At 41.7% G+C, this 144,179-nt stretch overlaps 1 protein-coding gene and 1 pseudogene across 1 annotated transcript; both read right to left on the reverse strand.

Annotated features, from left to right (window-relative positions):
- Nucleotides 1–17,286: 17,286 nt before the first annotated feature.
- Fermt2 (FERM domain containing kindlin 2) lies at nucleotides 17,287–89,023 on the reverse strand. The gene is made up of 15 exons (XM_042677831.1): nucleotides 88,866–89,023; nucleotides 88,346–88,511; nucleotides 62,735–62,968; nucleotides 47,968–48,102; nucleotides 43,225–43,450; nucleotides 43,002–43,104; nucleotides 40,505–40,612; nucleotides 38,153–38,287; nucleotides 34,987–35,036; nucleotides 33,794–33,918; nucleotides 25,883–25,989; nucleotides 25,519–25,740; nucleotides 21,377–21,501; nucleotides 20,945–21,086; nucleotides 17,287–18,541 (listed from the first exon to the last, which is right to left on the reverse strand). Exons 2-15 carry the CDS (start codon nucleotides 88,500–88,502, stop codon nucleotides 18,368–18,370), a joined length of 2,043 nt encoding a protein of 680 aa, XP_042533765.1. The 5' UTR covers nucleotides 88,503–88,511; nucleotides 88,866–89,023; the 3' UTR covers nucleotides 17,287–18,367.
- LOC122106590 lies at nucleotides 65,080–65,164 on the reverse strand (annotated as a pseudogene).
- Nucleotides 89,024–144,179: the final 55,156 nt, after the last annotated feature.

Raw genomic sequence — 144,179 nt, forward strand, 5'->3', positions numbered from 1 at the left:
TGCTAAAATGTCAATTCTCCCAAAGTAAGCCCAAGCTTCAATAAATCTCATAATACCAGCAGTCTTTCTATAGTAGTTATTTTACAACATCAAAATTCTCTATACCAGCCTGGTGCTGGTGGCTTATGCCTGTAATCCTAGCTACTCAGGAGGCTGAGATCTGAGGATCATGGTTCAAAGGCAACCCAGGCAGGAAAGTCCATGAGACTCTTATCTCCAATAAAGCACCAGAAAACCGGAAATGGTGCTGTGGGTCAAGTGGTAGAGTGCTAGCCTTGAGCTGAAGAGCTGAGGGACAGCACCCAGGCCCAGAGTTTAAGCCCCACAACCAAAAATAAATAAATAAATAAATAAAGATTCTATATATTAGCCAGATTCTGGTGGGTCATGCCTGTAATTCTAGCTACTCAGGAGGCTAAGATCTAAGGATCGTAGTCAAAGCCAGACTGAGCAGGAAAGTTCATGAGACTCTTATCTCCAATGAACCACCAGAAAACCAGAAGTGGTGTTGTGGCTTAAAGTAGTAGAGTGCTATCCTTGAGCAAAAGAGCTTAGGGCCAGGGCTGGGAAGGTGGCTCAGTGGTAGACTTGCATGCATGAGGCCCTGGGTTCGACTCCTCAGCACCACATAAGCAGAAAAAACCGGAAGTGGCACTGTGGCTTAAATGTAGAGTGCTGAGGTACAGAACCCAAGCCCAGAGTGCAGGCCCCATGACCAACCCCCCAAAAAATCTGTATATGAAAGAAAACATGGTATTTATCTTTCTCAGTCTGCCTTATTTCATTTAACATGATGATCTCCAGGTCCAAGCCATGTCTTTATGGCTTCAAATACCCCATGGTATACCACAATTTCTTTGTCCATTCCTTAGTTCATGGGCACCTGGGCTGCTTCCATAGCCCATATTGTGAACAGTGATGCAATAAGCCCTGTCTCTTCTTAACACTAGTTTCAGTTTCTGGTCTTACTCTTAGGTTTTCAAGGCATATTGAGTTGCTTTTGTGCTGGGTGAGAGATATAGGGGTCAAGCTTCAACTTTGCACATATGGATATCAAGGTTTCCTAGCAGCATTTATCAAAAAGCCGGTGCTATAATGTATATTTTTGACATCTTTATTACAAATCAGTTGGCTGTAGCTACAGGAGCCCTATTTCCGGATTCTCTATTCTGTTCTAGTGGTATACATCAGTTGAGATGGTCATATGATTTTCTTATCTTTTCAGCTGGCATGATGGATTATGTTTTTTGATTTACCTGTTTCAAACCATCCTTACAGTCCTAGTATCAAATCAACATTTTTTTTATGCCAATACCATGCTATTTTGGTTACTGCAGATTTGCATTATATCTTGAAATCAGGTATTATGATTCCACTTCAAGATCAATTTGGTTATTTAGGGTCTTTAATGTTTCCATATAAATTCTATGATTTTTAAGAATAGTTTTGTGAAAAATATCATTGAGGGGATTTGCAGTGAAACTATACATAGTTTTGGGTAGTATGGACATTTTTTCAATATTAATTATTCTAATCCATGAATATACAAAAATTTTCCATTTTTGTCTTTGATTTTTTTTTTTTCTTCATGCTTTTTGTTTGTTTTTTGGGTTGGTCATGAGGCTTGAACTCTGGGGCCTGATCGCTTCAGCTCAAGGTGAGCACTCTACCTACAGAGCCACAGTACCACTTCTGGTTTTCTGGTGGTTTATTGGAGATTAAGAGTCTCATGGACTTCCCTGCCTGGGCTGCCTTTGAACCATGATCCTCAGATCTCAGCCTCCTGAGTAGCTAGGATTACAGGTGTGAGCCACTGGCACCTGGTTCTTTGATTTTTTAAATCAAAGTTTTGAAATTTTTCATTGTAGTTTGTCACTTTTGGGGTTAAATTCCTAAGCATTTTTTTTTTCAGTAGCAATTGTTGATGGCATTGCTTTTATTGTTTCTTTCTCAGTTTCTGATTTTTGTATGTTGATTTTATATCCTGTTACTATAAGGAATTCACTTATTAGTTCTAATAAAGGCTTTTGGTAAAGTCTTTAGTTTTTTTCTATAAGTGGAATCATATCATCTGTAAAGAGGGATGATGTGTTGCCGGGTGCTGGTGGCTCACACCTGTAATCCTAGCTACTCAGGAGGCTGAGATCTGAGGATCGCGGTTCAAAGCCAGCCCGGGCAGGAGAGATCGTGAGACTCCTATCTCCAATAAACCACCAGAAAACCGGAAGTGGCGCTGTAGCTCAAGTGGTAGAGTGCTCGCCTTGAGCTGAAGAGCTGAGGGACAGCGCCCAGACCCAGAGTTCAAGCCCCACGACTGACAAAAAAAAAAAAAAAAGAGGGATGATGTGACTTTCTCTTTTCCTATTGGTTCTAATCTTTGGTGAAATTCATCAGTGAAGCTATTCAGTCCTTGGCTTTTTTTGTTTGTTTGTTTTTGTTCAGGAGACTTTTTATTGCTAATTCAGTCTCATTATTTTTATTGGTCTCTGCACATTTTTTATGTCCTTGTGGTTCAATTTTGGTAGGTCATTCATATGTATATTTTAAACTATATATTTCTGTGGCACCAGTTATATTTTTCACTCAGTAATTTTGTTTGGAAACAATAGAAAAAAGACTTAAATAGGGTCTTGCATTTTAGCTAGTCTAAGTCTAGCAAAAGGTTTGTTGATCTTGTTTATAATTTTAAAGAACCAACTGTTTTATTGATTTCTTGTCTCTATTTTGTCCATGTCTATGAAGATCTTCATCATTTCTTTCCTCCTGACAATTTTGGTTTGATTTGTTTTTTGTTTTTTGGGTTTTTTTCTAGGTCCTTGAGATGTATCTTTAAGTTATTTGACAACTTGTTGTTCTAATTTGGTTTTGGTATCGAGGTAATATTAATTTTATAGAAGGAATTTGGTAGTATTCCTTCCTTTTCTGTTTTATGGAGTAGTTTGAGGATCATTAATGTTACTTGGTGGGGTTCAGAAAGTATAATAGAGGAAGTTCACTTGATCAAAGTACATTGTACACATTCATGGAAACATCACAATTAACCCCTTTAGTACAATTAATTTATGCTAATAAAATCGTTTCATGAGCAGACATCTGTTCTATTCTAGAGATTCTGTGCGTGGAAGGAAAGAATATGTATTGTTAGGCTGGGATGTAGCTCAGTGGCAAAGCGCTTGCCTAGCAAGTGCAACATCCTGGGTTCAATCCCCAGCACCAAAAAAGAAAAGACAAAAAAAAAAAAAAATGTATCGTTCAGCTGAGGGATGGAATGTTTTGAAATGTCTATCTTATCTATAGTATAGATTAAATACTCCTTTGGTATTTAGGGTCTGGGTATTCTGCCCACTAATGTTGAAATCCACCCCTATTATTTTTTCAGACTTAATAATTTATTGTTGTTTTGCTGGTCCTGGGGCTTGAACTCAGGACCTAGGCACTGTCCTTGAACTTTTGTGCTCAAGGCTAGCCCTTTATAACTTAGACCCATGGCTCCATTTTTGGCTTTTTGGTTATTAATTGGGGATAAGAGTCTCATGGCCTTTCCTGCCTGGGCTGGCTTCAGACCATAATTCTCAGATTTCAGCCTCCTAAGTAGCTAGGATTATAGGTGTGAAGCACTGGCACCTGAAAGAGTGTTTGTTTTATGAAACTGTGTGCTCTGGCACTATGTATAGATTTGTAGTTCTTTTTGGCTGAGAAGATGACTTGATCATGATGTAGTGACCTTTACGAGTTCTTATAATTTTTACATTAAAGTAAAAGCATAGGTACTCGAGTTGCTTTGAGTTTCTGTAGCTTGAGATATCATTTTTCACCCATTTACTCATTGTCTTTAATGGTGAAATGAATTCCCACCCTCTCTCCCTCCCCTTCCCCCTTTGTCTCTCTCCCGTAGTACTGGGGATTGAAACCAAGGCCACACACCTGCTAGACAAGTGCTCCACTACTGAGCCATAGCATCAGACCTATCTACTTTATTTTGGACAGTCTTGCTAAGCTGTCCAGGCTGGCCTGAACTTAGGATCCTTCTTCTTCAGCTTCCTATGTAACTGGAAGTATATGTTTGTGCCACCACATCCAGCCTGAAATCAGTTTCTTTTTCTTTTCTTTTTTTTCTTTTTGTCAGTCATGGGGCTTGAACTCTGGGCCTGGACATTGTCCCTGCACTCTTCAGGCTCAAGATGAGCACTCTAGCGCTTAAGCCACAGCGCCACTTCCAGTTTTCTTGTGGTTTATTGGAGATAAGAGTCTCCCTGACTTTCCTTCCCAGGCTGGCCTTGAACCTCAATCCTTAGATCTCAGCCTCCTAAGTAGCTAGAATTTCAGGCGTGAGCCACTGGCACCCAGCATGAAATCAATTTCTTGTAGGCAGCAATACTGTTTTGTTTTGTTTTGATTTGGTTTTGTTTTTTTGTTTTTGTTTTTCTTTTCTTTTTGTATCTTTTATTTAGAGAATTTTAGTTCATGAACATTCAAGGCTATAAACTGACAGGTTTTAAGCAGGTAAGCTATGAACCAGTGGCTCATGGCTATAATACTAGCTATTCTGAAGGATGAGATTTGAGGATTATAATTTGAAACCCTCTTAAGCAGACAAATCCAAGAGACTCTATCAGCAATTAACCAGCAAAAAGCCAGTTGAGGTGTTGGCTCAAGTGGTAGAGTAACAGCCCTAAACTGTTGAAAAAGGTGAGCAAGAGCTCAAGGCCCTGAGTTCAAGCCCAAGTAGCAGCAAAAACTAGATAGGTAGATAAATTGGTAAGAACTTATTCCTATCACTTGTTGATTTCTTTGTACTTGTTTTCACATTTTGTTCTTCTTACAGTCATCTTTATGACATGATGGGTACTGTTCTGATGATGTTTTTTCTTTTCCTTTTTGCCTTTGGTGTATCTATTTTTTCTAGTATGATTTATACTTTCACATGACTTCATGATTATAGTTACCTTTCTTTTACTTCTGAGAATAAGACTTCTCCCTTTTAAGCATCTTTTGCTGGGGTTTGTCTTGCAAGGTCTTTATTTCTCTTTAATTTCTGAAGGATAGCCTTGCTGGGTATTATAATCTTGTTAGCAGAATATAACGAAGAACTTCGAATATATCATTTTGTTCCTGACCTGTAGGCTTTTGGCTAAGAAATCAGCTGTTAGCTCCTCTCTTGCAGATTTTAGAATTTTCTTTTCTTGTTTTAAAAAAATATTATTATTAACGTGTTGTACAGAGAGTCTACTATGTCATAAGTCAAGTAATGAGTACATTTCTTTTTTTGGACAATGCCACACCTTCCTTTACTTTCCCCTAGTCTCCCTTTCCCATTTTTACCCACAAGTTTTAGATTTTTTTTTTGATTTTGAACTTTTGGCAAGTTTATAATATGTCACAATGAAGGTCTTTTCTTATTGTGTCTATTTGGTGTCCCATAAGCCTCCAATATATGCATGTCTGTATCTTTTCCAAGGTTAGGAAAAGGTTATTATTTCATTAGATAGATTTTCTTTACCTACTTTTATTTTCCTTGCCTTTCAGACATTCTGAAAATTCAGATGTTTGTTCATTTTTGCCTTGCTCCCTCCCTCTCCCTTGCTTCTTTACTCTTTTCTCTCTCTTTCTTAACTTCAAAAGACCCATCTTCAAAAGAACTATCTTCAATTTTGGATCCTAGTCTATTGCTGAGACTTTTAACAATACTTTTATTTTGCTTTCTAAGCTCTTCATTTCCAAGATTTCTACTTGGCTCTTTGTTAAAATTAGTACTACTTCTATGAATTTCTTTTTTTTGGGGGGTCCGGTAGTGGGGCCTGAACTCTGGGCCTGGGTGCTGTCCCTCAGCTCTTCAGCTCAAGGCTAGCGCTCTACCACTTGAGCCACAGCATCACTTCCAGCTTTTTTCTTTTTGCTTATGTGGTGCTGAGGAATCGAACCAGGGCCTCATGCATGCAAGGCAAGCTCTCTACCACTGAGCCACCTTCCCAGCCCCATTTCTATGAATTTCTTATTCTTATTGTGTATTGTCTTCTTAAGTTTTTTGTAACATTTTATCTATATTCTAATCATCATTCTTTTGACATTATTGTCAGGCATTTTATCAATCTCAGTGCTTTGGAGTTTGTACAAGAGTCGTGTGCTCTTGCAGAGATTTATGTGCTTGTCTCAGACCTCATTACTTTTGTGGGTGGCCTTCTTAGTGTCTTTCTCATAAAGATGTGTCTTAGTGTATCAATTTTGTTATAGGATGCTGACTTTGATTCTAGCTGGCATCATAGCATAGTCTCTCTGTAGTATCTTCAGCCATCACTACTGAGTTTGGCCACAGAGTGTAGTGTGGAGTTAGAGAGACCCACTGTCGTGTGAATGTGGGGACACCTGTGCAGTGTGGTGCAGACAGTGGGTTGTTAGGTGCTTAGGGTGGGGCTACTCCTATAATGAGAGTGATGACTCCCATTGGATCACTGTGGATGCCAATTCTACTATTAACAAGGGCTTCCAGCTCTACTGCCCTAGCAAAGACAAGGAGCCGGAGACAAGTCTGTATAATGTGTGCAAATGCTGCCCCAGAGAGGTGAGAACTGCTGCACTCTCTCTGTGGTGCTCATGCACAGTCTGGACAACAGTGCATGATCAGCTACTTCTAGGGGCTTGGAGAGGCACATCGCTGGGGTGGCAGTAGGAATTATGGCATTCCTCTCTGTTACTGAGTTGCAGTATATGACTATGAAATATGACTGTAACTAGAGCCCAGCAAAGTTCCTCTTGGGGCCTCTTGGGGCCCAAGGCCAGGACCACAGCTGGATTTCTCTCCAAGTCCCTAGTCTCTCTCCTTCAGCTCTAGTGCCTGCCTGGGAATAAACAAGAGTGGGCCCAGGCTGGAGCCAACTCACTTTCAGTCACCCTAGCTGTGCACATCCAGGGCAGGGGAAGGCAGTAGCCATAGAATTGGACTAGGTGCCGGGCACTGGTAGCTCACATCTTTAAGCTTAGCTACTCAGGTGGCTGAGATCTAAGGATCACAGTTCAAAGCCAGTTCAGTCAGAAAAGTCCATGAAACTCTTATCTCCAATTAACCACCAGGAAGCCAGGAGTGGGGACCTATGTCTCAACGTGGTAGAGTGCTAGCCTTGAGCAAAAGAGCTCAGAGACAGTGCACAGGCCCTGAGTTCAAGCCCAATAACAGACCCCAAAAAAATTGGTCAAGGCCCTCTCAGTATTCCCTGTGGGTGGAGTAGCAGCAGGAACTGGGGTGCCCAACCCTGGCACAGCAGGGACACCTGACAGGAAACACAAGGACACCTGCCTTTAGTCCTGACACTGGCAGAGATCCAGAGGAAGCTGCCCGGTCTCAGAGGGCAAATACTTCAATTGCCTTGTTCCCCTCCATGTCACAAACACTCACTACACATCCCCTACGGAGCAGGGCACCCAGCAGGCTTAGGTCACAGTCACTCTGCGGCACCGAGGCAGCTGACCCCTACGCCGGTACAGTGGAGTGTCTAGCATCCCAGAGATGAGAATATGCAGGAGTTTCTGCCCCCTCGAACTGTTCGTGCTTAGGTAATACTCGGCCCTCCAGCATAAGCTTCTGGCTCCAGTACTAAGTGGGTTGCTGGGAGATGTGAGATCTTCTTCCAAACCCAGGTGAATGTGAATATTGCAAGCTCCTTATCTATGTGGGCTACAAGCTGGGGGGATAGTGAAGCTTTCTAATACCTACAGTAGTTTGCAGCTGTACTAACAGAGTTTGCTGGCATTCTCTAACCCTTACCTGCAGAGGGGCTGTGACTTTCTCCCCTTCTCTGGCTGTAGTACAATGGTGGATGTTGGGCCTGTTTGTTTCTTTTCTCTCTCTAATATTTTCTCTCTCTTTTTCTCTCTTCCCTTCTCTCTTCCCTTCTTTCTTTCTTTTTTTCTTTCTCTTTCTTTCTCTCCTCCCCCCCTCTCTTCCTTCTTTTCTTTCTTTCTTTCTTTCTTTCTTCCTTTCTGTCTTTCTTTCTTTCTGTCTGTCTGTCTTTCTTTCTTTCTTTCTGTCTTTCTTTCCCTCCCCTTCTCTCTCTTTCTCTCCCCTTCTCTCTCTCCCTTTCTTTCTCCCTTTCTTTCTTTCTTTCTCTCTCTCCCTTTCTTTCTTTCTTTCTTTCTTTCTTTCTTTCTTTCTTTCTTTCTTTCTTTCTTTCTTTCTTTCTTTCTTTCTTTCTTTCTTTCTTTCTTTCTTTCTTTCTTTCTTTCTTTCTTGTACTAGGGCTTGAACCCAGGCTCTAGGTGCTGTCCCTTAGCTTTTTTTTTTTTTTTTTGCTCAGGGCTGGAGCTCTACCACTTAAGCCAAGGTTCCATTTCTAGCTTTTTGCTGGTTAATTGGAACTAAGTCTCACAGACATTCCTGCCAGGGCTGGCTTCAAACTGCAATGGTCAGATCTCAGCCTCCTGAGTGGCTAGGATTACAGGCATGAGCCACCAGCGCTCGGTTTCTTATATGCTTTCATCCTTGGCCTTTGGATCTCACAAGGTTCCAGATTCTGGATGGTCCAGTGCACTCACATGGCTACTCACCTCAAAATGCAGCTAGTACCATCAGGTTCTTTGGCTTTTCTTGGCAAAGGAGGAAGTGAGTTCTCAGCTCCTCTATCAGCCATCTTGAATCTCTAAAAAAAAAAAAAAATGTTTTTAATTGGCTTTGGAAAAAATCCTTTTGCTTAATTTGGACATGATTGTGATACTTGGGGAGCTGGCATGCTAAGGTTATGTGGAATTTTGGCTGAAATGGAATTAGAAAGAGGACTCTTAGCATTTAACGTGAGAATTCCTAATGTTGGGGCTGGGAAGTTGGCTCAGTGGTAGAGCGCTTGCCTTGCATGCCTGAGGCCCTGGGTTTGATTCTCAGCACCACATAAGCAAAAAGCTGGAAGTGGTGCTGTGGCTCAAGTGGTAGAGCGCTAGCCTTGAGCTGAAGAGCTGAGGGACAGCGCCCAAGCCCAGAGTTCAGGCCCCACGACGGGACCCAAAAAAAAAAAAAAAGAATTCCTAATGTTACCATCATGAGACTACCTTTTTTTGTTTTTTTTTTTTAACCACAAAACACATGAAGGATAACACAGCCCATCCTGAAGTGTTGCTTTTTTCTTGTTTGTTTTATTTTGAATTTGCACTTAGTTGTTTTTTTCTTTTTAGAGCACCTGTGACTGAGTTGTTTTGATTGGACCAATATTTAAGTTGGCTCTGTTTCCTGACTTCAAAACAACTAGTAGTAGGGAAAAAGCTAAGGTTTTTGGATCTAGAAATAGCAGAAAAAACCATCTGTAACTGGCTAATAATAATAATAAAGTATATAACTATATTCAATCTCAGGACGGGACACATTCAGTTCCCTCTGAGTTTAACAATCTTCACCCACTCTGCACTCACTAGGCAAGTGCTCTACCAACAAGCTCCATCCCCAGCACAGAGATTCTTTTTATTTTATTTTTTGCTAGTCCTGGAGCTTGAACTCAGGGCCTAGGCTTTGTCTCTAAGCCCCTATGTGCTCAAAAGTAGCCCTCTATCACTCAAGCCCCACAGTTCTACTTCTGGCTTTTTTGCGTAGTTTATTGGAGATCAGAGGCTCATGGACTTTCTTGCTTGGTCTGGCTTTGAACTGTGATTCTCAGATCTCAGCCTCCTGAGTAGCTAGCTAGGATCCCAGGCATGAGCCATGGGCACCTGGCTAGAGATTCTTTTATAAACAGCTTTAACTCCCATGTTCTCATTGGAGGCTAATCCTTTCCCTCATCTCTGCCTTTCTCAAGGAGTTTGATCTGAGTCATGTAGTGGGGAGCTTAGCCCTAGAGATCCTGGGCTGAGAGACAGAACAGAGGAAGCAGAAAGCTCCTGTGGGGATCTCTAAGAGAAGGCAGACAGCAAGACCCCCCAAGGTGTCATGGGCCCAGAGCCTGTCCCCTGGGAAGGGCCCCACTGGCTCCTTTTCTGTGCTTTACGTAGTGTTTATATTGGTGGCATTTTCTTTAGAGGACCAACATGGAATGTGCTAGAAAGACTTGTCTTTGAAGACTTTTTTTTTGGTTTGAACTCAACAGATAGTTATGAAAACTTCAAAGAAAAGAAACTGGCTAAAATATAGGGCGTCAGTTTGAACTCAGGGCCTGGGCACTTGAGCTTTTTCTACTTCAGGCTGATGCTTTACCACTTGAACAACACCTCTACTTTCAGCTTTGTACCGTTGATTGGAGATAAAAGTCTCAGACTTTGCTACTGGGCTGATTTCCAACTCCCATCCTCAGGTCAGGATTATAGATATGCCCAGACTTCTTTTTTAGACTTCATAGGCGTGTACAAGGAGGCTACAATGGAACAAAGTTCATTTCTGTCTTGTGCTTCTTGGTCAAAGTCCTCCCTTCCTTCTTCGCTCCCCACACTGAAGCCTTGCTTGCCGCTCTCTTCTTTCCAGAAGCTTCTGGGTGCCCAGCTTGTCTGGTTTCAGGAAAACAGTGTGGCTTAGCTGTGGGGGTTGAAGGTCTCCGCACACCCCTGCTGTGAGGCTGAGTTCCCACACTGGGCTCTGGCTGCGGGCTGGGCCTTGTTCCCAGTCCTCCCAGGAGGCGGTGCGGGCTCAGGCTCTCCTGCTCTCTCAGCAATCACCCATCTTTCTCCTCCTCCTGAATATAAATTTGAAAGTGCAAGCTGGCCTTCCCACGGGTCTTCTCCCTGACCCCTGGGCTTTTGACCCTTTACTGTGCTCAACTCCTTTATCTTACGACTGCCCCCCCCCCCACTTCCCGTGGCTCTCCCATTTTCATTGCTTCACCACTTCTAAAAAAACATTTGCCTTTCAATGAACTTAGGTGCCTCACATGTCCTTGTGATTCTTCAGATTTCTTCAGAATGATTTTAATGGTTTGTCACCATCCCAGTCTGGTCCCCTCCTTCCCCCAGTACTTCAGAAACAGTTGGCTCAATTTAACTTCATTTGAGTAACTCAAACATGTCACTCCCCATATTTTAACCAGTTTCTTTTCTTTGACATTTTCGTAACTATCTATTGAGGCTCTAAGGCTTTCCTGAGGCAGGGCTTGGATATTCTCCTTCAGCTGGTCTCTTGCTGGCCCCACCTCCCCATCCTCCCCTCTGGGCCTCCTTCCTGGCTATGTCCCCGTGGTCAGGCACTTTTCCCTGTCACAGCTGGGGCCTCGTGAACACTTATCACCTCCATCGCTCACTTGGCAGTTAGTCATCATCCACACGTGACACACAGCAGCTCAGTGAATGTGAACTTCATCTTTGGGCCCTCTCCATGGCTTAACTAGTACTCTTTCTCTTCTCTCCCCTCACAGATTTAGATTTCTTTACTAAAACAGAAGAGCCAGGCCAGGTGCTGATGGCTCACGCCTGTAATCTTAGCTATTCAAGAGGCTGAGATCTGAGGATCAAAGTTCAAAGCCAGACCAAGCAGAAAAGTCTTTGAGACTCTTATTTCCAATTAACCACCAGAAAACCGGAAGTGGTGCTGTGGCTCACAATGGTAGAAGGACTAGCCTTGAACAAAATGGTTCAAGGATAGCACCCAGGCCCTCAGTTCAAGCCCCATGACTGACAAAAAAACATGGAAGAGCCTCTGGCTTTCTGTTTACCTGCCTTCAGTTTCTGGAAACCACTTGGTCTTAGGCTAAGCAGGGTAATGTCTTCATTTCTTACAAGGGTCAGCCTGCAGCCACCCTGCCAGGATGAGGAATCCTTTGGAATGCAGAGGTCTTTTAGAAGCAAACATGCTGCTGGCCATCAGTGACTTGTGCCTTCTTGCTTACAGAGAGCACCCTGTCCACTAGGTATTGAGCAATTAGCTATCATTACTTCCCCCGCCCCCCCCCCCCCCCCTTTAAAGACACATTTGCCTAACATGGAAAAAAAGAAAAAAAGCAAACACAAAACCAAGCAAACCATGCCCCAAGCGTTGCTGGAAACAGCTTCTTAGCTTAAAACTACTCAAAAGATAAAACGAAAAAGAGGGTTTATAATCAAAGCTTATAAGCTTTGGTTTAGAAATAATTATTGTTTACAGATTAATGTAATTTGACCTCCTGAGTTCTTGGTATGGAAGCAAAACACTGTCAAAGTCATGTTGTGTTTGCCTTCTTCCGCCTCCCCCTCCCCAAACAAAACAAAACTGAACACTCCAGAAGTTCTGCATTCCACAGATGAGTCTTAACCAGTGACAGGGAAAGAAAACATCTGTCCCGATCTTCCTAGGAAGAATTTGGGGCCTGTGACAGAGGTCAAGTTGATAAGGGTAGGCCTTGGTCTAGAGATGGGGCATGGCAGGGATTTAGTTCAGCTACTAGCAAAGAAGCATTTGACCTTTCTTCACTGTGGAGTTGCTGGCAGCAGCCTCTGTGTGAAAGGCTTCAGAAGGAGGAGGGAATGGCGTGGGGCTTCTTAAGACGAGGATTTGCATACTCAGCAGTTTTGAGTTCTGATTTCCTTATAGAGGTCATAGATCTGAAATTCCTTTGTCCAGTCCCTCTGGTGACATTTATAGGGCAGTGGTGCAGCCTGTGCCTAGGGAACAGAGCAGAGCCAACTGGACCCCCTGGGGGACTGGCCCCCTGGCCTTGGGCTCATTAGCTCATTCTTCAACTAGGGCAGCCAAACCACCCACTAATTAAGAGACTATTTGGCAGCAGAGGCTGGACTCATGTGCAGATGTAGATCAAAGCCAGAGCAGAGGAGCTGCTGGTAGAGCAGGACTCCTCCGCCAGGAAGTTGCTCTCCCATTAGGGAGGTTCTCGCAGTCATTGGAGCTTTTAGGTCTCTGCTTCACATGGGTATTTGACTCACTGTTTCTCCAGAGTGTAGCTTTAGCCAGGTGTCAGTGGTTCACCGCTGTAATCCTAGCTGCTCAGGAAGCTCAGACTTCAGGATCCTGGTTCAAAGTCAGTCTAGGCAGGAAAGGCCATGAAGCTCTTATCTCCAATTAGTCACCAAAAAGTGGGAAGTGAACCTGTGGCTCTAGTGGAAGGGTGCTAGCCTTGAGCAAAAAAGCTAAGGGACAGAGCCCAGGTCCTGAGTTAGATACTGCCCTCTTCCCCCGCCCCCCTCCCCCAACATAGCTTTTACACCACAATGAAAAATACTTGTCACTTTTATTTTTCTTTTTTTGCAATTACGGAGGATTGAACTCTACCCCTTGAACCATACCCCTAACCCTCCACTTTCATTTAAAAATGTTTAAAAATCTTGCCATACCAGGTGTCTTCAGAAGCTAGATTATTTTTTTTTTTTGGTTCAACATTAGGCTGATGTTCAGCCATGTTCTATGCAGTGGAATTTATTTTTATTAGTCTTGGGATTCCATTTGGGGACTGGGCTAGAATTCATTCCTCTGTTGGTGATGTCTATTCCAAGTTGTGTGTTGTAAGTACTACACCGCAAACCGGCCCCTCCTGCCTCTCTCCAGCGTGTGGGGGAGGGATGGCTAGCAGCCTCAGGGGACCATGACCCACTCATTCTAGAATTACAGAGTTGCAGGACACTTAGGCAATATCATCTGATGATGTGCAAATGTTTCTGTTCCAACTCCACTGCCATCAACCAGCAGCATGCCAATGATTCCAAAAGGATTTGGTTGCTAGATTTCCAGTCTTTTAGTGATACGGTAGATGTGAAGCTACTTTAATGGAAAACTGGTAGCTCAAAAGGCAGAACAGTACTTAACATGCTTGAGGTGCTAGATTCAGCTCCAGTTCTAGAAGAACCATTTTCCAGAATACTAGAAAAGCCAACTTGTTTTTCACATGTTCACTGGCTATTTCAGGTTTCCTCTTTTTAGACAATAACCCAACTAGTGTTTTGTCCATTTTTCATGTGTGTGTATGTTGGTGCACGCACGTAATCCCAAGTGTTTGGTATTCAAACCCAAGAATTCATAATTGCTAGGCAGGAGCTCTAACACTTGAGCCAGGCACCCTAGCCTTTTTTGCTTTAGTTTTCAGACAAGGTATTGCTTTTTGTCTGAGCCAGCCTAGAATTACATCTTCCTACCCATGTTCCCTTCCTAGTTGGGGATTATAGGTGTACTACCAAGCCTGGCTTATTATTTAAGATCAGACTTTTGCTTGGGCTGGTCTCAAACTGTAGTTGTCCTATCTCTGCCTCTCAAGTAGCTAGTATTACAAATATATTGTTCTCAGTATATTAATAGTTCTCAATGTAATTGGTTTGCATTGTGTTCGTACAAAAATCTTTCCTAGTGTTATATGCTCTGTTGTGGTTGGAAAGTTTTTCTGTTCACATTTAAGTCTTTAATCTCTTTTTAAGAGACTTGAACTGTTACATACATGTATGAGGTAATGGTCCAAAATCTTGTTTCTGGACATAGTGGCCCTTGTTCTGTGCCCATCGCCTCAGACGCCATAGTCTGGCTGTGTGCTGGGTTGCAGTCTCTCTCTGGACTCTGTGCTTACCCACTTTCCATATGGCTTGCTGCCATTTGCTGTCTGAGAAGGCTGGTTCCTCATCTGTGGGTTTTGGGGCCTGATTGGCCTCTTCCTGGTTCTACTGCTTCCCAAATGTTCTGAGAGCTAATTGAAAGGATTACTTCCTTCCATTTCACTTGGTCATAAAACTAGAAAGTTCCCAAAACTTAGAGAATTTTATGCTAATGACGTGTTTTCTTCATGCAGTATCTACAAATCGTATTAATACAGACAGGATTTTTAAGGCTGGTTGTACTGTTTTAAATCACAGATTTAATCAACATTGAACTTAGACCACTTCCCTGATTAGTAAGTAAGACGGGTAATGCTGGCCAGGGAAAGCCACAGGAGACTATAATTAGATCTCAGGAAATAATGGTCCCAAAGTATTTTAAGTGCTTGTGATTTTTAGTAAGATGCAGAGCCAGGCACTGATATGAAAACGGGAAGCTCGGCTGAGACGTATGCAGGAAACTGCACTTGGGGACCAGGGGGTTTCTATGTATACATCCAGCCTGGGAAAGTTCATGTTGTTTATTAAATAATGCAGAGCAAACAAGACAGGACAGCCCAGTGGGGAATAACGTCGGCAGATATGGCTTTGGGGCTACTCTGCTTCCTGTTCTGAGTTGTACTGACACCCACTGAGAATGTCATTCCCCCTATTTCCTGTCCCCCTCCCTTGTCACCCCTCCTTTCTTCATTCTAGTGCTGCCAAAGGAAAGCAATTGAAACAGATAAAGACAGTAAGTTTGTTGCAGAGCCCAGATCCCTCCAAGAAACCCCATCTTCCTGTGCGTGGCTGTGTAGATGATCATAATGTGTTTGGCAGAATTAAACGTGGGTCAGTTTGCTGGACCGGGTCGGTGAGGGCCATACTAGCACATCAGGTCAGTTCTTTTCCTTCTGCTCCTCCAGGGTGGCAGAGGAGGCAGTGCCACCACTGCTGAGTAGGGGGAAGAAGCTTTCGAGCTAGTTTTAGAGGACAGCATGGCAGGTGGTAGTTGTGCATGCGGACAGGTGGGGACAAGCAGTCTCTTTAATACCGACAGGATGCTGCAAAGGGACTGGCAGCAGAAAGCTCTGTTGGCAGACTTCCTGAATTGGCAGAGGAAGGTGTTGCCAAAGGTTAAGTGACTCATGAGAAACTGGCTGCATCCCTCATCAAACTTTACAGGGTGGCTGCTGTTATGAAAGAATTATAAGAGCCAGAGGACAGAGGGCAGAATTCCTCCACTTCACAGAGGACCCCTCCTCCTCCCCGCACTTTACCACACTATGTAAAAATTCCAGTTAATCCAGTGTGAATCTTTCCCAGGGACACAGATTAGCCTAATCCTTCCATATTACTAGTTGGTAATGCACTGGAAACATTTTAGTAAGACTATAATATGAAAGAGAAGGGGGAAGCCAGGGGCCTGTGGCTCACGCTTGCAATCCTAGCTACTCAGGAGGCTGAGATCTGAGGATCCTGGTTCAAAGCCAGCCCAGACAGGAACATCTGTGAGACTTTTTTTTTTTTTTTGGTGAGACTCTTATCTCCAGTGGATCACAGAAAAAGCCAGAAGTGGTGCTATAGCACAAACAAGTGGTAGAGTGCTAGCCTTGAGCAAAAGGAGCTTAGGGACAGTACCCAGGCCCAGAAAAAAAAAGGGGGGGGGGGGAAATGCAGTTATAAAATTCAATGCATATTGAACAAAATTAAGGAAATTGAGGGGAGGGATGGGGAGAGAATTATGAGAGGAGTGACATGTACTACTTTGTTGAATGGCAACTCCCTTGTAGAACTAAAAGAAAAATAAAAAAATAAAAGAAAATATACAGAGTGACAAAGTCTGGTCTTTGTGTTTTGGACCTGTTTTGAGTTGGGAATCAGCAAAGGCAAATGGCTTTTTTTTTTTTTTTTAAGAGGTCAACTTTCCAAATTCAAGGTTGTATAGAAATGTGTTTTGGGATTACTGATTAACTACATTAGGGGCTTCCAACAGGTCTCTAACCTGCTGATGTGAGGAAAAGAGTTGTTTGTTGGTATCTACGTGAACCTGAATCACAAAGCACAAACCTGGACATGCATCGTTAAGCATCAGTCTGTCTTTCCACACCACCAGTCTCGCAGGCCTGTTGGCCTAGAGGCCACTGTCCACAGTGCTCCTCTAGGTTCATGAAAGGTCTTTTTACTTTTTGTAGTACTGGGATTTAAACTCAGGGCCTGCCACTTGCTAGGCAAATGCTCTACTACTGGAACCACACCCCAAACCGTTTTTTGCTTTAGTTATTTTCCAGATAGGATCTCATCTTTGGACCATATCCCTTCTACCTATACTTTCTAAATAGCAATGCTCACAGATACATACCATTATGCTTGACTTTTGTGTTGAAATAGGGTCTAACCTTTGGTCTAGGCTGACTTGAACTTTGATCTTTCCGGTCTCCACCTCCTGAGGATCTAGGATTACAGCCCTGAAGGGTTTGCTTTCAACGCAACTGGATGGGGAGATGCAAACCTGGTTTCTACCCTACTTTTGATACCTGTTAATTATAGCTGGCAGTTCAGAGGAGGAAGAGGGAATACTTTCAAAGGCTAACATTTGCAGAGGGAAACATTTATGGACTATGAACACGAGCACAGAGTACTTGCTGGGGACTCTGCCACTGGAGCTGAATGTAGCAGTTGAGTGCTGGGGCTGCGAGGGAAGGCAGCTGCTGTGCTGGGACTAAAAGGGCCTCAGTGGCCCAGTCTCAGACAGCTCTTAGGGCTTTTTGCAAGTGACTTAAGCAACAGTTAATTTCAAGAAGTTAATGCTATGTAAATACGAAAGACAAAAAGTACAAAAAATTAAATAAAAGGTTTTGCTTTTATTTAAAATAAAATGCATTTATACAATCTTTAAAGCATGGATTATTGTCAATACTGGTAATCACCCCACCCTGGCACCCTTTTGGGCTGTGAGCTAGGAATTTTCTGACTAGCACCAATGCAGACTGTAACAGCAGAACAGACCCAACTGGCCTGTCCAGGCAGGAGCTAAGGACACTGTGGCAAGTCATGACCATAACAAAGTCATTCTTAATTTAGCAGGTATTAAAACTGCATAATATACCTTTTAATGCAAGGATGCTACATTTAAGCCATTTGCTAGTTGTGAATAGTTTAAAAAAACTGTACAATTTTATAAAATTTGTGTTTGTACATTAGTTACACAAAATGCATACTTCATAGACCTTTTACTTCATATCATAATGCAGAAACTGCATATTTTAGGCAGACAGTGAATATGCTGGTGAATACTAAAAGTGTTGTAATACAATACGGTGTAAAAATAAAAACATACAATATACACACATGCTTGTTCAAGGACAAATACAAACCAAGCGTAACAGACTAACAGAATTTTCCTTCAAGGTCAAACAATGACATCACTAAAACTCAGGCCTATTTGTAGGCCTTATTTCATGGGGGGCGGGGCAGGGGGAGAGGAGGTGTTAAATGGTTACCAAGACGTAGGATATTTTAAAATATGACATCCAACTAAACATACATTAAGACACATGCATTAAACATGATAAATAGACTTCATATAGGTTAAGCCCTGGATAACTTTAGAGTAGATGGCTTCTTACAGCTTGGCTAGCTTAAATCAGTGGCGGCTGGCTCCTGATTTGCTCACTATTTCCGTTATCAATTCATGGCCTTAAGGAATGAGCCATTTGCCGCAGTCCACACATACACTGTATCACCATAGCAGATTAACAGTCGTGCTTGTTAGTGCACACAAAACCAGTCTGGTAAGGCAAAAACATTTTTCATGATAAAATGATACATTTCAAGCTTACTTTATTAAGCAGCATATAATAAAAATCAGCTTTGAAGTTAAATATTGTTATGGCCGTGAAGTTCAATTACACAGTATCTTTATTCACACCCAGCCACTGGTAAGTTTGTAGAACATCTCTTCATCTAAACTCTCATTTTGGTCTTTTGCACGTGTTGACAGAAATATGTAGCCACCAATGAATTCATGAACTACTTTGCAATCTACTTCAGTACAAATGAAGGACAATCGGACTTCATCTGCAAACTCTACGGTGACCTGGAATAAGACAAAGAACTGTTAGTCCTGGTGACATTCCACAGGGCTGAGTCCAATGAACTGTGCTGCTGAAGGCCTGCCCTATCACCAAACTCTTGTCAGTCTCCAAATAATCACTCTTCAAAATACTAAACTAATACCTGGTGGCACACACCTTTAATCCTAGCTGCTCAGGAAGCTGAGACCTGGAGAATATAAGTTCAAAGCTATCCTAGGCAGAAAAAGTCTGAGACTCCCATCTTCAATTAACCAGCAAAATGAGAGTCTGGAGGCTTGGCTTAAGTAGTACAATACCAGCTGCGAATGATCAAGAGCCAGGCTCTGAGTTGTAAAAATGCCTTGAAGTTCAAAAGAATAAGGAAAGTGTATCAGCCCTTCCCCCATTCCTTTAGTTCTCAAGTGCTGAAAAGGAAGACAGAATGCAAAGGTTTTAGGTCAGTAAGTTCCCAAGTGATCTCTGGTGATTAAATTAACAAGAGAAAGTCTCTCTTCAAGTCCTGGGAGAAAACCCTATTTCCTGTATTTTATTTAATATTTGCTTCAACATTTAACCTTTATGTAATCATGTTTCAGTGTTTCAGAAATGTTTTACTAAGTAGTAAGAGCTGATACAAAATATTCAATATGCTTCTAAACCAAATACTTAGTAAAGGACTGTTATTCACTAGGTATGGTGGCTCACACCTGTGAGCCCAGCTATTTGGGTTTGTGTTGGCCTATCAATCAATAAGCTGGACAGAGGTAACTCATGGCTGTGACCTTGGGAGGTTGTGTGTTGTTAGAGGATTCAAGTCCGAGACTGGCCAGGGCAAACACAAGACTCTACATGTAAGAGAATTAATGCAAAAAAGGGCTGAGAGGCACAAGGCCCTGCATTCAAATCTAGTATTAGTAAACAGAGGTAAATGTAACAGGTCTTAAAAGATGAAGCCAAAAGGGAACTAAGGAGAGAATTCTCAGATGTAAGAATGGCAAAGAAACAGAGGAAATGCTCACCATCCCTGGGCATAAAAGAAATGCAAATCAAAACAATGCAGAGATTCCATCTCACCCCAGTTAGATTGGCCAATGTTTTGAATGTGAACAACAAATGCTGATGGAATGTAGGGAAAAAGGAACCCTACTGCACTGCTAGTGGGAATGTAAACTCATACAACTGCTCTGGAAAGCAGTCTGTAGGTTCCTCAAAAAAACTAAACATAGACCTTCCCTCTGATCTAGCCATACCACTCCTTGGCATATACCCTGAGCACTATGAACCAGGATATTATAAGGACATCTGCACACCCATGTTCATTGCCGCACTATTCACCGTAGTCAAGATATGGAAACATGCCAGATGTCCCACAATAAAAGGTGCATCCCAAAAATCAGAACCTATATACAATGTAATTTTACACAGCCATTAGGAAGAATAATGTCATTTCCAAGGAAATGGATGGAACTAGAACAAATAATGTTAAGTGAGGTAAGCCAAGATCAGAGAGACAAATGGTGCATGTTCTCCCTGATATGTGGAAGTTAGATCTAAAACACACTGGGATATGACAAATTACACAAGCCTCTAGATACTCACATACAGTGAGACCAACCGAGGATAGGATAGTCTTAGGAGAGAATCACAAAGGTGCAATATCCAAGCACCTCTTTTTCATGTTATAAAATAATATACATATACTGACATGAACTCCAAAGAAATGGAAACAAAGGACTTTTTCTTAACTTGTTTTTCTATTTCTGATGATTCCATATTCTTTACCTTATAGATGGTGTATGAACGTGCATATCTGTGGGAGGGCTGTGGGAGGGCACAAGATTCTGAGGGAAAAGGGTGAACAAGTGCAGCATGGAATGCACACTGATGAAAGTGAACTATGCAACTCGTGGGTGAAGATGGGAGGGAATGGGAGAGAATGAGGGAACAGTCGACATTATATGAAAGGAAATGTACTTATTACCTAATGCATGTAAATGTAACCCCACTGTATATCATCTCTAAAATAACAAGTTAATAAAAAGAAAACAAACAAAAAGATGTGGCCAATATTCTAAGCAAGTTGTTATGGACAGGTGAGTTCAAGTGAGCAATGAATAACCAGCCATATGCTCTGTACATTAAGAAGGAATGATAGGGCTGGGAAGGCGGCTCAGTGGTAGAGCGCTTGCCTTGCATGCCTGCGGCCCTGAGTTCAATTCCTCAGCACCACATAAGCAAAAAGAAAAAAGCCGGAAGTGGAATTGTGGCTCAAGTGGTAGAGCACTAGCCTTGAGCTGAGGGACAGCGCCCAGGCCCAGAGTTCAGGCCCACAACCGGACCCAAAAAAAAAAAAAAAAGGAATGATAAAAACTGTTTTCTTACTTTTATGGAAACGCCTATATTCAGGTAACCTTGTACTGGCTTACCATTTTGATCTCCCAGTTTACATTCCACTGTTTCATGTTGCTAAACCGCCACGTCTTAATGGCATCACCTGTGCTGGCATCCATCCGAATTAATCTGTTGTATGCAATTCCAATCAGTTCTTCTTTTTTGCCCCCTTGAAACCTATTACATTATGGAGGGGGGGAAAAACACACACACACACACAATTACAACTCCTGGGGGCTATTTTTCTCCTGGTCTATTTTTCTTCAAGATAGGTACTCTTAAAGCTAAGGAAAGCATTAGTTTTGTGTAAAAACAAGTGCAATCATTTTGAATGTTTATCAAAACTGAAAGTATACAAAAATGCATTCCATCACCTCTGGCAGTTACTGCGAAATGGGTTAGTGTGGTGATGGCTCTACTGTCAATGCTCCTGTCTGATGCTCAGCAGTGATGACATGAACACTGACCTTGCAATGAAGTGTGTGATGCCGAATTCCGGCAGCGACTGCCATGCCTGAATGAATCTCATTTTGGCTTCGATCAGACTCATCTGAGCCACATTCTGATGGGCCTCCAAGATTCTTGCTGTTATCTAAACATGATCAAACATCCATACTATTAGACAGCATTGCTTCATGTTAATCAAGACAATAATATACACAGACTGAGACAAACTCCAAAGATATGAAAACAAAGGACTTTTCTGTAATTTGTTTTTTCTTTTTCTGAGGATCAAAAGATCAAGAGACTGGATTATACACGCCACCACAGAACATGAAAGAGCTGGGATTAGGAAATACAGCTACATTTGGAGATTTTTAATAAGGTGATAAAAGCACTTTTTCAAAATAAGTACTTAACTGTCACACGAGACATAGTCCAGAACACACATGTGATAAGCTACTGTAGAATGGTATATTCCAATCTGTATGTATGAGTTTAAATTTAACAAGTCAAGTTGGAATGAGTGTCTGGAATACAAATTTCTAGCAGCAATACTTGTTATTAGTTTTAAAATCTTTGAAATCACCCACTAATTTTTAGGGATTTTGTGTGTGTGTGTGCATGCACATGTGCGTGCATTGCTAGGGATCCAATCCAGGGCCTTCTACATATAAAACAAGTCGGTTACCCCATCATCTCTATTTTTAGAAATTTCTGTAGTAGTCATCAATGCTCTAACCCCCTTTTAAAACTGTATCTACTTTGGGATGACTATTCCTACCAGGAGGGAAAGCTATGGCTTTTAAATTTTTAATTAAAAAATTTTTTTTTGTTAAATATGGAGAACTTACCAAATCTCTTATATAGCCTGGCTGTAGATGGCAATGCGAGGAAAGAAAAAGGAAGCGGAAAGAAAAAAAAAAAAGAGGCAATCAGAAAAAAATGGCAATAAAGCGAAGAAAAAGCTGCGGCAACCTGCAAACCAAAATTCCAGCCAAAACCATGCAAAACGGCTTCAGGTAGACACAGGCAAAGTAAATGCAAGAATGGAAATGAAAACCAGGAAGCAACAATTACTTTCCACCTAGAATACCGAGGGGCACTCCACACTGAGATGTTAAACGTTACTGAAATCCCGGCTACAAGTGTGTAGAAGAAAATAAAAGCGCAAATAAATACCTCCTTGCCCTCCTGCACCAGTCCTTACTTGTTAGGAAAGACTGTTTTAGTAGCAAAGTGAAAAATCATATTCAAAGGCTTTGAAGTCAAATCTATGATACATGCGCTACTTTCTAGAAAGGAAGCTGAAGGCTAAGGTCAGTGCGGTGCCCATATGGCTTCATTACTACAAGGAAAGCAAGCCCCCCAATTACCATCTGTTTTTTGCATCCTTTCTCCTGGAAGGGAAAGATAAAGAGATGCCATACGCTACCCTAGGAATTATGGCTAGAAACATGTTAGTTTTATCAGAGAGACATCTACCCAGGCTGACTCTTTAATATTAAAAATTGCATTTTGAATCGTTCATGAAAAAAAAAAACCACCTCAGTTAATACATGTGCAGCTTGGGGAAACTAAAGTTGGTTAACTATGGCAATGACTATACTGATGGTCCCACAGAAATCCTGTGCTTGTGCCTGGCAGACATGAATGACCCTGTAGTTGGGGTATGGGGTTCGGCTTACAACCAGAAAGGTCTGCCAGTTATGTCAGATGACTCATATGCCATCTGACCCATCACAGCTACTACACGTCTGCCTTGTAGGGCACTCACAAGGCACCAGGGTAGTAGTTCATGGTTCCTAACTTCTGGGAATGACCTGTATGTCCAGTTAAGAGAAAGGAGGATTAGAACAGAATGTGCATTTGATAAGATCCAGGGTAGAACACGGCACAGACTCCACACGCACTGCTTTCCTGGTATTATAGACAGCAACAGTGTTTCTGACTTTAAGAGAATTTTCATCTCACACTCCTGTCTAGAATTCCTTTTTTGTAGAATATCATTTCCTGACACCTGAGAGTGAAAGACAAAAATCTCTTTTTAAGACTTGAAATTACTTATTTGCCTCTAGAAATAAGTTCATTGGAAACAATCTTCCTTACGAATAATTTTTACATGAAAAACAAGTTAAAAAATGGAATGAGAACTTCCTTTACTTTCCCCTTTTAACAGAACAGTCTGCATTCTAGATGGCTCCCAGGGCAGCATTTCTTCCTCGTCCTCCTCCTCTCCACTCCCCAACTCTACACTGCCACATAAACACTTCCATGTTGCTTATACAACCTTGAAATGTAACACCAAATACTTTTGATTAAAGCATCTCCCCATTCCTGTAGAAAGCTAAATGATTTAGACCCATATAATAAACACTGTATTTAAAGAATTTGGTGTTCTGGTACTTAACAGGCTTTTTCGTGATGTTATAAAATTAATCCTTAACAAAGATAAAACAAAACTAGATAAAAACGAAATATTTATTTTAAAGGTCTTCTCTGCTCTCCTGCCTGAACTGGAGCCTTTCCTTTTTTGGCATGATATTCAGTGCGGAGGATACCGGGGGCACTCCAGCAAAATTCCCCTGGAAGGCTCTTTCATGATGTACTCAAGAACCATTTTCCTAAATAGCAAGCCTTTTATGGCATTAATTTCCAGGGCAGGAATTCTAGAAAGAGTAGACAAGAGTCGTGACTTCAAATTAAAATTTAATCAAACTTTCAAAGTTTGTGTAGGCCCTTCAGGTTCTATTAATATTAAGACAACATTGGAGTATAGACTATTTGAACCAAACTTGGAAAATCCATTCTAACAACTGGAACAAGTAATAAATATTTGTTGGGAAATGTGGACTGTCTTATATCCCATTTACTTGGTATATATAAAGAATATGAAGTAAGGAACACAAAGCAATTAAAGACCATCTTCATTTCCCTCAATATTTTAAAGACTACTCTGGGGCTGGGAATGTAGCTCAGTGGTAGAGTGTTTGCCTAGCATTCATGAAGCCCTGGGTTTGATTCCTCAGTACCACATAAACAGAAAAAAGCCTGAAGTGGAGCTGTGGCTCAAGTGGTAGAGCGCTAGCCATGAGCCAAAGAAGCTCAGAGACAGTGCCCAGGCCTTGAGTTCAAGCCCCATGACAGGCCAAAAAAAAAAAAAAGACTACTCTGTTGACAGTGATTTAGAATAAACAGGCTTGACTATTCCATCTCATTATCTGTTCTATTAAATTTTTTTTCTCTTTTTGAAGTGCTGGTCCTAGGGCTTGAACAGAGGACCTAGTACTGTCCCTGAACTTTTGAGCTTAAGGCTAGTACTCTACCACTTGAGCCACACTCTACCTCTAGCTTTTCAGTGGCTAATTGGAGATGAGAGTCCCATGGACTTTTGTGCCAGGGCTGGTTTCAAATCATGACCTTCAGCTCTTAGTTCCCTGAGAACTAGGATTACAGGTGTAAACCATCAGTGCCCAGCTTGTCTTGATTTTTACAAGGGATGCCAACTAATTTCAATAAGGTGGCAATAGTAAGATTTATTTTTCCTATTCATAAGTTTTCATCCCATTCCTTAAAAGAGCTTGATTTTTTTTTTGCTATCTCAAATGTGAATCTATTATGTTAATGAGATTAACTCTTTTCATTATTTCTTTGATACCATTTTTTTTTTTTTTTTTTGTGGGAGTGGTAGTGGAGGAAAGAAAGACCCTATTTGGGACTGTGCTTCTTTTTTGTTTTAAATAATAGTAAGATTTTTTTTTTTTTTGGTTGGTTGTGGGGCTTGAACTCTGGGCCGAGGGGACTCTCAGCTCTTTGCCCCAAATGAGTGTTCTATCACTAGAGCCACAGTACCACTTCCAGTTTTCTAGAGGTTTATTGGAGATAAGTCTCATGGCCTTTCTTGCCTGGGCTGGCTTTGAACTGCCATCCTCAGATCTCAGCCTTCTGAGTAGCTAGGATTACAGGCGTGAGCCACGGCATCCAGCTAATAAGATTTAATGACCCAATTTGACTAAAGCCTTTTTTATTTCCTATTTTATATATTATAATCAGGTAATGTGAAATTAAGGCTAACAACTTTCAATAGGGGCAAAGAAATTCACGGGATACATACAAAACTGTAAAACAAACCAAGAGAGGGCAGTGGCCACAGGGCAATGAAAGTTACCTGCTTGTTCTTATACTTCTTCAGGTAGCGAGGAGATACCAAACATTCAGGGTTGATATCAGTGGTGATCTGCTCTGGTATTAACTGAGGATCTGGGTTTAAATGCTGCATCTTGAGGAAAGAGAGGATATTCTGAACTTCTAAGTTGTAAGAGCTGTCTGCCATGGTCTTGCCTTTTGAGGCCAATCTGCAGGCTGCCATCCAGTGTGCATACTGTTTTTCCTGCAGAGAAGCAATGAGGGATGAAATGCCATGCTCATGTAAATGTCACCCGGTCACTTTCTGAGTATGATATAGAGGATGATGGACAAACTCAAGCAGGGAACACAGGAAACTAGCATTTACTTTTCTCAGGGAAACTTACATTGTCGCAACGAAGCCAGATTTCATTCATGCCCTCTGCTACTGGAATCAGGAGCTTAATGTTAAATTTTTGGCCTGAAATGTTTACATCTGGGGTGACTTCACATCCTGTAATAAATGAGTTAATTTTAAAAGTTCTGAATTTTACTTTTCAAAAATCCCAAACCAATACAAAGCCTCTGTGTGGGACTTGAATATGCTGAATTGAGTCCCAGCCTGGGAGGGCCTTGGCAACATGTGAGGGGCGCTGGCAGACAGCAGCTCTGGCCTTCACATCCTACTGCACAGAAAAGGCTTTGGAAACACACGGATTTGTGGGCTATAAGAATGCAAACACATGGGCTGGGAATGTGGCTTAGTGGTAGGAGTGCTTGCCTAGCATGCATGAAGCCCTGGGTTAGATTCCTCAGTACCACATACACAGAAAAAGCTGGAAGTGGCTCAAGTAGCAGGGCGCTAGCGCAGAGAGAGAGGGGGGGGGAAGAGAGAGGGGGGGAGAGAGAGAGAGAGAGAGAGAGAGGAGAGAGGAAGAATGCAAAAAAACACTTAAGTATTCTCAGTTTTGGACATGTGAGGGCTCCTTAATGGATACTGGAATCTCGTTTCCTTTATGTCACCTGTCACTGCCATCCCCCCAAGGTTTGTGGCCTAATGTCTGTATTGGAGCCATTTCTTTTGGCAAGGAGAACACAAAGAGTAAGATGTTAAATATCAGTGTGTCTGGAACATCTTAGGTAGAGGGGTGTCCTCTTCAGAATAACTACCATGAATTTGAGGGATTTTTCTCTCATGTTTTCTTTCTTAAGGTATTTACTACACATAAATAACTCCTTTTAGAAGACGCTTTTTGAGGGGGGGGTTGGTCATGAGGCTTGAACTCTGGGTCTAGGTGCTATCCCACAGCTCTTTAGCTCAAGGTGAACGCTCTATTCCTTGAGCCACAGCACCACTTCTGATTTTCTGGTGGTTTATTGGAGATGAGTCGCATGGACTTTCCTGCCTATGCTGACTTTGAACTGTGATCCTAAATCTCAGCTTCCAGAGTGGATAGAATCATAGGTGTGAGCCGTGAGAGCCTGGAGCAGAAGTTTTTTGTTTTTTTGAATAGAAGCTATAGAAACAAAGATAGTGTGACAATTGAAGTGGTAAAGGCCAAAGACTTGTAAAGACTCACAATGTTTACACAAATGTCACTAATCCTCAATAAGATTTGGATTTAGAGTAATCCTATAATAATTAAGCCTCTTTAAAAATCCCAAGACAAAAAAAGGAGACAAAGTCAGAAGACTTCTGGTTCTTCTTGTTTGTTTTTTTTTTTGGTTGGTCATGGGGCTTGAACTCTGGACCTGGGCGCTGTCCCTCAGCTCTTCAGCTCAAGGCAAGCCTTCTACCACTTGAGCCACAGTGCCACTTCCAGTTTTCTAGTGGTTTATTGGAGATAAGAGTTTCAGACTTTCCTGCCTGGGCTGGCTTTGAACCGAGATCCTCAGATCTCAGCTTCCTGAGTAGCTAGGATTACAGGCGTGAGCCACAGGCGCCTGGCAGACTTCTGGTTCTAATGTAGGCCAGAGACACTTCCTGGGTTTTACCTCAGACAGCTTAATTTCCTGCTACCTGGGCTTTCTATTGCCCATTCTGAACACACCTTTTCTCTCTCCTTCTCTCCTACACTCTGTCCCTGCCCTCTCCACCACACACCCCCCCCTTTTGTAGTAGTAGTGGTACTGCATTTCATTTCATGGCCTTGGGCTTGTTAGAAAAATGCTCTTCCACTTGAGCCACACACAGCTCTTTATGCATTTACTTTTTTTCCCTATTTTTTAAAATTGTAAAGGTGATGTACAGAGGGGTTACAGTTATCTAAGTAAGGTAATGAGTACATTTCTTTTTGAACAGTGTTACCCCACTCCTTCATTTTCTCACCGCCCCCCCCCCACTCCTCTCCTGCATTTCCTTTTTTGGGGGGGAAGGGGATTGGTTGGTTGTGGGGCTTGAACACTGGGCCTGGGCTGTCCCTGAGCACTTCAGCTCAAAGAGCTCTACTACTTGAGCCACAGTGCCACTTCCAGTTTTCTGGTGGTTAACTGGAGGTAAGAGTCTCACAGACTATTTCTGCCCAGCTTGCTTTGAACTGTGATCCTTAGATCTCAGCCTCCTTAGTAGCTAGTTATTATAGGCATTAGCCACAGGTGCCTGGTTCTGCATTTACTTTTTCTTTTTGTCAGTCATGGGGCTTGAACTCTGGGCCTGGGCGCTGTCCCTCAGCTCTTCAGCTCAAGGCGAGCGCTCTACCACTCAAGCTACAGCACCCCTTCCAGTTTTCTAGTGGTTTATTGGAGATAGGAGTCTCACAGTCTTTCCTGCCGGGGATGGCTTTGAACCTCAGATCTCAGCCTCCTGAGTAGCTAGGATTACAGGCGTGAGCCACCTGTGCCCCGCTAGCATTTACTTTTTAGACAGGGTCTCATTCATATTTTTGCCGACTGGCCTCAGACCCTGATCCTCCTGCATTTGCCTCTCAAGTAGCTGGGCTCACAGGCATAGTGATAGCACCCAGCCGTTCTTCAATCTAATTAATTAATCAATTAATTGCCAGGCCTGGGGCTTGAACTCAGGGTCTGGCCAGTGCCTACACTTCTTTCGCTCAAGGCTAGCACTTTACCACTTGAGCCACAGCGCCACTTCTGGCTTTTTCTGTTTATGTGGTACTGAGGAATCAACCTCAGGGCTTTATATATGCTAGGCAAGCACTCCACCACTGAGCCACATTCCCAGCCCCCATTCTTCAACTTCTTTAAGAGACTTTTGTCTTCCCACACTTTCACTTTCTCCCTACCAGAGTGTTTATACCTCTTTCTCTCCAATCCAGTCTGGACCCCATTCACCAGATATACTGTAGACTTCCCCAGAACACTGTTTTAGCATTGGTTACACTCACTTAGCAAAACCTTAATCCTGGTTCAGTCCAACTATCTGTCTTTTACTTACCCAGGCTGATTAGCATTGCAGGAGGGTAAAAGGACCAGGTAGAGAGGGAGGGAGGGAAGAAGGGAAGAAGGAGAACAAACCCTCCTACCCCAACAATATAACACAAAACCTAGCAGATGTTTCATTAGAAATTCATAGCAATCCTTCTGAGTTTATACAGACACTGTCAACAACGTCAGTTTTAAATCTTCCCAGAGATAACTTCAGTGCCAATCATTTTCAGAGAATGATTTTATTTCTTATGAATCTGAGAAAAGAAGCACAGCCCCTTGGCTTCCAGCCACTACACAAAACCACTGTATTTCCACACAGTGTGAGAGAAATCTCTCCTGCTCAGCATGTGGTCTTCTATCTCTGGACAATATAACTCCCTTTTCTGGTCTCCCGTTTCCATCAGCATTTAACTTCCAGTCTCACCAATCTTATACCATGAAATCTCTCTTGCCCTCACTGTACCCCACTTTTCTGTTACTGCTTTACTTTCTCTCTTCCTTGGCATAGATAGGGTCATTTACAAAGCCATCTATTTCCTATTTATTTCTCAATGACTATACTTTGGTTCCCATACCAAGAACTACTGAAACCCACTGAACCTGTTCTCATTAACCACCTCTCATGTTCCAATACCTCAGGCTTTAACTATATTACTTTTTTGTAGCATCTGGCATATGGGCTGCTCTGCTACAAGCTTTGGCCTTTATCTTCCCTCATTTTTGTAGTTTTCTTAGGCAATGTGTTATGTCCTAAACAGCTATGCTTCATGACCAGCCCTGTCCTTTAGGCCTGGGTGTTCTGCAAGGTTCTGTTCTTAGCCTGCTAATATTCCAGACAACCATTCTAATAGCCACATTCACCACTAGCACTAATTGCTACATAGGTATCTGTAACATGTATCTCCCCTGAACCAAAGGATATTTTGAGATGCCTCACAATATTCTGAATTTACACTCATCTTTTAAAAAATATTTTGTTGTAAAGATACCATCAGAGGGGTTACAGTTACATGAACAAGACAATCAGTCTATTTCCCATCGAGCATTGTACAATCTTTTTTTTTTTCTCTAAATTTCGTTCTTCAGTATTTCAATCTTAGTATCACTGGATCGGCCCATCTGCACAGGTTTCTGCCTCTTCCCAAGTCAATTACCTGTTTGTTGATGGATTTTCCTCAGCATGTACAGAATCTGTCCCTCTTCTACAAGGAAGAACCAGGGCCTCACAAAAGCCTGAGCCAAGTGTTCTATACTAACTAACCTAACCCTTGACTATCATCTCTCTCAAATTACTCTTCTACATGATGGCTGATCATAAATATGGATCTAGTCATTTTGTGTTAGTAATCTATGAGTAACAGTTCACAGCTGCCAGATCAAAACACAACTTCTTCTGGGTTTGGGGAGTATAGCTGGGGTAGCAGAACTCTTGCTTGGCAGGCAGAGGTCCTGGGTTCAATCTCTAGCACTATAAAACAAACAATCTTGTTATTTTAATCATGGAATTCCTGCCAGTTTCTTCTGCATTCTCTCTCACGTTAGCAGAAACCAGTAGCTATTAAGGAAGTATTCATCCTCCCCCTTCAATTCTACGTTCCAGCAGCGCAAGACCCATGGCAGCTGCCTGGCTTTTATGTCATTTGACAGATCTCTCTTGGAAAGTTCTGTTAACAACTCCCCTGTTCTCTTCCACAAACCCCGATTTCATCTTGGATCTTTTTTGATATGTGTATATGTACTGGTGGTGGAACTGAACATAGGGTCTCCCCCACTGTCGGCATACACTTCACAAATGAGCTATACCTCAAGCTGCATAACTTAGACATCACTTCCCCCATGAAACCTCTCCACCCTCACTGAGGAGTAACGCAGCACCCTGAGTCCCTTGCTCTTTACTTTCTTTGTTTTTAATTGATGGTGCTGGCTATGAACCGGGGTTTCACCCACACTAGACAAAGGCTTTGGCACTTCCCTGCTTACCCCGCTGCCATCCTGAGGCCAGAGGTATAATTTGTTCTACCTTCATGTATTTACCACCTAACAGTTTGTAGCATGGGCATTCAACTAGTGTTAGCTGAACTGACCTCTAAGTACTTTGTGTTTTAGATCTCTAAGGGACCTTAATGACAATCCAGCACTTTCATTTTTCAGAGCAAACAAGGAGACCCACACAGGCGACTCTTCAAAACTACAGGCTTGTTTGGTAGCAGTGCAGTGCAGGACCTGGGCTAAGGTCATGGGTCTGATGTGCAGTGCAGGGGAGAGGTGGGGAGAGTCTTAATTCCATGCCTGAAGGTGACTTCCCAGCCTCATGGGGGGCACGGTTATGACCGTGACAGGGACAGAGAAGATGAGGCCAGAAGACATGCCTAGTGTCTAGGTCAACGGTAGACAGTGTGGGCTACTCCTCAACAGCTGCAGAGGGACATGGGGACAAAGTTGCAATGGATTCTGAAAGTAACAAATAATGGCAGAGACAAAGGAACAAAGCTCACATGACTTAACAGACTAATTTCAGAGTTTAAGCAAGTTATTCCAACATATGGGGATAGCAATCCTCGTGTATAACTGTAAAGCAACAGGTCAGAGGGCAGAATTCATTTGCTGAAATGTACTAAGAAAAATGAAGAATATATTGGGCTGGGAAGGTGGCTCAGTGGTAGAGGGCTTGCCTAGCATGCATGAAGCCCTGGGTTCGATTCCTCAGTATCACATAAACAGAAAAAGCAGGAAGTGGCACTGTGGCCTAAGTGGTAGAGTGCTAGCTTTGAGCAAGAGAAGCTCAGGGACAGTGCCCAGACCCCGAGTTCAGGACTGGCAAAAAAATAAAAAATTAAATCAAGAGTTTAGGCTCCAGCTCATGGTTGTACTGGGGAAAATTCTTTTTGTCTCAAGCATCAGTGGCTGTTTCTGTAAATGTCAGCCCTAGGATGCTTTTTTGGTGTTTAGGAAGCCCAGGAACCCAAGGGGAAAGCCCAACTGTCAAAGTCAGGGGCTTTTCTTTGATACCTAAATAAAAATATTTTTAGTTAGAAAGGTATATTGCTGCTGGGCATGTGGCTCACACCTGTAATCCTAGCTACTGAGGAGGCTGAGATCTGAGGATCATGGTTTGAAGCCAGCTGGGTCAGGAAAGTCTGTGAGACTCTTATCTCTAATAAAACTATTCAGAAAAAGCTGGAAGACAAGGTTTAAGTGGTAGGCTGCTAGCCTTGAACACAAAGCAGCTCAGGAACAGCTCTCAGGCCCTGAGTTCAAGCCCCAGGGCTGGAAAAAAAAAGAAAGAAAAGAAAAGCATATTGCTTTATCTTCAATACATATGCACATACAAAATGAATCCAAAGGAGAGATTAGCTGGGCCACCAGGAGTAGCTTAGCAGTGGAAGGCCAAGGGAGGTATAACCCTTGCCACCATCAACTGGGCAGACAGGCTGTTATTGCAGCTCTGAGCTTGTCAAGAGACACACCTCACTCCTTTATCCACTGTCTCCAATCCCTGAGGCCAGCATGGAATTTCAGCCTGCAATGTATGTGTCTGATTGGAGTCTCAATCTCACTGGGAATGAATTTGGAAAATGTTTTCTAGCATTTGTCAAAAGGGAAGACACAGAGGAGCCTGGGATAGACACTGAGGAGACAATCTCTGCATCCTCCGCCAGGAAAGATGGCATCTAGCATGGAGAAGGCTGTGTGAGCTCCTGAGAGGCTGTTTCTCAGGGAACACAGACCTGAGAGGAAGTGAGCCACGAGAGACTTCTGTGAGTACTATCAGCATATGTAAGAGACTCACCAACAATCTGCCAGATCAGCTACAGGCTCTGTAAGGAAACCAAGTGAGCAGTGACCTCTAGCTGCAGGAGACCCAGGCCAAGAGAATTCTATTACCAGGTAAAGAAACTGTGAAGAGTCAACAGAAGCCACCAAAATGGGAAATAAAATCATGTCTCCACACTCATGAATAAAAAGAGTAAAGCTAACAGCTTAAGCTCTAACGAGGCTGAAGGAACAAGCCTGCCACTTTTTTTTTTTTGCCACTGGGGAAAAGATGCCTGCTCCTTAAACATCAGCCCCTAGTTCTCAGCTTTGGAATGGACAAGGTGAAAGGAAACGGTGGTTGGAATCTTGGAGCTTAAGGGGGGCATTCTGGGCTTGCCCCAGGAGCCAGGCTGAGAGCAAAGCAAGGCAGACAAAACCAGGCAGCAAGGGAGAGCTTGTCCGAAGCCCCAGGGAGCTGGCTGTCCCGCTAGTGAGCCAGGAAAACCAAGAAGCTGAGGACCCTTAGCAGGGCCTGCCCATTACCAGGGAGAGATGGAGAAGAGGAGATGGCAATAATAGGTGTGAAGATGAGGTGAAGCAGGCGGAGCAGCCCCTGTAGGAGGAGGAAAAACCTCAACGTCCTGAACGCTGAAGGTCAGAAAACAGACAACCAGAAACTTACTAGATAAGAGAGAATAATACTGGGGCTGGGAAGGTGGCTCAGTGGTAGAGTGCTTGCCTTGCATGCATGAGGCCCTGGGTTCAATTCCTCAGCACCACATAAGCAGGAAAACCCAGAAGTGGAGCTGTGAAGTGGTGAGCACTAGCCTTGAGCTGAAGAGCTGAGGGACAGTGCCCAGGCCTCAGGACCCACAACGGAAGGAAGGAAGGAAGGAAGGAAGGAAGGAAGGAAGAGAGGGAGGGGGGGAGGGGGGATGGAGGGAGGGAGGGAGGGAGGGAGGGAGGGAGGGAGGAAGGAAGGGAGAAAACACTACTTCAAAGGGACCAAAGCAAAATATTCCTGTGGAATTCAATAAATCTATGGAAAAGAAATACAAAACATAGCTAATATAAAAGTACCCATAGGAGAAAAGAAACTGCTACCTTACCACCACCACAGTGAACTTTACCAAGTATGAGACAATTCACATTCCAGACACTCAGGCCTGCCTTACCTCGTAGGTTCATCTGATGAGCAGGTGTGCCACTGGATTCTTCTCTGCTCTTATAGCAAGAAATAGATGTATCTTTGAAAGTGCACCAATACTGCTTGTAACCCTTTAAAGTCAGCTTTTTTGGCCTATGAATTAGATAAAAGGAACAGAAAATCCACTCTGAAGTAACTGTCAATGCTTAGTAGACAAATTTCACAGTGTTGAAGTATGAGGCCCAATTTTACACATGCCATAATCAATTCCCTCTGGTAGGATGTACCCTCCCTTCTCAATCACTGAGGAAGATCCCAGTTTACCCAGAAAGGTCAGGAAAGAAAGGTAAACCAACTTGGAAGATTTCTAGGATCTTATTCACTTAAAGGTTCAGGGTTATCTTCAGCACAGCCTATGCTCTGCATGCCTGGCAGTGAAGAAACATCTGAACTCTAGGATACGTTGTGCCAAACACAAAAGATGGCAGTGTAGCTAGGAAGGTACACGTGGATGAAAAAGGCAGGGCAGTAGTATTTGAAATCTTACCCTTATCTCAGAAATGTTACACATCTAGACCTACTGTATCTTTAGCCACAGTAAATGGTTTATTCTAAAAAAATTTATACACTAGAAAAAAGAAAAAAAAGGATACTCTGTATCACCTCTTATTTACTGTGTCCCTTAATACTCACCTTTTTCACACCCACCCACCTAGTCCTGAGGCAAAAGCCTTAGCTTCCCAAGTGCTGGGATTGTAGGTTTTCACCACCATGCCCAGCTTGCTCAGCTCTCTTGTTTTAGCTGGCTACAGCTGGATTGAATGTTTAAAAATCTAGATGGTTATGGTGGTCATTCTATAAACTGACCACTAACAAACATAATAGCATCTGGAGTTTTGAACAAGTAAACAGCCACTGGTGGTCATAGTGCATTATGTGCTATTGTATTAGTACGTTTCAGTATCTCCATGGTGCAATCTAGGTCTCACAGGCTTTTACTAAAAAAAACTGTTCACCAGATGAAACAAGAATTACTGTGATTTATTCTAATAAACATGATTATTTCCTATCATTACAATTTAGTTTTCATCTAACTGGTAAACCTCCTTACAGATCCATCTGATAGTCACACTTACTGTAAATTTAAATTGAGAACATGATTATAAAATAGACAGTAATTAACCCTTAATGTTTGGAATCCCATCCCCATTTTGCACTTACTTGAAAACTTTAATATAGTCAGCAAGTTCAGGAATGGAAGTAATGTCACCCTAGGGAAAATAATGATAAAACATTTTTCTTACTTTTTTCAAATTCGAAATTCTAATGTTTCATTTAGTATCTGATATCATGAACTTGCTTATTTAATAAAAAGAAATAAAATAGACTATAAACATTTAAAGATGAAATCATATTATATGTTTGTGTGAACCATACATTTTCTTGTTACAAACAAGAAACATTTTCAAGCAGCATAGAAAGTTGATGAAATTTCAAAGTGAAGACTGTAACTCTTTTTTAAAAAAAATTCTTACCATAGCATGTTTATTAATCTGTGGAATCACAACAACACTAAAAATTCAAGTTTAGACAATCAGCATGTAAAATTAGGTACCTTGTTCACCTAACAATATTCTCCAGAGAGAGGCCTTCTATGTCTGATGATGATCAATGGAGAACTAAACAAATCACGAGTTCAGGATTTTAGTTACTAATGAATACTTATGTGACTCTTCACATGAACCTTCTGATATCATAGTCAACTAAGAAAATTAATCAAATAGATCTAATCTGGGGGCTGTAAATCAAGTTCAGTGGCAGAACACTTGCCTAGAATATGTGAGGCTGAAGGCGGAATCCCTAGGATCCCTTTCCCTCTGAAAAAAAAGTAATTTCAAATGGAGTCATTTGTCTTTATTTTTATTTATTTTTATTGGTAGGTCATGGGGCTTGAACTCTGGGCTTGGGTGCTGTCCCTGCACTCTTCAGCTCAAGGCGAATGCTCTACCGCTTGAGCCACAGTGCCACTTCTGGTTTTCTAGTGGTTTACTTGGGATAAGAGTCTCACGTACTTTCCTGCCCAGGCTGGCTTTGAACCAAGATCCTCCTCAGACCTCAGCCTCCTGAGTAGCTAGGATTAAAGGCATGAGCCACCGGTGCCCAGCTTGCCTTTATTTAAAAAACAAACAAACAAACAAAAAAAACAGTCCTGCAGCTTGAACTCAGGGCCTGGGCACTGTCCCTGAGCTTCTTTTGTTCAAGGCTAGTGCTCTACCACTTGAGCCACAACTCCAGTTCTAGCTTTTTGATGGTTAATTGGAAGGGTGACATTGTTCAAAAAGAAATGTACTTAATTCCTAACTTATGTAACTGTAACCCCTCTGTATATTACCTTTACCAAAAAAAAAAAAAAGTCTCAGACTCTTTCTACCTGGGCTGGCTTTGAACCATAATCCTCAGACCTCAGCCTCCTGAGTAGGTAGGATTATAGGTATGAGCCAACAACACCTAGCTTTGCTTTTTTTAAAAATTAGGTGTGGATGCAACTGTGTGCCCTATAGCATTGCTGCCCAAAACATTTTCTCTAATAATGGAATCTTGTCTGATAAAGTAGCTAATGAGACTGAGGTACTAAGTTCTTCATTTTTTTTAGCTACTTGTGGATACTGCTCATATTGGGCAGAACAGTTCAACTAACTGTTCACTCACTAATATCAGAAAATATATATATATTGGTATTGAAGGTTGTAAGTACTCTACCACTTGAACCATGCCTCCAGCCCTTTTTTGCATTGGTTATTTTCAAGGTAAGTTCTCACATTATGATGAGGCCAACCTGGGCAATGATCCTCTTCTTGTGCTTCCTTGTGTCACTGGGGATTACTAGCACGCACCATTGTACCCAGCCACTGTGCTTCCATTGAATCTTAAGAACTTTTATGGGAAGACTGTAGCTCTTAATAGCCCCCAGAAAGCTGCTTCTTCAGCAAACTAATTCTGTAGCTTTAAAAATGAACTCAACCCAAATGATCACAAACAAGACCACACTAAAGCTACCAGCACAACTATGTTTATTGCAGCATTATTTACCTTAGCTAAGATATGGAACCAATCCAGATGTCCCTCAGTAGATGAATGGGTCAAGAAAATGTAGTGTGTGTGTGTGTGTGTGTCTGTCTGTCTCTCTCTCTCTATATATATATATATGAATGGAATTTTATGCCTCCATCAGAAAGAATGACATCGCCTCATTTATTAGGAAATGGAAAGACTTGGAAAAAAATATATAAAGTAAGCCAGGCCCAAAGAAACATAGGTCCCATGGTTTCCCTTATTTGCAATAACTAGTATATGTCTGGGACAAGCAGAAAAGGTCAAAAGCTATGTACATATAACCAGATAAGATGTTAAGCGAAATGAACCCCAAGATAGGGACACAAGGGATTTTTTCTTTCTTGCTATCGTTTCTAACATATGTGATTTTTTTTTTTGTTTCTTTGTATGTTCCTCCCCCAGGGTATAACCCGTTTTCACTGTATTTGATGTCAATGCCCTGCACCTTGTATATACACTTCTCTAATTTGGGGAGGGAAAGGGAAAAAACAAAATGCTTAAATAGGGATACAGGTTGACCCATTGTAACAATGAGATGTACAAGACACTATGTTAAAAAAATGAACTTTACAACTTAGGTGGGGGTGTGTGTAGTTGTGAAGGTGGGAGGGAAGGATGGTAGGGAAAAACAAAGGAGAAGGCAACAATGCTTGATAAGAAATGTACTCATTACCTTGCTCATGTAACTGTAACCCTTCTGTGCATATTAAAATTTTTAAAAAATGAACTCAGTACTTAAAAGACAGTGTGAGAGCTGATTCTCTACTTTTTCTTTCTTTCTTTCTTTCTTTTTTGGTTGGTGTGGGGCTTGAACTCTGGTTCTTCAGCTCAAGGCAAGCACTCTACTGCTGGAGCTACAATACCACTTCCGGTTTTCTAGTGGTTTATTGGAGATAAGAGTTTCATGGACTTTCCTGCCCTGACTAGCTTTGAACCAGATCCTCAGATCTCAGCCTCCTGAGTAGCTAGGATTACAGGCGTGAGCCACCTGCGCCTGGCTTGCTTCTCTATTTTCTGAAGCAAATCAAATGAAGAGATCACTAAATGGATTTCACTATGACTTGAGTTGCAGGTTTCCTTGCAGAACTGTTTTCCCCCTAACTAGCGACAGAATGTGCAGTGTCAGGTCTTTAGCACTGGGAGCCACGCAGCTCACAAATACTATCCCTTAAACAATCTTTATGTCCCTTCTCAAAGCATTATCTCTCTCTCACTCCCATAAAAAGGTAAACATCAATTCAAGCTTAATCAACAGGTAAAAGGTTCACCCTACCAAAACTGTTGATGTTTTACCCCCTTCCAAAGTAATCTCCAGGTCTGACAGGGCAGCATCAACTTCATCAACTTCTTTGTCACTGTTATTCAAATGATTCTCTGACGTCATGATTGACAGCTTATTGATATGATACTGAAATCAGAAATGACATTTTATTGAAATGACTTGTTAACTATAAAACTTTAAAATGGAATTACTATCTGAATCAATACTGGATGCCTTAAAAAAAACAACAACAAACACAAAACCCAAAAGGGTCTCTTCATGTAGCCCAGGCCAGCCCCAAATCTTCCTGCTTCAGCCTCTCAAGTACTGAGATTATAAGCTTGAACCACCATGTTAATTCATAATTTAGAGAGTTATCTGGTCCTTCATTAAAACCTTCAGTTGAGCAGAGATCTTTTTTTCTCCTTTTTTCAGTGCCATCATCCCTATGTCTAGAACAGGCCTTGGTAAAAATGAATATTGAGTGAATGTGCAGAACAAGCATAAAGTCTTGTAGAGATGTAGGTTTAACATTCATTGCTTTCTACTATTACTTAGAAGTAGAAAATTAACCCTGATTGCCTCAGACTACCTAATAAAAATAAAAAATAAAACCTTTCTAGAATCTGCATTGATACCAGTGGCTCAGGTTATTCTGATGCAAAAGGTCTAGGTATAGGACTTGCTATAAAATGCAGTTCTGTTTCAAAGGTATGTGGGGAATCTATTTTACATAAGGATGTGGATGTCTCAACAAGAATCCAGAGCATAGGTCATCTCTGAATAACAAACACTAGGATCTTTCACCATACTTGCAAAACTTCTTCCTGGTGGTAGTGGATGATTCCTAGCAGCCTTTGGGCAGTCTTTGAAAAGGAGATTTGTACTCCAAAATTCTCTTATGGAATCTGTGGATTCTAAAATGCTCCAGTGGGTTATGCTTTGAGACTACTCATCAATTTCCATTAATTGAAATCTATAACCAACCACTGAGGTCACATCTAGTGGCTCCATGCCAAGGAGAGAAGGGTTGTAGCACACTGACATTCACAGCTGCATAGATAAGTCATTCAACAAATACTTTCTGAGTACATATTATGGCCAGGCAATATTTTTTAAATAAAGCACAGAGAAGCTCAGGGACAGTGCCCAGGCCGAGTTTAAGGCCCAGGACCAGCAAAAAAAAAAAAAAAAAAAAAAAGAGAAAGAAATGAAAAAAGAAAACAGCAAAGAAAAGAAAGAAATCTTCATAGTGAAAGCTTTCCCCAAATTTCAGCTCTGTTTCCTGTACTTCTCTCTAAAGACTAAAGAGCATCAACTGGATCTGGACTAGAATCCACCACAGTTGGAGAACACTGGCCAAAGCCTGACTTAGAACTGAGAATTAAAAAAACAAAAATCACAAATACACACTGCTTATGGTTTTATAAAAAAAAACACTACAAACAATACTGTAAGAAGACATGTAAATTCCAAGTGCTGCATCTTAAATTGAGTTGGCAAAGTTGACATTTAGCAATCAATACCAGTTTACTGTTCCATCTAGAAACCAGATCCTATAAACTGTTAACAATAACAAAAACCTTTCCTATACTTTTGATAGTTTATATGTAAGATTGTAAATATAAAAGAATAAAAGAATTGGCTTCTCTTTCAGAGTTTGCCTTTTCACTTCACTACCCCAACTCATGGCTCCACAGGTAATTAATTCCCCCATTCCTGCTCCCTGGGCTTTTGGGGAACTAGCTGGTGAACCCCACGAATGAAGAGCTGCCTCATTTCATATGTGAAATTTAAGAAGGATGATGAATCAATCTGGCAGTCATTTCTAAAAATGCTGATTTGAGATTACCACATACTAACGCTATTTTACTAGTGTGTGATAAGTGGGTGTTTTAAAGTAAGTGTTACAGTAATTCTCAAGCAGGCTAAATATGCAAGAATCACAACTAGAAAAACACCTGTTTAATCTAAGGACAACATTAGCTGATCGTTTCTTAACAATTATTATTTTAAAAGCACATTTATATTTTGGCTCCTGAAATATTGTCACTTAAAAGACACTCCTTCCCCAGCCATTCATAAAATGATGTGGTAAGCATCAACTTGGAAATCTGACTTTAAATCAAATGAGCATCTTTAAGCTAAGATACATGGGGTACAATATAACCTTCCTCCATAGAAAACAGAAAAGCAACCAAATATGCTACTCTTAAATAATACAAGTAATTTAATTTGTGTATTTATTTAACTTTTCAAAAGTACTCACTATCTACATATAGAAGTTATTCTCCATTGTTGCTAGTCACCAAGTTATTATTTTAAAATAACCCCTGCCCTGCACCAACAGGTCCCATCAACTACCTGCAAGGCCGCAAACATCATCATTTCCTCTTCTGTGCATTCAATTTCTTCTAGGAGGATGGCCCACTTGGCCTGCTCATAAAGCTGATTGATTCTGATTGCATCATACTGCAGAGCAAAAGAAATACTTTTGTAATATATTGTCTCTTAGCATTAAAGTTTTCAACTGAATATTTTTTTAAAGCTTCACAAGAAAAAATGTATGTTTTTTTTTCTGGGATCTGTATTTACTAACATGTATTCAATTTTAAGAAAGATATCTATAGGGTTAGAAATATCTATACATAACCAGATCTAATTTTCATTAAAAATGACATTAAATCATGATAGAAAGTAATTATCCAGTATCAGAAGTAGATTCCAAAGCTATAGCTCAGTAATACAGTGTTCAACTACCATATACAAGGCAATGGATTCAATACCTGAATCATGAGAATTTATTTTCTAGGATACAACTACTAAATATAGCTCTACTGTAAGAATTCTTACAATTGGGGCTGGGAAGGTGGCTCAGTGGTAGAGCGCTTGCCTTGCATGCCTGAGGCCCTGGGTTCGATTCCTCAGCACCACATAAGCAAAAAGAAAAAAGCCGGAAGTGGCACTATGGCTTAAGTGGTAGAGCACTAGCCTTGAGCTGAAGAGCTGAGGGACAGTGCCCAGGCCCAGAGTTCAGGCCCCACGACCGGACCCAAAAAAAAAAAAAAAAAAGAATTCTTACAATTGTAAATCAGGTGTGATAGTCCATACTGATAACCCCAAGTTCCAGGCCACCCTGAGCTACACTCTGAGCAAGACTATCTCAAATAAACAAAAAAGAAATTAAACTTGCAGGTATGAAAGCAAGGGAGAACTACAGATTGCTTTTCAATAATCTTATTTAGACTTTGATACCTATACTGACCATATACTGTTATATGGGTGTTTTTGTTTTTGTTTTTCCTTTTGGTGCCGGTACTTGAGCTTGAATTCAGGGCCTCACCCTCTCACTTAGATTTTTCACTCAAGGGTAGCACTCTACACTTACGCCATGTCTCTATTTTTTTTTTTGTTTGTTTGTTTTTCCCTGATTAATTGGAGGTAAGAATCTCATGGACTTTCCTGCCCATGTTTGCTTTGGAACCATAATCTTCAGATCTCAGCCTCTTGAATAGCTAGAATTACAGGTGCGAGCCAGAAGTACACAGCTAAAATTATTCTTTATGGTGTTGTCTAAATAATAATGAAAGCTCAACAGCTTTCTGTAATCTTAGGAATACTTGGGAGGTAGAGCACAGAACTACAATTTGAGGTCACCTCAGGCAAAAACTTCACAAGATCCCATTTCAACCAGTAAAAAGCTAGGCTGGGAAGTTGGCTCAGTGGTAGAGTGCTTGCCTTACATGAATGAGGCCCTGGGTCTGATTCCTCAGCACCACATGAACAGGGAAAAAAAAAAAAAAGCCGGAAGTGGTGCTGTGGCTCCAGTGGTAGAGCACTAGCCTTGAGCTGAAGAGCTGAGGGACAGCACTCAGGCCCAGAGTTCAGCCCCCACCCTCCCAGGCCCAGACTGCAGCCCCTGTGACCAACAGTACAAGCCTGTCATCCTAGCTACCTGGGTAGCATAAACTAGGAAGACTGAGGTCTAGGCTGACCAAAAGTAAAACCCTACTCAAAACAACAAAAGTCAGGCACTGATGGCTCACACCTATAATCCTACTCAGGAGGCTGGTATCTGAGGATAGAAGGTCAAAACCAGTCCTGCAAGTAAGTCTGGAACTCTTATCTATAATTAATCACCAAAAAGCCTTAAGTAGAGCTATGGCTCAAGTAGCAGAGCACTAGCCAAAGGCAAAAACAGCTCAGGGACAGTGTGACTATGCCCTGAGTTCAACCTCAAGAACCAGCACCAAAAACACAAAATAAAAAGATAACAAAAGCCAAGAGACAGAGGTAGGAAGGGCAAGTGGTATCCTTGACTAGCAAACATGAGGTCCTAGATAAAACCCCAGTACTGCCAAAAAATTAAAATACAAAAAACCATGTAAGCACACATTAAAATTTAGTATATTACAACCTAGACTAATCCAGATATGAAAAGGACTACAGGATAGCCAAGAGAGGTTTTCCCCTAGGATGAGCAAGAAGATTTAAAGTAGCTGTTCCAAGTACTTTCTGGGGAAAATCCTGATCTTCCCAGCCAAGCTAAATCTCACCCCAAAAGCAAAGCGCTTAACAGTAGCACAGATGATGCCAGCCACAGAAAAATAGGTAAGACTTGAGTATTAGGAAAAGGTATTATAGCTCAGTGGTAGAATGCTTGCCTAGCATAGATCTTTTTCCATATAATTAGTAATCTAAAAGTACTGTAAGAGGTAAACATTCAAAAATTTTCTTTCCTTACAGTACAACTGAAAGAGGTACTAAACAAAATAAAAAAAAAAAACAAAAAAACCCAACGCTACCAGCTAGAGAGAAAGAAAAAAAAAAAAAATCAACCATCCCTTCAAACCCTTGGTACCTTTGGATTCAAATCAAAAAAGCTGTAATACTTGAATCTCAGCAGCAAGGCCTCATTTTCCTTCACATCTTGCTCCATGAGAGATCTTGAGGAATCAAGCCACCTGAGCCAATCAGTAAGAACAGCAAATAAAGCACCACAAAATTAACAAAATGCTTCTACCTCTAGTTTGATAAATTCTTCAACTGTATCTATACCTTAAAAACAAAAACAAAAAACTTACCCTTGGTTAATTTTTGCTTTATCAAGAAGAGCTTGAGGCTTGAACATTTTTGCCAAGATTTCTGGTGATGTGATTGGTTGACTGACAGCAAGTATACCAGGATTGCCTTCTGAAAGAGCACTGTCACCAAACCATGCAGAAGTTGGTGATAGGGGGCTTCCATCATGAGCATCGTAAGTGGGAGTCATTGTTCTACTATAAAGTCCTGGGCTTGAATATATACTTCCTAAGAAGTAACAAGATAAAGAGGCCATAAGTATGAAGCACAGAATATTAGTTTTTACTAACAACATATACTACAACATAAAACACAACATAAAACACAAACTTCAGTCTGGAAGGAAAGCTTAGCACATTATTTTACCTGACTGCAAAGCATGTTTGACTAGCTCCACTTGTACAGCATTAGATCATGTCAAAAAAGCCATAAAAATATAACTAAGGTGGCAGAAATTGTGAGGAAGTGGATTCCAGGGAGTTAGAAAATAAAGGGTGTAGCTGAAGCAGACAGACCAACACTTTCTGCATTTAACTGTGGCAGGCTCACCTTTCAGAGGACCAATGTAAAGAACATCAGTGCCTATAGGAAAGGAAAGAAAGGAATTCAGAGGTAAAGGAAAGACAATATTAAGAGGACAGAAACAAAAGAATGAAAAGAAAATGGGAAAAAAGGAAAACCAGATTGTTCCTGATTGTGAATTATAAACTCAAGTGTATCTGAGAGAAGACAGGAATGGTGACTCATGCTTTAGCCCTAACTACAGGCTAAGACCGAGATGATCATAATTTATAGCCCATGGGCAAAAAAGTCACAAGACCCACATCTCAACGTCTATAAAGCTGAGTGCAGTGATGCATGTCAGTCATCCTAGCTATAAATATAAATAGGAGGATCATGGTCCAGACCAACAAAGAAAAAAAAAAAGTTCAAAAAATAACTAAAGAAACAAAAGAGCTGAGGGCATGGTTCAAGTGATGTAGTGCCTGGCTAGCAAGTGTAAGGTTCTGAATTCAAACTTATGTACTATTAATAAAAGGGAGAGAGAGAAAGAAGAACTTTATAAACTTTAAACTAAGTCTAAAGTAAAACAAGTTTTTTCCTCAATCCAAAAGAAGTTGTGCACCAGTCAAGAATATAGTGAAACGTCCATAGTATTTATCATCATTTAAAATGCATTGTTTTAAGATACGAGCTAAGTTAGGTAAACAATTTCAGAGTTAATATTTTCCCAGTAAATATCAAAACTAATTTCAATAGATTTAGAAAGTATTAATGTAAGAGGGTGGATAGGATGGTGTTCTAGAAAGAGGCTAACAAAGATACAATTTGCATTTCTTCTGAGGTCTTATTTTATTTTTAACAATTCCTTAACACAATAGGGCTAAGGCATACAGTTGAGGCTACATATAAGCTTGTAACATTAGTATGTTTCTTCACTTAAGCAACAAAATTATGGAAATGAAATTTACTTTAAACATTAAAAAAAATTCAGAGTAACACTGGGTAAAAGCATCTCCTCCAATTGTAAATTCTGTTAAATTATACCTTGTTCCAGTAATCATTTCTTTTTAAAAAGTCACATAAGGATATCTTTGTAAATGGATAATGGAAAGAAATGCTTTCCCCCATTACCAAAGTGAGAATTATGCTTAAGAATCCCTCTCCTTCCAAACTTCTACTTCTATGGTGATGGAAACAATGATGGGTGAAAAATGATGGTAATGGAAGCAGAGCTGTGGCTCAAGTGGTAGAATGCTAGTCTTGAGCACAAAGAAGTTCAGGGACAGAACCCAGGCCCTTAGTTCAAGTCCCACAACTAACATCCCCTCCCAAAAAATGGTGGTAATATTACCACCCTTTCTGTAATTAACCCAACCTAGTCTACTGGGAAGAGAAGGCAAAATAAATATCAAAGGAGGTTTACTGAATATAATTCAACTTCTTACTAGCCACAGGATGCCTGATTCAACAATGCTTCTCATATGTGTTCTTCGGGCATTAGTTCTAAAACTGTAAGATGTAATGTGAATCCTTCTCAACACTAAAAGCACAACACTGGGACAGTCAGTCATAGTGACTTTCAAACTTAAACTTGTGTGATACTGCACACAAGGGCTGACATTTCTCTAGCTCAGCTTGGCAGAGTTAATTCTGCCACAGTGAGTACAAAACATTACCTTCTAGCAAGAACTTGGGGATTCCAAAGTTCGTTAAGTAAATCTTTGCTAAGAAATGTCAGGACATAGAAAATTTGTTCCTAAATATGATGAGCTATAATTACTACTCAAAATGGTGTCAAGCTAGATATTAATCAGTTTTCTTCATCCAAACTTCCTAACAGAGAAAATGTTTTCCTAAGTCACACACTTAATAGAACCAGACAACCACCAAGTCCATTCAAGCCTCTTCCCACAAGCTGCTCTGACCTGTACTTTACACTTTTATCTTTCTCACTTTGTGGTTCCAATTGTTCTATAGGCAGTAACTCATTACTGCTCCCAACAACTCTATTTTTCATGTTAGAGAGATTAAAGAACTTGCTCAAGATCAAGAGCTCTGCCGAGCCAAGCCATAAATCTGCTAGCCCTGCTTGTTTGTAGTTGAACATGCTCGCCCTGTATATAATTCATTTGAGCCATTTCCAGCTAATGTGCATCACTTATTCACAAACCCAGTACCATGTGACTAATGCAAAGTCTAGCTTTACTGCACCATGCCCAGCTTCAAAATGCTCATTATGAAATATTGATTTGTTCATTTTGTAACATACTCAGAAAACAATGGCTCTGTAGTGCACTAGTCAAAATTTATCAATTAAATATACTCTAATGTGATCTTGAAATACCTTAGAGGTCTCTATCCAATAAATTAGTTCAACTGATTTATTCCTATGCTGTACTTTTTTATTTGCTAGACTATTCTTTATTAGTATCACTCTTTCTGCTTGACTCTTTCCATCAAAGTTCTAGCAACTGGAACCTAAATGCTTAATTAACAAATTTAATTCCTTAGTTCATAAAACAATATACTGTACTAGAATGAGTAATTCTGTTTCCTGCCTAAACTTCTACAACATTCTTTTAGCATTATGTATTCTCCCCTTAAATATTGAAATTATGTTCTTACTTCCTCCCTTCCTTCCTTCCCCTCTTCCTCCCTCCTTTCCTTCCTAGCTCGTGTGTGTGTATGTGTATGTGTGTTGATCCTGGGGGCTTAATCTCAGGGCTTGGGTGCTAGTGCTGCCTCTGAGCTCAAAGTTTGCTCTCTACCAGTTGAGCCACAGCTCCACTTATAGCTTTTTGCTGGTTAATCGAAGATAAGGGTCTCATGGACTTTCCTACCTGTGTTTGCTTTTAACTAGCTCCTCAGCCTCCTGAGGAGCTAGGATCATAGGGATGAGCCACTGGTACCTGGTGAAACCATGTTTTTGTAACCTATAAATTACCTATGAGTATTGTCTTATTTCTATGTCTTAAAATATAATCAGAACCTGAGTAGTAACAGAGGTTATTATCTTAAGCCAGGCACTGAAGACTCATGCCTATAATCTTAGCTACTCAGAAAGCTGCAATTTGAGAATTGGGAGTTCAAAACCAGCCCGCTCAATAAAGTCTATGAGACTCCTATACCTAATAAACGGCTAAAAAGCCACAATGGAACTGTAGCTCAAGTGGTAGAGCACTTGTCTTGAGGACAACACTCATACTGAGTTCAAGTTCTAGGGCTGGTGCTTGAGTGCATGCTGCACACACACACAAAGCTACTTTCCTAACCTAACTGTGCCCTAAGTTTCTTCATCCTAATAATATGAACAATAACAAAATCTTCTTCAGAGAGTTATAGTGAGAAGTGTCCATTGGTAAAATTCATATATAGTTTGTGTGCACTGCTTACACTTACCTGATATATGCCACACACTGAGTTAGATCCTGGTAATAAAACGTTAAGAGAGAGCCCTTGTTTAGGGAGCTCACAATTATTGGGAGACAATGTGCAAATACAATATTAAGTCTAATGACTGTGACCAAACGATATGTAACTGAGGCTGAAAAATTATGTAATAGGCAGTAATCTGAAAAAGCTTCTCAAGGAGTAAACCTTAGGTACTGATAGCATATGGAAGACTGATGCACTGCACTTGGGAAAAAAGAAAGAAAAAAAAAAGAACCTATGCTTCTATATTTCATAATGAGCATTAAAGCTGGGCATGGTGTAATAATCCTCAGAATGGAGGTGGGTGTCGGGGTGGGATGTGTGTGGATTATCTACTGAAAGTACTTCTAGGAGGCAAAAGGGAATACTATATTCAAAGCAAAGAGATGGTTTTAAGTAAGGTTTTAAGTTGTAGTATACTAATTATTGGTTTTTACTGTCTACATACTAAAAAAAACAAAAACAACCTCCATTTCTACAATCCAAAGAGCTGAATCCAATTATAGAAGTATCCTTTTTGACTCTTCCAGCAAGAAAAATCAAGTTTCCTCTTTATTGATTTATCTATTAACACATGACAGCAACTAAATGAGTGATGATGATTTCATGATTAGAGAATGATTCTGAGGGACACTGACTACCTAACTTGACCACTGTCCCAACTAACAAGATCTATTTATCCTAAACCAAAAGACACCAGTCTGCTCCTTGATTTGTCAGACTAACCTGACCCAGGAGTGATAAGAGGCCCTACTAGTTCAAGGGCCTCATCTTCTGACTTGTCATTCCCCTTAATTTGTCAGACTCACCTGACCCAGGAGTGATAAGAGGCCCTTCTAGTTCAAGGGCCTCATCTTCAGACTGGTCATCAAGTTTTTTCTTTTTTTTCTTTGTTGGGTCTCTGGGTTTCTTTAAGAGAGAAAGTTCTTCGGGGTGTCTGATATCTGTTAGAAAATACAGATTAAATTAGAAGAAATTAAACACAATTTATATTTAGTAAATCTGTTTAATCTATTTCAAGATAAGAATTTGCCATTTCCTGCTGTGTACATCTGTATCTAAATTCTGTCAGACACTGATGGCATATGAAGATTGATGTATGGCACTTTTCAAAAAGAATCTACAGCAACAGAACATTTGCCTAGGCTGAACAAGGGATTCAATCCCCAGCCGTGAGAAAAAAAAAAAATCTACCACAAGCACTGTGTGTATGTGTGTCCTGGGGCTTTAACTCATGGCCTTGGCACTGGCCCTGAGCTTTTGCGCTCAAAGCTTTGAGTCATAGCACTATTTTTGGTAGTTAACTGGACATAAAGTCTCATAGATAGTTCCTGCCTGAGCTGGCTTTGAACTGCACCACAAGCATTCTTAATTCATTGTTACTAGTAAATATTAGAAGCTTTATTTATATATTAGCTTTTATCTAAGGCTAGAAGTCAAGCATTATAATATAGTCCTCATACATTTTGTACGTCATAAGGTATACATAGTACATCCAGTGAGTGTAATTTTCTTTAAGCACTTGGTCATTAGCAAATCTCAATTAATTGATTAAAGCTTTTCTATTGTGTGTTTGATAGATGCAAGTTTTTGTGGTTTCTGGGCTCTTCCCTCCTTACTCTTTGCCCTTTTTACTATTTTCATTTGAATCTGAATCAGAGGCAGAATGGCTAAGTAAAACTGACAAAAGAAATTAAGAATGATCCCAACAAATGGGAATTTCTTACATATTACATTACATATTACATTATGTTCATGAATTGCCAAGACTCATTAAGAAGCTGGTTATTCCCACTCTGAGCTAAAAGAGTCAGTGGGATCTCAGTCAAGCTTCTGATTTTTCTGGGTAGAACTCAACAAGGATATTGCATATTTATGTGGAAATAAAAATCATCTTAGAAAATTTAAAGCAGTATTTAAAAAGAACAAAGTTGAAGGACTTACACTAATCAACTTTAAGACATAAAAACTGTAACACTAGTGCCAGGGCACTCACTAAAGTGGCTAAATTTAGTGCATGAAGATAAATCAAATAATAAAAAAAAGGGCCTCCAAATGGATCTTATAAGAACTGGTCAATAGTTTTTCACAAAGATGCCAAGTAATTAAAGGAGAAAGAAAAATCTTTTCAACAAACATTTCTCAACAATGAGAGATACATATGGCCTTAAAGAAAAAAAAAAAAAAACTGTAGGGGCTGGGAAGGTGGCTCAGTGGTAGAGCGCTTGCCTTGCATGCATGAGGCCCTGGGTTCGATTCCTCAGCACCACATAAGCAGAAAAAGCCGGAAGTGGCGCTGTGGCTCCAGTGGTAGAGTGCTTGCCTTGAGCTGAAGAGCTGAGGGACAGCATCCAGGCCGAAAGTTCAGGCCCCACAACCGACAAAAAGAAAGAAAGAAAGAAAGAAAAAAAACTCTATAGCCCAGTGTGCAAGAATACTAATTGGATGCTAGACTAAATATAACAATAAAATAATAAACAAATAAAACAATAAAATTGAAAGAAAAAAAATCATTTCTTAGATAACCAAAATAAAAGAAAAATTTTCCTTTATTAAAAAATTAACCAGCTTTGTCTTAGAAAAATATTAAGAAAATAAAGAAGCAATCAAATATTAGGCCAAAATATTTGCAAATATAAATGGAGAACCCATACAACTCAATTAATAAGACCAACTTCATCAAAAAAATCACACTATACTCCCATCAGACTGGCCAGCATTTAAAAGACTTGCAAAACCCAGTGTTAGGTGTCATGATACGATGGGAATGTGGAAGAGGAACTGGAACTCTATTCAACCAGTGTGAATACAAAATGAGACAATATGAGGAGAATTCAGAGGTTTTTTATAAAGGTAAACACGCATCTACCATATGACCTAATCTTTTCCAGGTTTAACTTTAGTTAATAACACAAATGGATAAACAAAAATGTGACATTTGTAGTATCAATGAAAATGACTAGTTACAAGGAATAAAACTCATCAGTAAAACAATAAAACCCCACCTTTGACACATGCAATAAAACAAATCTAAATAACTCATACTAATTGGAAGAAGCTAGTTGGAAAAAAGAGAATATATAATTCCATTAATGAAATTTCAGAGAATGTCAATCAATCTCTAGCACCAGACAGCAAGACAAAGCTGAGGAAATTCTACTTGCTGATTGTGGTGGTGACTGGACAGGTATAATTGAATTTACTGAAATTCAACTGTACACTTTAAATGGCTAGTTTACTGTATGTCCATTATATCACAATTGAGTTGATTTTTTAACTGAAGACAGCTCAAAAATACAACAACAACAAACAAAACAATAGAAGGGCAGTAGAAAGCAGGGGGACCAGGTCTGTAATCTATCAGGATATGAGAACAGACAAGACAGCACACATCACTGTATGACTTGAAATGCAGACTGCTGAATTACTGGATCACAGCTTTATACCTGAAGTTTATATAGCTTCAGGATATCTACTAAAAGTGGCTCACTGTTAAAATTCAGGAAGCCTGAGAATAAGGTTGACTATACTGCTTCATGGCTCCAAGTATTTATTTACTGTGTGACTGACTAGGTAAGGTACTCAGTCTGAGCTGCTGTAAAAATTAAATACACATCAACTGCTTTGTAAGTATAGGTATACTGGGAGTCTCCCCTTGATCCATGGGAACATGTTCCAAGAACCCCAATGGAAGCTTGCAATGGCAGACAATACCAAACCCTAGACATGTTACTATTTTTCTTGTACATACTTACATACCTGCTATGGGTTAACTTATAAATCAGCCACAATAAGAAATTAACAGAACAATTATAATTTTATTAGACTAATAAAAGTGATACTAACAGTCAGCTGGGCACTGGTGGCTCATGCTTTTACTCAAGGGGCTGAGATCTAGGATTGAGATTCAAAGCCAGCCCTGGCAGCAAAGTCGGTGAGACTCTTATCCCCAATTAACCAGCAAAAAGCTGGAAGGGGAACTGTGGTTTAAGAGATAAAGGCTAGCCTTGAGTTCAACAGCTCAGGAACAACACCCAGTCCCCAAGTCCAACACACACACACACACACACACACACACACACACACACACACACACACACACACACACACACACACACACACACACACACACACACACACACACACACACACACACACACACACACACACACACACACACACACACACACACACACACACAGTGATGTGAATAAGCCTCCTGCCCCTACTATCAATATTCTCACCCTTAAAAAAAAATACAATATTCACCCTTTTTGTATTGAATTGAGATGAAGTACATTCAGGCTTCTCAGTGGTAAGTCAGAATGGCCAGCAAAACTGCTCTTGCCTTTTAGGATCATTATGAAGTAAAAAAGGAGTTATTTAAATAGTAGCTGATCTGATACCACCAACACCATTAAGTGGCTGAGGAACAAGGTACATATATACTGCATAGACTCCCTGACAAACCAATTCACCACACCAAAGGGGGCACATTTAAAACTAATAAATTAATAATAATAAAATGAATAATATTTTAGGAATTTTCTATTTGTATCTTAGGACCATGCCTGACCACATGTAACTAAAACGTTGGAAAGTAAAAGCACAAATGATGTCTATTGTAATGTTTTTCTCAAATGTAAAGGAACAATCACAGTAGAACCATGAAAATAACAAAAATTTATGAGTCAATCATTTTAATACCTGCATTATATTCTACTGTGTAAATTTATCATAACTTACTCTTCTTATGATACTGTGCCCATTATAAATCTTCCAACATTTCTGTATATTTTTCCTACAGCATATTTTTTTTTGAAATTTATTACAGTGAAATTACTGCATTCAAGGTTGTGGAATTTTTAAGGCAAAAGTGGACCAAAACAGGAACTTGTGTTTTTAAAAACCTTGTGCTTATTTGGAAACATCTTGTTTTAATCTTCATTTAATTCCTTCCTTCCTTTTCTCCCTCCTCCTTTCCTCTTGCTCCCTCAGTTGGCACTCTACTTGACCCATGCTTCTAACCCTGCTTTTTCTTGGTTATTCTGGAGATGGGAGGCTAGAGGACTTTCTTGATCAGGCTGACTTTCAGCCACCATCCTCTGGATCACAACCTCTTGAGTAGCTAGGATTCTAACCACTAGCACCTGGGATCTATCTATCTATCTATCTATCCATCCATCCATCCATCCATCCATCCACCCATCCATCCATCCATCCACCCATCCATCCATCCATCCATCCATCCATCCATCCATCCATCCACCCACCACATTGTTTTACATTTCTTCAACCAGTAGTGATATCTATCTACTTCTGAGTTCTTAGTCATGAATATTTCTTTTAATTTTTATCAGACTTTTAAAATTTACATATAAGGCAGCAACTACTACATACTATACTGTACTTCCTCTCCCTCTCCCTCCCTTTTGGTTGTGGAGCTTGAACTGAGGGCTCGAGTGCTGTCCCTGAGCTCTTTTTGCTCAAAATTAGCACTCTACCATGTTGAGCCACAGTGCCACTTCCAGTTTTTCAGTAGGTTCGAGGTAAGAGTCTCACGGGGACTTTTCTGCCTCGGCTGGCTTCCAACCACAATCCTCAGATCTTGTCCTCCTGAATAGCTAGGAGCACCTGGCTCTATACTGGATTTCTTTAGTATTCTTTTTCTTTGTGCAGGTCATGGGGCTTGAACTCAGGGTCTTGGTACTGTCCTTGAGCTTTGCTACTAAACTTGTAATCCTCCTGCCTCTACTTGTCTGTATCAACAAACCAAACCTTTTTTTTTTTTTTAATTCTTTTGTTTTTGGTTGGTTGTGGGGCTTGAACTCAGGGTCTAGGAGCTGTCCCTGAACTTTTTCACATAAGGCTAGCACTGTACCATTTTAGGCCATAGCATCATTTCTGGTATTTTGGTGGTTAATTGGAGATAGAGTCTCAGAGACTTTCTTGCCCAGGCTGGCTTTGAACCATGATCCTCAGATCAGCCTCCTGAGTAGCTAGGATTACAGGTGTGAGACACTGGCATGTGGCATGACTGTTTCATCTATTTATTTTAATTATTATTGTTCTCATTAAGTATTTGTACAAAGTGATTAAAAAATCTCTAAGTCAGGTTATGAGCACATCAAACTATTTTAGTGTTAAAAATAGTACAGCCTATTTACCATCTAGGGTTACACAACTAAAAATCAGCAATTTCTTCAATCTTATATACTTTGGATGCAAACTCATTTATCCCCAAATGTAATTTTTAGGGGCTTCATGATCGGTAATTACAATGAATTTATATCCAGAAACTCAGAAGATATTTCTTTCTTTCTGTCTTTATTTTGTCATGGGGCCTGAACTCTGGGCCTGGGCGCTGTCCCTCAGCTCTTCAGCTCAAGGCTAGCGCTCTACCACTTGAGCCACAGCACTACTTCAGGCTTTTTCTGCTAATGTGCTGCTGAGGAATCGAATCCAGGGCCTCATGCATACAAGGCAAGCACTCTACCACTGAGCCACCTTCCCAGCCCAGAAGATTTTTTTTTTAAGCCAGCTTTGTCTAGGGGGAAGGAGAAAGATGACTCGCACAAGCAGTCTCTCTGATTCGTGGCCTCCGTGATGTGCTAGCTCCACTATGCTCTCCCCACCAGGATGGACTAAGTCCAAACTTTAAACCGTTTCTCTCAGGTACTTTTGTCATAGTGATAAAGTCTGACCAACTAACCTAGTGATTTATGAGTGCACTTTTATTCTTAGCATACTCTTCCCTGGCTTTAAATGCTACCCTGGCCATATTGGGAGAAAAGAGGCATTAGCAAATTCCAGGAGGTCAGGTCATCGCTCTCTCCATTCATTCATTCTTTCTGGCTAAGTAAGTCATGTACTAGTACATCATAAAAAATCTGAAAGGTACTGCAGGCACAAAATGAACCATACTTGGGTGATGTGAGGTACTTCCACTGTACCACCCACAGTCTGTGTCCAGTGGCAGAGGTGAAAGCAAGCAAATGTTTCTGGCATGTTGCCCAGGGCTTGAGAATTACTTCACTACATGATTTATATGTTGAAAATTTTGTTCCTAAGTCATTTCCTGTCCAGCTCACAGATAAGCTATTATTATAGTATAACAATGAATAGTCAGTTCAGTTTTCAGTCAGTTATAAGTAGATGAAGTAGTTCTTAACTAGTTGAGCCTGTGAAAACTGCTTGTGAAGCCAATAATAATAATACATTAAAATACATACTTGGAACACCCATGTCCCTACACACATAATCTCAGTAGCTTAGAGCTCCCAGAAACTTGTTTTATAAAAGCTGTACAGGTAATTTTCAATCCAACTTCTCATTACTGAATAGTAGCTGAGAGAAGGGGAGAAAAATGACACCTTGATTCTCTAATGGTAGTAAGTTCCATACTGGAACTGAGTAGTCATAGGTTTTCATTTTATTTCAGTAACAACAACAAAAAAATCATCCATACCATTCATATAAGATACTTTTTCATTTACATGACCATTGGTGATTATGCTTCATATCAAGAAGAAATGAAACTTGTGAATTTAGGAATCGAAACCACAAGTATAAGAGTGAGATTGGAGAATAGTATAGCTTTACACCAAAACACAGATCTACAATTTTTTTAAAAAGGATCAAAGTGCCAATTTATTGATTAAAAAAACAAGCCACATCAAGGATGTGCAAACACAGAAATGTGAACTCGTACATTACTGGTAAAATGATCAACTGGCACATCAACTTCAGAGGGTAATTTAAGAATGTCAAGTCAAGCTTATTACCCTGGGAGAAATTTAACTTCTAGAGAAACTGATATCTGTCTTAGTATACAAGATGTATTGTTTGTAGTGGTGGCTACTAGAAATAAACTGAAGACTAATCTAGTCTAGGCAGACTAACTGAAGGACAAAGAAGAGCTCTTAGGAAAGTAATCATTTTAGTTTTTACTTTCATTTTATTTTTATTTATGCTTTTAAATTGGTGTGTATTAACTGTACACAGTAAGGCATTTCCTGGTATTTTCAAAAACACAAACAATTTACTTTGATTCACCCTATTTCATCCTTAAATCTTCCCATAAAGCTTCTGGCGGGATAAGAATATGAGCCTGTGCATTATTTTCACCACTCTCCCAAAGTCACATACACAGAAAGAAGTAGAAGCCTGCATTTTTTTTTTAAAGTATGTGTGTGTAAGTGGGAGACAAAGCATCAGATAAGCAATGTCAGAAAAAAATGTAAAGGAAAGGCAGAAGCCAGAAGCCAGATGGAACAACAGGAAATGGCTCATCGGTATGGAGACATGTAAGTTGGGGACACCCAACTGACTCACTGGGCCAAACATCATGCATAGAGGCATGAAATAGACTACGGAAAACAGAGTCTGCTAAACATCCATTCCATTCCTGCTCCATTACTGGACTCAACACACATAACTCACCTTTATGATCTTTCAGAAAAAAAAGAAACCTGAATAGCCCCAGGGAAAAGATCTTTGAGATCACAATATTTGAAAGTTTACTCAATCCCTAAATACTTTACCTTCTGTCACCCTTTAGGTGACAGCTAGTGCTCCTACTAAATATAGGGATGGACAGGAAATGATGATTAGACATTCAAAAAGGCCTCGGGTGTACGCAGACTTCTAAAGACAAATCTTAAGATTTCTACACTTTCAGTATACAATGGAATAATACTCTAGTTATTGCTGTGAAGAGACTTTACAGTGGAAATAATGTGAGTAATAAACTGATTTTAGGAACGTAATCCAGGACCTGGCACATTCAATATAATAGTGGGGGCGGGGTGAGCAACGAGGAGGTAAGTTAGGAGAGGTCAGATAACTTTGAAGAGAACTCATTTTTTGCTAATAGTTTTGTTGAGGATTTGTTTATTTGGTGCTGGTCCTGGGGTTTGAACTCAGGACCTGGGTACTATCTCTGAGCTCAGGGCTAGCACTCCACCACTAGAGCCACTGCTCCACATCTAGATTTTTTTGGTGATAAACTGGAGATTAGAGTCCCATGGACTTTCCTGCCTGGGCTGGCTTTGAACTGTGATCCTCAGATCTAAGACTACTGAGTAGCTAGGATTATAGGTGTGGACCATCAGTGCCTGTTTTGCTAATGGTTTTTAAGAGGAAAAAAAGAAGACAGAAATTTAGGAAGTCATCAGTTCTGCTGATACCTAAATTCCAACCTTGAAAGACTAAATAAAAATACCTAGGTGAGCCTAATTTCTGTGTCTAGACTGTTTTTCCCCTTCCTGTCTCTGCTCACAAGTTGCATAATTCATTTTCCACATAGTATAGAATGAACACACTTGTTTACCTTCCTCATTCCCTTTCTACATTCCCCCTTTGCCCAAATCCCCTAAGAAGCAGAAAAAGAAAACAAACAAAAAATGCACATAAATACACACAAACACCATCACTACCACCAACAGCATAAATAACCCATATCTCCATTTCCTGGTATTCAGGAAAACATATCTGATTTTAACATAAGTTAAATTTCACCCCAAATTATTACTCATACCTATTTGTTCAATGCAAAATTTATTCCCACAAAGCTTATGTGTAGATGGTCACAGAACTTTATTTATAATAGCCAAACTGGAGAAAACCCATGTGCCCTTCAACTGGTGAATAAACAAAATAGGTCTATGCACACAAGAGAATACTATACAGTAAATGAACTGGTATGTAAAATAACATGAAGGCCAAAAAGTATGCTGTTAAGCTAGTAGATCCATACCATTTATGTGACATTTTTAAGAAGGCCAAATCATACTGGTTAAAGGCAGATTGGTGGTTGCTGAGGCTAGAAGGGTAAAGAGGACTGAAGAGAACTTTTCAGTGATAAAACATGTCACATCATCCTGGTGCATGGCTGTAAAAATGAACTGAATTTTTCTGGTAAGATTTTCCTTTCCTCCCCTTCTCTTCTCTTCTTCCTTCCTTTCCTTCCCTCTCTCAGTCTCTCTTTCCCTTCCTTTCTTCCTTTTCTTTCTCACTGAGATTTTTTGTTCAGGGCTAGTGCTCTGGCACTTAAGCCGCAGCCCCATTTCCAGTTTTCTGGTGGTTAATTAGAGATAACAGACTCACAGACTTTTCTGCTTAGACTGTTTCGAACTATGATCCTCAAATTTCAGCTCCTGAGTAGCTTGGATTATATGTGTTAGCCACTGGTACAAAGCAAGGTTATTTCATTTTAAAGAATGCCTTAAGAAAACTGATGAAAAGTTGAGTAAAATTAAAGGATACAACTTATGTAAGGTCTTAGGTATTACCCCCTTCCACCCGCCCCCCCCCCATCCCCAATTTCTGTGACTTTTGCTCAGTTCTACTGACTATGCAAGCAGGCCTGTTGATGGGTTAATTGGTAAAACTTTTCCCCCCGCTTTGGTACTGGGAATTGAACTCTGGGCCTTGTGAATGCTATGTAAGCACGCTACCACTTTAGCCACATACCCCAGCCTTCTTGTTTTTTTTTGTTTTTTTTTGGGTCCGGTCGTGGGGCCTGAACTGTGGGCCCGGGTGCTGTCCCTCAGCTCTCCAGCTCAAGGCTAGCACTCTACCACTTGAGCCACAGTACCACTTCCGGCTTTTTTCTTTTTGCTTATGTGGTGCTGAGGAATCGAACACAGGGCCTCAGGCAGGCATGCAAGGCAAGCGGTCTACCACTGAGCCACCTTCCTAGCCCCAGCCTTTTGTTTTTAAGACAAGGTCTCACTATTTAATTTGTCCAGACTAGCCTCAAACTCAGGGTCCTCCTATTTCGCCTCCCAAGCAGCTGGAAACAGGCATGTACCACACCATTTTGTTGTTGCTGTTATTGCTTATGGGGCTTGAACTGAAGGCGTGAGTGCTGTCTCTGAGGTTTTTCACTCAAGGCTAGTGCTCTATCACTTTGAGCCACAATGCTACTTCTGATTTTTCTGGAGGTTTAATTGCAGATAAAGAGTCTCTTGGACTTTCCTGCCTGGTCTGGCTTCAAATCTCGATTCTCAGATCTCAGCATCTTGAGTAGCTAGAATTACAGGCATGAGCTACCAGTGCCTGACTTTACTGGGCAGTTCTTAACTCTCTTTTCCTCTGCTTGTTTGTAGCATAAGGAAACTGTGAACATTAGATATTTATGTTCTCTCAGCTTCTCTTGTAGCTAAGTAGTCCATGATCCAAGATGGAACAATAAGGTATGTAATCCTAGCTACTCAGGAGGCTGAGATCTGAGGATTGCAGTTCAAAACCAGCCTGTGCGGGAAAGTCTTTGAGATTCTTATCTCTAATAAACCACCAGAAAACTAGAAGTCGTACAGTGGCTCAAGTGGTAGAACGCTCGGCTTGGGCTGAAGAGCTGAGGGACAGCGCCCAGGCCCAGAGTTCAGGCCCCACGACTGACCAAAAAAAGCTATTTAGTTTAACTATGCATTGTATAAAAGAAATCAGAATTCTTTGCTAACAGTGTCTCTTTCACAATTAGAAAGTAAAAAAGCAACTAAAATTCACTTAATCATTTTGTAGACCATTTCTAAGAGTTAAATTTAAAAGAAAGATAATTTTTAACTAATAAAAACTTTCTGGCAGTGAAGGTGTGGCTCAAGTAGTACAATATCAGCACTGAGCGAAAAAGCCAAGGGAGCATACTAGGCTCTGAGTCCAAACCCTAGTATTAGCACATGTGTGCACTCAAACACACACACACACACACACACAGCTTTTCAGCAAAACTAGATTATTTCCCTTTAAGTAAAAAGTACTCTTCCAGCTTTGCTTCACTGTCCCTTTCCCATAGCTGGCATGCCCTTCCCATGACTGAGAAAGGCTATCAAGTAACAATGCATTTGGTAACTGGAAATGTCAGCTTTCCTTTGTTTTTATTCTGCTGCACTTAACATTAAGCAACTGCCACAAGAATGGACCCAAGAGAGTTCAACTAACTGAACCATGGTGACTAGCACTCAAGTGAATTCATTTCATGTTTTTGATTCGTTTGCTTGAATATTAATTAACTTAAAATATTAGGAAAAATCATTCCTGAGAATATGCATATATAGTCACGTCAGTATTCAATTTCCAGTGATGGAAAGAAAATAATCCACAAGAGCATCTCCTAATTGCTAAAATTGGGTTGGTGAACTTCTTCTATAAGCCAGATAGCAAATATTTTGGATCTGTAGCTCTGTTCAACTCTGGAAAAGCAACCAAAGACAACAGCTAAGAAAATGAGCATGACTCTATCTAATAGTATCTAATACGGCTTTATTTGTGACGTGTTTTTTATTTTTCTTTTGGAGGGTGGAAGATGAGACTGGTACCTGGCTTGTTTTCTTGGCTGGCATTCTACCATTTTAGTCATGCTTCCAGTCAGGCTTTTTGCTGTTTTGTTTTGTTTTTTTGTCGGTCATGTGGCCTGAACTCTGGGCCTAGGCACTGTTCCAGCTTAAGGCTAGCACTCTACCACTTGAGTCGCAGCGCCACTTCTGGCTTTTTCTGCTTATGTGGTGCTGAGGATGCCCAGGCTCTGTTTTTAAGCCCCACAACCAACAAAAAATAAAATGAAAATGTAAAAAAGCTAGGCCATGTGTGGTAGTGTAAACCTGTAATGCCAGCTACTCAGGAGGTGGAGGTGGGAGGAACTCAGACAGAGGTTGGCCTGAGTAAACATGCAAGATCTTGTCTAAAGCAGACTAAAAAAAAAAAATGGTTAGGGGATATGAGTAAAGTGATAGAGTACTTGCCTAGCAACATGAAGCCTTGAGTTGAATCCCTAGTGCCACCAAAAATCATGCCACCAAAAATCAAACAAAAGAAGTAAAAAAAGGAAAAGAAAAAAAAATTAAAAGAAAAAAAGTGGGCTGGGAAGGTGGCTCAGTGGTAGAGTGCTTGCCTCACAGGCATGAGGCCCTGGGTTCGATTCCTCAGCACCACATAAACAGAAAAAACCTGAAGTGGTGCTGTGGCTCAAATGGTAGAGAGCGAGCCTTGAGCTGAAGAGCTGAGGGACAGCACCCAGGCCCAGAGTTCAAAACTCCACAACTGACAAAGAAAAGAAAAGAAAGAAAAAGCTGGGCACTGGTGGCTCATGCCTGTAATCCTAGCTACTCAGGTGGCTAAGATCTGAGGATCGCGGTTCAAAGCCAGCCCAGGCAGGAAAGTCTGTGAGACTCTTATCTCCAATTAACTACCAGAAAACCGGAAGTGGCACTGTGGCTCAAATGGTAGGCACTAGCTTTGAGCTGAAAAGCTCAGGGCCAGTGCCCAGACCCAGAATTCAAGCCCCACAACCGAAAAAAAAGTGTTTGTTTTTTTTTAAAAAAGCCCTCATGTTTTGATTTTTTTTTGAGAGGTAGAGGAATTTTAAACCCAGAGCTTTGTTTGCTAGGCAGATGCTCTACCTCCTTCTCTTTTTGCTATCTCTTTTAGTACTAGTTATTTTTGAGATAAGATCGTGCTTTTTGCCTGGCCTGGCTTGGATCACAATCCTATTTATGTTTTCCTCTGTAGCTTAGATGAAAAAAAAGTCTACTGAACTTTGCAAGGCGGAGGGGGGCGGGAATGAGGGGAAGCAGTGGGGCCTGGGCTGGCTCAGGCTGCAGTTTTCCCGATTGTCTAAGTAGCTGGAGATTATAGGCATCCACACAGTCTCAGTGATGGGGTTAAGTGATTCTCCTTTATTTGTTTATATAATGACTCAATGTTTAATAATTTTCTCTTATTCTTCAGTTAATGGTCTATGGCTATGCTTTATACTGAGAATGCAAATAATAGAAAGAAGTGATTGTTATGTTCTATGCTGAACATAGATGGCTCATGCCTATAATGCTAGCTACTCAGAAAGCTGGTCTAAGGATGCCTGTTCCATGTCAGCCCAAGAAAGCCCAAGAGACTCTTACCTCCAAAAAGCTGAAAGTGGAGCTATAGCTCAATGATAGGGTATTAGCCTTGAACAGAAAAGATCAGGGATAGCTCCAGACCCTGAGTTCAAGTCCTGGGATTGGCACACAAAAAAACTAAAACCAAAACAAAATAGCTGAGCACTGGTGGCTCACTCCTGTAATCTCCTAGCTGCTCAGGAGGCTGAGATCTGAGGATCAAGGTTTGAAGACAGCCAGGCAGAAAAGTCCATGAGACTCTTATATCTAATTTAGCATCAAAAATCCCTAAAGTGATCTTTTAATGGAAAAAATTCAGCATGTAAAAACAAACTAGAAAAAAATCACTAAACTTAAGAAAAAAGTTACTTGTAGGAAGGGGAAATTTACTATGTCTGTATTCTTGATTATTTTATATCATATTCAATGTATTATTTTATAATATATTCATGATTATTTTATGTTATTTTTATAAAGTAGTTGTACAGAGGTTTAATTTTGAGTACACTGTTCTCTTCCTCTTTCCTCCTCCTAACCCTACCCGCAAGTTATGTAGTTCAATTTTTACATAATGTACACTGAATATAGTAACTGAATTTGTTCACTCTTCCTCCCTCCAGTATAAATAATATATTATATAATACATTAATAATTAGTATCATTTATCATTATTATTAAATTATTAGTTATCATTTTAAAACACAACATGAAAAGGCTAGAACCCTTTTATTTGGAATTAAAACACAAAGTCACTAAATGCATCATGAATTGGTTGTTTTTAAAGAATACAGTAGAAGTATGTACTAGTGATAATGACAGCAGTTCATGCTGTCTCTGATGGTAGATTAGAGAAAGATCAGATGACTTCTGGTCATCTGACATAACTGGGTCAGCCAAAAATAATCCACTGGGTACTTCAGACAGTATAAAGAGAGTGAGTAAGGAGTGTTCAAGTTGGACAAGGGTTAGGGAAGACAATATTCAAGAGTCATTTCCTCAGGAGAGTGTTAGGCCTTCACTGAAGGAACTGACCTCATCTGCCTGAATTACTACAATCAAAGTGACTTGCGTGGAGGAAAACTCCAAAAACTCCCTGACCTTATCTGCCTGAATTACTACAATCAAAGTGACTTGCGTGGAGGAAACGCCCTCTGCAAATGTCTTTCCCCTGCCCATAAAAGCAACTAGGTCACCAGAAGGAACAAAGCAAGAAATATGCCAATTCTAGACCAGAATCCAACATTTATTTAAATTAGCATTAAGAACTTTAAATATTAAAATCAAAATTTAAAATACATAAAAATACATAACTTATACCAACTGGCACCAGTGGCTTACGCTTGTAATCCTAGCTATTCAGAAGGCAAAGATCTGAGTATCTCAGTCTAAAGCCAGCCTGGGCAGGAAAGTTCACAACTCTTATCTTCAATTAGCCACCAAAAGCCAGAAGTAGAGTTGGGGCTCAAGTGGTAGAGTGCTAGCCTTGAACAAAAAGCTTGGGGACAGTGCCCAGCCCCTGAGTTCAAACCTAGTATGAGCACACAAAAACAAAAACCATAGGTCACCCCATAGGTGTATGAGCACACAAAAACAAAAACCATAGGTTACCCCAATTCCTACACCTTAGAAGAGCTAAATACCAGATACCAGTCATATGTAACATGAGGTAGAGTTTAATAAAGAATTAATCGAAACTTACTGAAGGTCTTACAGATGTCTGACACAGCTTTGAAGACTCTATCAGAGAAGTTCACTTTCACCTTTACATACTTCATGTTGGGAAGCTGCAGGCGGAGCAGTTTGTGCTGTGGGGTGAACTGAAGCTTGGCGTCTGCCTGGATGCCATACTTATCCAACGTCCAATGAGTCTTAAGCAGCCAAGTTCTCTTCTTTTCCCACCACAGAGCATGGTCAGACCAATCTTTTTTTACATCTACAGAAAGAAAACAATATAAAGAAGCAAAACATTTAAGAATAGAAAACTAGGTATTTAATGCAAACAACACAGTAAACTTAACTAGGTATTTAATATAAATAATACACAGTAAATGTGTTGAGGAAAAAACTTTGTCTGTCTTAGATAGCAAGTATATATGGTAGCTCAGAGTGAATACTCAGGATGGTAGACAAATAGAACCCTGGGGCTAGAACAGGAAGGATTAAATAAAGAAAGGGATTGGTGAGTAAAAGCTCAGCTTTCAAGCATTCTCAAACAGGTAGAAAGGCTGTGGTATATAAGGTGCAGATATATATTTAGGTGCAGGAAACTGAGAATCAAAAGTAAACCACATGGAAGAAACATATCATGAGTAGACTTTCATTTCCCTATTCATTAAAAAAATATTTTATCATAAAATTAGAAAGATGCCTGTTAACTTCAGCCCTGTTCACAATAGCCAAATGATGGAATCAGCTGATGTACCCGACCAACAGTAGTAATGTGTTTTAACAAGTAATCACTTGTGATTATAACACCATACTGAAATTTCAGTACTTCTGCCTGTCTTAATTACAATCTTCTTCCCTACATTTCAGCCAGTCATTTATGCAAATTTTAGTATCAACATCAACATTAAGTAAACTACTTAATTTTCCAGAGGCTGAAAGGGAGGGAAAGAACTGTAATACTAATAAAACTATCTGAACTGTGCTCCCGTGCATGGCTCATGCCTGTAATTCTAGCTACTCAGGAGGCTGAGATCTGAGGACTGCAGTTCAAAGCCAGCCAGGCAGGAAAGCCCATGAGACTCTTATCTCTAATAAACCACTCAGAAAACCAGAAGAGACACTGTGACTCAAATGGTAGAGTGCTAGCCTTGAGCTGACGAGCTGAGGGACAGCACTCAGGCCCAGAGTTCAAGCCCCATAACCGACAAAAACAAACAAATAAAAACAAAACAAAACAAAAGCTCCAACACTGGCATGCATGCAAACGTCAGTTTGGGTCCCAAAATACTAAGTTTTATCATTTGGGTTCCCCCAAAGGGCAACACTGAGATGAGAACTTGGATATCTGTAGCTTATTTCAAGAGCACACCGTAACCAGAAAAGCATGTGTGAGAAACACTGGAGTGAGACCCTGGAGGCAGAAAGGTAATTAAGCGTTCATTAACTGTTGGGAGACGAGTGAAGCTGGTCCTGAGGAACCAGGTAGAACATGTCTTAAAACTGACCTGTGAAGCAAAGAGAAGGCAGGTAAAAGGTTGCTCTTGGGGCTATTCAGTTGCTAGCTCTCCCTCTCTGGCACACACGGGCTCCGGTAATGAGACACAGCAAGCTCAGAAATGCCCGTGAGTGAGGACAAAAATCTGTTACACATTAGGAATCTGCCTCCCTTAACTGTGGGGTGGGTGAGGCTCAGCAGACGGTTCAAGGCCTGGAAGAAGTGCTGCTGCTTCTATAGCAGTAGCGGGGCAGAAACAATGCTGTAAAGTCACAACAAGGGACACACTCAAAACAATGTGGTCAGCCCAGCAAGAGATCTAAACATAAAGGCAAAAACCTAATTCTGATAAGGAGCTATGTAACCTAAGTTACAGATAAGTTTTGACAAAGAAGCTACGTGCTGCCAACCAGATTAAAGTTACAGTCTACATTCTAAAAGGACTCCAAGTCTAAATTATACTCAAGTCAAAACTACATCAACGGATGTCATTACTGTAAGCTGAGGGGTGGCAAACTATCACTGCCTTCTACCTCAGGGTGGTTTTCATATTTTTAAATGGTTGCAAAATTCAAATTTGTGTCCATAAGTGATGAGTTTTATGGAGTATCTGTCCAGATACTGGCTGGCTATAATTGCTTCCACAGTTGTATGACAACATAGGTGTGTTCCTGATGGAGACTCTATGGCCTTCAATACTCCCAACACCATATTGATTCTAGAGTTTTACATAAAACTTTCCCTGCTATAAGCAACGCCATTCTGGACCTACTCAGATAATGATACAATAATATTGCAACTTTCTACTAATTAAGCATTAAACCGTGTCCTCATAAAGACAAACTTTTCTGATGTCCATCTTTGCCCTATTCCCCATCTCACATCAAATGTGTAATGTGCCCAGGTATTAGCAAGGCTTGTGAGAGAGGAAAACCCAGTTAGCATGTTTATGAATCACAAAAGGATCTTTCCCTTTAAAGCTGACTCTTCTCATTTTTCTACCTCAAGTTTTTCACTAAAGGAGCAGCGAATGTACCTATGTCCACCATCTTGTCTAGTAAGCTAGACAAGATGTACCAGGTGGTTTGAGTGGTGTTTACCACAGAAGGGAAGAGGCTCTGACTGGCTGGCAACAGTACTAAGATGACAAAAAAACAGAGGCTAACAGTACAGGAAAGAAAAATTACACCAAACAGGATACCAGAAGAAAAAGAATCAGAAGTATATCTCCTAATGTCAAGAAACAGAAACAGAAAAATAAGCATTCTGGCAGCAAAGTAGAGGATAAGAGTGGGAGTTTTTGACATGTTAAATGGTAGACGTTTTGGTGGCATTCTTTTCTTTTTTAATTTTTTTTTGGGGGGTCCGGTCATGGGGCCTGAACTCAGGGCCTAGGCGCTATCCCTCAGCTCTTCATCTCAAGGTTAGCACTCTACCACTGGAGCCACAGCGCCACTTCTGGATTTTTTCTTTTTGCTTATGTGGTGCTGAGGAATTGAACCTAGGGCCTCAGGCATGCAAGGCAAGTGCTCTACCACTGAGCCACCTTCCCAGCCCCTTGGTGGCATTCTTTTAAGATTCCACATACTACACCAACCCCATCAACATTACTTATAAAGTAATTACTACTATAGAATATTAGCATTAGACTAATTGGGCTTTAAGCAGGGGTGACTTGTGTTTCAAAATAATCACTGAAGACCACACTCCAGGGAATCATGCCTGTAATCCTAGCTAGTCAGATGGGAGTCAGACCAGCTGGAGCAGAAATGTCCTTGGGACTCCATCTCCAAAATAACCAATGAAAAGCTGGGACACAGGTATGGCTCAAATGGTAGAGCTCCTGCCAGCAAAGCAAGCCAACAGAGCCCCGAGATCAAAATCCAATCCCAGAAAAAGAAAACCATAGTATAGTATAGTATAGTATAGTATAGTATAGTATAGTATAGTATAGTATAGTATAGTAACACAGAATGCCAAAATGAATGTGAGACTAGGAACAATGCCTACCTGAAACACAATGGCTGCACAGTGAGGAAGTATAAAGAGGAATACAGGCAGCTTTTCTATAATAAGGCACAGAAGGATGGATACCATATGGACAGAAAGGAGATGGCAGATTCAAGGAATATTTTTGGTTTTTCTTTTTAAAAGAGAAAACTCCTCCAACATTAACAATCATCGGAATAATTCCATAAAGCTCCAATCACACGGTATCTCCACAAGAAGTCCCACAAGTGGCTTTCCTCAGGATACCCTAGACTATATTCAATTCTATCCACCAGTAGCAAAAAACCCTGAGAAAAGTGATCATACACCAATCGAGAAGCAACTGCCTAGGTAAATTTAAGAGCCAACTGCTAATCAAAAAACATTTAACTGCACCACCACTGGGAGAGAAGTAGAAGGGTGTCTCAAGGCAAGAGTTCTTCTCCCCCCCCCCCCCCCCCCCCAGTCTTGGGGCTTGAACTCAAAGCCTGAGAACTGTTCCTGAACTTTTTTTTTCCCCCTGAAGGCTAGCATTCTTCCAGTTGAGCCACAACTCTACTTCCAGCTTTTTAGAGATAAGAATCTCATGGACTTCCCTGCCTAGGCTGGCTTTGAACCTTGTTCCTTATATCTTATCTTCCTGAGATGCTAGGATTACAGGTGTGAGCCACTGGTGCCTGGCAATGCAAAACTGCATTAAAGGACACAAGCTGTCTAGTATTTTACAGTATAGCTTATTTCTACTGGCACAAGTTAAACCATAGGTACAGAAAAATTTCTGATATCAATACATACTTAATATTCCTTTATTTAAAAAGCAGAAGCAACCAAAAACATTATGATGACTTTAAAAGGAAAGTGGATTCCACAAGTAAATAAAAATAGGTAACTACAACTTAATGCAATTTCCCCCACCCTGACTGCTATTAAACAGCATAGAACAGCAGCCCAGTTGCTCAGGAACCTAGGTCATAGATTTCCCCCACTTTTATCAATAAGCTGCCTCAATTCCTCTTCCACCATGTTCCATTCCACTGGCATCCTCACACTGCCAGCCTCTGTATTGACCACGGCAATAGCCTCCTGAACTGCCTTGCTTCCACAGCATTTTACCCAACAGTCAGAGTGACTTGGTCAGCACTTTTATGCCAGTTCCTGTGAAGGCCAAATTCTTTTCAACAGCTTCCAAGTGCATTTAAAGCAAATCCAAATGCCTCATCATGGCCTATGGAGGCTCATGACAAGGGCTGTCAACTCCAAGTTCATTCTGTGCTACTGTTCCTCTGCTCCAGACACCCTGGATCCTCAGTAAGTTCTTTTCTGCCTCAGTGCCCTTGTACATCCTATTCCACTCCATCTTTCATATTCTTGTTTTTAATGTTGCCAGTCCTGCGGCTTGAACTCAGGGCCTGCACTCTGTCCTTGAGCGTCTTTGCTCAAGGCTAGCACTCTACCACTTGAGCCACAGCTCAACTTCTGGCATTTTTGGTCTTTAGTTGTAGATTAGAGTCTCACTGATTTTCCTACCCAGACTGGTTTGGAACCATGATTCTCAGACCTCAGCATCCTGAGTAGCTAGGATTATAGATGTGAGCCACTGGTGCCCAGTCTCCATCTTTCATTTGCTTAGAGAAGTTTTTCTTACCCTGTGTTAGCTTTCCATCATTGCAATAAAATAACTTGGTACAATCAAGTTGTAAGGACAGAAGGTTTGTTCTGGTTCATGATTTTGAAGGTTTCAGCCCATGGTCTGTTGGCACTGTTGCCTTTGGCTTCTGTGGAGGAGGCAGCACTTGCGGTGCGGTTACAAGGCAGAGAGAGGAAGGGCCAACATTTTACCTAGGTCTTAAAAGACATTGGAGGGCTGGGAAGGTGGCTCAGTGGTAGAGCGCTTGCCTTGCAAGCCTGCGGCTCTGGGTTCGATTCCTCAGCACCATATAAGCAAAAAGAAAAAAGCCGGAAGTGGCGCTGTGGCTCAAGTGGTAGAGCGCTATCCTTGAGCTGAAGAGCTGAGGGACAGCGCCTAGGCCCAGAGTTCAGACCCCACAACCGGACCCAAAACAAACAAAAAAAAAAGATATTGGAATCTACCAGCTGCCCAGAGGAGGGGAGCAAGAATTGACAAATGAGACTACCTGAAATTAAAGAGTTTTTGAAAAGCAAAAGAAACAGTCACCAGAACCAAGAGACAAGCCATGGAATGAGAGAAAATCTTCTTCAGCTGTTCAACAGATAAAATTAATACCCAGACTATACAAACAACTCAAGAAATTAAACAAAAGAACAAAGAATCTACCATAAATGAGTAAGCCAACTGAATCAACAATTCACAGAAGAAATACAAATGGTTAATAGATACATGAAGAAATGCTCAGCATCCTTAGTCCTAAAGGAAACATAAATCAAAACCACACTTAAGATTCCATATCACCCCAGCAGAACATCAGTCATTAAGAAAACAAACAACAATAAACACTGGCTAGTATACAGGATAGAGGCAAGGAGAGAAACCCTTAAACACTGTTGATGGGACAGTGTATCCACTATGGAAATCAGTGTGCCAGCCCAGGCAGAAATGTCCAGTGAGACACCTATCTCCAACCAACTACTAGAAAACTAGAAGTGGAGCTGTGGCTCAAAATTGAAGAGTACTAGCCTTGAGCCAAAAAGTTCAGGGACAGTACTCAGGCCCTGAGTTCAAATGCCACATCTGACCAGAAAAAATAAAATGATATGGTATGTGTATACTTGGAATATTACTCAATCATAAAATGCATCATTCATTAGTAGGAAAATGGATAGAATTGGGAGATGTATTGAATGTGACCAAACAAGCTAAAAAAAAACCCAACAAAATATTTTATATTTTCTCATTTGTGGAAGCTACCCCCTGAAAGATGTACATTTGTGTGTGTGTGTGTGTGTGTGTGTGTGTGTGTGTGTGTGTGTGTGTGTGAGAGAGAGAGAGAGAGAGAGAGAGAGAGAGAGAGAGAGAGAGAGAGAAAGGGAGAAAGGGAGAGAGAGAGAGAAAGGGAGAGACAGTATCTGCATACTTAATTATATACATGGGCAAACAATATGAATCTAATTAAGGGGCTACTTTGAAAAAGGGAAAGGGAAAAAGAAAGCAAGTGATTTTGAAATATACTGGACTATATATACAAGCAGCATAAAGAACCTCAATGAAAGGTGTTCATCAATAGGAAGTTGAGAGATATAAGGAAAAGCTCTGTTGGTGGTGGGGAAGAATTACTGAGAGGGGGCTGGGCTAACCAGGACGAAAGAGGATGGATATTGTCAAAATAAATAGTTGGTAAGTAAGGAAATAGAACAATGAAACCTCTTGAAATTGTGTTAGTAAAATGGGCAGGGGGGAAGGAGGGCCAAGGAGTGGTTGGGGGCTTGATTGGAACACATTATATATATGCATTAAAAAAAAAAGATATGTGAATTCTAGCCAAGTACTGATGGCTCATGCCTATAAGTGTAGCTACTCAGGAGGCTGAGAGCTGGAGAACTGAGGTTGACACCAGTGTTGGCAGAAAAGTCTGAGATACTTCATCTCCAAAGGGACCAGCAAAATGAGAGCTGGAGACATGGCTCAGATGGTAGAGTAGCAGCTGAGCAAGCAGAAGGTTCTGAGTTCAACCCTTCCCCCACCAGAGAGAGGGAGGGGGAGGGAGAGAAAGAGAAACTATCTTATAGACACAGAGACTCTCCTCTCCATGAGACTGCTGTACAAAGTACTCATGAGAATGGAATAAAATCTGTATGAGTGTCTGGCAGCAGGAACTTTACTATTCTGAGGAGCACGGCCTGACCTTAGGCAGCAGCTGCAGGGAAAACAACAAATACAAGAACAATGGCTCAGTTAGAATCCTAAGTCTCAATGACATTTAGTGCACCTGGGGAAGGACAACTAGAAGGGAAATAGCCAAGCTGATAATTGAGTAATCACAACACTATAATCCACTTATTTAATAAGTCCTGAGCACTTGGCACTCACTCACTCAATTTCTAAGACACACTAAGAATAAGTACTTTTATAATACCTGTTTTATAATGTTTATAATGAAAGAAACATAATTCTAGAATTTGGCCTAAGATAACAAAAGTTAGCATGACATGAGTTAGGATTTCAATCCAAATTCATTCATGCATCCATTAATCAAGATAAAGTTGTTTTAAAGAGAAAAAAGAATCAGGGATATGTTGAATTTGAGGACAAAAAGACTAACTGATTTCCAGAGGCCAGACATGGTGGCACACACCTGTAATTTCAGCTACTCAGGAAGCAGAAATTGGGAAGACTGAGGTACAAAGTTACCATCATACCCAGAAAGTTAAGACCTCTAAACAAACAAATTGGGGTTGATTGTAAATACCTGTCATCCCAGACACAGGGCAGGATGACAGCAGTCTAAGAATGAGCCCTGTCTAGGGGTGAGGGGCTAAAACTAAAAAAGGGCTGGAGTTGCGGCTCAAGCACCTGCCTGGAAAGCAAGACACACTGAGTTCATCAACATCAATGCAATCAAACAAATAAATACATTCAAACAGTGCCTGCTTTTTCCTAGCAAATTAACATGTAGAACAAGCATCTCTTGTGCTTTGACACAGGAAAAAATTTATATTTTCTTTTTTTAAGTTTGGATCAGTGTCTATTCTGAGTACTTCCAATGTCTGAAATATTTGATTGCTCTCCTTTAATGAGTGGGGTTTTTCCTGGTATCAATTCCTTTGGGACATCTTCCTCCTACACCACCCTCCTCATGTCAGTAAATTTATCTTTACTAAATTTCTTTGATTGCATGCATATCTACAGTATCACAAACAAAGGATGTACTATTTCTTCTGTGGCTCCATTTACATATAATTTGCATCGTATTACTACATCTAGTATGTTTCTTTATTGTACTTTTTTTTTTTTTTTTTTGATCATGGGGCTTGAACTCAGGGCCTGGTCACTGTCACTGAGTTCTTTTGCTCAAGGCTAGCACTCTACTATTTGAGCCACAGTATCACTTCTGGTTTTTGAGTGCTTCACTGGAGATAAGAGTCTCGTAGGGACTTTTCTGCTGGAGTCGGCTTCAAACAGCAATCCTCAGATCTTAGCCTCCTGAGTAGTTAGGGATTACAAGCGTGTGCCACTGGCTCAAGCCAACAATGCCTGGCTGACTTTATTGCACTTTTATCTTTATGGTTCTCTTTTAATTATCCATTTTTATAACATACCACATGAGTTTGTCACTGGGAGATAAGGAGGTAAGGCAAGCATACACTCTGCTGAATGTAAACTGTGTACCAGATATGCAGTGGCAAATCACAGACAAGTATGTAGTAAATAATCACAGATGGCATGCAGTGACCAACCACAGACTGACTCTAAGATAACATTACACAATTAAAGTGGGAGGAGTTAAAATGTGAGCCATGTTGTTAGAAAACTGGTGTTATTTAAGTGGTAACTGAAATGTGCCTACTGACTGCAAAAAGCGTTGATTTAAAAATCTGTCCTAGGTTGGGAATGTGGCTTAGTGGTAGAGTGTTTGCCTACCATGCGTGAAGTCCTAGGTTCAATTCCTCAGTACCACATAAACAGAAAAAGCCAGAAGTGGTGCTGTGGCTCAAGTGGAAGATTGCTAGCCTTGAGCAAAAGAAGTTCAAGGATCTTGCCCATGTAATTGTAACCCCTCTGTACAGTATTTCCACAATAAAAAAAAAAAAGAAGTTCAAGAACAGTGCCGATGCCCTGAGTTCAAGCCTCAGGACTGGCAAAAAAGAAAATTCTATTGTATTTCAAGAAACATTTTAAATCTATTAGCAGAAGCTACAGTTTACATATCAAATTCCCAACAAATTTCCGTTAAAGTAATGCTTCCATTAATCTAAGGAAAGCATGATTTTACAGTAAGGCTTCAATGGCTAACCACTGTAGACAATGTCAAATTATGAAAACCCTTTAGAAACTGCTATGGTTGAATGTCTGTATCCACTCAAATTCCTATGGTGAAATCCTAGTCCTCATTGAGAGGGTTATGAGCAGATGGGCTTCTGGGAGACAACAAGTCAGAGTCCAGATCTAGAAAGGTGGGAACCTTTCCTCCCCTTCCTTCTCTTTTTTTGGTAGTACTGGGATTTGAACTTGCACCCTTGCACTTGCTAAAATGGTACCCTACCATTTGAGCCATACCTCCAGCACTTTAGTTATTTTTTTTGTTTTGTTTTGTTTTGTTTTTGGGTCCGGTAGTGGGCCTGAACTCTGGGCCTGGGCGCTGTCCCTCAGCTCTTCAGCTCAAGGCTAGTGCTCTACCACCTGAGCCACAGCGCCACTTCCGGCTTTTTTCTTTTTGCTTATGTGGTGCTGGGGAATCGAACCCAGGGCCTCAAGCATGCAAGGCAAGCGCTCTACCACTGAGCCACCTTCCCAGCCCCCACTTTAGTTATTTTTGAGATAAGGTCTCAAGACAACCTGAAACTTGATCCTCCTACTGTCACCTCTTATGCAGATGGAAGACAGGCATCTGTTACCATGATCAGCTTTTTTTTTCTTTTTTAAGATACACCCCTGATAACTGTTTTCCCAGGCTGGCTCAAACTGCAATCCTCCCAATCTCACCTCCTAAGTAGCTAGCATTACAGGGGTAAGCCACCACAACCCATTTGGATTTGTCTCTAAAGGATAGCTATATTCAAAAGATTAAGTGTCATTTTAAACTTCTCTCAGAAAACACTAACAAATACTGATTACCTTCAGGTCTGAGCTTATAAGCAACTTTCCTGCAGAAAGTCTTTCCTACATATCAGGTCAAGTACTCCAGTACTAACATGATCTCAATTACCAGAACACTCACCACATTACTGTAATTACTATTCAAAAAATTTTTTTAAATAAGATTTTAAGTGGACTGAAGGTAAAAAATGAGTTAAATTTGTTCACTCCAAGTTTTCTTATTTAAAAATACTAAGAAGATACATGATAGAACAAGTGTAGGCATTAACGATTATCACTTTGCACTTACTTAAAGTAAGTTTATCTTCTACTTCTCCAAACTAGCTCCAATACATCACAAACACTGTAATCCCCAACTAACCCAGAGTGCCTTTCTTCTTCCGAACTTTTCCATCTGGCCTCTTTATATAAGACCAGTCCATTACTCATACTTTCAGATCTCCATCATCTTCCTGTGCTCAAATGTCAACTATTTGGCAGTTTTCAACAGAACTATCAACTTAAAGCAATTTTCTATTTTCATTGTGGTTACCAGAAAACTGTTCATGTTGAAAATGGGAATTAGACTGCATTACCTAAAATAATACTTGGCCTTCTACAAATGTTTGCTGTTGCTCTGCCAATGAGGTCAAATTCACGTACCTCCATCCCCACAACCTAAATAGACACCATCCGTGTACAGAATTTCATACATGCAGAAATGTTTGCAGCTGAATGGGTCATCTCATCTCTGCCATTCTAGGTTAAGGTATTTATTCCCCAGACTCATGAGGTAAGATGCTTTCTTAGTGAGACGTCCCGCGCCCAAGAGGAATTCCTCAAAGTAAGCATGAGTTATTTATGGCTACTACTAATTAAGTGCGTTAAAAAAAAAAACCAAACAATTGTCCTAAACCAGGCACAGGTAATCCTACTAGGAGTAGCTCAGGAATATCTGAGGAATGTTGTTTGAAGTCAGCCTAGGCAGAAAAGTCTATGAAACTCTTATTTCCAATTAATCAGCAAAAAGCCAAAGTGGAGGTGTAGCTCAAGTAGTAGAGCATCAATCTTGAACAAAAGAGCTAAGCAAAAGTGTGAGGTCCTAAGTTCAGACCCCATACTTGCACAAAAAACAAAAGCAAAAACAAGAACATTCTAAGGGCTTTTTACACCACTACATATGTAATTTTCACTACAACCGTCGAGGTGAGGTATATTACTTAGAAGGCAACTAAATGGCAGGGCTGCTTAGACTCCTCTAATGAGATCACAAAGCTCATACGGAATAAAGCTACTGTTTCAAACTCATGCAGTCTACCTTCAGAGAAGGACTGAAAGACTCCATAACCATTAAACAGAATTGATTAAAAACAAGAAAATCTTCCAATATTCACCTTATTGACAAGAGTTAAAGAGTTTCTAATTAAGCACTACAATTAGAATATTTTAAGTTACAACTGAAATTTGTTTTAGGCTTAAAAAGTATTTGAAGGGTAACATTTTATTACTATTATACTAATTCTACTAAATACTAAAAATTTTGTTGATCTACATTTAGTTAATATATTAGCTCTTAAATAGTTATATAAACAAAGTGAGATTAAACATTAGAAGTTCTATAATTTATCCAAGGACCTGTTATTACTTACGAGGCCAGGTCTTAGACTAAATTCACCTTCTAAAGAAATCATCTATCTAGCTAAATTTATGGAAATGCTCATTTTGGCACAGTTTAGCTACAATTTTAGATGTGCTAAAGCATAAACTCTACTGCTCCTAAAACACCTTTGCATTTGGTTCTTTATGATATTGTGAATATTGGTAAACAGTAGCACAATGAATTTAAAATACAATTCTACTGTTGTAGAGAATTAAATTACTATTATTGGCCTCAGCTTCATAAAAGATATAGTTTCAGGGCTGGGAAGGTGGCTCAGTGGTAGAGTGCTGGCCTTGCATGCATGAGGCCCTGGGTTCGATTCCTCAGCACCACATAAGCAAAAAGAAAAAAGCCGGAAGTGGTGCTGTGGCTCAAGTGATAGAGCGCTAGCCTTGAGCTGACGAGCTGAGGGACAGCGCCCAGGCCCGGAGTTCAGGCCCCACGACCGGACCTCCCCCCCCCCCCCCAAAAAAAAAGAAAAAAAAGATATAGTTTCAATCTTTTACAAAATACTATTATTTCCACCGCTTGGTGTAAGATTTATAAACCACCAAAATAGCCCCAAATACAATCATTACTATCACAGATATTATAACACTTCCTGGGCACTAACAAACAAAATCCTATCTCCATCTCATAGATGAGGAACCAGAAGTACAGACAGGTGGCAGGTCACAGAACCTAGTACACACATAGTTGAACAGGGTACAGGATTTTGACAGGCAGGGAATCTGACAGGCAGACTGCCCCTCAGAGAGAACTGGTATAGGATTCTGACAGGCAGACTGCCCCTCAGAGCCCATGCTGCACACAAGAACACTCCACCTCAGCAGAATCCATTACTATCCTGCAGGGGCAGGGGGTGGGGGAAGGTGTGTGTGTGTGTGTGTGTGTGTGTGTGTGTGTGTGTGTGTGTGTGTGTGTGTGTGTGTGTGTGTGTGTGTGTGTGTGTGTGTGTGTGTGTGTGTGTGTGTGTGTGTGTGTGTGTGTGTGTGTGTGTGTGTGTGGCGCCAGTACATGGCTTCAAAACTGTTTTTGAGCCAGGAGTCCTGGTTCACGCCTGTAATCCTAGCTACTCAGGAGGTGGAGAGCTGAGGATCTCGTTCAAAGGTGTGTGTGTGTGTGTGTGTGTGTGTGTGTGTGTGTGTGTGTGTGTGTGTGTGTGTGTGTGTGTGTGTGTGTGTGTGTGTGTGTGTGTGTGTGTGTGTGTGTGTGTGTGTGGCGCCAGTACATGGCTTCAAAACTGTTTTTGAGCCAGGAGTCCTGGTTCACGCCTGTAATCCTAGCTACTCAGGAGGTGGAGAGCTGAGGATCTCGTTCAAAGCCAGCAGGGCAGAAAAATCTGTGACACTCTTATCTCTAGTAAACCACCAGAAAACTGGAAGTAGCACTGTGGCTCAGTGGTAGAGCGCTCACCTTGAGCTGAAAAGGTAAGGGACAGCCCCCAGGCCCAGAGACAAAAACAAACAAACAAACAAACAAAAAAACACTTTTTTTGTTGTTTTTGTTGGTTATAGGGCTTGAACTCAGACCTGGGGGTGGTCCCTTAGCCTCTTTGTGCTCAAGGCTAGCAGTCTACCGTGTGAACCAAAGCCCTACTTCCTCAAAACATTTTTTAAATTGATGTATCATGTGCTTTTTTTCAAGTTTAATTTTGGTAGTTAAGAATTCTTTTATCTGCATCTAAGAACTGTATTAAGGAATCCTGAACTGGAAACACCCAACATACAACTTCATCTATAATCAATAATATAATCAATAATCAATAATGATGTTTTATTGTTGCTTTATTTAGAATTGTGTGTGCGTGAGTGCGCACAAACACACTCACTTATCTTGAGGCTTGAACTTGGGGCCTGGGCACTGTCCCTCAGCTTTTGTGCACACTACCACTTGAACCACAAGTCCACTTCTGCTTTTTTGTGGTTAATTAGAGAAAGTCTCTTTTTAAATAATTAAATGAAAATATTTTCTGCAGACAGTAATGGATTCTGCTGAAGTGGAATGTTCTTGTGTGCAGCATGGACTCTAAGGGACAGACTTTCCTCCCGGGGCTTTTCTGAATCATGATCCTCAGATCTCAGCCTCCTGAGTAGCTAGGATTAACATGAGCCATTAGTGTCCAGCTCTGCATGTTTCATTTAAGAAAAATATTCTGGGGGCTGGGAAGGTGGCTCAGTGGTAGAGCGCTTGCCTTGCATGCATGAGGCCTTGGGTTCGATTCCTCAGCACCACATAAGCAAAAAGAAAAAGCCGGAAGTGGCGCTGTGGCTCAAGTGGTAGAGTGCTAACCTTGAGCTGAAGAGCTGAGGGATAGCGCCCAGGCCCAGAGTTCAGGCCCCACGACCAGACCCCCCCCAAAAAAAAAAAATATTCTTACATTGATGCTGTAAAATTATAATGGATTTTTAAAAACTTGATGCATTTAGAAGTTACAGTAAGGTATAAAAATTAAAAGACTGGGCTGGGAAGGTGGCTCAGTGGTAGAGTGCTTGCCTTGCATGCATGAGGCCCACCATGCATGAGCACCACTTAAAGCAGAAAAAGCCGGAAATGGCGCTGTGGCTCAAGTGGTAGAGCAATCACCTCGAGCTAAAGAACTGAGGGAGAGTGCCCAGGCCCAGAGTTCAGGCCTCACGACCAACCCAAAAAAAAAAAAAAAAAAAAGATATCATTTTAATCTAAATTTAAAATATTCCAAAAACTATATATAAATCTTGGCAAGCCAACATGAATAAATATAATATTCTCAGCACACAAAGCAGATCACACTTTCATTACTGAATTTTATCCGTAATGGTATCTCTCCAGATACACTTAAATATATTTAGGTGTTTTATTGTTTTAATATCTTCTAATCTACAGAGATACTATATTCGAAGAGCAATTTTCAAAAGCTACTAAGATAGTACACTTTACAAAGGGCAGGGGACAAATTCTGAATAACCCCTCTCCTCCTCTGACCCCATCCTCCTAACTCTTCTACCTACATAGTACATGGCCAAGATCTGGAACTAAATTTACCTTATTTCTTCTATAGAATTAAACCAAGAGATCATTCTATGCTTGAAAAACTTCACTGTAGGTCCATTTTTATGAATGAAACTAGTTTCCAATGGAATCAACAAACAAGACTATTCTAAAATAAAAATAATTGTTAAAAATTAAAATAATATTTTCACTTGGTATAATGTATTTAAATTGATGTAATTGTTTCCTTTCAAATACATAATCACTCATTTATAAAATGTATAGAACAAAATCGTTTAGACCTTTAGGTGTTTCATATATGACAATTTGGGGGAGGGGGGTCAGTTGTCGTGGGGTTTGAACTCTGGGTATTGTCCCTTAGCACTTCAGCTCAATGTTAGTGCTCTACACATGAGCCACAGTGCCACTTCTGGTTTTCTGGTGGGTAATTGGAGATAAGAGTCTCACCATCAGGGCTGGGAAGGTGGCTCAGTGGTAGAGCGCTTGCCTTGCATGCCAGAGGCCCTGGGTTCGATTCCCCAGCACCACATAAGCAAAAAGAAAAAAGTCGGAAGTGGCGCTGTGGCTCAAGTGGTAGAGCGCTAGCCTTGAGCTGAAGAGCTGAGGGACAGTGCCCAGGCCCAGAGTTCAGGCCCCACGACCGGACCCAAAAAAAAAAAAAAACAAAAAAAAGAGTCTCACCATCTTTCCTGCCTGGGCTGGGGTTGAACTCTCAGATCTCAGCCTCCTGAGTAGGTGGGCCTGTAATCCTGGCTATTCAGGAGGTTGAAATCTCTAATTCTACCTACTTGGGAGACTGAGATCTTAGGATCAGTCACGGGCTTAACACCTGTAATCCTGGCTACTCAGGAGCTTCGGTCTGAGGATTTCGGTTTGAAGCCAGCCTGGGCAAAAAAAGGTCTCTGAGATTCTTATATCCAATGAACTACTCAGAAAAAGCTGGAAGTGATGTTGTGGCTCAAATGATAGAACCCCAGCCTTGAACACAATGAGGCTCAGAGACAGCACCTAGGCCCTGAGTTCAAGCACCAGAACCAGCAAAACAAACAAATAATAACAAAAACAAAAAATACCTGATAAACTGAATGTCATCAAAATGAAGGGCATTTGCTGGCCACCAGTTGCTCATACCTGTAATCCTAGCTATCTAAGGAGGCTGAGATCTGAGAACTGTGGTTCAAAGCCAGCCTGGGCAGGAAGACTATGATACGCTTCAATAAATCATCAAAAAGCCAGAAACAGAGCTGAGGTTCAAGGGGTAGAGCACTAGCTTTGAGCAAAAAACCTCAGGGAAGTGCCCAGGCCCTGAATTCAACCCCTAGGACTAGTGTACATGCACACGCACGTGTACACACATACAAACTTCTGCCCCTTGAAGATATAGCTGACTGAGGTTCTAGTCCTATCAAGATGCATTATTAAAATTGTCTTGTGTCTCTATGAAGCCTTCTGGTAACCCATTTCACCAGAAATTTGAGTAGCAATAAGGTTAATGAAGTCATCATTTATAAAATCAGGAGTACAGATAAAGGCAAAGGTATGAAAGGTTCTGATCCTGTACTTGCTCATTAAACAGAATCAGTCTGCTTGTAAATTCCAGCGAACTATGCTAGATGGAACATGGAGCATTGCTCTACACTTGCGAAAATGCCATTACTATGTGGCATGAATACATGTATCTGTGAGAAATAAAGGAAGAGAGGGAGAAAAGGGGAGGGGATGGGAGGAAGGGAAAAGTTGTAGACTGTTAGAAAATGTTTGCAAAACCAAAAACTGACATGTATCCACAATACAAACTAAAACATCCAAAAGACGGTACACAAGGTAAGTGAGTACCTGAAGAGCTCCTCCATATCCTTATTTAAATGGCTGAAAGTGAAACAACAAAACCTGACAATTCTGAGGATTGGGGAGGACTGGGACCAACAAGTTATTATTTTTGTGCTGGAGATTGAACCCAGCAAACTAGAAATTCTCACACTATACCAAATGGAATTCAAAATGTGCTGACAGCTTGGCAGTTTCTTATCATTTTAAGCACATATTTTGGGTCCTAACTAGATATTTTTGTTATCCAAGAGAAATAAAAGTTCAAGCCTGGGACTGGAAAGGTGGCTCAGTGGTAGAGTGCTTGCCTTGCATGCATGAGGCCCTGGGTTCAATTCCTCAGCACCATATACGCAGAAAAAGTTGGAAATGGCACTGTGGCTCAAGTGGTAGAGTGCTAGCCTTGAGCTGAAGAGCTGAGAGACAGTGCCCAGGCCCCATAACCGACAAAAAAAAAAAGTTCAAGCCTGGTGCTAGTGGCTCACGCCTGTAATCCTAACTACAGATCTGAGGATCATGGTTCAAAGCCAGTCTGGGCAGAAAAGTCTGTAAGACTCTTATCTCTAATTAACCACAAAAAAGATGAAAGTGGAAATGTGGCTCAAGTGGTAGAGCATTAGCCTTGATCAAAAATAGCTCAGGGACAGTGCTTAAGCTCTGAGTTCAAGCTCCAGGACTGGCATGAGGAAAAAATTTTAATAAAAAAATATACTATCATGCTGCAAATAATTTATTAAGAATGATGCCTCATGTACAATGTAATTACAGCATAAGCTAATTTTAATGAACATACTGTATATATTTCAGAAAAAAATTACAGCAGAGATAAATTTGTACCATGAATCAAATTGCAGTGTCACATCTCTTAAAAACAAAAAATTGCCTTATTTTTCAAAATATTTCTTGGTCAGGTATATCCTTTTTAAAGGAAATGAAGAAACTATTTAAATGAGAACACTACAGACAATGCTGAGCCTGTGGCTCAGTGGTAGAGTGCTTGCCTAACATTTCTAGAACCTGAGTTTGATCTTCAGCATCTCTAAAACAATATCAACAACCAAAGGACACACCAAAAAAGCCTCTCATACCTTACCTTTTTTTTTTTTTTACAGTATTTAAAAGACCAATGTTTGCACATACCAAGAAAACTATTTTGTATCATTCCTTTGTTGCAAATGAGTAAAAAAATAAAAACAAAAAATGCTCTTATTAAATGTATTAAGTAGAGAATTAATTTACTGCTGAACTATCATGGCTAAAAATTTCCAAGTCCTTGAAATACTACTTTCTACTTATTGGTCTACTGCATTTCAGAAATCTCAGGAAAAGAGCAGTAAAATAGTTCTTTGTTACATTACTGACACAGGTGTTTGTTTCAAAAGTCCAAGAAGAGTAGAATGGCAACTATTTTTCCTGTTGTTTAGGGGGTGGGAAAAGAAAATTCCCGAACTAAACTCTGAGGAATACAACTTCCCACTAATAAAGCCAAAATTTATAAAAACATTCCAGATTACCTTTTAACCAGCTTTTCCTCCTCTCTCGTCAATTCAATATTCTCAGAGACTTTCAATCTACTTAAAAAATAACCACTCTTGTTTACCTAGCACTAAAAATGTCTATAAAGCATCTTCATTATATATTGTCTCATTTAATTCTCACCAAAATCTACCAGGAACCCCATTTCACAGTCCGAGCTTATACAGCATGTAGGACTAGTTGTCCAAGGATAATACAGCTCAGTAAGTGATAGGGCCAGCATTCAGGGATAAAAGATCACAATGCTAACAACTTACTCCAATGGCTCCAAAAGGTGAGAAAACAAATGCCAAAATACTAACACATGGTCCAGATGAAATTTATACAGTATTCATTGAATTACCTTTTGAACCTAGTTTCAAATTTTAATAATTGAAGTGCTGGATATAGAAGTTAAATTTGAAGTGTTTTCTCTCAATTTTCTTCAAAAGCTTTTAGACATTACCAACAAGGTATTTTCTAAGTAACTGAATAAAACCTGATATATTCTTTTTTAGTACTGTATCCCTATAAATAAGTCAATTCTAGTTATGAAATAGCACTTTTTAGAATGAAACCATATTCTAGAATGAAGCAAGACTTTATAAAAACTAGGCACAAAAACATAGCAGGAAAAAAATTTAAAGGCAGCAAATGCCATACAATGTACTACATATTCCACACTTTGGAAGGTGCTGTAAGATTACAATAAAGTTTAAGGACTGTCCTCTATTCAGTTCCTGTGGCTCTATTCAGTTCCTGTGGCTCATTTACAAACTGTGTAACACTGAGTGAATTTGTTATCAGACTTAAGACTTGATTCACTTTAATATGTTTATTGATCCTTCCACCCCCAACTCCAACATTCTTCAAAACCTTTTTTGGTGGTGGTACTGGGGTTTAGAATTCAGGGCCTTGTTAAGTGCCAGCACTTTTTGCTTTAGTTATTTTACGGATGTAAAGTCTTTGCTTTTTTTTTTTTTTTTTTGCCCAGAATGGCTTGGAAACCTGATCCTTTTAACTTGCCACTTTCAGGCTGGCCTCCAACCATGATCCTCCCACTGTTGCCTCCTGTAACAAAAAAAAAAATCTCTCTCCCTCTCTCTCTCTCTGCCAGTGTTGGAGCATGAACTCTGGGCCCTGGCACTGTTCCTGATTTTTTTTTTTTTTTTTTTTGCTCAAGGATAGTGCTCCCACTTGAGCAACAGTGCCACTTCTGGTATTTTTGAGTAATTTACTGGAGGTAAAAGTCTGGCTGTCTTTCCTGCCCAGGCTGGCTTCAAACAGCAATTCTCAGATCTCAGCCCTCCTGAATAGCTAGGATTACAGGTGTGAGCCAATGGCATCCAGCAAAAATTTCTTTAAATATATTTTACCACAAAGGCAATGAGTTTGCATTATGTAGATATTTAACTTCTATGATATCAACCATAAGCCCTCAAGAGAAAAACAGTATTATAACAGCATGGACGTGGTCCCACTAAGTGCATGCATCCTCACCAGGGAGCAAAGTATGACTATGGGAAAGTAACTGTCCACAGTTACGCCCATCTCTCTTCCCGTATGTATCTTGCCAGCTCTGATCCCAGTGTTTACAGCATTTTTTGTGTAACAATGCTCCTAATGCCGTCTAACTTCTTTACCTGGTGTTCACTGAAGAAACGTATTTTTGGAGATGCAATAAATTAATACTTGGCAATCTCTTTAGGGAATTTTGTGTGTGTGTGTGTGTGTGTGTGTGTGTGTGTGTGTGTGTGTGTGTGCCAGCCAGTACTGAGTCTTGAACTCAGGGCCTTGAGCTCTTTCTTATTCACAACTGATGCTCTAACAAGCCACAGTCTCCAGTTCTGGCATTTTGCAGGTTAGAAGTCTGGATTTTTCTGCCCTGGCTGGCTTCAGACAGGAATCATCAGATTTCAGTCTCCTGAGTAGAATTATAGGTGTGCGGCCACCATCTCTGCCAGGCTTATTTTTAAGGAATGTGTGTGTGTGTGTGTGTGTGTGTGTGTGTGTGTGTGTGTGTGTGTGTGTGTGTGTGTGTGTGTGTGTGTGTGTGTGTGTGTGTGTGTGTCTGTGTACATGCAGGTATGCTATGCTCATGCCAGCCCTGGGGCCTGACCTCAGAGCTTGGGTGATATCCCTGAGCTTTTCTGCTCAAAGCTAGCACTTTACTATTTGAGCCACAGCTCCACTTCTGGCTTTTTGCTGGCTAACTGGAGGTAAGTATCTCAAGAACTTTCCTGCCTGGGCTGGTTTTGAACTGTGACTCTCAGATCTCAGCCTCCTGAGTAAACAGGATTTTTAATGGTAATTTTATTAAGACCTATGAGGTTTTTTAGTGTCATGTATGCTAACTTCACAATCTAACTGGATCTCAACATGCAATTCTGGCATAAATGTACTTTGTTATTATGACATGATATACTTCAAAACTAAAGGCCCTATTCACAAATTAGTTAATTCCATATACCCTTTCTTTAGTCATCCTGAGTCCTTCAAATTACATTTCTGCATCTGTATCGTGGGACCTGACTTAACCCGATGTCATGGTTCCTTACTCTCACAGAACCAGCTAGAAGAAATTAAGTCACATAGGCAATTCTCCCTCCAAGCTCATGGAGCTGGTAGCTGGAGACTTCCATTCAGTGAGCACTACATTACTATCAATTCTTTACTCTCCATCTAAAAGGAATTTTGTAGAGAGGAAGAAATTGGTCTTTAAAAAAGCAAATGTTATAAGGTGATATTAAAACTCAGTAAACAAGTCCGTGAGTAAGCATCTCAAGCTAGGGGAGCAAAGGGCAGAGCATTCACCTACCACGCAGATGCTCTAGGATCTATTCCAAGCACTGTAAAAACACAAACAGCTAAGCATCTAGGTATTTAGGGCCCTCTGTGCCGTCGTATGCTTTAATTCCAAAGTACAACTTCTTTCTCATCACTTCCCAGCCATCTTCAAAGGAAAGGGGCTTCCTTACAAGGTTTTTTGTTTTTTTTTTAACAATTACAATTTTATTCCTTTTTGTCTTGTTTTTATATTCTAATACATGACTTTTAAATTTTTTTCTCACATAAAAATACTATTCAAGGTTTACAATCTGGACTTTTAAATAGTAAATAAAAACACTTTTCATTTTCAGAATGAAGTATATACATGAAGGAGATCATTAATGGGATTGTCAACCTAGTTTGTGACATCAGAATATAATAACCCAAAGCTGGGCTGGGAAGGTAGCTTAGTGGTAGAGTGCTTGTCTAGCATGCATGAAGCCCTGGGTTCAATTCCTCAGGACCACATAAACAGAAAAAGCCAGAAGTGGTACTGTGGCTTGAATGGTAGAGTGCTAGCCTTGAGCAAAAAGAAGCTCAAGGACAGTACCCAGGCCCTGAGTTCAAGCCCCAGGACTGGAAAAACAAACAAACAGAAAACACCAAAACAAAGACCATTCATTCATGAATACATTATTTTATTTTTCTTTATCCCTTTCTTCTAGTACTAAAGATTTTTGTTTTGTTTTTTTAATGTTTTGTTTGATCTCAAGGTGCCACTTGAGTCAAACATCCAGCCCTTTCTTCCTTTTAGGGTTTTCTCCAGATAGTCTTGCTTTTTTCTCCAGGCCAACCTCAGATGAAGGTCCTTCAACCTGTGGTACCCAGTACAGGTGGGACCATAGATGCATCCCCATTATCTACTTATTGAGTTATTGAGATGAGGTTTCTCCATATCCCTATCTTTCAAGTAGCTAGAATTACAGCTGTGAGCTACTACATCTGGCTAAGCATTAGTACTAGCTTAAATCCTTTTTTTCTGGTGTTACTGCAGCTTGAGCTGAGGGCAAGTGCTCTACACTAGGGTCACATTCTCATCCCCATTTTTTTTTTCTTCAGTACTAATGCGGAATGACAAATGTGTTTTACATTAAGAATTAAAAAGAGAACTTTCAAATTTCTGAATTAAAGTCAAAGTTGTCAGGTGCCTATAATCCTAGCTATTTAGGAAGTTGAGTTGGAATATCAAGGTTTAAAGCCAGCTCAGCAGGCGAGTCCATAAGACACTTATCTCCAGTGAGCCACCAAAAAGCTGAAAGTAAAGCTGTGGTTCGGGTGGTGGAGTGCCAGCTTTGAGCAAAAAAGCTAAGGGACAGAGGCTGGGAATATGGCTTAGTGGTAGAGTGTGTGCTAAGGGACAGCACTGTACCCAGACCAAGTTCAAGCCCCAATAGCACAGAAAATAAAATAAAGTCATAAATCTAAGAATAATATCTTGGTGACCTTTCTGAAATGCTTTATAAAGTGCAAAAATTATTATTTATGTTTTTGTTTCACTTAATTAAAATATCCCCATTTCACCCAGCCCCAGTGGCTCACACCTGAAATCCTAGCTACACAAGAGGCTGAGATCTGAGGATCACGGTTCAAAGCCAGCTGGGGCAGGGCAGGAAAGTCCGTGAGACTCTTATCTCCAATAAACCACTAGAAAACTGGAAATAGCGCTGTGGCTCAAGAGGTAGAGCACTCGCCTTGAGCTGAAGAGCGCCCAAGCCCAGAGTCCAAGCCCCACAACCGACCAAAAAAAAAGTTGGGTAGCCTTTTCCCAGAACTTCACATGTGCACACATCTTAATGTAAAGTTGAAAGGGGCCATTCTGGAATCTTTGAAGTCCAGAAAATGAATTGCTGCCTTGAACATTACATGGAAAGACAGCCTGAAAACATAATGCCTCAGTATTCATTCAGGATCCAATGACATTGAGAGGCGTATCAGACAGGTATTTGGAATTCTGAACTTGTAAGTGGAGGCTGCTGCATACTTTCTGTCATTAACTGCTCCTTGGCCATAGCAGCCAGGTTCTGTTAATTACCCATCACTGCTCTGCAATCCAGGAATGCCAGGCTGTGCGCCATTACAACCCTACCACCATCTCCACCTCTTATCTGGATTCTGCAACCTGCTTTGATCTCAGCTAGCCACTGCTGACAAGCAGTCATCCAGTTTGCCCTTCAATACCGTCAGTGACATAGGTCAGAGCTTCAGAAGGCAAACCTGAAAAATTACAAAAATTCTTTCCTAATTTGACAAAGCCTGGTCTTGTGCACATTAAATGCTGCCCTGGTCAACTTCTCCATCTACTTGCCAGTAAGTAACAAAATAACTTACTCAAAATACCTAATTCTAAAAAATCTGCAGCCAAAAAAATAAATAAATAAAAATGAGGCCCTACTTTTTCAAACAGGAAAGTCAGAATTATGCTGACAAGCACTTTTTATTTGGAGCTTAAAACAAGTGAGATTAGTTATTCATTTCAAGAAAGGATTCAGGGGCTGAGAAGGTGGCTCAGTGGTAGAGCACTTGCCTTGCATGCCGGAGGCCCTGGGTTCGATTCCTCAGCACCACATAAGCAAAAAAAAAAAAAAGCCGGAAGTGGCACTGTGGCTCAAGTGGTAAAGTGCTAGCCTTGAGCTGAAGAGCTGAGGGATAGTGCCCAGGCCCAGAGTTCAGGACCCACGACCGGACCCAAAAAAAAAAAAAAAGAAAGGATTCAGGAGCTGGGAAGGTGGCTCAGTGGTAGAGCGCTTGCCTTGCATGCATGAGGCCCTAGGTTCAATTCCTCAGCACCACATAAGCAGAAAAAGCCAGAAGTGGCCCTGAGGCTCAAGTGGTAGAGCACTAGCCTTGAGCTGAAGAGCTGAGGGGCAGTCCCCAGGCCCAGAGTTCAGACCCCACGACAGACCTTCCCCCCAAAAAAAGAAAGGATTCAGATGAAAAGGTTCATATGCACCCTATTTCCTAGCATTAGGCTCCTTTACACTGCATTACAACTGAAAATTCATTAGCATTAAAAGATTACAATTACAATAACAAATTAAAATTACTTAAAATTCATATTAGCTCTTACTGAAAATACTTTATCCTCTACATGTTTATTTTTGACCGATTTCATAACCAGCAGTTATAATCAATACAACAATATAAATATAGAAAGCATTATTTATTCATTAAAGCCTGGCTTTTGAGAATTACAACTTGTCTCAGTCACCTTCAGCAGCTCCTTTTCAGCCATATTAAAAAAAATCTTCCTAAAGACAAATATTTTTATAAAGTCCCTTTATCACATATAAGGCAAACTGATACAAACGCTTGTTCCCATTGAAAACAGGAAATGCAAATTGCATTTGATATTTTCATCATTAAATAATCTCATGCCAGCGCGTCCATAGATAAAACTGTTAACTGACAGTTAATTTGTTAATCCAGCAAAATGTAATTTTCAAAAGGGGGGGAGGGAGGACTCTCCCTGAAGCCTAACAAGGGGCAGCCCTAGGGAGGAGACTACCCTGCAAGGAGTTTTCCTTTAGTCCTTCAATAATTAAAAATTCCCTTTAGGATCACAAAGAAGGTCCACTTAAATGAATTCTGCAAGCCTTATCAGATTGCTATTTCAAACAATACTCTTAGTAACAAATACATTCCCTGATAACTAACTTCTCTACTTTTCCTAATTGGCTTAAAGAGTTAAGTGCTGTTTCAAAGAAAACAGACAACAAAAACAGCCCAAGAAAGACAATCCCATACATACTAGCTTACCACAACTACATTATACACAGAAAGCTTTAGAACCCCAAGAAAGAAGTCCCCCTGAGTAATGACCTCCAGATTCATCTATTTGGTGGATCCTTCCTGGTGAAAATACTTCCATTCATCACAAAATGTGTGTGTGTGGGAGGGGGGGGGGGGGAATGTTCTTAAGACTGTAAGCTATTCTACCAGTTAACACCGGGTCCGAAGGCAGCCCGAATTAGTTCGAGTCGCCTTGTAGCACAGCGTTCGTTCTCTGGCTTGGTATTAGTATAAAACGGAATGCTCGAAATAGCTGACTTCCAGAACGCACCACGGAGACCCAGTTGGCCCCACAGTGCCCCACCCCGGGTAGGCGTGGAGGCCGGGACGTGTTTTGTATTTCTGAATGCCGCCCCGTCACGTACAAGCAGACACTCCAAACCCGTGAGTGGCACATTTTCCAGTTCGATGGCGCACTGCCCTCCACACCAAGCCTCACCCACACCGGGGGGCGCGCCGAGGGGACGCGGAGCGCCCGATCGCGACACACCGTCTCCCCCGACCCACCCCACCCCACCCCACCCGGCTTCCAACGGCAGGATCCGCCGCGAAGAAGAGCTCAGGAGTCCGCCCGCCTCCCTAACGGGCAGGCTGCACTTAGGGAAACCCTGAAGAATGGAACCGAACAGATGCCAAGGGGGACAGGTCTCCCGGCTTAAACATTGCCAGATTTCCCTTTTTTTTTTCCCTCCAGAGTTGGGGACGCGAGGCGCGGATCCGCGGCGCCCACCCCGTCCCCCCCCCCCCACCCCGCCGACGGCCTCAGGCCCCCGTCCCCTCCCCCCTCCCCGCGCTGCGGGAGTCGGTGCGCGGACGCGGGGAGCGTGCTACTCACCGAGTTTTTCCACCAACTTAAGCATCACCCCTCCGATGTGCACCTCCCCGGTCACCCGGAGGGTGACGTCGCGGTTCAGGTCCGTCACGTGCACACTCAGTTCCCACGTCCCGTCCGCGTAGCAGCCATCTGGCATCCTTATCCCGTCCAGGGCCATGGCTCCTTCCTGCGAGCGCGGAGGAAATGGCTCTCGTCAGCGTCAAAGGAAGACCAATCCCCCCCGAGCTCGCGGCGTGGGCCGGGAGAGGGCGGAGGACCCGTGCCAACGCCGAGGGAGCGAGGACCGACCAGCGGGCTGGCGGGCGCGCCCGGGTCCGGGTCCCGGTCCCGGTCCCGGTCCCAGTCCCAGCCCTAGACCCGGCCCCGGCCCCGGCCCGCGCGGCCCTCTGCGGCCCCGGCGTCGCCTGTGCTACACAGCCCGCGCCTAGCGGACCTCGGCGGCTTCTCCAGCCGGCCGCAGCCTGGCGCCCGCGGCTCCCCGCCCCTCCGGCCGGACCTCAGCCGAGCCCGGGTGACTCACCGTGCGCTCCGAGCGCTCGGGATACGGGGCGCGCGCGGCAACAGGCGGGCGCGAAGGCGACGGCGACCGCGTCCTGCTCCACAGCCGGCGAGGCGCACCGTCCCAGCCCGGCTCGAGTGGCTAATGGAGTCCCGTCGTCGCAGCCCCTCGCCTGGCTCCCCGCGCTCCACCCCTCTCTCCCCGCCCCTCCGTCCCGGTCCACCCGGGCTGGGCGCGTCCGCTCCCCCCCCCCCACTGCCCTCCTCCTCCTCCTCCTCCTCCCCCCCCTCGGCCCTCAGAGCCGCCCCGCGCTCCGCGGGCCTGGAGGAGGGGGGCAGCGCGGCGGGGCGGAGCCGCGGGGCGGGGAGGGGTCGGAGGGGGGGGGAGGAGGGGCGGGGCCGGTGGGCGCCGGAGGCCGCGGCGGCAATCTCAGCCGCGGAGGAGCGCGCTGCCCTTTTATGGAAGAGAAGGACCCGGCGCAGGGATGGAATCCAACATCCGGGCTCTGGGCGGCGGGATCTGGGGAGGGGGAGCGCGGGGAGCGCGGGCGGCCTCTCCGGGGACGCGGCTGGCCGGCGGGGCGCGCCGCAGGTTAGCGGAGCGCGGGGTGCGGGCTGGGTACGGCCCCCCCACCAAGGAACGGTGCGTCCCCTCGCTCCCCACAGTTGGGTGGACGGGAGAGAAGGGGGCTTGTCCGTGAGAAAAGGCCACAGGAAATTCCCAGGGCCCGGACGATGGGAGGGTAGGGAGGGGGGGACACGGTCTTCCCGCCCCCTTCCCACCCCTGGAGCGGATCCAGAAGTGTCCCGGTGGTGAGGGGCGCCGTCCCGCCCCCAGGAGCTGGAGAGAGGATTTGGGAGGGTGCACGAACTCCCCAAAGTCCACGCAAGCTCCCTGAGCACCCCCACGGAGGAATGAGAATCCCCCCGAGGGAGGGGAAGCGCCCCAACCGCGCTGCCAGCGAAGCCCGGCACCGAGGACGGAAGCCCCCACCCGAGGCGACTCCCGGGCGGCTTCCCACGTCTTCCTCCGAGGGAGAAGCCCTGGCTGCGGTGGCTTGGCTCGCAGTCGCGTCCTCCTGCCTGGACGTGCCCGTTGCGCGCCTGTGTGCAGCCCCTCCTCCTCCGGCCACTGGGAACCCCAATTGTAGATGAAGGGACCTCGTGGACCCCGCCACCGCCGCGCTCGGAAGGGATTCCACTCGCCCCGTGCCTGCAGGCCCAGGGGAGAAGGGAAGAACTTTACCTGTGACGGACTGACCGGGGATGGAGATCAGCCCGGTTCCTTGGCTTCTGCACAGTGCCTGCTGCGCTGCTGTGTAGACGGGACTACTCACAAGCAGCAACCCAGGCAGACTGCCTTGCTAGCAAATGCACGACTCCAGAATATCCAGGGCAGGAAGGACTCCCTAACAGATAGCGCAAAAGATGCCTGTTTTCTAAGTCGCTTGGTCTCCTCCAACTGTCCCAACTGGGCAAATAATCCAGTGTTCTTGCCCCACAGCTGGACTACTGAGTGAGGGTAGAGCCTGAAGAAAGCGGGTGGGACTCTTAAGTGAACACAATAAAATTTAGTCAAAATGCCAGAGGTTTGGCACATACACACACACAAATAGGAGAAACCACTATAGTGAATTTAAGCTAGTCATCATGGAGAAATTGATGCGTTGTTTCTAGTCTTGCTGCTCTCCAATTATTCCTACCCATGAATGTTCCAAAGCGTTCATGGAAGCACAATATAATTGTCTAAGAAGAAAGAAGTGTTTATGTAAATTATGATGTTAAAAGAACATAGACTAAGATGAACAAATGCAGCAAAGGTACTCACTAGACACTATGTTGAAAATATACAACTTGTGGATGGGCTTGGGTGAGAAAAATTGGGTGAGGGAAGGGGTGACATTGTCCAAAAAGAAATGTACTCTTTACCTGACCTATGTAACTGTAGTCCCTCTATATATCGCCTTTACAATAGCAATTAAAAAAAATTAAATACACAGAAAAACGTAATGAAATAGGGAAATCCTTGTGAGGGTAAAAAAAAAAAACTACATGAAGCTATGAAATCAAGAGATTATCTGGTTTTAAATATCAGAGAAAACCCAGGCTTATACCTATAACCCTAGCTACTTAGTAGGCTGAGATCTGAGAATCCTGAAGCTAGTTCAGGCAGACAAATCTGAGAGACTTTGTTCTAATTAATCAGCAAAAAGCCAGAAGCAGAAGTGTAGCTCTAGTAATAAGAGTCCTGTCTTGAACAAAATAAACCTAGACAGAGCACCAGGCCCTGAGTTCTAGACCCAGTAGTGGAACTGATTAAAAAAAAAAAGAAAAAAAAGCTGGAGGCTGAGATCTGAGGACCAGGACTTGAAGCCAGCCTGGGCAGGAGAGCCCATGAGACAATGTCCACAAAAAGCTGGAAATGGAGTTGTAGGTCAACTTTGAGCAAAAGGTTCTAACCTTGAGCAAAAGGGGCCCTGAATTCAAGCTCCAGGAATAGTGCACACACACACACACACACACACACACATACATCAGAAAAAAAGAGGGAAAGAAACTCACCAAATGTTAAGAACCCATCTTGGGGTTGAGATCATGAGAGGTTTATTTTTCTCATACTCATTTTCTATAAACTCACAAACCACGTTTAGGGGTTTTCTATTACCATCAAGCTTGGCATCCAGTGTCACAATTTCTCTGTCCATGCAATTGCATTCACCATGGCAGAGTGGCTAAATCAGCTGCAGGACTCCTGGGTAGAATATTTAGAGGTTTCCTTTTGTGTTTTTAGTATCCACAAATAAAATTGAAGTTCTTTAAGAGCAGAGATTTTCAATCCTTTGTACTGTACACACATTTATGAATAGGTTGGAACAAGAAAAATAGAAAAACATGCCAGTACCACATCCATACAGATGTCAAAGAATCTATAGGTTTATCCCATGGAGAAAATTAGAAGAAAATTTAGAAAAAAAATAGAAGAAATTTACACTTTGAAGTTTTAAGTATTTCTGCCATCTTATATAGCAACGTATAAAGGATTCATAAGCATCAAGATAACACACATTATATTTAATACAAAACAGAAACGAGATTGGGGGTCAGAGAATTAGAAGAGTAGGCTAGGGATTTAAAATGGGTCTGGAAATGAGTTTCAGAATTGCACTGTAATGACTTGTGCATGTGCTCCAGTAAGCTGGGAATAACTGCAGCTTCTCAAATTGTGTGTGTGTGTCTGTGTTGGTAGTGGGGCTTGAACTCAGGACTCCCACTTTTGTGTAGCTTTTTGGCTCAAGGCTGGTGCTCTACCACTTGAGCGACACTTCCAGTTTCTGCTTTTTGCTAGCTAATTGGCCATAAGAGTCTCTTAGATTTGTCTGCCTAGGTTGGGTTTGAACCTCAATCCTCACAACTCAGCCTCCTGAGTAGCTAGGATTAAAGGTGAGAGCCTCAGGTACCAGCTTCAAACATGTGTTTATAAAACAAAAAACATGCTGGGTGCCAGTGGTTCACATCTGTAATCCTAGCTACTCAGGAGGATGAGATTTGAGGATCTCAGTTCAAAGCCAGCCTGAGTAGGAAAGTGCATGAGTTCCTTGTCTCCAATATATTACCGAAAAAGCTGGAAGTGGAACTGTGGCTTAAGTGGTACAGTAGCTAGCCCTGAGCAAAGGAAGCTCAGGGACAATACTTAGGCCCTGAATTCAAGCCCCAGGATGGGGGGGGAGGGGGGGGCGGGGGAAAGAAAGGAAAAAAAAAAAAAAAGCAAGCAAGATGTTTAAGCAGTGTGTGCACCAGGAGGCAGTTAAGTACCACAGGAGGAGTATAGATCAGGGTGGGCACAGCTGTTCCTTTCAGGCTTTGGTTTTGAGCTTTTCAAGCTGTTGCTGCTTTGAAGATTAACAAGGAGCCAGTTCTAAACCTCTGAAGCCAGGAACGTTTTTGTTTTTTGAGCTTATCAAGTGAGGTCTTCGAGTGCATTTCTTAAATATTTACTTCCACATTCTGTTTCCAATGTATTTCATGCAGGACCTCATCAGAAACTCCCCCACCCTAACTAGGACCCCTAAGATGATGTGATACTTGTGGTACTTACATCATACTGAGAAGTAGCCGACAACGCCAGTGTTTGGAAGAACAGCTCACGCATTAAAAGCAGCAATATCCAAATAAGGTGCCAAGCACTGGACTTAGATTTAGACCAAATGATATCTCACAGAGCTGCAGTCAAACGCAGCCCTGGGTCATTGTAAGCCTCAGATTGACTTCAGCTTTTCCACTGAGCCTCTTGGTTCTATGCTGTAACACAAAATTTCTAAAAGGTTTGAAGGAAGAAGAGAGGTCAGAGATAAGAGAAAGTATGCTTTTTCATATGCTTGTGTAAAAGGGGCTTAAATTTGTAATAGGAAGTCACAAAGGTGAAATGTCATGAATCATTCCTGCCAAACACTAGGTGAGCCTCATTCTTCTTGCCAAACTCGGCAAAACTGATAGTGAGAAAGAATCATGGGAAGTAGGCTGTGACTTCTGAGTGGGAAGGCAGCTTACAGAAGCACTTGGCCGGAATTAGTAGAGATTCCTTGTAGAAATCAAGAAAAACTAGGTGTGGGTGGCTCACTCCTGTAATCCTAATCCTACCTATTCAGGAGGCTGAGATCTGAGGATTGCTGTTTGAAGTCAGTTGGGGCAGGGCAGTCAGTGAGACTCTTATCCTCAGTTAACCAGAAAAAAAAAACCAGAAGTGAAGCTGTGGCTCAAGTGGTAGAGTGCCAGACTTGAGTGAAAAAGTAAGGGACAGTACCCAGGCTTTGAGTTTAAGCTACAGTACTCACACAACAACAATGAAGGAGGGAGGAGGAGAAGGAAGGGGAGGAGGAGGAGGAGGAAGAGGAAGAATAAGAAGTCAGACTAACCCCTTTGAAACCTTGGCTTCTTAGGACATCAAGGCATAAGTAACGAAAGGAAAATTAAAGGAATTCTATTTCATCAAAATGTTAGAGTCTCGGAATGTAGCCAGCCCATTGCTAGGGTACTTGCCTAGGGAATGCTAGCACTACGAAAGTCAACCAACCATATTATTTTGAGGAAAATATTTGCAAATACTATATCTATTAAGGGACTTGGGATCTAGAATAATATAAAGACCCATTAAAACTTCACAGTAACCCAAGACAAATAATTTAAAATAGGCAAAGAACATGAGTAGATAGAAGGCATAAAATTGGCCAATCTGCACATAAAAACACAACTTGAGCAGTATGTTCTGGTAGCTCATGCCCTAATCATAGCTACTCAGGAGGCTGAGGTCTGAGGATTGTGGTTAGAAGCCAATCCCAGGCAGGAAATCTTCAATTAATCACCAAAGAGCTGGAAATGGAGAGCTATGGCTCAAGTGGTAGTGTCAGCTTTGAGTGAAAAAGCTAAGGGACAGCTCCCAGGTCCTGAATTCAAATACTAGTACACACACAAAATAAGATACTTGACATCATTAGCCAACAGGGAAATGCAAATCAAAATCTCAGAGAGATAGCACTTCCTCTCCACTGGAAGAAAAAATATGACAATGGCAGCTAGATCTGGAGAAACCTCCATTCTTACACATTGCTGAAGCAAAATGGTCAGTTGTACTGTAAACCAGTTTGGCAGTTCCCTTGTAAAGTAAACATGGGGTATACCACATGCTATGGTCAGAATGTTCATGTCTCCACTGAATTCCTGTTGAAACCTTCCTCTCTAGAGGGTGGTAGTAAGAAGTATAGATTCCAGTTAGATCATGAGATCTCTCCTTTGATTATATCACCTACTCTCTTAAAAGGGGTGGCAGGCAAAACATTTTTTACTCTTTACCTGACTTCACTGTAACCCCCTGTACATCACCTTTATAGTAACAATAAAAAATATTTACACCAGGTGCTGGTGGCTCATACCTGTAATCTTAGCTACTCAGGAGATCTGAAGATTGAAGTTCAAAGCCAGTCCAGGAAGGAAAGTCCATGAGACTGTTATCTCTAATAAACTACTCAGAAAAAGCCAGAAGTGGCACCGTGGCTCAAATGGTAAGCGCTAGCCTTGAGCAAAAGAAGCTCATGGACAGAGCCCAGGCCCAGAGTTCAAACCCCAGGACCAGCAAACATAAAATAAAATAAAATTTAAATAAATAAATAAAAAGAACGGGGTGGTGGTGGTGTAAGGTGCACAGCTAGAACACAACCAAAAGGGTGCCCTCAGCAGACCCAAAGCTGGACTTCTCAGCTTCTAAAGCTGTGAGAAATAAATGCTTCTGTTTATAAGCATCCAATTTAGTGTTATTTTGAAGCCTAAATGGATCAAGCATCATAGGACTCCCTAATTTTACTCCTAAGTATACATTTGCAAGAGGATTGAAAATATACATAAAACCTTGTATCCATGGGCTGGGGATGCATGCAACTCAATGGGGGGGTACTTACCCTGGGTTTCATTCTCCAGCCTGGAAAAAGCAGACAAAACAAAATAACCAACCAACCAACCAAATAACAACAACAACCCACATAACTTAAAACCTTGTGTATGAGAAATATTAGGATAGACAAAACCAAAGACATAGAAAGTAGATTTGTGGCCATCAGGAGGGGGGTGAGATGTAAAGAGAGAGTGGGAAATAGTCCTAATGGGTGCAATGTTTATTTGGGGGGTGACAAAATATTCTGCAATTAGTAGTGATGGTTGCATGTCTGAGAAATCTCACTGAATTACAGTTGATTTTATGGTGTGTGAATTATGCCTCAGTAAAGCTCTAATTTAAAAGCAATGATTCATTTTTAAAAATGAGAAAGGAGAAAAAAAATAAAGGCTAGATTGTGAAGCACAGATCCATTCTGAGGTCTGGTATAGTGTGGACTTCAAAAGGTCATTAGCACAGATACCTCATAACTGAAATCCTGGCTACTCAGGAGGCTAACATCTGAGGACCGTGGAAGCCATCCAGGACAGGAAAGATCATTAGTCTTTTATCTCTAACTAACCACAAAAGCCAGAAGTGAAACTGTGGCTTAAGTGGTAGAGCACTAACCTTGAACTAAAAAGTTCAGAGATAGCACCCAGACTCTGAGTTCAAATTCTAGTATAGGTGCGCATGCGCACAAACACACACACACACACACACACACACACACACACACACACACACACACACACACACACACTAGCAACCTGGTGCTGGTGGTTCATACCTATAGTCCTAACTATCCAGGAGATGTTTGAAAGCTTCCTGAGCTGACAAATTGGGAGACTTTGATCTCCAATTAATCAGGCAAAAGCTGAAAGTGGAGGTGTGGCTCAAGTGGTACAGTACCATTGAGCAAAAACCAAGTGAGCACAGAAGGCCCTGAGTTCAAGGCTTAGTACTGATGCATGTGTGCACGCTTATTCACATGCTTGCACTTGCACACACGCGCTCGCACACACACACACAAGTTATTAGCAAAGTGATGGGATGTTTTATAGAGAGGAATGTTTTATGGTATTATATGAGAGGCAGAAGTCAACTTGCTTGCTTCCCAGCCAGGAGAAAGAAGGAGGAAATGCCAGAGAAATGATGGAGAGAGGACAGAAAGTTACACTCTGAGGTTGAAACCCTAACACCATTTGATGGTTGCTGTATGGTAGGCAGCCATGTCATAAAGTCAATGTCCAAAGATTAATCTAGTAATATATATATGTATGTGTATACATATAGATAGATAGATAGATAGATGCATGATGAAATAGGTACTAAGATTCAGAAGCTTGATTTGGAATCTGTTCACAACTTAGATTGAGAAAGAAAAAAATACAACAACTAAAACACTTTAACTGGTATGTTAAATAATAGAATGAGGTATGTAGAAGATTCCAAAAGGATTATTATTTTAAAAAATCCCCCAGGCAGATGCTGGTTGCTCACACTTGTAATCCCAGCTACTCAGGAGATTGAGATCTGAAGATCACAGTTCAGGCAGGAAATTTTGTGAGCCTCTTAGGCTCTTGACTCTTAGACTCTTGCTCCAATTAACTATCAGAAAACTGGAAGTGGATCTGTGGCTTAAAGTGGTAGTAAGCTAGCCTTGACCAAAAAGATCTCAGGTCAAGCCTCATAACCTCAAAAAATAAAATAAACAAGCAGAGTATTTGTAATGGTCTTTAAATGTGCTATGCTTTAAATGTACCTTAAATATCCTCAAAATAACCCTGAGGGTAGTAGTAGTAGTAGTAGTAGTAATAGTAATAGTTGTTACTATCCTTATTTAATAAAGTTAACTGATGGCTACATTTGTTATCTAGATATATAAATTGTTATAAATCAAACAGCTGGCATTTGCAAGCATTGAGATTAGAATTTAGGCCTAAAAAAGTGGTTAGAAATCCTTCCAAGTTTTTATATTTAAATGACCAGGAGAACAGGGGAGCAATGAACTAGAAAATGATACGTAGATGCTGATTTCAGGGATGAGAGAAAGATGAGGAAATTTTATAAAATGTCTAACTGCTGCTGCTGGAATTATATCCTACAGTAAAACTAAGAGAGAAATTAGATATATAAGCCTGGTGATCTTGGGAGCGGATCAGAAAGCACTGGGAAATCAGTACACAGGTGAGCTATAAGGAATGGCTCAACCCCCTCATTGAGACTAGGGCAGAAGCAGGAAGAAAAGTCATCCAAGGTAACAGAAGGATCAGAGGGGGAAAATCAGGTTAGTCCAGTAACAGGCAAGCAAAGAAAATAAAGGGAATCAATTCAAGAAGGAAAAGATTGTGGTCAGCAGTATCGAATGATGCAGAAGAGGACAACAGAGACTGGTGACAATTACTGTTGACCTTGAAGAGGACAGTTCTAGAGTTCCAAGAGGTCCTGGGCAGCAGCAAAACAAGAAACAAGATTGTAATTTGAAGGGACAGCAGAAGCAAAGATGTTGCCCCCCCCCCCCCCTGCAAAAAAAAAAAAGAGACCTGAGCATAAGACTCTGGACAATACAAGGGGGAAATGATTGCTTAAAATCAAAACCAAGATTTCTCATTGGGATAATTCCAAAAGATATGAGGGAAATTGGAGTGAACACTGCCAAGCCAGTAGAAATACACAGTAATTTGCAAAGACAGGAAGGGTTAGTGGGAGGCTCTGAATACCCTGTAACAGTGAAAAGGCTCGTCAGGATAGAGAAAATTGGGGTCTAAATGTATTTAAACAAATACCATCAATATTAGTCTGTGAAGAGGGTGGGGCTGGTTGGGTTATTGTGCTGCTCAGATGAACGCCCTCCAGGAGGTCGGATCTGGGTGGGGATGTAAGAAAGGAAGGATGTGATCGAGAAAGATTATTTTGGTTCAACTAGGACAGAGATTGAGAGGCCCATAAGGGACAGTCAGTGGTGACATCATAGGTGCAGTGGGCCCATACTACAGGTGTGCTCAGGGTGGGGTAGGGAATCCACTGGCCTGAGACAGCCAGTATGGCCAATGCTGTGGGTCACTGGAAGGCCACAGGCCAAGAGGCCAGTTTCTACAGCTGCTTCCATCCTATAATGCAAAACATTACTCCAATTAGAGTGTGTTTGTTAATACATATTGTAGGCCTCCCTGCTGATTTTACTGGGATTGTCCAGTTGGTTCCTTCTAGTTTCTGATGGCAGGTAAACTCTTAACTCCCAACCCCCATTCTGAGAATCAATTTCTACCTCTTGCTCTTTGTATTATAAGGCTCTTTTCAAATGCCTACAGTCTCTATTCTATCCAAGCCAGAAGTTGCAGTACCACTAAAAGAGCCAAACCAGAAAGTCACCAGCATTTCCAATTACCCTGGGGCCAACTCAGTCCAACTTGACAGGACAAAAGTGCTTTTATCAGCTAGGTCTTAAGAAGGTATTCTTAGGTGACAGAGAACTGGCCAATAGCTGAACATTGCCATCTGGTGCCTGGGAGGTGTATTTGTAAATCTTCTCTCTCCCTTGAATTAATTTCCATTAATAGCTCATGAAGAACTTATTAAGCATTGGAAATGGTGTAAAACAAAAATAAAAACAAAAAAATAAAAATAAAAAAAAATTTCCTGGTGGAAATTCAGCAATATGGATAATGTTTGCAAGTCTGTATAGTAAGTGAAATAAGCCAGTCACACTCGCACACACACAAAAACAAATAACAGATGTGGTCCAGTTATATGAGGTACTTAAGAGTAGTCAAAATATGGAAAGGACATTTAGAAGAAGATGGTTTTGGATGGGTTGGGAAGGGGTGAGTGAGATGTTGAAAGAAGTGACATTGATCAAGACATGTTTTATTCATAAACTTCTTTGTTGAATGACAAATCCACTGTACAACCACTTAAAGATAATAATTTTTGAAAAGGTGGTTTCCAGGGGAGAGAAATTGGGGGTTATTGGTGGGTAGCATAATATTATGAATGAATTTAACTGTAAACTGAAAAATGGTTAAGAAGGAAAATATTACGTGTTTTACCCCAATAAAAACTGGATTTTTTTTTTTTTAAAGCTGTGTGCCAGTGGCACATACTTGTAATCCTACCTACTTAGGAGGCTGAGATCTGAGGATCTTGGTTCAATGCCAGCCCAAGCAAGCAAATCTGAGGGAGTCAGATTAATTTCCAACTAACCAGCAAAAAGCTGGACATGGAGGTATGGTTTAAGTAGTAGAGCATTAGTCTTGAGTGGAAAACCAGGTGCGAGTGTGAAGCCCTGAGTTCAAGCTATAATACTGGCACCAAAAAAAAAAAGTTGAAAAAAGCTGTTCACTTGGGATCCAGTCTCTCTGTAGGATTGTCTTCTTGGAGTTACCCTATTCTCATATGATCCATTTTTCCTACTGTAGCTAATTCTCCCCTTATTTTTAAGTCATTCTTCTTGTCCTATTCAGAGACTCTACTGCTCTAGTTCCAAAACATAGAAAATAAGCTGTATTGATCACACATATTCCTCCACTACCTATTTAATGCAACAGTCTTCTTAAATAAACAAACAAAAAACCCCACTCACTTGGGATGCGTATGTGTAGGATCCCTATGTCTTTAATTCTAAATTACCTCCCACACTTAGGCCAGGCCTCTAAAGCAAACAAGAATTTATGCCTCTTGGACTTAAAAATAAGTGTTTTTGATCTGAAAGTAATGAAGAAGCAGTAAATGACAGAAAAGCTCTCTAATCTTCCTTTTTGCTCATGATAGCAGAGAAATTCTGCACTGGAAACAAAGTCTTAACTCTTGACTCACACTAGAGCCTAGATGTGATACTGGAGGGAGGATCCATTCGTTTTCTTCCCACAGTTTCTTATCCTTTGAAGTCTAAAACAGCTTTCTTTCATCCTGTCAGTTCTCAGCTATCTCTCCCCCCTCCCCCTTTCTCTTTTTCCCCTTCTCTTTCCTCCCCCTCCCTCTCCTATTTATACTTTCTTTCTCTCTCTTCCTCTCCGAGGCAAACCCCCCCCCCCCCCCCCCCCCCCCCCGCCCCTGCCTGCATCTGTTTATCTGTCATCTTTCTGTGCCGGGAATTGAACCTGTGCATGCCTGGCAAGTGCTCTACCACTGAGCTATGCTCACTACCCCCCCACCCCCACCCCCCAAGCTCTCTGGGTTGGGTGGAGGTGGGATATTAGCTGTTTGCTTGTTTGTCGTACTGGGAATTGAACCCAGGGCCTCAAGCTTTGCAGAGAAGCACTCTACCATTCACACCACAACACACCCCTGTTTGTTCTATTTTGAAGATGCCATATAAACTAGAGTTCTCAGCCACCACTTGGAGTTGTTTAATTTGAAGTTTTTCCCACATGATGGATACCACATGTAGTTATAGATGTGTTCTTTTCTTTCTGTCTGTGTGGTGCGTGTGCCTATCTGTGTATCTGTCTGTCTCTGTGTACCAGACCTGGAGCTTGAATTCAGTGCTGTCCCTGAGCTTTTGCGCTCTACCATTTGAGCCACAGCTCTACTTCTGGAGTTTTGTGGTTAATTGGAGATAAGGGTTTCACAGATTTTCCCTGTTCAGGCTGTCTTTGAACCACAATCCTCAAATCTCAACCTCTTGAATAACTAGGATTACAGGTGTGAGCCACCAGCACCTGGCATACCATACCCCCCCCCCTTTTCTTAATCTATTCTTTCGGGGGGAGGTTGTGGGGCTTGAACCCAGGGCCTAGGCACTGTCCCTGAGATTTTTTTTGCTCAAGGCTAGTGCTCTGCCTCTTCGAGCCACAGTGTCACTTCTCGTTCTCTGGGGATTAATTGGAGATAAGAGTCTCATGAACTTTCCTGCCTGGGTTGGTTTTGAATGGCGATCCTCAGATCTCAGCCTCCTGAGTAGCTAGGATTACAGGAGTGAGCCACCAGTGCCCAGCAATCTATCTTTTATTATAGGTGTCCCAGCTAAGAACGATCAGATGTTAAGGAAAAATCACTTTACTTCCTCAACCCTTTTTAACACTTTACTAATTTTTTTTGGCCAGTCCTGGGGCTTGAACTCAGGGTCATATTCTGGACATTGCCATATCCTGTTTTGTTTCCACCTGTCTATCCATTCTTCCTTGTTGACTTTTCCTGTAGCTTAGCTTTAAATTCAGCTTGCTCTAGAGCTCTGTCTAGGACCTGTTTTGTTTTCTGCATACATGTCCTCTCCAGCTAATCTCTTCCTATCTTTAGGCTTAATTAAGGTACTATAACTGAAAACCCCCAAGATTTTAGCCCAGATCTGTCCCTTGTGGCTCCAGAATTACAGATCCACCTGTAACAGACACGTTGAACTCTTCATGCAGTGGGATTCAGAGCTTTTTCTCTAATATCTGTTCCTGTTCCAACATTGTTCATCTCATCAAGTGTTACCATTATACCTATTTGCTCAAACAAACAAACAAAAAATCAGCCCTGATTTTTCCACTTCCCTGAACTGCCTTTCTCCAGTGACTAATTTAGCACTGAGTTCTGTTAGTCTGTCTCTAAAATGGATCCAAATGGATTCACCTCTCTCCATCTCCACCATCCCTCCCTAGTCTTCCCTCTTTATTCAGTGGCTCCTAATTGCTCCATCAACTCCTCCCCCTCCAATCCATTACCTAGTCCAGTATCTAGGATAAGCCTCTATCTTAATACTTTACTCTCTTCTTAGGAGCATTAGCAGCTTCATCTCACTTAGAATGAAACTCAAAGTTTTTGCCACAGCTTGAAAGACCTCCCATATTCTGACCTGCTCCACTCCTCTGACCTGCTGGCTGTGTCTATCAGACAAAACCCTATTTTTCCATCTTAGCACATACCATTCTTCTTGTCCTGGAGCTTCTCCGTGTCTTTCTGTTTCTCAGCTCAGAACTGTTTTACTTCCCAGTTACCTTCTATCTTTGGCTACTTTTGTTTGGTATAAGACATCAGATATTTGAAATGATCACATATTTGTTCATTTATCTCCATGCCCTTTCCATTACTGGAGTATGAGCTCCTTTAAACAGAGGAACTCCAGGTACATGCACTCTTAGGAGGCCATTAGAGCCTAGACTAGGAGCGACACATTGCTGTTTCTTGGGCCCACTGGTGCAGATACTAGTGCGACATCTTTGAGAGCTGAGCCATGAGCAAGTGTATCATTGTGCAGAAGTGGCCTGTTCTCATCTTCCCATTCACCTCCACTGTCCACTACTGAAGGCAGTAGTCCCTCTGGGCCCTGCCAACCTACTCCTAAGTTCCACTAACTAAAATCATCAGGACATAGCCCTCTGACATACTCTAACAGACATCCAAACCTCTTGTGCCTGCACAAGATTTCCTCTTGTCCATCAGACAGAATGGGTGTTCCTGTTCCCATCAGAGCATAGTGTACCTGAACCTTCATCCCCTTCCCCAGGAGTCTCCATCCATCAGAGCTTCAGATTCCCTAAGAGTCTCCATCCATCAGAGCTTCAGATTCTCTCCTTAACACAGACTTTTATTGGGGGGGGGGCGTCTGATTGTGTGGCCTGAACTCTGGGCCTGAGCGCTGTCCCTCAGCTCCTCAAGGCTAGCACTCTACCACTTGAACCACAGTGCCACTTCTGGCTTTTTCTTCTTATGTGGTGCTGAGGAATCAAACCCAGGGCCTCATGCACGCAAGGCAAGCACTCTACCACTGAGCCACCTTCCCAGCTCTTAACACAGACTTTTGTTCCTGTGTTAGTACCAGGGCTTGAACTCAGGGCTTCAAGCTCTCATTTTGGCTTTTCCTACTTACACTGGTGATGTACCACTCAGGCCACTTCTCCAATCTAGTTTGTTTTCTGGTTAATTGGAGATAGAGTGCGTTGGAGTTTTCTGCCTGGGCTGGTTTTGAACTGTGATTCTCACATCCCAGTCTACTGAGTAGTTAGGTGTGAGTCACTGGTGCCTAGCCTGACTTTTAAAAAAAAATAAGTTTTGTTAATGCTTATACATAATGGGGTCGCAGAAAATAGCTTGGCTATAAGTGAACAGGCTGGACACAGGCACTTCTCTGCTGAGGAAATAAGGAAACAAAGTTGCAGCTTGTTAAACTGTGTTTATGGGAAGCCACTGTTCATACTGAGCAAACCAATATGGAGTTACTAGAGTAAGAACCCATGGTTCTAATCAAACAACTTGAAATGTCAAAATGATTTTTCTAAAACACAGGAGATCCACACCACCATTAGACTGGATTCGATTTATCTGAAGAAGCACAAGGGCTTCTCCTGTTAAAATAACAACAAAACCCCTTTGGGAAGCTGGGTGGCTGAGGCTCAAACTTTTAATCCTAGTTCTCAGGAGATGAGAAAAAGAAGTCTTCAAATAGAATCTTCTTCAGTCTTCAAATTAGATCTTTCTATAGCTAGATTATGAAGGCTACGCTTGGGTGGGAGAGGCTATACTTTAAAAGATAAACACATAAAATCAGAATTAAAGAAAAATAGGGGCTGGGATGTGGCTTAGTGGTAGAGTGCTTGCCTAGCATGCATAAAACCCTGGGTTTGATTCCTCAGCACCACATAAACAGAAAAAGCCAGAAGTGGAGTTGTGGCTCAGGGGGCAAAGTGCTAGCCTTGAACAAAAGAAGCTCAGGGACAGTTCCCAGACCTGATTTTCAAGCTCCAGGATTGCAAAAAAACAACAACAAAAAAGAAGAGTAGTAGTACTGTATGGAGAATGACATTGTTCTACACATAAAGTGAAGGCAAATGAAGAAAAGTTTGTGAGACTCTTATCTCCAATTAGCCATCAAAAAACTGTAAGTGGAGGTGTGGTTCAAGTGGTAGAACACTAGCCCTGAGTAAAAAATCCAACTGAGAACTTGAGGCTCTGAGTTCAAGTCCACAACAACAATGAGAAATACCAGGTACTGGTGGCTTACACCTATAATCCTCAGGAGGCCGAGATCTGAGAATCTGAAGTCAGCCCAGACAGGAAAGTGTATGAGACTCCCAAGCATCAATTAACCACCAAGAAGCTAAAAGTGGAGCTGTGGGTCAAGTGGTAGAGAGCTGTCCTGGAGCAAATAAAAGCTCAGGGACAGTGCCCAGGCCCGCCCAGAACCAGCACCCCTACCCCACCCCGACCCCCCAAAAAAGAAAGAAGAGAAAAACCCTTTGGGAAAGAGGACATAGTCTAGTGGTCGGTTAACTATGTTATGTTTAATCCCTCCTCAAATGATAATAAAAAGATAAATTTTGAGAAGATTCTGGAAAAAGCTGTTTAGAGCTTTAATGTTTCTATTTGTGTAATTTTTTCAATTTTTTCTTTAACAAGCTTTGAATGAGGAGCCATTGTAGAAATATGTGGGTAAAGTACTGGCAGACAAGGACCAAGTTATACACGATCATCCTGATGTTGACTCTGCCTTTAATGAAAATGACAGTTCTTTTTTTTTTTTTTTTGTAAAGAGAATTTTTTTTAATTGTGAAAATACCCTACAGAGGGGTTACAATTACACGAGCAAGGTAATGAGCACATTTCTTATCAAGCATTGTTGTCTCCTCCTTTGTTTCTCCTTACCATCCCTCCCCATCTCCCTCCTTTTCCCCCACCAGTCCATTTTTCAACATAATGCCTTGTACCTCTCTTTGTTGCAATGGGTCCACCTGTTATCCCTATTTAAACAATTCATTTTTTTTCCTTCCCTTCCCGAAATTATACCAACATCACATTCAGTGAAAACAGGGGTTATACCATGGGGGAGGGACATACAAAGCAACAAAGAAATCATCTTATAAATATGTTAGAAACAATAGCAAGAAAGAAAAACCATTTGAGTCCTCATCTTGGGGTTCATTTTGCCTAACATCAACTTATCTGACCTTTTCTGCTTGTCTCAGACATATACTAGTTATTGCAAATAAGGGAAACCATGGGACCTATGTTTCTTTGGGCCTGGCTTACTTCACTTAATATAATTTTTTCCAAGTCTTTCCATTTCCTAATAAATGGGGCAATGTCATTCTTTCTGATGGAGGCATAATAAAGAAGATTTTTTTAAAAGTGTTTATGAAGAAGAAGAGCCAGGATATGTGTCTGATTGAAAGAGAGAAAAACAGTGAAACTTAAAATAGGTAACTGAGAAATTCAAGAATGAAAGTAGGGTGGGGGTGGGGGGCTGGGATAAAATAGTAGAGTGTCTGCCTAGCAAGTGCAAACAGAAGGCACTGAGTTCAGTTGCCAGTGTGAGTATGTATATGTATGTATGTATGTATGCAAATATACATTCAGAGTGCATCAGATAGATAGAAACATATAGATAGATAGATAGGTAGATAGATAGATAGATAGATAGATAGATAGATAGATAGATAGATAGATAGATAGATAGATAGATATCTATATATAGAGAGAGTAGATTCAATAGAGGTAAGTGGTATCAATAGGAAAATGACAGTTCTTGTCTCCCAGCTACAAGAGATGCCTTCCACCAGCAGCAACATATGCTTTACTTTAGGCAGAAAAGGCACATATAGATAATTTTTCTTGTGCCGTTGACTCCTTTTTTTGGGGGGGGGGTCCGGTCGTGGGCCTGAACTCTGGGCCTGGGCGCTGTCCCTCAGCTCTTCAGCTCAAGGCTAGCGCTCTACCACTTGAGCTACAGCACCACTTCTGGCTTTTTCTGCTTATGTGGTGTTGAGGAATTGAACCCAGGGCTTCATGCATGCAAGGCAAACACTCTACCACTGAACCACCTTCCCAGCCCGTTCTTTGACTCTTGGTTGCACTTAACATAGTTCTGATGCAAAAGCAGCCAAGGCTGGGATGGCAAGTTCTGCTCCTTCAGAGCCTGCTCAGACAGGTCATCCGAATAAGTAGCCTCACACAGCCAACCATTCTAGAACATCCCCTAAAAGCCTGATGACTTCTGTAAATACAGTAGATTCCATGGGGATCCATTGCCAGTTCACTTTCACTTGATAGCTGCTTCTTACAAAGGATCCTGAAGGGAGTGTCACATCTTCACCTTTCCTAATGTCTGGGCAGATTTGACACACAGATTTGTCCATTCCTTAGAACCTTCTCCTTGGTCTTCTATTGGGCAAAAGAATCAAACTTGTGCATCCCTGGGGCTCACACCTGTAATCCTAGTTACTCAGGAGATTGAGATTTGAGGATCAAGGTTTGAAGCCAGCCTGAGCAAGAGAGTCCTTGAGACTCATTTCCAATTAACACCAAAAAGGCCAGAAGCAGAGCTGTGCCTCAAGTGGTGGAGTGCTAGCCTTGAGTGGAAAAGCTAAGGAGCAGTGACCAGGCCTTGAGTTAAAGTCCAATGCATGTGTGTATTTGCATACACGCACACCTCAAACCCTATTATGGCCCAAGAGCCCTGACTGACTCCTGTGCACTGCTGGCTCCATCTTTTTATATGCTCTCTCCATTGGGCATTTCTTTTGCCACCTGTCATCAGATTTCCCCCTACCTCAGGGCTGTTGTACAGGGATTCCTCTACCTAGATGGCTCTCTGGTCCCTGTGACCAATAGGATATTATGATTGGCAAACATGCCCTGCTCACAGCTGGCCTAGACTAGTTCTTCTCAATGTGTTAGCCCCAAGTCACAGCCTAATTGTCAACCAGAAAAAAGCTAGAAACACAAACTTTCACCAGGTGCCCATGGTTCATACATCCTAACTACTCAGGAGGCTGAGATCTGAGGGTTGCAGTTCGAAGCCATCCTGGGCAGGAAAGTCTGTGAGACTATTTCCAATTAACTACAAAAAGTCAGAAGTAGAGCTGTGTCTCAAATGGTAGGGCACTAGCCTTGAGCAAAAGAAGCTCAGAGACAGTTCCCAGGCCCTGAGTTCAAGCTCCAGGACTGGGAAGGAAGAAAAAGAAATACAAACTCGCAAACCTCATCCCATACCCTCATCCCTGGAGTTGGAAGCTCCAGGGTAAAGTTCTGAGATTTGTTTTGTTGAGACCTCCAGATGATTCATATGGTTTGAGACTTCTAGTCTATATGTAGCATCCATGTAAGCTTCCTGTGTCTCCGTTCCAGGAGGAGGCAGCAGGTGCTGGGAATTTAATACTCCTGGAGAGACTCCCTAACTAATGAGGATGGGAGTGATGGATAATGTACTGGCTTCTACCAGTGAGGGGCTTGGGTGTTTCACAAAGTCTCCCTATCTCTTGTGGGACAAAGCCCAGTTATTCAGTGGTTCATTTGCTCACTAGTGACCCTCTGTTAGTATTGGTTTTCCTCCTGCTATGGGAGCAAGTTGTTATAAAAAGAGAGCCTGACCCTTGAGTTCTTTCTTTTTTCTTTTTTGCCAGTGATAGAGCCTGAATGCTGTTCCTAGTGCTCTACCCCTTGAGCCACAGTACCACTTCTGGCTTTTTTCATTTTGCTTATGTGGTGCTGAGGAATCAAACCCAGGGCCTCATGCATGCAAGGCAGGCACTCTACCACTGAGCCACCTTCCCAGCCCCGCTCTCTCCTTCTTGTCTTGCCATGTAACTGTTCTCTCCCTGCTTGCCCAGGTTCCTGTCTTGATCCCACCCACCTTGAATGCAGCCAAGGGGCTTCTCCTTAGATGCCAAACAGATAGGATCACTCAATTTTGAAATTTTAGCTTCTGAACTCATACGTTAAATAGACTTTTCTTTTCTTTTAGAAACACCCAACTTCTGGTTATTTTGTTACAGTAACAGAAAGAAACAAGATCTCTCCCTTTCCTACTCCTTAAGAACACGTTCTAGGATCACTTCTTAAATAAATCACTTACGCCTAAACCCTTGTCTCATTTACTGTTGCGGGGCAAACTCACACAAAGACACAATGGAAATACTCATGTAAAGGATGCTTCCCTTCACTCCTGAATTATATACATTTACCCTGTTGTATGCTCTTTGCCACATTCGTTTGCATTGTAGCAGTTTTTACAGTCTCTATAGTTAGGTTTTTGCTATTGCTTTGGTTAACATATATCATCCCACCTGGATGGAAGATTGCCTTTTCTTTTTTCTTTTTTTTGAAGATTGCCTTTTCTATATCCTCCTGCAATCTAATTTGTCCTCAGCACCAGTGCCAAGCACATAGACACCTAATAAATGTTGGCAGACCCAAAGTGGACAGATGAATAGGAACCTTTTATTCATGGCTTGTTCAAGACTTATCTGAGAAATCCTCAGGTGTTTGCCATCTTTGTGCGAACCACATTTCTGCATATTTTTCTTTTACATTCCTTCTAAGACCTTTACAAAGTCTTCATTATATGTGTAGGACAATGCCATTCTCCATGTAGTAATACTTCTCTTCCTTAATTCTGTAATTTGTGTGTTTATCTTTTAAAGTATAGCCTCTTTCAAGTTGTAGCCTTGAGCAAAAGATGCTCAGGGACAGTACCTAGGCCTGGAGTTCATGCCCCAGGACTGGCAAGAAAAAAAGTATAGTCTCTCCAATTCAAATATGGCCTTAAAAATCTAACTATAGAAAAGTCTCCAGTTGTAACAATGCCTTTTATCTTCAAACACCAATATTCTTTCGAGTCAATGAAGGATATAAGAGAATTGTGGATGTGGCAGTATCCGAGTTTGAACTCAGAGCCTCACACCTGTTCATTCAGCTAGTACTCTACCAACTGAGCTATACCTTCAGCTTGGCTTTTTGCTTATTATTTCGGAGAGAATGCCTCTCAAAGGTGTTTTTCCTCTGGGTTGGCTTTGAATTTTTATCCTCTGGATTGCAGCCTTCCAAGTAGCTAAGGTTACAGGTGTAAGCCACAAATACCCCAGGTTTTGTGTTTTTGTTTTTGTTTTTAATCGGGTTTGTATTCTTGACCTTCTCATATGTAAAGGAGGTGGGCATCTGAATATATATGAAGTCATTTTTCACTTCTGAGAATTGTCAGGAGGATGTGGACTGGAGCTTTGTTGGCTTTCTACTTCAATACACTAAAAATAGATCCAAAGCTTTATCTCTAGCCCCTAAGAACCTGTTTCTTCAGGAGCTCTAAATAGCAGTTCGGAGCTTATGTTGTGTGGGTTTTGTTTCTTGGCAAAAATCTTTCAAATTAATAATAGAAAAGTCCCAATATGTCCTCCAATCTCTCCCGTCCCCAAACCAGAGCAGAATCATTTCCTACATTAGGCTCATCTAATGTTTTATCTGATTTAATTTTTAATATTTTGGATGATGACTTTCACAATTTGCCTGAGGAGGCCATTTCATAATTTAATATTTATCTTCCAGATACGGAGTGTTTCCAGTAATCAACCTGAATTTTTAAATCTCATTTTGTTCTCTTGGAGATGAAGCACTTCATCCCTGCAGAAGGCAAACATTTGCAAATATGCTATCTGTTTTCACAGACTCAAAGTAGGCAATCGATTTCTTCAGTCTTCAAGGAAATCCATGCCTTGAACTACTGATATTCATTGCTTTCCTGAAAACGTAGCATTTTTTTGATCCTTTTATTAGCTACTTGAACTTTCTCTTAAAAAATCATTTATTGGCGTATTTGTGTTGGTACTAAGGCTTGAACTCAGGGGCTAAGGGAGATCCCTTAGCTTATTTTTCCCCTCAAGGCTAGCACTCTACCACTTGAGTCACAGCTCCACTTCCAACTTTTGGTGGTTAATTGGCGATAAGAAGCTCTCAGAAGCTGGGCACTGGTGGGCAGTTCAAAGCCAGCCAGGGCAGGAAAGTCTGTGAGATTCTTATCTTCAATTAACCACCAGAAAACCAGAAGTGGCACTGTGGCTCAAGTGGTTGAGTGCTTGCCTTGAGTTGAAGAGCTCAGGGACAGCGCCCAGGCCCAGAGTTCAAGCCCCATGACCCCTCCCCCCCCAACACACACACACACACACACACACACACACACACACACACACACACAGCTCACAGACTTTCCTGCCTGAGCTGGTTTCAAGCTATGATCCTCAGATCTCGGCCTCCTGAGTAGCTAGGATTGTAAGTGTGAGTGAGCCATTGATGACTTTTTTTTTTAAGTTTTTTTTTTTACATTGCGACTTTTTTTTTAAACATTGGCAGGGGATGTGTAATGTGAGGGCTTAGGGAGCTGGATGGAGACTCTGCGGTACACAGGTTTCAGAGGGTAGCAGGGGCCACTGGCATCCACCCAGGAGTGGCACAGGGGCCCATGGAAAGCTGCCATGGGCTTCTCTGTGGAAAGGTCAAGTGCATGTGCTGACCAGGGGAAGTCTTACCCCAAGCACCCATGATCTCTTTGTGGACTGAAATAATGAAAACCAGGATGGATTACAGAGACCTTTAGAGAGTAAACTCGGAATAACATTTATCAAAAGGAACTGCAGGAAATGGAAGCAAAAGTTTTTTTTCTTTATTGGTGCTTTAGTTTTCCTTTCTTCTTGTCTTGCTTGTCCATTTATCTGTCTTTGGGAGGGTAAGGGGAGTCACAAAAATGGAGGGACAAAAGGAGAGCAAATGCAGCGGTGGTACTCACTAGACACTGTGCTGAAAATGAGCTATACAGTAGGTGGGGGTGGGAAGGAAAGGCTGGGAGAAAGCAAGGGAAGGGATGAAAGCCCCCAAAGGAAATGTACTCTTTATCTGCCTTATGAAAATGTAACCTCTCTGTACTTCATCTTTACAATAACAATTTAAAAAGTTAAAAAAAAGAACTTGGCCAAAATGGGAGATAAACAGATGTAGGCTGTAAGAAAGCTGGAAGGAATCCCAGACCTCCTGGGTCTTCAGCTTGGATCATAGGGGAACAGGGAGCTCCCCTTTAGTGCTACCAGGAGCAAGACCGGGTTCTGTCAGGGAAATGTGAATTCAGATCTGACAGGTAGAGTCTGGTGGTATCTGAAATACCCAAGTGGAGATGTTGAAAAGCCACTAAACACATGGATCTGGACCTCAGAGGAGACAGCAGGGCTGGAGGTATGCACTTGTGGGTCATTGTACTAAACACACACACACACATTCATAGCTGCAATTATGTGATATAGATATATTAGCAAATATTGGCATTGCTCCTTAAGACAAGTGGATTATGAGATTACCTAGGCAGAAAGGATAGATGTTGAGGGAAGCACCCTGGAGCTCTCCAAGAAGAGGTCAGATAAACTCGGCTCAGGTGGCTCATACCTGTAGTCCTACCTACTCAGAAGGCTGAGGATCACCTGGGCAGAAAATTCCGTGAGACTCTTATCTCGAATTAACCTGCAAAAAGCTGGAAGCTGGTAAGTGGCTTAAGTACTAGAGCACTAGCCTTGAGTGAAAAGACACAAAGCTCTGAGTTCAAGATCCAGTACTGGTATCCCCCCCCCAAAAAAGAGGCTGAAAAGCCACCAAAGAGATGAGAAGAAAAGGAGAGCCAGGTTCTGGTGGCTCATGCCTATAATCCTAGCTACTCAGGAGGCTGAGATCTGAGGATCACAGTTCAAAGGCAGCATGGGCAGAAAAGTCCCTGGGAGACTTTTATCTCCAATTAACCACTCAAAAATCGGAAGTGGCTCTGTGGCTCAAAGTGGTAGAGAGTGAGCCTTGAACAAAAGAGCTCAGGGACAGCTTCCAGGCCCTGGGTTCAAGCCCCATAACTAACAAGAAAAGAGAGTGTGGAGGCCAAGGATAGAGGATGTTTCAAGACCATATGTGTTCTATAAGTTCAAGATCTAATAGATACCTCTTAATTTTTGTCCCTTTTTATCCAGGCTCTCCAAGATTGTTTTAATTTTTACTTACTACTTTTTTAAGTGTATTTAAATACTATCACAAAATAACATATCAGGTTATTTATTTATTTATTCATTTATTTATTTAGGTTCTGGGACTTTCACTTAGGGCCTCAAGCTCTCACTTGGCTTTTTCATTCAAGGCTGATGCTCTACCACTTGAACCACTTTAGACTTTTTTGCTATTTAATTGCAGATATGTGCTCCTCAGCCTTCTGAGTAGCTAGGATTATAGGTATGAGTTGCTTTATACCCAGCTCACTGGGCAATTTGTAAAGTGCAGTCATTCTTTGATGATCATTTTGGAGGCTATGACATGCAAGGTGAAGGCCCCAGAGGATCTGGTGTCTGGTGAGACAGCTCCTGCTGTGACTCCAACCTGGTGGTGAGGAAGGTTGAGCTCCTTTGGGATCATGGAGATGGAGTCCCGGACCTCATTACTGCTGTCTTTAATACCATCACAGAGGGGGTTAAGCTTCAACACCCAGGATGAGACCTCTCATCGGAAGTGCTTGGGACCAGAAGTGTATCAGATACTCTGTTTTGATCATTTGTTTTTCTGATTTGCATAGACTTTACAGGCTGAGAATCCCTAATGTGAACAATCCCAAATCTGAAATTCTTCTGTAAGTTCTCAAAAAGTTCCAGATTTCAGAACCTTTTAGATTTGTCTTTTCAGCATAGGAATGTTCAACCTGGATGAATTTGGGGGACACACAAACATTCAGACCACAGCATTACCTACAATGGAAAAATACTTCACCGCACATAGCTCTCTGAGTGCTGATGAATGCCATTCCTATGCAAAAGTCCTGGGGTTTATTTAGTATCATTTCCTACAGAGAGAGAGTGTGTGTGGGAGAGAGAGAGGTGGGGAGGGAGAGAAAGGGAGAGAGAGAGAAGAGCATGTTGTGGGCAATCTTCTCAAGGGCAAAGAAGAAATGGAAAACCAAGCAAATTCTTACTGAAAACTTGATGAGCTATGCCAATTGATCAGGATAGAGTAGGGAAATAGATTGTCTCTGTTTTGCATTTAGGACTTTGGAGGTTGTGAGAGACTGCTGTGGTATAAATTCTATAATATTGGATAGCCTTTAATACCTACACATTGAGAACATTTTGGCATCAATAATTCATAACTCAACCCATCAGGGAGCACCATTGGGGAGACCTTGAGGAGAGGTTCTTTCCATGTCTGGATGATGCTTGTTTGGGGTCAGAACAAGAACAGGTATAGCTTGACTTTTGTCATTTTTAATCTTGGACTCAAGTTTGTGTACACACACACACTGCTTCAGCACTCAGAGCCTGGGCACTGTCCCTTACTTTTTACACTTAAGTCTGGTACTCAACCACTTGAGCCACAGCTCCACTTCCAGCTTTTCAGTGGTTAATTGGAGACAAGAGTCTCATGGACATTCCTGCCCGGACTGGCTTCAAACTTTGATCCTCAGACTTCAGCCTCCTGAATAGCTAGGATTACAGGAGTGAGCCACTGGCACTGGCCTGGTTTGTTTTGTTTTGTTGCCAGCTATCAACACTCTCATCTGTATTTGTTTGTAGTTATTACAGCAAGGATTATGAAAACTAGATAACACAATCAGCTTGCAGACATTCCGATAGCTGCGACCTAGCTTTGTTCAGTGTTATTTTGATGATGCCTGCTGAAGAGCACATGCTCACTATGCGTTCTGTAAATAACCGAATAAATGTGAGATCATCTTCACTCATTATTCTTTAAATGATGAAGAGCCTTCCAGACCCTGATGGATCCTTTCCCCTCTGTCTCCTGTTTGCCCAAGCTGGGCAAAAGGCAGCTGAACCCTTTGCAGATGTCACCCATCAGGAGGAGGCAAGGCTCAAGCCAGAAGAGCCGATGATGAGCTAGGACTTGCAATCTGTGGACACTCAGGAAGTGGCTCCGCCTTCCCGATGACTGAGTGCCATCCATGTATTGCAGTTCACAGTCCCTGAGGTCCTGCTTTCAGGGCTCTATCATGAATTAGTTAAGGTCACTGTCCTGCTCACTGGCTGCATCTGAGACTAATACGTTCCCACAAACTGGACAAAAACCAAGTTTATTTCCTCTCTGAATGAAGAATGAAAGGGATGACCTTGACAATTATGAAGCATGAAGCAATTTCTTGAAAAGCAGTGTCATAAATCAGCAAAGGTCCAGTTTAGAAAGGCTGAGAGAACAAAGCATAAGGTATGGTTTTGTGATAAATAACCCTTGTCTGACTTGTCTAATTTCCTTCGAAGCTGATGCAGAGGCCTAGTGAAGGAAAGAGAATAATAAATTAAACACACTTTTAAACCTACTGAAACTTTCCGTTTTGTCTTGTATTATAATTTAAAACAAGAAAAATATCCATGAGGTCGTTATATTGGTAAGATTAACTTGTAAAGAAAATGATTGTCAGCCACATTGTAAGTGTGTTTCAAAGGGATTTTGAAAGGATTATGTTTTATTGGCTCTACCTTCACTTATGGAAAAACATTTATTGAAAACATATGCTTAGCCGGCGCCAGTGGCTCATACCTTTAATCCTAGATACTCAGGAGGCTGAGATCTGAGGGTCAAGATTCAAAGGCAGCTTGGGCAGGAAAGTCCCTAAGACTCTCATCTCTAATTAATCACAGAAAAAGCCAGAGGTGGCACTGTGGCTCAGGTAGTAGAGTACTAGCCTTGAGCAAAAAAGAGCTCAAGGACAGCACCCAAGCCCAGAGTCCAAGCCCTAGGACTGGTGTACATGTGCATACAGACACACACACACAAACACACACACACACACACACACACACACACACACACACACACTTTTCAGGCATAAACTTAGATGTTATAGACATAAGCCCAGAACAAAATAGATAAAATCCCTATCAGTTTAGACTAAAGTGACTCCAGAAAGAAAATATACATAGGTTTACTAGACAGTGTTAAATGTTAAAGAGGAACTAATGGGTCTAGGAATGTACCACTTACACAGAAAAGGCCAGAAGTGGCCCTGTGGCACAAGTGGTCAAGTAGAGTGCTAGCCTTGAGCAAAAAGGAGTTCAGGGACAGTGCCCAGGCCTTGAGTTTAAGCCCTAGGACTGGCAAAACAACAACAACAAAAACAAAAACAAAGAGGAAATAAGGCATAAGAAGACAATAGAAAATGCTGACAAGGGGGTTATTATTTTAAATAGAAGGGCTATATGAAGGCCTTATGAAAAATATGGTATTTGTATAGATAGTTGAAGAAGAAGGGCTCGGGTATAATGGCTCATGCCTGTAAGCCCAGCTAACCTGAGAGACATAAACAGGAAAAACTGAGGTTCAATTGCAGCCAACCCAGGATAAAATGTTAGTGAGCCATTATTTCAAGGAAGAACCCAGGTGTGGTGATTCATGTATATATAATCCCAGATATCCAGGGGATGGATTAGGAGAAATGTGATCTTAGCAAAAGCTAGAGACCCTATCTGAAAAATAACTAAAGCCAAAGGGCTGAGGTTGTAGCTCAAATGGAGGAGTACACCTGCCTACTAATTTTGAGACCCTGAGTTCAAACTATATTGGAGGGGGAGAAGAGTGAGGGGAGTGGGGGAGGAAGAGAGAATATACTCAATGTTCTGCACTACAGCTAGAGCTTAGTGTGACCAGAGAATTCCCAAGCAGCAGATCATAGCAATTTCCTGATTTGGGCTATGACTTGGGTTGTTCAGTACTGGCTAGTAGTTTTTTTTAATTTGGGGGTGATATTCCATGATGTAAGTCTTGATAGGCGATAGAACCATCTTAGCCCCACCCTTTTAATGGGGAAGACGCCCCTTCCCCACTTCCCAGTCAACAGGGAACAGGTAGCCACAGAGGAAAAGCCAGGCCCAGGCAGGGCAGTAGCGGGGGAGAGCCTACTGCCAGTGTTGCACCTGCAGTGGCCCAGCCCTACCCAGAGTGCCCTGCAGTGGCAGGATGGGCATGCCTTCCTTCAGTTCCTCCATGTTCTGAGTCCAGTTCTCCAGTGTTCCTGCCTTCTGTACTGGAGTCAGGAGTCTCCAATGAAACCAATAGAAAATTCCTTTTGGAAATGGAGGCATGGCTCAAGTGGTAGAGTGCCAGCCTTAAGAAAAACAAAACCTAAATGAAAACATGAAGCCCTGAGTTGAAGCCCCAGTATAACCACTCACACACGCACACACACACACACTCACTCTCATGCATGAATGCACATACACATGTGCACACACAAAGACACGCCTTTTTTTTTTTTTTTTTGGCTAATGGCAACCAGATGCATTTCTTGGGTCCTCAAGCTTAAAATACTGACTGATACTGATAGAATTTGGGACTATAATGAACTCCCCCCCCCCCCCCAGCTAATACATTGTAAAAAGCAGACAAATATGCGGAAGAACATCCATTCAGTAGTGGTTCACTCATGGTTCATTTCTATGGGCTGGCCCTCAGCAGCTAGCTGACACGTCAGTGCAAGGTGGCCGTTCCTGCTTCCAGAGAGGCCCCAGCACATCCTCCTGCCCTACGCAGCCTTTGGGTGAGACCCGGGCACTCCTTCAACAAGAGTTTTCCTCTTCTGTTGAATCTATGCTCATGTAGTAGCCACTTTTAACCAATAAAATGTGTCCGATGTGATGAATAATTTTCAAGACTGAGGCTTCATGGTGGGCACCAGCGGCTGCATAAGAGACCTCATTTTGCTGGAGAGATGGGCCAAGTGAAGCCCCAAAACTTTTCATGTTCTCACTCAACCCAACTCCCACCTAAATGGCAGTCCCATGAGTGAATGCAGACCCATGGAGCCCAGCTAATGCCCTCAGCCCAAGCCAAATTCCTTATCTACGGAATCATGAACAAGTTAAATGATGGAGTCTTAAGGCTACTAAATTTGGGGGGTGTCCATTACATAGCAGTCTATATTACTGGACTAGAACGAGACTGTGTCAGTAAAAGTTTTTTTTCATAGTACCTGGATTTGAGCTCACTTGGCTTCTGCATGCAGCTGGTGCTCTACCACTTGAGCCATACCCCAGTCATGTTTTTTCTTGCTTGATATTTTGGAGATAGAGTCTTGAGGTCTTTCTGCCCAGGTTGGCTTGTCCCAGTCTCTGTCTTCTAAGTAGGTGGGATTATAAATATAAGCCATGGTGCCTGGCCTGGTTTTGTTTTCTTGGGGTAGAGAGTCATCATCAAATTGGAAATCATATGTATATGTATATGCATATGTATATGTGTATGTGTATGTATATGTATCTCAAACTGCTAGACCTCTGGCACTGTACTGCTTTCAGTGAACTTAGATCTGGTGGCCAGGTAGGAAAGCCCTGGTGGAGGGTAGCAAGGCCTCCTGGAGGGCCCTTACTTGGATTTAGCTAGGAGAGCAAATCTAGCCCTCTTGACTGGAATTAGTCTTGCAGGTTTCTTGAGCCCAGGCACTGCACTGGCTGAGCAGCCTGGTGGTGACGCCTATTGCTTCCCTTTGAGGAACTGTGCTCTCATGAACCTTTGATAAATTCCAGCCATATTCGATTATTCCTCTTTAGTCCATCACTGCCTTCTACCAGATGCAGATGTCCCTGGTATGTCTGCGCATGCTCCTCCCTGGGCACCCTGCCAATCAAACCTTACAGCAGGGCAGCTACATGGAATTTCCCCTTCTGCCAAATGGAACACAGGCCTCCTTCCATCCCCAGCAGCAGGTATGTGTAAGATAAACAAGGACTCCCACACACATCTCTTCTGCACTGGGGAGCAGCCAGGGAACCCACAGCGGACCTCTCAGCCTCCGAGAAGAGCCAGGGTCTTGAAAATGGGGCATTGAACTCTCCTAAAGGGCCTGGGTTCCTCTGGTTACAGAGAGATGGGCGCGGCCCCTCCCCTTTTTGGTAAACCACGGCTGTATTAGCATTTGATATCGTAGCTCATTAAAAGTTCCAGATTGATTGAGAGCCTTCCCAAGGAAAACTCTGGAATGCGGTGTTTAAATGACCCTTGCAAGGAATGGTAACATTGACAACACACACCCCTGCCTGCTCCATTGAAATGAACTCACACTGCTGTAGCTTCCAATATTGTTGGGAATAAGTCCCCAAAAATGAACTCATAAAGTTGAAGAACTTTTTAGGTTATTGATCTAGGCTAACCTTAATTTATCTTTAGCAGATGTCATGTATTGATTTGACTTAGAGAGGAAAAGTTTTTTTGAAGAGTATAATGTACAAACACTGAAGGAATTATACATTGAAGCATATATCATCCTATCGAGAGTAGATGCGTATCATTTAAACACTATTTTTTTAAATTAAGAGTAATTCAAATGTTTATCAATAAGAGTTTGGTTAAATAAGTGATGATGCTTCCACATTCTGAAATACTGTACAGCTGTACAAAAGGGAAAGGCAACCAGGTAAGAAAACATATTTCCCATCTACGTTAAGTTAAAAAAGACAAAGTTTGGGCTGGGAAGGTGGCTCAGTGGTAGACTGCATGCTTTGCATGCATGAGGTCTTGGGTTCGATTCCTCAGCACCACATAAGCAGAAAAAGCCTGAAGTGGCGCTATGGCTCAAGTGGTAGAGCACTAGCTCAAGAGCTGAGGGACAGCGCCCAGGCCCAGCGTTCAAACCCCACGACCAACAACAACAAAAAAAAGGCAAAGTTCATAAAAATATGCCTTTTGCATATTTTCACTGCCTTTACATACTTCAAATACGCATAGTTGCAGTTTTCTTGCAAGTGCTTTAAACAATCCTGGAACCAAGTATATGTAAGATAGTTGGGAGCGTGCTTACTTGTTGAGTGTCAGAACTGAGGGAAGTGTGAGATACTGGCTGCTGCGATTTCACCAGGGAACCTTTTATATATTTTTGTTTTGACCCATGAGAATGTATTGCTTATTTAAAGGATGAAATTAAGAATAGATTAGAGCAAAGCTTTAGTAATTCAGGTCCCACACATTGTGCATTGTGATGAGGTGAACAGGGTAAATGCTGTGGAGTTAGCTCTTCATTCTGTGGGGAGAGGGAGGTGAGAGAGTTTGCCAGAGGAACCGCCATGATTCCAGCTCCTGTGAAGGTGGGGGTGGGGAGTAGAGGAGGCTTCTCCTGGCCTCAGCTTTATCAACACTGGAGGCATATGCAGCAGCCAGCACCTAGACAGGAGAGAGAGAGTGATATACTAGCGAATCTAGGCCTTTAGGGGATCGCAGTGCATGAGTGAGGAGCAGGCAGAAAGATGGGCTTGACAGGGCACACAATGTCACATGATTTAGAGGGGGACCCAGGAGGGCAGGGAGCCTGCCATGGGGAGGGTTAGGAAATGGCAGTGAGGATGCTGGAGGAGACAGAGTCCAGGAGGGGCTTTGAATGTTGTGCTAAGGGGACTTACATAGTAGAGATGGTTGTAGGGAGAGGAGAACTTCCAGTCACCTGGAAGCTCCATGTGTACCCCTAGGAAGGAGAGCTACCATGAACTGTGGCTTATGATAGTTACTGATGGCTCAGAAATGGACAACTGCTCTATGGGTTGTGGAAACAAGGACCGTGTTTGCTCTCAGTGCTTTAGAGAGTGAAGACAGAGTAATACAGTGATCCCTCATCTTTTGTGGGAGTTATGTTCTAGAGATCCCCGTGTTAGGTGAAAAATCCACAACGTAGCAGCATTATATTTTATTTTATTATTTATATTATATTTATTGTATTATTTATATATTATATTTATATTATACATTGCATTGTTATTTGTATTATTTCCCACTCTCCTATAAACCTTTTCTAATCTCTTATTAACCTGTCCCACACTCTTATAAACACTTCATATGCTCTTAAACAGTTTCTACACTCTTAAACGTACGTGATTTTAACAGCATATAAAATTCTATATGGGTACCCACCAGTGAAGTCTACTACAACTTGAATGATGAAGATCATGAATCATGCAGCCATGTAGTACCAATGGTGATGAAGGCAGTGACGATGAGATGAATGTACTGCACCGCCAACAGGAGCATTACAGTTCTTCTGAAGGCACCACGTCATCAGGTGCTTTATCAGGTAGCGCAGTATCTTCTCCCTGGGCCATAACTTCTATCTCTGCTAAAGACATAGGCCTAACTGATCTCTTCCTCCAAGTGATGAACATAGGTATGGGGAGTTACTGGAGCTGCTTTTTCTTCTGAGTGAGAAGGTTTTTATAAACGGCCATGCCACTCTTGGTTGTATTTACGAAGCGCAATAAACGAAGCACATGGGGTCCCATTCTTCAGCCACTCCCTGAAGTTCTTTGATCATTCTGACCATGGATGCAAGACAATCGAGTGCTAGGCCAACCTCCTCCTCTTCTCCAACCTGTAGTTCATCTTGTTCCTCATCCTCTTCTTCACTTGCTGACTTCCTATCATCCATGTTAAAAACGTGTTCAGACTTATAGCCCCCTTCCTCAATGATGGATTTTTATGCATGTATGTATGTATGTATGTATGTATGTCAGTCATGGGACTAGAACTCAGAGTCTGGGTGCTGTCCCTCAGCTCTTCAGCTCAAGGTGAGTGCTCTACCATTTGAGTCACACAGCACCACGTTCGATTTTCTGGTGGTTAATTGGAGATAAGAGTCTCATGGACTTTCCTACCCAGGCTGGCTTTGAACCGTTATCCTCAGAACTCAGCTTCCTGAGTAGCTAGGAACGCAGGTGTGAGCCACCGGTGCCAGGCTTGATGACGGATTTGAATGTGTTGTTCATGTACTCCTCGGCTCCAGCTTTATCTGCAGAGGCAGCTTTTCCATGCACAGAAATGATCTTGAGTCAAAAGCATCTCTGGAATTTGCCGGCACTGAGTGGGATTGATCTGGTTGGAGAAGTACTTGTCCTGCTTCTGCGTTGTGGTCCTCATCCTCATCCTCATGACCATGGTGAACGTTGTGCTTTCCACGAAACTATCATGAAATTTCTTGGCCTTTGTCGGGCAGATATTCTCCTTCCTGTAGTAATTTATCCACAGGGTCAATGCAGACTCCATCCTCACGTGGCCTTATTGAGGGAAGTGAATACCTTCTTTGCAGTCTTGTTAAAAGTCATTGCTGCCATAGACCTAACATTCTTCTCATTTTTCTTTATGTAGCAAACAGTAGATTCATGGTGGCTTACAGCCATGTAGCTTTTGCCTTCCTCTAACATGTTGAGAAGTTCCACCTTTTCTTTGATGGTAAGCATCTTCCTCTGGTGCTTGGGTTCACTGCCAGAAGCCTTAGAAAGTGTAGTACATTTGGGTGGCATCCTGGGCTTGAAATATATTCAAACTTTCATGAAAAGTTCCCCAAAACACAACACCGCAGCACAACACTATGCACAGAAATCAGACATCGATGTGAAGTAAACAAGGAGAGATGTTGAAGGTATGGGCACAGTGCGGGGAGCAATCTCACATTGGCAAACTTGCATAAGCAGCAGTTGTGTACTACATTTCCATTGTGTACAGTGCAGTATTTATCCACCGAGAAAATACATACCGTCTTTTATTTCAAGTTAATATTCTTTCAACATGAAAAAGGTATTTTATATTGTTTTAAACTTTAGGCAAAAATAATTAAAATAATACATATTATATAATTATCTATATATTGCAAAATCCTGTGATTAGTGAAAACTCCGTGATATAGAAGTAGGTATGTGTTTTTTAAAAAACCTGCTATACAATGAAGCCACAGTAAGTGAACTGCGATATAGTGAGGATATCTGTACTATCTCATACAGATGGCTACTGGGGAGCAGGTGGCACCTTCAAGATGGCTCATTTGCAGAGCTACAATGCAAAGATGTGAGTTAGGTGTCCCTGCTAGGGATGCTGCCGTACTCTGCATCTCTAAGCAGGTTGAGTAGTTGAGGACACCCCCCCATGCCCCAGCATACAAAGCAGGAGACCCATCTCTGTGTCCAGTATTGAGGAGTCAAGGAAACCAGGGCTAGTGGTGGATAAGAATGAACTTCTGGTGGCTTGTAGCTCATGCTTATAATCTTAGCTATTCAGGGGACTGAGGTCTGAGGATCAAGGTTCAGAGCCTACCCAGGCAGGAAAGTGTGTGAGATTCTTATCTCCAAAAAACTATGTAAACAAATGGAAGTGGAGCTGTGGCTCAAGGGGTAGAGTGCTAGCCTTGAGCAAAAGAAGCTCAAGGACAACACCCAGTCCCTAAATTCAAGCCCTAGGATTGAGGGGAGTGGGGAAGGGTGAACTTCTGTTAGGAGATGTAGCTTGCTAAATGGACCTTTCTGGGAGTAAATCTGCAAGAAATACCCTTCTGGGTATGGTGGCACATGGCTGCAATTCCAGCACTTGGAGGGCAGAGGCAGGAGGACCATGAGGTCCAGGCCATTCCGAGCAAAGGTAGTATAGCAGGATCTTGTCACAAAAGCAAATATAAACAGAAGGTCTGGGACATAGCTCAAGTGGTACTGTACTGTTTAGTGTGTATAAGGTCCTGGGTTCAATCCCTAGTACCATGAAATAAGTAAATTAAAAAATAGAGAGATAGATACTGCTAATAATCAAAGAAGTTAAAAACCTAAACAAAAAAGCCTGGATGGTTAGGATGGCCTGGAATCACAGTCAGAGAACTGTAACCTAGGCCTGTTAACATAACTGACCTTCTCTATGACATTTACTCTATTAGCGTAGGTTGCTGTCCTCTGAAGCTTGGCAGACACAGCCCTCTACATAGAGCTGGCCACTCACTGTTGTGGCCAGCCCAGTGAATCACATACACACATCAGAAGCACACCATCAGAAGTCTGCCCCATGCACAGCAGCTTCTCTGTGTTATGGCCTGGGGGGAGAGGGGAGAGGGGATGTGTGCATACACACACACACACACACACACACACACACACACACACACACACACACACACACGGGCCAATCATGAGCCTTGAACTCAAGGCCTTGTGCTCTTGCTTGGCTTCTTTTGCTCTACCACTTGTACCACAGCTCCACTTCCAGTTATTTTTGTGGTTAATTGGAGATAAGAGTCTCACAGATTTTTCTGCCCGGATTAGCTGTGAACCACCATCCTTAGATCTCAGCCTCCTGAGTAGCTAGGATTACAGGTGTGAACTCCCACTGTCCGATTGAGTAATGGCTTTTGTTCTTGACTCTAATGCATTCTGGGGCACATGTAGGCAATATGTTTGAGTGCCAGACACAAAGAACGGGCAATCATGAGTGCAGTTTTATTTTGGGGCCTACGTGTGAAAAAGCCAGCCTTGAGTGAAAAAGCCAGGCTTTTCAAACACTATTACTGGAGAATCTAGCTGTCACACTATTATAGCATGTCTTTGCATTTTTTTTCTCCTTTTACTTTCCCCTTGGACTGGCAGGAATTGAGTCCAAGCCTTGTACTTGCCAGGCAAGCCCTCTCCCACCGAGCTACCTCTCCAACCCATCTTCATTTCCCTGCAGTGCACATACCCTTGCCATCCTAATAAAGTCATAACAAAGAAATTAAGCAAGTGGAGACAGAACAAATTTGATTTGCAACAGATTTCAAGCAACAGTCTAACAAAGGCTGGGGGAGTGCGCCCTGCTGCCTGTCTGTTGTCTGCTGTCCGCTGTTACTGTGCAAACAAATCAATGGCTTGACTTTGATGAAGCAGTTGTTGGTAAATGATACTTTGTGTAACTCTGTGAAAACCATGTCCCAGTTTATAGGAGCAACAGGAACAGCAGGCATTTTAATTTCATCATGGGTTTCTGTGTATTTAAGAGGAGAAAGAATCTAGGTTAAAAACTTCCAGAGCTCCACACCCAAGCTCCCTGGCTCCATTACCCAAGTCCCTTTTCCCAGAGGAATACTGTCACTTCCATATGTTGAATTCTCAGAATTGGTTTAAAAAAAATCCCTCCCTCCCTCCCTCCCTCTCTCCCTCTCCCTCCCTTCCTCCCTCCCTCCCTTCCTCCCTCCCTCCCTCCCTCTCTCTCTCTCTCTCTCTCTTTCTCCCCCTCTAGTCCTTCCTTCTTTCTTTTTTGTCTAAGATGGGGATTCAAACCAGATCCCATTCTCCTAAGTAGCTAGGATTACAGGCATGAGCCACCAGTCCCAGTGGAAGCAGATTATTTATTTTTGTCAGTCATGGGGCTTGAACGCTGGGTCTGGGTGCTGTCCCTGAGCTCTTCTGCTCAGGGCTAGCACTCTATCACTTTGAGCCACAGTGCCATGTCAGGTTTTCTGGTGATAAACTGGAGATAAGAGTCTCATGGACTTTCCTGCCTGGGCTGGCTTCAAACCATGATCCTCAGCTCTCAGCCTCCTGAGTAGCAGGAGGTACCCTGCCAGGAGGTTATTTTTTTTTAAAAAGCTACAGACATAGTTCGCAGTATGATTGACTATTTATAAAAAGGAGGACTGGCAGAAATGTTTCTGGGGCAGGGGGAGGATGGGAAGGGATGGGAAGGGGAAACAAAGGAGGAGGCTACAATGCTTGATAAGAAACGTACTCATTATCTTGTCCATGTAATTGTAACCCCTCTGTACAGTATTTTCACAATAAAAAATAAATAAATAAATAAAATAAATGGTAAAACTGAAAAAAATGTTTCTATCCTGTATTAACTTGTAACTCTTTTATTAGGGCTGTCATAACTAGGTGGCTGAAACCAAACAAATTTATTCTCTCATGCTTGTGGAGGCCAGAAGTCTGAAGCAATATTCATCAATCTAGTATTGATTTTATAGAAAACCTGATATAGTTGCATCTTCTACCAAACGAAGCAATACCATTTTTATAATTTATTTTTTATTTTTATTTTTTGCCATCATGGGGTTGCCAGGCAGGCCTCCTACCACTGAGCCATGCTTTCAACTTACTTTTTTTTTTGCATCGGTAACTATTTTTATTGCCAGTACTGGGGATTAAACTCAGAGCCTGGTGCTTAATTGGCTACTCTGAGGGTGTTCTATTACTTGAGCCACACCCCCTGGTGCTCCTGGACTCCTGATGTGAGAGGTTAGAACTGATTGCCAGTTGGGAAAAGGAATTGATGGAGCTCTAGTTTTTTTTCTTGCTGTCCACAGCCTTCTCCCTCCAGGTATTTACAGATGTCAAAAACTCCAAGACATTGGTAAAACACCTGCTCTGTAGTTCTTTTTTAGGATGCTACTTTGGGTGAATGTCATGAATGAACTCAATAGAGAAGTCAAAAAGCAAAACAAAACAAAAAACCCAAACCCAGTCATGTTTTGACACCCAATACTCGGCAGGACTGAGAAGTGGAATGTAATTTCATCAGGGAGAAAGAGCCGTGAACTGGAGCCCTGTTGGCATCAGCTGGAAGAATGCTCACTGCATATGCAAGTGCATCTTAAAATAGCCTGTTGCACACAGAGCTCACTGGGCTCAGCCCTGATGACGGCTGGTTAGAAGACGGTGAGGAATCATGTTCCAAAGGCCAACTTGCAATCCTCTACCATCCAGAAGGTTGTCTGTTGGATAGAAATGTTGAGGATTCAGACAATGTGGCTGGCTAGAAGAACGGACAATTCCAGGGAGAGCAGGTGGAAGGCTCAGAGCTGCAGCTCCCCTCTACAGCTGTTTCCTCAAGGTCTTATTTCTCCCTCTTCTTCCTGGGGTCCAGCCTGGTGATACAGCGTTGCAGCTGGGGCCTCTGCCAGCCCTGGCCCTCCTTGGCAAGGAGCAGCCCCGACTGGCAGTTCAGCAGCTGTGACTCATTGCTTTGCATTCCAGGCTGGTTCTGTAGGGGATTCGTTGGGGCTCCCCCGGGGCTCCAAGCACTAGACAAGCTGAAAGGCAGGAGAAAAGGGGACCCCACAGCTGCCAAATATCATTGCAAAGACAAGGGGGAAATTGTTAGGAAAGCTCAAAGGATTTTGTGCAGGAAGGACCCCCGCCAGACAGCCACTCCCTGTCCCTGGCTTGGCCCTGCTGGTATTTGAGGAAGGCCCTTGGAAGATGGGCCTGTTCCACCGAGGGAGGCTCCATTCACACATTCTGAAGCACAACTTCTCTCTCCAGACTGCCTCATCTGCCCTGGAAGACTTGGGGAGAAGCCACTCTAGAAAGCCAGAGTATATACCACCCACAAGTTGCTCATGCCTCTGATCTGAGGCTGAGATCTTACAATCTAGGTTTGAAGCCAGCCAGCTGGGCAGACACAGCCTCAGACTCTTAACTCCAATTAACCACCTGAAAGCTGGCAGTGGAACTGTAGTAGGGCACCAGTCTTGAGTGGAAAAAGCTAAGGGACAGTGCCCAGGCCCTGAGTTCACACACACACACACACACACACACACACACACAGAGTCAAAATATGTCTGGAGACATGGTTCAGCCATAAGATTGCCTAGTAAGTGTGAGAACCAGAAAACAAACCCCAGCGCCACCACACACACACACACACACACACACACACACACACACACACACACACACACCACTGGGGGGGAGGGGGAGGGGTGGGAGATGGGAAGGGGAAACAAAGGAGGAGGCAACAATGCTTGGTAAGAAATGTACTCATTACCTTGCCCATGTAATTGTAACCCCTCTGTATGGTATTCTCACAATAAAAAAAAAAGAAGAAGAAAAAAATCAATCACTGCCCTCTCCCCCCCAAAAAACGAAGAACCACTTAGGGATGATCATATTGAAGAGGACACAGAAGTGAATGGATAGCCTTGGGGAATTCCTCAGCAAGAGTAAAGGACAACATGGAACAAGAATGAAAGTTGACACCTAGTACAAATCCACCACTCCCACCCCTATTGCTAGGCCTCTTCTTGTCCCCCCCAGAACTTTTGGGGTCTCTAGGCTTTGTTGTAAACTTCTCTCTTCAAAATCTGGTCCATATTCTGAACAAAATTCCCTAATGCCTAAAACTCTTCAATCAACTACCCAGCTGCCTGCTTTAAGTTCCACTTCCCTGCGAGATTTACACAGATCCACTCTGACTGAAACCCAGGCCACAGGTGTACAGGTTTCTTATGTAAATCCAAAGAGCCAGGAAACCTATCTGTCACAGGCTTCGGGCTGTCACAGCCAGCTTCTCGTCTCCTCCCACATACTGAAAATCTGGAATCAGTCTCCAACAGCTCCTCACTTTCCTGTGCAAATATCCCAAGGAACATGCCCTGGACTCAACCACAACCCAAGAATTCATGTATTCTTAGTAGCAGATCTTAAACTTACAAAGCCCTTTTGCTGGCGGGTTTTCGGTCCTACCAAATTTATAGAGGAGTTAGGAAGATTGGTGACCATTTACAATGATCTACCTGTGGTCATTCTGTTTATTGGACAGGCCAGACAACCACTAGGGGGTTGTAGCGTTCAGAAAAAGTGATACCCCCATATATGGTATTGTTTATGCCATCCAGTGGAAAAAACTTAGGTAGTAGCAAATGCAGGGAGGAGTTTTTGTTGAAATCCCTTTATCTAAGGGAGTTTCTCCAGAATGAGTGCAATGTCTTGACTCCTGTGCTAAAGACCTCATCCAAAGAACTCGATTTTTTTTTCTTACACTAAATACAATGCCTGCTCTTCTGAGGAAGACCATCAGTGAGATCTGGTTTTTACAGCAACATAGACTTTGTGGTACAATTTCTTCTCACACTTTCCTAGTCCTATATCACCTCTGGAGGCCTTTCTGTTGCTCCTTGTCCCTGTTATACCAGAATTCAATTGTGAGAAACGGAGCAGCCACATTTTGAGAGGTTGAATTGTGAGTCTTTATTAGAAACCAGCAACTGTGTGTGGACATATGTCCCTGAAAAACTTGCAGCCTTGGATGCACTCAACACTTAGAAAACTGAGCCAAGAGGATAGTAAAGCAAAGAAAGAGAAAAAACAAAACAAAACATTGAATGGAGTTCAACTCTAATGGAGAGTTGAAGAGAGACATCATGGTGGCCTGAGAGTCTGGAGACATGAAGCATGATGTGCAATGGTGCCTGAGCTAATTGGGGTCGGGGACAGGGCCACAGGGAGCTCAAAAAGTTCAAAGAATCTCTTCAGTTCATGGTACAGGTCCAGTAACATTTTGTCCAAGTCCTTGCTCCTGCTTCTAGGAATTCAGGCACGCCCATCACGGGGGTGGGACTTCACTTTCATCCACCAAGAAGCCAAGATGGTACCAGTTAAACCCAATTCTGTATCGTCCACCACATTGCCAAGATAGTGCCAGTTGACCCAGTATACTTATTTTAGTCCCTAGGACTCCCAAATCTTCTTTCTATAACTCAGATGCTACTAAGCTCCAACCACCTGGCCCTTTGAGTATCCCATTTTGTGTGGCACCTATGTGTATATGTGTAACTAAATCTGTACATTTTTCTCCTGTTCATGTCTCTTGTTATTTCATTGTAGCAGGACTCAATTCATAACCTATCAGAAAGTAAGGAAAATTCCCTTTGCTCCTCCAAGGGAAAACTCCAGAGTAACACAGCCAGGACCGCTCCCATACTCTCCTGCCAAAGACCAGGATGTGGCTCAGCCAGAAAGTGATACACAGTGCTTAAGTCCTGGTTCACAGAGGTCTTTCTTCTCAAGGTGAGTAGGTCTAAGGTTGAAGTCAGTGCTTAGATGGAAGGAGAGCATCGTAAGGCCTTTATAGAGTGCTTTATACAACCAGGCACCCGTGGCTCATGCTTGTAATCCTAGCTACTCAAGAGGCTGAGATCTGAGGATCACAGTTCAAAGCTAGCCCAGAAAAGTCCATGAGGCTCTTATCTCCAATTAACCACCAGAAAACTGGAAGTGGTGTTGTGGCTCAAGTGGTAGAGTGCTCACCTTGAACTGAAGAGCTCAGGGGCAGCGCCCAGGCCCAAAGTTCAAGCCCCACAACCAACAACAACAACAGAAAAGATGCACTGCATTAAACCATGAAGCTCCAGGAATATTTAAATTTCTATCTTGGTCAGAAATCTCCTCTTTATATAAAGAAGCAAAGCCCCAAAAGTGTGGTTGGCTTGGTGACTCAGGCATTCAGCATCATTATAGAAGCAGCTATGTAATTCTCTGAAAATAGCTTGCAGAAAGTAAGAGGAAAAAAGGCATGAAAATCAATAGCCCTTGCTTAGCAATTCAAGTATTTACAGAAACGAAGGCATGACCATGAAAGTCACTGAAAATCTTTTAGTTTTTCTTGTTGTCCATAAAGTTTTCCCTCCAGGTATTTACAGATGTTGAGAAATCCTGGACATTGGTAAAAGAACTGCCCTGTTTTCAACAGAAAAGAAAGCCTAATAAATACTCTCCCTAAGCTCCAGATTTGTTCTTCCCTTTCTGTGGTATGGTAATCCATGAACTGCTGAGGTCAGTTGATCCTTAGCTGACCTCAGAATCCATCATTACACTTGAGAACTAAGATTTAAATTTTTCTTGCTTGTTTATTTCCTTTCCTTTATTCCCATTCTCTTTTCTTTCTTTTTTTCTTCTGCCAATAACAAGGTTTGAATTCAGGGTCTTGCTCTCACTTTGCTTGTTAATCTAACTAGCACTCTACCCTTGAACCATGCCTCCAATCTAGCTTTTTTGCTAGAAGGTATTTCATATGTTTATTATCTTTAAGGGAGATGGAGTCTCTTGGACTTTTCTGCCCTAGCTGAACTCAAATCCTGAGTCTCTGATCTCAACTCTGATCTCAGAGTAGCTAGGATTGAAATCCTTTAATGCTGGTGTGAGCCACCAGCACCGGATGAGTAGAAAATCTTGATATATATTTAATGCAGAGTAAGCCTGTTTTATTTGTAGATTCATTACACTTAGTTTTGACCAAGCATGGCCAAAAAAAGAGAAATAATTAAAACATTTAAAAATGGAAAAATAAAAATGTAAATTTCGATGTGGATATTCTTAGCTCAGTTGATTTGGAGAAACTGTCAGCCAATCTCATGTTACTGTCAGTTGTGCAGTCACTGTGTGAATTATTGAGGGTTCTCTGGCCTTCATTTTGTGGTAATCTGCTCATCCACGCCAAAGCAAATGGTGCCCTTTACAAAAGAGTGAATGTGTTTAATTTAAGCAATTAAGTGAAACATTTGAGATTTGTTCAAAGGTGGCATGTCTTTAGTGGAAGGCAGGTGGAATTATGGGAAAGATAGAATTAGCAACTGAATGCAGCATAGACCCTGCTAGGACATTCTTGTTTTAATTTCCTCAACATGTAATACCCTACTCTTATCAATAAGGAAATCAAGGAAATTTGAGTCTGATAGGAGTCAAATCCAATGAATTGTACAAGATCCAAGAGCCATCAGCTCTTTTATAACTCTCTTCTGTCCCATAGTTTCTAATCTAGCCATTATTCTGACCTTAATTCCTGTTGACATAGCTCATTTACAGTAATTGTCCTCTACTAAGTTTACAGTAAGTGATATCTACCAAGACTTTTTTCTTTCTGTTTTTATTCTATTGTATTCTGACTCATAATTTCCTTTTGCATTCACAACTTAAACAGAGCCAACATAGACTCCCATACTTCAGGCATGTGGTGAGTCTTTCTCAATTGTTTCCCCAAGTCCTTATAGCTAACTTAGACTCTGCAGGCTTTACCCAAACATCACTCTTGTTCAATATGCTGATATCCTCTTTCTTTTCTTTTTTTTTTTTGAGGGGGGGGGGTCCGGTCGTGGGGCCTGAACTCTGGGCCTGGGCACTGTCACTCAGTTCTTCAGCTCAAGGCTAGCGCTCTACCACTTCCGGCTTTTTTCTTTTTACTTATGTGGTGCTAAGGAATCAAACCCAGGGCCTCAAGCATGCAAGGCAAGCGCGCTACCACTGAGCCATCTTCCCAGCCCCTCTTTCCTTTCTTTCTTTCTTCCTTCCTTCCTTTCCTAGTCCTGAGGCTTGAACTCAGGGCCTGTCTCTGAACTTCCTTTGCTTAAGTCTAGCACTCTACCACTTGAGCCACAGGGCCACTTCTGGCTTTTTCTGTTTATGTGGTACTGAGGAATCAAACCTAGGTCTTCATGCATGCTAGGCAAGCACTCTACCACTAAACCACATTCCCAGCCCCTTGATACCCTCTTACTTTTAAATAAACTAAACAAGGTGCTCTAATAGGCTCTAGTAGTCCAATCTACTTCTTCCTTCACCTAGATGAATAATTTCCCTATTTAAATTTCAAACCAACAACTCTTACTTAGGATAGGAGATGTCTCAGGGTATTTAGAAACTCAACCTGAGATACCTTGAATCTGTTTTTCTCTCTCCTCCCCAAAATGAAAAACAACTGAATGAATCTCTAGGGGAAGCTGGCTGTTGTTGCTAATGGATTCCTAATTTTGCAGCCTTGACTAAACTTCTGTTTGTTTTCCTCCCAGACACTACCTCAGAACCCATTTCCTGGCCCCCAGAGGCAGTAGCCTCTTTTGAAGCTTTAAAATTAGCATTGTCCTGCCGCCTTCTTTTGGCTTTCCTAATTTTGACAAATGTTTCCATCTACATTGTCATTAAAATAATGGGATTTCTGCAGCTAGTCCATGACAAATGATCCCATTCAAATAAGTCCTGTGGGATATTTCTCATTGCCATTGGCCCTGATGATAGCAGGCACATAGTAGGGCTTCACCACTCTAATAGACAAAGTTAGTTACCTTAGTCTTCCCCATTGACTTCGGTGTTTCTTGGGCTGTGTCTTCTCTCTTACAAGTTTACAAGCCACAGCACCTCTTGAGAGCATAATAAACTATGTAGAAACAGGCCTTGTTAACCAACCCCTCCATTATATTGTATCCATTTAAATCCAGCTACTTCATTACCTTTTTTGTTGCCTTAAAGCTATGATTTTAAAACTATGAAAGGATCTCTTTGATACCCTTTTAGATGATACAAACTTCTATTTTTAAGAGGCGCCATAATCATCGGCTCATACCCAATGCTCTTTGCTTAGTGTAAAGTCAGCCCAAGCTGTAAAGTTCATAACTAGCTATCAGTAGCGTTTGCACACTGCAAAAGAAAATGTGACACTATTTATAGTGATGTCAGGTATGAATACACTGAGAAGTTTGAGCAGCTGGGAGCCTGGGCAATGAAGGGTATGGTTGCCCGTGGCCTTGACTGCCTAGCAAGGACTGAGTCCCTGAAAAGCGTGGAAACAGCACTGAGCCTGTGGCTGGTGACGTGCTCAGCCTCTGGGAGCTGTCTTCTGGCTGAGACAGAGAACTTTGCATCCAGATCCTGTTTATCACATGGTTTTCCCACCTCCCTCTCTCCCACCGTGTGGTAAACTGCTGGGATGGGTTTTCAAAGCATGGAGATTGGCCTTCTGGAGCAGTTTGCTGGCTGTGTTTTTTCTGCCAGGCAAGGCTAACAGCTCTGAGTGTAGGACATATGGAGTGTTTGGGCCAGGTGTTTTTCTCCAGCTTTCCCTCTCCCACGAAGTGATGAACTGCTGGGCAGGGTCTGTAAGCACTGAGAGCAGCAGGCAGAAACCTATTAATTTTTCCCTCTCAGTGTTCTGTTTACTCCTGCTATGCTTCATCACGTTTGGGGGACATCCCTAGGTTTACACAGTTGCTGCTCTTGGGGGTGCAAACTTGTCTGGAGCAAGTGGGTACTTACTTGGCCTTGGGGCTATAAAGTCCCATATGGCCAGCCACAGCACCCAGTATACAAAGAAGGGAAGCTTCTAAAATGAATTCTGTCTGGAAGTGAATAACTGACCCGTAATTAACCTTAACCTCAGCCCATATATAGCACCAACCTGCAAACTAGGATTTCACTAGTTTTCCTCTCTCTGAGTCATGATATTGTTCATCCCCAATGCCAGGATTGTTGGCTACTAAACTATACCCTCAGTTCAATGGTGAGAAACTGCAACTTACCTTTTCCACTAAACAGTCCCTTCTAAACATTGAGAATACCTCAACAGAAAGACTACAGGCCAATGACTTGGCCTCAGAAGCACAAATCCCAATGCAGAAACACAGGAAATACAAAAAAATGCATTATGACTACTTCAAAAGTCAACAACTCTGTGGATAAAATTACAAATAATTTGAAAGAATGATTATAAAACAATGAAAGTAAACACCAACAAACACCAGCATGAATTCCAAGAGAACATGCCCTTCCCCCCCCCCCTTAGAGCTGAATGAATTCAAAGAGAATGCAAATAATCAGCTAAATGAAATGAGCAAGGCAACACAGGATATGAAAGAGAAATTCAATAAAGATATAGAAATCCCCCCAAAAGTTAAAAAGATACATTGAGATTCTGGAAATGGAAAGCTCAGTAAGTCAAATGAAAAACTCAGTTGAACACTTTGTCAATAGACTGGGTCCAGCGGAAGACAGACTACTAGGGTATGAGGACAAGGTAATAAGAACTAGAACATTCAGATAAAGAAAAAAATAACTGGAACATACAAGAATTCTGTGACACCACCGAAGATCAAACATAAAGTATGGGCAAAGAAGAAGTGGAACAAATTCAAGTTGAAGCTTCAGAATACATATTGGATGAAATAATAAAAAATTTATCTACTCAGGAGGCTGAGATCTGAGGATTGCAATTCAAAGCCTGCCCAGTCAGGAAACTCTGTGAGACTCTTATTTCCAGTTAATCACCAAAGAACTGGAAGTGATGCTGTGGTTCAAAGTGGTAGAGCACTAGCTTTGAGCAAAAGAGCTCAGAGACCAGAGCCCAGGCTCTGAGTTCCAGCCCAGGACTGACCAAAAAAAAAGAATATGAATAAGGAAAAAATTAAATTATCCCTAGTTGCTAGTGATATGATTATATAATTAAAGACCATAAAGAGTCCACCAAAAAGCTCTTAGATCTGATAAACACTTTTGGCAAAGTAGTAGGATACAAAATTTACCTGCAATAACCAGTAGCTTTCCTACATACCAATAAATGAGAAAGAAACTAGAAAAACAATTCTATTCACATCAGCCTCAAAAATTAGTAGCTGGGTGCTGGTAGCTCATAACTATAATCCTATCTACTTAGTAGGCTGAGATCTGGAGGATTGCAGCCAACTTGGGCAGAAAATTTTACTAGATTCTATCCATCTACAAAATAGTAAGCAGAAAGAACAGGTCTGGAGGCTTAGTTCAAGTGGTAAAGTACCAGCCAACCAGATGTGAGGTTCTGAGTTCAAACCAACATAGCATCACCAAAAAAATTAAAAGGGGAGAAAAAAGCTAGGAAAAAACCCAACTTAGGAGCTAAAAGATCTCTCCAGTGAAAACTATGTAACATTTGTGAAAGAAATAGAAGAAAACATTAGATGTAATAATCCCTTTTCACGAACAAGCAGAATTAATATTGTAAAAATGCTGAAAGCAAGCTACAGATCCAATGCAATCTCCATCCACATATTTTTTTCAGATACATTGCAAAGTTTCTAATCTCCTCGGTTGATGTTGGACCCTCAGCTCAGAAGTACATCTACTTGTTGAAGCTCTTCAGTGTTATAATAGAAACCACCTATGGCCATTGAAAGCAGAAACAGACATATAGAAATGTACAAGAAGGAGCATCTGGTGGCCCCTAGAATCAAAAAAGGTGCAAGTGGATCAGAGAGGACTCAAGCATGCAAGGCCAAGCATGGCATTGCCACAATGCCAGCTGTGCAGGCCATGCCACAGGCCCATCGGGCATTCAACACCTTCACACATTTCACACAGGCATAAGCACCCAAGGCTACTGCTGCAGGGCTGGATTGAGCTGTCACAGCAGATATATCTTCCTTCCCCACTACTCCTGCAGAGCCACCTGAGGCAGCTCTAACAGACCTGAGCTTTATCATCAAAGTCCTGGCCTTAAGTCCCAGGTTGCAGCATTCAAACGGCTGTGCCTCTCATGTGTTTGCTCAGACTCCAAGGTCATTCTGTCCTTGGACCTCCTTCGTGGAGGGCTTCCCTGTTATTATTTTAGGGCTTCCACAAATAAGAAATGTGTTTGATGGTGAGCAAGGTAACCTACAAATATCTGTGACACATAAATTTTCATTTTGTTAATTTGGGTTCATTGTTTGCGAATAATCATTTCTTCTCTGGGACATTCATTGGGTACATACACCTTCCCCCCCCCCCCCCCCAATCTTGGAGTTCACAAATGAACTAGCTGTCCCAAAAGAGTATGACTCAACTTTTTCATCAGAGGAGAAATCACAAGAGCAAAATTTGCTGGAATATTCTAAAAGTATTACTACTGTGTGCTTGCCTGTTTTTGTTTTTGTTTTTGCTAGTCCTGGGCTTTGAACTCAGGGCCTGGACACTGTCCCTGAGCCTCTGTGCTCAAGGTTAGTGCTCTACCACTTGAACCACACCACCACTTTTGGCCTTTTCTTTGTGTGTGGTACTGAGAAATCAAACCCAGGGCTTTATGCAAGTGAGGTAAGCACTCTACCTCTAAGCCACATTCTCAGACCTTGCCTGTTTTTATTTATGCTAACATTGTCTGAGCTGAAGTGGGCTTTGCCTTCTGGGTTCTAATGCAATAAAATGAGTAACAGGATCTAAACCTTGTGATTTCCTTGCAGTTTTGTAGTAACTCTGAGAGACTCTTGCAGGGTATGTCTGAAGGTGTTTGTATGGTTATTTTGAATTAACTGTTTCCAGTTTAAAAAAAAAACAAAACGAGTAAACTTATATGTGCACATCTTACACATTTCTTCCTAATTTGTGAAATGCAAGAATGGAAATAATTGATGATATTTTGCATTTGTGAGATACCAAAATCTCTGAAGGCAATTAAATCCTTTTGCTATAGCTTCCAGGGTCCACCTGCAGCAAGAATGGAGAGGAGCTGTGAGGGAATAGAGCCTTCCTTACTTTTACCGGAAATGAAGACTTTCCTAGTGTTACCGAAAATGAAGACTTCATTAGTGTTACCCGAAATGGAGACCTTTCTAGCTTTAGTTTTCCTTGGCAGAACCCAAAAGACCAAGTCTTCTCCCTGGGAAACCCATCTGAGATTTAATCCTGTCAGAATTTAGCACCAAACAAGGGCTTCATTCAGGAAAATTAGGGTTGATGCTGTGCTGTGCTGTGCTGTGGAGGCCCTTGTGACTACGAAGCATGCATATTAACCAGTTTAACTTTTGTTCCTTGTTTCTGCAGTTGGAGCAAGTGATCTGGGCACACTGTCCCTCCTCCTCCATGTGACACACATTTCTGTAGTCTGATTGAGGCTAGAAAAGAAATCCAAACTAACAGAACAGGCTGTGGGGCTCTGGGCTGGGGTGGGGAGTTTCTCTGTCTTACCCCTAGGAAAGTTGGAATTGAGTGCAAGCAAAAGGAAGGGAACCCACTGACCCATTGTATCAACCCCACTTACAACAAGGAATGCTTAGTTTAGATCTAAACAGTTACATTAATAGATTAAGAACTTTTTTTTTTTTTTTTTTTGCAGAAAGAGAAGCCAGGGTTTTATTTTTCCTTGATCTTCATATAATACTTTGAACCACTGTATAATATCTTATTAAGACTCAAGGGAAGGGGCTGGGAAGGTGGCTCAGTGGTAGAGCACTTGCCTTGCATGCCTGAGGCCCTGGGTTCGATTCCTCAGCACCACATAAGCAAAAAGAAAAAAGCCGGAAGTGGCGCTGTGGCTCAAGTGGTTAGAGCGCTAGCTTTGAGCTGAAGAGCTGAGGGACAGCGCCCAGGCCCAGAGTTCAGGCCCCACGACCGGACCCTCCCCCCCCCCCCCCCAAAAAAAAAAAGACTCAAGGGAAATAGAGGAAATCCAGCTAAAGAGAGCCAACAAAAGGACCTTAAAATCCCCTTCTCTTGTTAGGCTAGATTATTACTTACAAAACAATGAATTGTCCACAATTCTGAAGTCAAAGAACATAAGAAAATTAAGTTTATAATTGTACATTCCTAAAGAAAGAAAAAGAGCTAGATTTCACTTGATTTCTTTTCACACTAAGCTTTAATTTTCCTTCTTAAAAAAAAAAAAAAAGGTTGGAGGAAGTGGTCAAGCTTGTAATCCTAACTACTTGGGAGGCAGAGATGGAGAGGATTGTGGTTTGCGGCCCACCCAGGAAATAGTTTGAAACTTCACTTTTCAACCAATAGCTGGGCACTGTGATGTGCGCCTGTCATCCCAACTACAGCAGGAAGCATAAAATAGAAGGATCATGGGCTTGAGTGGACTATTTCAGACTTATCTATCTCCTGAATAGCTAGGATTACAAATGTGCATCAATGCCTTACTGAAAGACTTCCCAAATCCAATTTTGCTTAGCTGTATGCAAAAACCTTTTCAAATTCACAAAATGAAATAATAATTTCCGGTGTGGTCCTCAGAAGGGCTAATTAGTAGTTGTTTGTTAAAACAGCAATTGCTATAAGAGAAATATGAAAAAGTTGTTAATCTCCCTACCAAAAACAATGCCCTAGCCATATATGATTTCTCTAGTAAATTCTACCAACATTTAAGTGACAGATGAAACAAAATGTTCTAGAGTATACAGTATATGGATCCTTATTACAAAACCAACCTATCAGTGATACCAAAACTTCATAAAGGGGAGGAATTTTTTTCCCTTTACTCTCTTAGGTTTTACTGTGAACAGGAAGGTTTTATATTATACTATTAATAGACAATAAGAAAAAAGCATCCAATTTTATTGAAAGTAATAGTTTTGTGTGTAAAGAGACTTCACAGACAAGAAGTGAAAACTCAAAAGCAGCAGTTATGAGGTGACATTTATATACCATTTAAGAAAGGACAATCCATTGTGAAGGGATTAGACCCAAGGAAACAGGCTTGATTCCTGGGACCTCATTGTGGGAAGTGAGTAGGATGTATCCAGGGACTGAGGAAGGTCAGGGTTATTTAAATATATTCCCACTGGTGCTGACTTTCCACCTACAGTGACAAAAATTGTTCTCTTCTTGGTTCAGGAGAAGGGAACTACCTTACAGTAGCCATTTATAGCACGTTGACAGGGGAAAACCTATGTTCCACTTTGAGGAAAAAAATTATGTTATTCAACAACAACAACAAAAGATTATTTAATGGACCATCTTGAAAAAAGTTCTATTCCCCCATACTTCACTCTATATACCATGACAAATTGGACATATCAGCAGAGATTTAAATGTAAACAAATAATTCTCCAAGCTGTTTTGTGCTGCAGGTTCTTTTTTGGTTGGGTCTTGTATGTCTACCCAGAGTTGGCAACCAACTACGCTCCTCCTACCTACCGACACTCCTACATACTTGGGGCAACAGGTGCACACCACCATGGGAAATGAGATCTCACGATGGTTCTTTTTTTTTCTTTTCTTTCTTTACTTAGGCTGTTTTTGAATTTTGATCCTCCCAATCTCTATCTCTTTAGTAACTTGGATTAGGGTATGAGCTGCCACACTTAATTTGGAGAGAATTTTAGGCATAAATAACAAGAAAGTTCTTTGGAGAAAGAATTTACAAGTCTGGAGGAAGTAAATGTTCTTTAAAAAACCTCAGGAGAAACTGAAGGTGTTAGGAAGCCTGAATTAAGCTGAGTATGGTGGCATGGACTGCCTGTTGCCAAGGTACTGGGTGGGTTGAAGCAAGAGGGAGTCTGGGACCAGCCTGGCAATGTAGTAAGATATCCCCTCACCTCCACCTCAAACAGACAAACAGCCTGATTTACTCCCCAAGGTTTGGGGACAGGATTAACTTAAACCTTTAAAAGGTAGTTAATCTAGAGGAAGGAGTGAAAAATTCCAAACTTTCCCACCCAATGCTGTGAACCTTCGTTGACACACAGCTATCTTCAGCACAGGGAGGTACAACAATTCAGGTCAGCTGAATTACCTCTTGAAATTCAAATGGAATATTTGAGCTCTTTTGTCCCTCATTAGGGAATTCAGGTAATTTATGTGTTTTCCATTTATTGCAGAATTTAAATAATTTCATTTTCAATCTTTCAGAGGTATTTTTTATGACTTTCCATGCCAAGAGTACATTTTATTATCTCACTCTATATTCTGCACACACTGTGTGCATTTCTATTTAATCATGTATCTTGGTGATTGCTTCATACTGCACACACCATACTGCCCCATAGTTTTCTTTTTCTACCACAAAGATGCACATTATGCCACTTAATGGAGGCGGTATCATTTATTTAACTAATCTCAATCAGGAGACATTTACATTATTTTCCATCTGTTGCTGTCACTAATTTCATTAAAAAAAAAAACAGAACAACCCTTCCCCCCAAATCTTAATGTCCTGGTTGTTTTGCAAGGGTAAGAATAAATAGATATAAATTTATATGACAAAAGGACATGGCGCCATTTTGAAATTTTTCTTCTTGGTAGAACTTGGGTTGGAACTCTTGCTCCACTACTTGAGCCACACCTCTAGCATCTTTTGCTTTGTTTTTGTTTTTCATGTAGGGTTTCAAGGTTTTGTCCAAGGGTGGCCTGGATACCTATCTTACATTCACGTACACCCTTATGCTATCTAGCACTGCTGGTTTTGATAGATTTTGCAAATTACAAAGGGATCACAATATATTCATGTTTCAACTAGCAAATATTTGTAGCTCTTTCCTTGTATCTCCAACCAATTCAGCATTTTTATCAAACCTTTGAATTTTATTGTAATAGGTAAAAATTGATATCTCATTTTATCTTTTTGTTCTTCTTAGTGGACTATTTAACACATAGCTTTCACAGCCTGAAACTGGCTATGCTTTTTGTTCCATTGATCTCTCCCTTACACCTTTTTACTACAATATTTTGATCACAATACCATTATAGCGCATTTTAGTCTATAGTAGATCTGTCACCTTTGTTTGCTTTTTCACTTAGGAATTACCTGAATATTCTTAACCTTAAAAGAAATAATTTGAGGCAGTTTGGATTCAAAGTAGTCCTGTTACATTGCTATCTTGATTGCTTCATACTGAAAAGTTTAGAGAGACTTGAAGGCCTACACCCCCTGTCCATCTTTTGAGTCACATCGTCCTTGAGTATATAACAATAATTAATGATGACATATATTACCTGTGATAACTCTGGAAACTAACAGGGCAGATAAGTCTAATACCCAAGTAGAAAGTGATAGAAAATCCTAATCCTATTTTATATTTACTACTTGGTGACATCTGAACAGATTTTTTTTTTTGTTCTGATCAAGGGGCTTGAACTCAGGGCCTGGGTCCTGGCCCTAAGACTTTATGCTCAAGGTTAGTGCTCTACCACTTGAACCACAGCTCCAGCTTTTATTTTGTGGTTAATTGTAAATAGGAGTCTCATAGACTTTCCTGCCTGGGCTGGATTCATACTTTAATCCTCAGATCTCAGCCTCTTGAATAGCTAGGATAACAAGTATGAGCCACTGGTACCTGGTTTGAACAAACGTATGTAAATTAAAACAAATGAGAACTAAAGGTGAAACCTAAGTGGAAGAGCATTTAGCCTTGAGTTGTCCCCAGTAACACACACACACACACACACACACACACAGAGAGTTAAAAAACAACCAAAAATGTTTCTACTAAGGGTTAATATATCCTACTGCATAGAGCTAGCACTGTGTGAGTCGAATTCCACAGAATATTTCTAATGTGACCGTCTGGGGCCAAGCACTGTGGAATGCACTCCAATCATGGAGTAACAATCTCAAAAGAATTTTTGAAATCAGAGTTGGCTGGAATGTTGTTCAATGACACCCAGGATTTTGGCTTACTTCCCAGAGGTTCTCATTTTGGTTTTGCAGCGAGTTGGATCATGCTGAGAATTTGCTGAATATGGTTCTTGGGTCAGCGAGTTCTTGAATGTGACACTGGTTTCAATCGTACTTATGTGCCCAACGTTTTTTGGGCACACACACTTTATACACATTGCAGTTTTAAGTTCTTTCCTGGACTGGTGCTCAGGAAGATTTGGCACAAGGAAGCACACAGCCAGAGGAGTTTGTGAGCGGATTATGGAACGCAGCAATCTGGAATGTTCTCTTGTGAATATTGAGTTGCATACCTGGGCACAGTGCAGATCCAGCAGGAAGATCTTCACATCTTTAAAGACCTTTAAATTCCTTCCTTGATAAATGACACTAAAGATCAGCCAAAGCTTGACAAACGGGGTAGGTCCTGCCATCACCCTACTTCAGTGAACATGGGCGAACTGATGAGAAGCCTGTGTGCTAGTTACTAAGTTATTTAGTTCTCAAGTATGTGTTGACATGCATCTGAGTATATTTTTGGATTACAATTTAAAAACAAATATTGTATTCATTTGATTTGTCAACACTTTTCTTCTCAGTGTAATTAAGAGCTACCTTATTTAAAATGTTTTAAAATGTACAGCAGTATGATAAACATTTCTAAGTACTGTGGTTTTCTGCCACGCATAAATAAGAACATTCTTCAGCTCATTTTCCCTCAACAAAAGACTTCTGTGTTCCAAACTAGAATGTTACACAAGAATCTGGTGCATAGTCTAATGAATGCTTAGCCTGTGTAGTGACCACCAAAGAAGAGGACAAAGGCTAAATGCAAAAACTCAGGGCAGGGGGCAAATTCTAAGCAATAAAATGAAAGGCATATGGGTGATGAAATAATTACCAAGGTATTGAGTAGTTTGTGAAATTTGGCTAGTTAGAAGGATCCAGATGAGCAATGGATCAGATAGCCACTCAAGTGAATGACCATTGTTGACCATTCTGAACCTTGCTCAAACTGTAAGCTTAGCGCTCTCTGAGCAGGCAGTGGTGGTGTGACGGTGCTCTCCTCCGCTTGCCTTTATTCCCACCATGATGGCAATGCCTTAGACTACAAATACTATCTACATTTGAGAAATGACAGAGGAGGCAAACGTTTATGACAAATAGGCCTGTGGCATATGTAAAGTTGAAAGGGCATTTTTTCAAGTCTAGGAACATGATGTAACACGAGTTTGTGTTTTTTTTTGTTGATAGAATTTGTCTCACCAGGTTATCAGAGGAATACATTTTACCAGCATGACTGCTTTTGAGATGAAATTCGCCTTCAATATTATGAAATGTTTCTTTGGGCCTGGCTTACTTCACTTAATATAATTTTTTCCAAGCCTTTCTATTTCCTAACAAATGGGGCAGTGTCATTCTTTCTGATGGAGGCATAGAATTCCATTGTGTATATATACCACATTTTCTTGATCCATTCCTGTACTGAGGGGCATCTGGGTTGGTTCCACCAGGCCTAAAGAAACATAGGTCCCATGGTTTCCCTTATTTGCAATAACTAGTATATGTCTGAGTCAAGCAAAAAGGTCAGATAAGTTGATATTAGGGAAATGAACCCTAAGATATGTACTTTCATCCGATTATTTCTAACACATTTATAAGATTATTTCTTTGTTGCTTTGTATGTCCCTCCCCCACGGTATAACCCCTGCTTTCACTGTATTTGATGTTGGTATAATTTGTGAGGGGAAGGGAAAAAACAAATTGTTTAAATAGGGATACAGGTGGACCATTGCAACAATGAGTCATACAAGTCACGTCAAAAACAAACTTACAACTTTGGTAGGTGGGGAGGAGGGTTGGGTGGGGGAGTGAGGGGAGGATGGGAAGGGATGGGAAGGGGAAACAAAGGAGGAGGCTACAATGCTTGATAAGAAATGTACTCATTATCTTGCCCATGTAATTGTAACCCCTCTGTACAGTATTTTCACAATAAAAAAATTGATACAAAAAATAAAAAAATATGAAATGTTGCAGTTTCAAGATTCAGCGAATCTCTAATAAATGGAAATCAAAATCTGACAAGCCTCTCAAAGAAGTGTTTAACTTGGCCAGGTGCTGGTGGCTTACGCCTGTAATCCTAACTACTCAGGAGGTTGAGATCTGATGATCAAGGTTCAAAGCCAGCCCAGGCAGGAAAGTCTGTGAGATTCTGAACCATTTTTTTTTTTTTTGGGTCCGGTCATGGGGCCTGAACTCTGGGCCTGGGCGCTGTCCCTCAGCTCTTCAGCTCAAGGCTAGCGCTCTACCACTTGAGCCACAGCGCCACTTCCGGCTTTTTTCTTTTTGCTTATGTGGTGCTGAGGAATCAAACCCAGGGCCTCATGCATGCAAGGCAAGCGCTCTACCACTGAGCCACCTTCCCAGCCCCAAGTCTGTGAGATTCTTACCTCCAAGTACCCACCAGAAAATCAGAAATGAAGCTGTGGCTCCAAGTACTAGTCTTGATCAAACTAGCTCAGGAAGCCCAATGACCAACAAAAAAAAGGTTAACCTGATTTAAACTAGAGGGAATTACAATTGTGGGTGTATGTGTGCATGCGTGTGCGCACTCACACACACACACACACACACACACACACACACACACACATGTGTGCACCAGCCCTGGGTACTGTCTCTGAGTTTTTTTTACTCAAGGCTAAGGTTCTACCATTTGAGCCACTGCTCTACTTAAGGTATTTTTCTGCCCTAGCTGGCTTTGAACCACAATCTTCTGTCTCCTGAGTAGCTAGGATTACAAGTGTGAGCCACCAGCAATTGGCCTACCCTTTCTTTTGGTGACAATTTTTAACATATGATTTTATGGAGGCCTTAAAGACCAATGCATCTCTGAGGATTGAATGCATTGACTTTATCTGTCTACATAAAACATGTATGAGCATTCTACAGATATGATTCTGGAGAACTGTCTGAAAAAAATTTAGGGTTTAAATTCTGGAAAAGGGCACACTATTATAAGTGAGGTTTCAAGTTGATTATGATTTTAACATGAAACACTTTCTGGCTTCTTCAACTGAGGGAGTATGATGAGTCCTTTCTAGTGCAGCTTTACTTCTATGTAAGAAATTATGGTGTGTGGTATGGTGTCTTACACCTGTAATTCCACTCAAGAGGCAAAGATTGGGAAGATGGTGGTCCAAAGCTGTTCCTGGGTGAAAAAAGGCATGTGATTTACAAACACACAAATATCTAAAGGTTTTAAAAAAGGGCTGTGAGAGTGGCCCAACTCATCTCTATGATGAGTTCTAGCCAGGCAGGAAGGGTAGAGTGGTTATTGTCAGGAAAGTAGATTTCAGCATTTCAGTCTCCATAAGCTTTTCATTACTGAATGTGCATGTTCCAGCTCCAGAGGAGAAAAATCAGAAACGGACCATGCTAGCATACAAGTCTTGCTTTCTGCCATGTGAGCTCATTTGTGCAGAGATGAAACAGGATCAAGAATGCTCCTGTAAAATGGAAGAGTCTGAGAAAGTGATCCTGCCATGGCTTTGGAAAAACCAGAAGTTACAAAGGCAAAAG

This window comes from Dipodomys spectabilis, unplaced genomic scaffold (assembly GCF_019054845.1).
Source record: "Dipodomys spectabilis isolate Male_0828 unplaced genomic scaffold, ASM1905484v1 ptg000042l, whole genome shotgun sequence".
Classification (NCBI taxonomy): Eukaryota; Metazoa; Chordata; class Mammalia; order Rodentia; family Heteromyidae; genus Dipodomys; species Dipodomys spectabilis.

Coding starts and splice junctions, on each gene's coding strand:
- Fermt2 (XM_042677831.1), bottom strand. CDS start 88,502: ATGGCCCTGGACGGGATAAGGATGCCAGATGGCTGCTACGCGGACGGG. Junction 43,451..47,967: donor TCTTATCACTCCTGGGTCAG/GTGAGTCTGACA, acceptor GTTACTTCTTAG/GAAGTATATATTCAAGCCCA. Junction 21,502..25,518: donor AGAAGTATAAGAACAAGCAG/GTAACTTTCATT, acceptor GATCATGTTTAG/ATAACAGCAAGAATCTTGGA.